The sequence below is a fragment of the Tyto alba genome, unplaced genomic scaffold (genome assembly GCF_018691265.1).
Source record: "Tyto alba isolate M040663 unplaced genomic scaffold, T.alba_DEE_v4.0 Super-Scaffold_9, whole genome shotgun sequence".
NCBI lineage: Eukaryota > Metazoa > Chordata > Aves > Strigiformes > Tytonidae > Tyto > Tyto alba.
In genome coordinates this window covers 19,585,951-19,730,129 of record NW_024881330.1, presented here as the reverse complement: position 1 = coordinate 19,730,129, position 144,179 = coordinate 19,585,951, and the positions used below count along the sequence as shown (strand labels likewise).

The 144,179-nt window shown below is 39.0% G+C and overlaps 3 protein-coding genes across 8 annotated transcripts; 2 read left to right on the top strand and 1 right to left on the bottom strand.

The window, feature by feature from the left end:
* The first annotated feature begins 15,827 nt into the window (after window positions 1-15,827).
* On the top strand, window positions 15,828-30,420 carry TRHR (thyrotropin releasing hormone receptor). 2 transcript variants are annotated; one of them, XM_033000150.2, is made up of 3 exons: window positions 15,828-16,766; window positions 29,121-29,507; window positions 30,341-30,420. In XM_033000150.2, exons 1-3 carry the CDS (start codon window positions 15,972-15,974, stop codon window positions 30,344-30,346), a joined length of 1,188 nt encoding a protein of 395 aa, XP_032856041.1. In that variant the 5' UTR covers window positions 15,828-15,971; the 3' UTR covers window positions 30,347-30,420. The 2 variants fall into 2 exon arrangements, with proteins under 2 accessions (XP_032856041.1, XP_042642256.1); XM_042786322.1 differs by lacking the exon at window positions 30,341-30,420 and having other exon boundaries at window positions 29,121-29,528.
* A 45,077-nt stretch (window positions 30,421-75,497) lies between these two features.
* NUDCD1 (NudC domain containing 1) lies at window positions 75,498-128,160 on the bottom strand. Of its 3 annotated transcripts, none has more exons than XM_032988354.2 (10): window positions 127,959-128,160; window positions 117,936-118,090; window positions 111,041-111,226; window positions 108,398-108,581; window positions 104,382-104,567; window positions 102,518-102,725; window positions 95,353-95,497; window positions 93,074-93,199; window positions 85,534-85,693; window positions 75,498-81,191 (listed from the first exon to the last, which is right to left on the bottom strand). In XM_032988354.2, exons 1-10 carry the CDS (start codon window positions 128,074-128,076, stop codon window positions 80,899-80,901), a joined length of 1,761 nt encoding a protein of 586 aa, XP_032844245.2. In that variant the 5' UTR covers window positions 128,077-128,160; the 3' UTR covers window positions 75,498-80,898. The 3 variants fall into 3 exon arrangements, with proteins under 3 accessions (XP_032844245.2, XP_032844253.2, XP_042641847.1); XM_032988362.2 differs by lacking the exon at window positions 127,959-128,160 and adding an exon at window positions 127,573-127,739; XM_042785913.1 differs by lacking the exon at window positions 127,959-128,160 and adding an exon at window positions 119,723-119,738.
* Window positions 128,161-128,261: 101 nt separating this feature from the next.
* ENY2 (ENY2 transcription and export complex 2 subunit) lies at window positions 128,262-133,886 on the top strand. 3 transcript variants are annotated; one of them, XM_042785915.1, is made up of 5 exons: window positions 128,262-128,330; window positions 128,679-128,773; window positions 130,663-130,733; window positions 132,652-132,726; window positions 133,633-133,886. In XM_042785915.1, the coding sequence occupies exons 2-5, from the start codon at window positions 128,706-128,708 to the stop codon at window positions 133,707-133,709; spliced, it is 291 nt and encodes a 96-aa protein (XP_042641849.1). In that variant the 5' UTR covers window positions 128,262-128,330; window positions 128,679-128,705; the 3' UTR covers window positions 133,710-133,886. The 3 variants fall into 3 exon arrangements, with proteins under 3 accessions (XP_042641849.1, XP_042641848.1, XP_032844265.1); XM_042785914.1 differs by having other exon boundaries at window positions 128,273-128,325; XM_032988374.2 differs by lacking the exon at window positions 128,262-128,330 and adding an exon at window positions 128,366-128,593.
* Window positions 133,887-144,179: the final 10,293 nt, after the last annotated feature.

The window sequence follows — 144,179 nt, the reverse complement described above, 5'->3', positions numbered from 1 at the left end:
ACAAACTTCAAGAGTCATCTCAGAGGAACAGCAGATCTTCAGGCTGGTACACTGCGTAAATAAGAGCTGTTTCATGGATTGCCACACACATTACAGTTTCCACCCCACAAAAGCTATTAAAGGACAAGCAAGAAATCCCTGAATGGTACATGAACTAGTACTAAAGGATTCTCCAAGTCACTTTCATAGCCACCATGTAAGCTTAGTAAGAATTTTAAAAATTCAAAAGACAACAACCTAGTAATGTAGAGAAAGCTCCTATGGAAGCTGTATTTAATGGACAGAATTAACAACATGATGTGATATACTTTTGTAAATATTTTCCACTGAAACCACTGTGTAGCTTATAGGGAAGTCCTAGCTTCATTTTCATTTAAGTTTTACTAAACTGAAATCCACTGTAGGTTTCTGAAGTAACAAAGCATTAGGAAAAAATAATTATATATAACAAATTCCCAGAGATGTGTGACTATGTAAGGGCAGTCACAATCAATAAGACAAAACAAAAGCTTCTTTTTGAGCTTGTAGTTTTTTTTATTGCCTCCTTTGTAACACTTTTGGGAGTGTGTAGAGTCAGGATGAGAAAACTGGCATAAAAATTTATGTGCAAAAATATACTTAGGGGAAGGAAATGTGGAATTGCTGTGCAGGATGGAAAAGATCTGAGCCCTGGTGTTCACAGCTATAAAGAGCATTAGTGCGGGAAGTAGTAAACTGCAGCTGGGGAGGGTGTGAGCAGTGCAAGGACAAAGTGTACACGTGCCAGCTTATGGTACTGTATACAGAAATGGTACTCTGAATGCCCGTGTGACTGCAGACCGAATAAACACTTTCTGTACATTACTGTCTAACATGATTAATTGCAGTAGAAATGTTTTTATTTTTTATCAAATACTGGTACCTGTTCTCTCAAAAGACGGTAAATAGTGACTCTCGGTATTTCAGGTGGTTTCTCATGGGCTTTTTATTGCAGAGGTAAAAAAGACAGACTGAAACACAAAGCAAGAGTTGTTCGGGCTTTTTTCCTCCTTTTCTTCAAAGAAAAACTTACTAGTGAGTAGCACTATTTATCTCCCTACATCTAAGTGTAATGTTGCTTTGATTTGTCTGACTTGCTCGAAACCATAACATTTTCTTCCAGGAAGTTTGCTTAGGGCTGTGGGTTGCGCAGCCCTCCTCGAAGACCTGCTGCATGTACTGCTCCTCCCTGCACTATGTCTCTGGCAGCCTAGAGTAAACAAGCAATGGAAGTCATATCATAATCAGCATCAAGTAAATAACCCTTGTACTCATCCCTTTGGCTGCAGAGAGGTCCAACCAGCTTTTGGTTCTTCAGGCTGTTGTGCATGCCTTAGATACACACCCACTCATGTTTCTATGCACACACACACACAGAGGACTGAAAAGATCTGAAGCAATGTTACAATGATAACAACCTCTAATATGGAGCTCATGGCTCTCAACAGTACCTAGTTTCAGTGGTGGGTATGGCCATATTAGAGAGGATGCTGAAACCATATAAATGGTCAAATACGATCAGATATTTTTAGTAAGATTCTTTGAAGGAATGTGTCCATTAAGATCTGACTTTCATTTCACACAGAAAACACCTAACAAAGCCTTAAAGAGGAAGCTCTTTGAGGAGGTTTCTCAAAAGCAGAGGGCAGGTTTGGTTTTGGTACTTCCTGCTTACAAGGAGTGCCAAATTTGAGGCCAACAGATCTAGTTCAATGAATTGAGACTGGCAGAGAATTTTGTCCTGGAAGCCCATTATTGACTTTGTTGTATATCATAGAGTTACAGATTTCAGAAATGTTGCAGAAGTCTATGGACTGACTATGAAAATTCATACGGCATGGAAAATGTCAGCTATAACCAAAACAAGAAGCAACTATTAAAATGAAAGTGAATCCACCTGAATAACAACCAGTAGAGTGCAAATAATCATCCTCTTTCCCTAATGTCAAGGAAAGCGTAATTGGGGTTTGGCTAGTATCGGATGAGATTCACACCTGGCTTGGCTACTGCTGCCCCATATGCAGGACTGAAGAAAGGCATCATTGGAAATTCTTTTACGAAGGCATGGGAAAGAATTCATTCTTGGTCTGTTATTTTTTTAAAAAATGTCTGTAGAATGAGGAAGGCAAGGAAGCTCTTTATACACCTATTACTCCATCTGGTAGATACATCCTGTGTTTTGTTTCAGACAAGAACCTAGCCTGCATGGGTGGCGGTGGCTGCTCCACTCCTTTTCTGTTTCACTGGCTCTTGATGGAAAGAAAAAAAATGTATCCATCTTGCTTTCTGCTCACCTCTGAACCTGAAACCTGCAGCACAGTGTTACTCCCCTAAACAGCCCAACCTCATCCCGTACCACGGACTCGCTATTGATTTTTGCAGAGCAGGATCTGGGCACTCCTTCCCTGCCTCGCACGGGTGGCATGCTGAGGACTGACCACCGCATGGCAGCGGGCTGTTTGTCTGAGGGTGAGCAGCCTTGCAGGTCTTTCTCCATGAGCATCCGTGGTGGGGCTGGGCCTACACATGTGCATGAGGTGAGTGGAGGGATGGAAGCAGCCCCCTGCATCTGATCTGGGAGGCCTTGCTGGCTTTCTTCTGCACAGCAAACTGTTGAGCAGATACTGTCTTCTTTGGTTCACCCGCAACCTGGTGTCGTCCTTCCAGTGCTGCTGTCAAGATGCACTCCCAAACCCAAGTTGTCTTTCTGCTGCCACTCCATTTCTCTATTTTCTGCCTTATGTGGCTTTCTTAATCCTCTCAGTTCTCTAAAATATTCCCCTTTGGCCATATTTCCTTCCCTGCTGCTTGTCCCCCACATCTTTTCCTCTCAGATTTCCTCAGCAATTATCATCCCCTTCTGCTGTTGTTCAAAGGCTCCCGCAGAAGGCAGTGAAGATCCCCCTGAACAACCAGGCTGCCTCTTAAAGCCACCTTAGTGGCTGATGTCATCCAGAGAGTGTCTGTGGGTGAGCCAGCTCACAGGGGTGGGTGCTGCTGGGCTGCACCTCTGGAACAGCTGGGCACCGTGCCCAGCACAGCCCTGGAGTTGCATATGGCCAGCCGTGCCTGTACAGCCACTCTGCCAGCAATTTATGAGTGCTCAGGCAGGTCTATAGGCACAGGATTAACATTTCTTTCAGACTATAACAGCCTTTCCCACTGATACCCATGTTCTGCTCACTGTTTCTTGTCCTCAGGAACAGTATTAACCCCCTTCAACTCCAGGTGTGAAGTATTTGCTGCAGTGCAAAGCATTCTTTCTGTGTTATGTTATACGTTTTGAACCTATTCTTGATGGTTGCTTTTTCTGAGTAAAGACATTTATTCTCCCATGTTATTGGGAAATAGCAGCAACTGCTGTTTATACCCCCTCGTAACCTAGTTCATTGTTCATACATGCTGTGCAGATAGAAAGCAACATCAAAGAGACACTCTATGGTTCCCTGTTACAGCTCTGTTGGTATTTATGCAGAGTTGATTTTAGCCTGTGGTGCTAACATAAATTTTTTTTTGTAAGAGCTCATTATTAACAAAACGACTGAGTCTGGCAGTTCACCCGGAAGATAAAACTAAAAGATTACAGGAGGCAAATGAGGAGCAGCTCCACCGTACTCATAAATCTACATACACTATAAAATTACTGGAACGTCTGCTAGGGACTGCAATGCCACTCATTCATTTCAGTGACTGAGAACTGGATCATACAGCCCTACGTCGCTTTCTGTCCAATTTAAAATGTTTTATTGCCTTGTACTTATCTTCTCTGTTGATAGGTTAAGAGGAAGCTACATCTGAACCACCAATGCCCCGCTGTGCTACTGATCACTTGGAAAAAAAAGGAAGAGCACTGTAATCAGATAAATCTCCACAGGGGGTGACACTAGGCTTAAGTCTACTCAGCAGGTATTTTTTGGTCACAGTTTTCACTGTCTTAAGCTTTACAACTGAATGGGTAACAGCCCCATGTGCCTGTTACAGCTTTGCCTGTGTCACATCAGGAGGGACATGACAGACCTCTCCTTTCCCTGCTCCAACTGCTGTGATGAGAGCAGCCAGAGCAGGGGAATCAGGTCTCCAGCCTGATGTGCACAGCTGTGAACCTGTCTTTGACAATATAACCTATGATCCTCCCTGTCTAAGATGGTTATGAAAAATGTCCACAAAATGTAACAGGACTTCAGAGCTAAGGGCAAGGGGGAAAACTACATGGAAGCACGTGTGTTGTACCATACCCTGGCACAGAGGGGTTTACGAAGGAAAAAGGATGAGAAAGAGGAGGAGAGGGAAAGAGCTGTGTGTGCCACAAAATTATGTCTCAAACCATGCTATGCATTAACAAAAACATGTTCTTGCTGTCTGGTAAAATAATGCATCAACTCTTAATTATTAATTCCATAATAATACATATAAATACATCTAAATGCATCTGAAAAATATGATCTTGCATATCTCCTAATGAAGATATTTACTTTGGTTAAAAGGTATTAATATAGCTGTGGTGTTATACAGTGAATTAAAGCTATTTTCAGATGTTAGCTGCATACTGATTGCTCATTCACAAAACAATTAAAACAGAAATGAATTAAGCTCAGAAGCAGCAAATTCACCACTTCTTGCATCTCTGCATTCTAAGCCATAAAAGAATAAAAGGAAACAAAATCCAGTCTCCAGGAAGGAAACAACATTTTTTCAGCTTTATCTCACAGGATTACCGCTTGAGTAGATGTTATTTGATTCAGACCTACTCATTCATCTCTAATTAATTAGTGATTTGTTCTTCTGGTTATCTGTTATCATTGTGGTTTTTTAATTAGCTGTTTAACATGGATAAGTCACTGCATTGTCCTTAAGATTGCATGTCTCTTTGTATTTATCAAATCTACACTTACGAAATCAAGTGGGACATTCTCTGAGCAGCAGAAATAAAGTAGCTGTTTCTTTGCAAAAATGCATCTTCCAGTTAAATTCTCTGATTTCTAACAAGGCACAGATTCCGATCCAAGTTTCTCCTCTATGTTATGGTATGTAAAACGGCTCTTTCTTGCATGGGTTTTCTGATATCCTTGTTCAGAATTTATTCTGTTCCAAATACATCAATTACCTCAGGCTTCTGGCCTTTATGTACCCACTTGTTTTAATGTTTGTCAGCCTTAATGTATTGGAGGGCGCTAACCTTTCTGTCAAATGTATTTGAATTTCATTAAAGATTCTAAGAATTACATAGGTTGAACAACTAAACAGATGAAGGGCCCAAGTTTCACTCCTTTCTCATACCAGAATGAAAACCAGTGGTCTAGATTCTGAACTGGTCTCTTTGGTACAGGTCCAAGAGAAGGCAAAAGAAAGCATCATACTGTCACTTCTTGCTTCTTTTGCCATGGAATCACCCCAATTCTAACAACAACCACTCTCTGGCTCTGCTCCACTGCATTTCCAAATCTACTGTTTGTTCTCTATATTAAATATATATAAGTAAGAGATTTTGTGATTTACTGTTTGCATTAAAGAGCAAGCGCACTCAGAGATATTAACTCAAGTGAAATTGAAACAGTTGGTTTCAAAAGTTTTATAAAGCTCAGAAGTTATGAAGAAATAGGCATATATTTTCAAATGTGGAACATGACTTTGTTTCAAATTATTAGAAATACTATAACATTTTGAAATGACAAAATACAACTGCTAATTTTTTTTGTTCCCAACAAAAGTACTTTACTAGGACTGAAACAAATTTGAAAGTTGTTTCTGTCATCCTGGCTGTATTTGCTTCTACATAAAGCATTTTTAGAGATCCCTTCACTCAGCTATAGCAGTAGCTCTGTGCCCTTTGAGCAGTGCCCCCATCCTTACCCAGTGTCATGTGCAAGAAGTGATGGTATAAACCACTTTTCCACTGCTTTTGCATAATAGAGCATACAACATGAAGCCAAGAATGTAGAACAGTAAATTGTTTTCATATGCTTGTACTAACAGCTTTCAGTCTGCTCCATATTGTAGGTGAACAACCAGCCACCCACAGCCGGCCATCTCGGGTGACTGCCAGTATTTTCAGCAGGCTTTTTACCATGCTCTAGTAAAGACACCAACGTGCATCACAAACTCCCATCTTCCATGTGGATCTCTTCTATAGTGTTTACAGCGATCAATAGCAAATGAGCACACCTGGATAGTCAGACACCAGATGCTCACATGTTTTTTGGTATAATTCAGGTTTTCACTGTTAGTTAGGAAGAAGTTACCAAGCTTTACATCAATTAGAGATCTGGCCACATATGCCTCAAACCAATCTGATGTTCTCCCTCCATGTTTGGGCAGCTGATGGTCTGTGCTTCATCTGGACCCAGCCTGATGCCACGTGAGCTGAGAGCTATTCTCTCAGAAACTCCTTTTCTATTGACTTTCTAAGATTTTTGTTGAGCTATTTATACAGCAAGGAAAAAAGTGCATAGCTACCAATTGCTTTGCAAGACCAAATGAGTCAATCTCCTTCACAGCTACTAGATTAGCATTTTGAACCCACTGAGCATCTCATTATGGATATGCTAAACTGCCTGTTGGTAATCAAGGTACTTAGTTGAGGTGTGTAATTTTCACAGCAAGGAAGAATTTGCATTAAACATTATCAAAATACAGTATTTTAATGAGTGATTTAATATCCTCGTATTGCATTTCTTCTGAGCATAAGAAGCTGGTACTGTGCTAAATAATGATAAGTCTTTCTACTACAAAGTTAAATGAATGTTCCGAAATTCTGTCTGATCATTCATTAATTTATCCTCTGGAATAATAGACAAGCAACTATACTATTTTGACAAAGGTCTAGGTAGAATCATGGTAGAGTTAGTATTTATTCTCCTTACTTGAGATTCTCTAGAGACACAAAGCAGATGATAGAAAATTGGTTTTACATAGAAACAAGGACGTTCTGACCATGAAGTAAAACTATGGGATCTGTGAGATCTCAAACTCATAACCACCAAGGACAAGATTTCTGGTTTGATCTTTCAAGCAGCTATTATATTTCTTCTTGTTTCAAATATTGGATTTCTTTTATAGGCAATTAATTTTAATGCCTGTTACATACATGTGTGCTCATAAAATCTAAACCTTACGGAACGGGATTCCAGCATAATTTTAAAATAATTTGATTTTTGTTAAGAATTTGGAAGTATAGTCTACAATTTTCCCTCTAATCACAAAAAACTTTCCATTGTGTTTTTCAAAATATGAGCAACAATTTTAATCCAAAGTACATATATGAAATAAAGCAGACTTTGACAATATACATTTTCTTCTTTAAATTTATGCATTATCAAATAGCATTAATAAATGTAGTTTAAAGGAATAAAAGATATAATAGAAGCCAGAATAATGCCCAGTTTCTGCAGTGTTACTTTTGGGCAAAGACTCAAGAAAGCCCATGAAGGAGAAGTTGGGGATTCTGTTGTTTACTGTGATGCTGACAACTGCCTTAGCAGAGGAGAATGTCCAGCAGCTGACTCCAATCCTAGATGTTCCCATTCCTTCCCTTGTGAACTCCCCCCACCATGCTACCATTTTCCTGAAGTAGCATTCATTTCAGATTTGGGACAAAATTTTAAATACTATTTTAAAAACCTTTTTACTTTTAAAAGTTAGGTGACCTATATTCAGGAGGGAATTGAATTAAAACTATTATGAAATCTCTGCACTTAAGGGAATGAAGGACAGCGATTCTTTTTTAAGAGTGAAACAAAAGCCAAAATTTTCTCTATTACATGAGCTGCCTTCTAAAACATTGTTATCTTATTCACCTTTCTACCTACATAAAATGATAAACAGTCTTGCAGAAAAACCTACACATAATGAGATGCTGTACACAAAGCATCTGCTTCCAGGGATACAATAAGGAAAGACTTTCAAGAAAAAAATCTGCATCATTAGTAATCAATGGGATTGATCTTGGAGTAATTCAGCATAACTAAATTTTTAAAATTCATAGGTTAGATCATCCAGCTGGTGTACAGAAACAATGGTGCATGACTCCATTTGGTTAGTCACAAGGAGCACAAATTGTGTGCCTAACTCGGCATGGCTGTCTATCATCTACAACTTTTTCAATTCATGTCATCTTTTTGGTTCTTACATGATGAAATTATATTTGATGTATTTGATGAAAAATTTAGGTTGGAAGGAACTTTAGAGGTCACATATTACAACCTCCTCCTGAAAAGCAGTCTGCCTTCAAAATTAGATCTAGTCACTCAGGGACCCAGTTGAATTTTACAGCTCTCCAGGGATGGAGGTGCCAGCCTTTCTCCAGACTCAGCCTCTCCCAGGATGAGCAACTGTTCCCTGGTTTCAGCTGGACTTTCTCTTGCTGCAAGCTGTGGCTTTTGCTTTTTGTCCTTACCCTGTGCATTCATGAGAGCTTCCTGCCTCTGCCTTCTGCATAACATCTTCTCTGTTGTGTAACTGAAGGCTTCAGCTAGTCGCCTGCATCAACTCTTTCCTCCAGGCTGAGCACTCTCTGTTCCTTCAGCTTCTCCCCATATCCCACGTGCACCCATCTGCAAAACATCTTAGCAAATTTCTGCCAGACATCCTTCAGCTTATCAACACCTCTTGCAATGGAGGCTCAAAACAGGACACAGTATTTCTCATACGGGCCATGTGGGTGCTGAGAGAGGGAAATAACTTTGCCTTCACTTGGTATATATGATGTCATTAGTACCCAGCTCAGTACTCAGCACCCTTGTGTAGGGGAGCTTAAGGATAAAGTAATGCTCCCCTGCTCCCATTTGTTTCCCTTCCTCCTTCTCTCACCATTTCTGTGCGCAAGAAAAAAGAGAAAAACATAAAATAGATCAGTGTTTCCACAGATGGTTAGCAAACGTACAGAACTGTTCCTCCAGATTCATCTTCCAAAGGTACTGGGCCTCTATCTTTAAGTAACTGTGTTTAGGACAAGAGGAATGGTGACAAACCCAGAAATTCTGGACTCGCTTGCTGTTCATGAGGAATCTCCAGTGCTCGACTGATTTTGGACAATACTAACCCAGTTGTCTAGCTACCCTCTGTGTTCAAGTATAATTTTAGTAAACTGACTCATCCTTTTCCCTTCAGCACTTGACATAATGACTCGAAATATTTACCTAATCAGGTATAGCAATGAATAACTTACAGCCAACCCACAATTTCTGACTTGGTGCTTCCATGCATACCACATTGCTTAGATAACCAGCCCAGGAACGTATCTGCTAATGCCCATAAAGCAGCTAGGACTGACCCAGGAAATTATTGCAGTAATATGCATTTGTATTAAATCATCCCAAGAATCATTAGTATTCTCTCCTGGTTAATGCAGTGGTTTGAGGATCAGTAAATCCTTAGCCTAGATGTTCCCTCTGACTTCTACTGTGAGCTCAGCTTGAACACCTAATCTCCTTGTTTCTCTCCCCAGGGAGGTGTAAGGATGAACTTTCACTTGGATAACTTTCCAAAGATAAAATGCTCCATAAGTCATTTGCCATAGAATTAAACCTTACTGCTGCTGTAAGAAGTACCACTGGATCTTGAGTTCAGGCAGAGCATGGAGAAAGGAACAGTCTACTGGGAGAAAATCCTTTGAGCTTCTCTCCAAATAGGGGGCTTTGGTGTGATGCCTGGAATGCCTCAGAAATCCTCTGCTGCCAAACATGCAGCGAGAGAGGAGAGACAACTAAATATATAAATACTTAATTGTCATTTCTTTATTTCAATCACCTTTCTGATGTGCCTAACACAAGTCTTCCAGAGTCTCTCTCAATTGCTCCTTGTTTCTCATTTAAAATTCAGATTTGCAGCCTCTTGTTTTTCTTCAGTGATGTTCTCTCTGTCACCATCTTATTACTGGTTTTTTCCCTCAACTCCTTTGGTATTTTTCTTCGACAATAAGTCTTTGTGAAGCACTGGTGAAAACACAAAAGAAAAAAGGACCCTTCATTTTTTGTTCTTTGTTTGCTTCAAAACTAACAAGTGTTTTCTCTTTTATTTTTCCTTCTGGGACTTTTTCTTGTTAAATGCATGTGCTTACTTTCTATTTTGTATTTTCTTCTGCTTTTCTAGAAATGTGTGAGTTAAAATTTAAAACCACCCTGTAGTTACTCACGGTCGCGTTGTAAGAGGGGAACAGATACTGTCAGTTTTCCTGCTCTGTATCCTGATTCTCATGTGCATGTGAGTACATAGGAAGTAAAATGGAATTTAAGCAGATAAGACATTATTTAAGACATAATCATTATGATATACCTGCTTGGGTCCAGATATCCAAAGTTGGATATACAAAGATAATCCAACTATGTCACGCGTATACGGAGTTTACTGATTTCTGAAGGAACTATTAAAATAAGAAGAACACATGCTTATCTGTATAACAGTGAGCTCTGAGTACGTTCCATTGAGTTTAAATTTCATTGATGGCTGCTAACCTCATCTCAGTTGTAATAAAAGAAATGAGACCCCAAAGAGCATGAAATAGCACAATTAGAGTGCTTTGTCTACAATATTTGACATGTACACATTTTAGACATCATAAGTCATGCCTTGTTCATACCACGGCTCATTATGACCCAATTAATCCCTTCAACAAATTGCTCCAAACTGAAAATATTATTTTTGCATAAAGATGCTTGTCTTGACAGCTGTGCAAAGCATTTGTTGAAATGTAGTATGAGATAATGCTTCCAATGTAAAAACAGTAAAATCCAAACTAATAAACAGCTTTCATACTCTATACATCATTAAAGTATTAAAGGGAATGATCATCTGTACATTAAACACTTGGAATTGTACTTTACTTGCAGAAACATCCCATCATTTTAGTGGTGAATATTATTCTCTAATGCTCAAGACAACTGAATGTTAAAGGCAACGTATAGGGAACATTTAATAGTGCTAGGATTTTTTTTGTCATCATTCAGTATGCTGACCCTACATAGCTAATAGCTCTTTTAAACATGTGGCAAATGTGTGTATATTAGGGAAATTATAAGCAACCTCTTTAATCTAAAATAGTCTTAAATGACCGTTAAAGCTTGGAGCATTTATTTCCACGCAAAGCACAACTGAACAAATTTATAGAAATGTTAGTAATTAGCTTTATTTTTTTTTTCCTGGTGAAAAAATTTTTATTTATACAGTTTTCAGTATATTAAAGATATTAAAAGGAAATATTTTCTGTTACATTTTAAGGTATTGTCCTTTATGTAATTGACGTCCCAGGGCAGTTATTCGTTTTTTTTCCTTTTCGTTGTCATAAAATGACAGTTTCTTTATGTTTCCAGTGCATCCATTATTGGGAATCACAATATCATTTCGATGCCTCTTGTCTCTTTTTCTTTGTAGACAGGAAACACTATATAAAATACAAAAACAGGCAGGTTCAGCTCCTTAGACTGTTCAAATGAACATAGCCTTATTAAAATTAACTGATGGATGACGTCTCTGCTTTAAATTTTCTCCTAGAACTGAGTGGCCAGTATTCGAGTAAGTGGCAGAAGTACTTTGATTGTTTTGGTGACTGCTTTCTTAGACAATAAGTCTTTTAATGACTTTATTACTTTCCCTGAACCAACATCAGTCCAACACGAAGGTTAAAAGAAAATAAAGATGATACCGAAAAACCTCACTTTTGAAACAGGATTTGCACTGTCATGGAGATTAAAAGCCCCTAAATCAAATTGAATTTGTCAGATACACATAGGAAACCTCAATTCATGAATCCTAAATCATTTAGGCTCTTCTGGAAAAACCACCCAAGATTTTAGCAGTAAAAAGTGGAGGTGTTTTCCAGTGACAGGCAGCAAAAAATCAGTTAGAAAGAAGGATTGGCAACTTGGGTATTGAGATTTATCTCACAGAGAAAGTGTTTGGTCCCTTCACAATCTTTACTCATAAAAGGCTTTTCCAGGTGCATATTTCTCCCACAAACCAAACACTTTGCCACAGGCTCACTACATTAGCACAAAAACACCGCTATATGGTGCAGCAGATGTAGGAGAATAAATTCTAGTTGATCACGGTTACTACAATATTTAACCATGTCAAGTGTAAATCCAAAACATGTTTGGAGGTGATCATGCCAGTAGCTAGTTAAAAGCCAGATTTTGGATGGTACTGAGGTTACATCACTGATGGTGACTTTTGTTCTCTACAAACTGCAGTCTTGGAGATATTTGTACAGCAGTAAGTGCTCAGCACTCCCTTGTAGGTGGATACAGAGTAAAGAACCCAAGTTAGTTATGAATTTTTATGAACCCTAAATACAGAGAGGTAATAGAGTATCAAATTGACATTTTTGCAGACCCATTTTTCAGAACAGAAAAGGCCAGCTAGGGAAGTGATCTGAGTTAGAGAAACAGAATTAAGAATAATTTATAACTACTGGGACAAAGTGTTTATAGTGATTTGTTGTTTCATCTCAGCACATGCTTAATGTTACAAGACAGTTTGTTATGGGTTTGTTGTGCCTCAGTGAGCAGAGATGCATTTTAATTGAGACAAATGGGAAAAAAATTGGACAAGAATATTGTTGGCTAAGCAGTATACAGCACAAGGTGTATACACATGATACCTCCCTCTCTCCCTCTTACCCAAAGGGTTGTACCAACAAAAACCTATTAGCAGAAATCAGCACATTTCAGGAGCTTGGTTTTCTACCTATTGTTATTGACTTGCTAACTGCATCTGTCCTCATTTGTACATGTAATGTCAACTGATGCCTGGACCAACAGGTATGTTTATAAAATGGAGTAACAGATATGCAGTAAAAGTTTCACAGTGATCTCTGGTCCATCTGCTCTCAAAATTTCTCTGGCACAGCTGCTGGTTTGCATGTATTAATGCTGAACTGCCTTTGAAACTAGATAGTGTATTTTGATGGTTGCATTAGTACAGCATTAATTTGGAGAAAAAGCTGGTATTTTGCTGATAGCCACATTCAGTATCTGATGTCTGACTGATGGTCATGTTAAAAAGGTAAGTTGAATGTATCAGGCAATGCACATCATATGATATTTGAGCCAAATATATGACACCAGATGCTTTAATTACATAGAACATATATTTACAGTCTTGAAATTCCTTCTGCAATTACTGCAGTTTTTACAGAAACACTGTAGACTGGGGAAGCACTGTATGGAGAGAAAAGGGAAATGCTCCATAAAGGATGTTAATCAATACTATCAAAATCCTCTGGATGCCTCCTGTAGCTATACTTCCCTATAGCCATACAGTTACAACTATACTTTGTTTCTTTACCACAATGCAACACTTGACAAAAAGCCATAAAAAGTGAACTACTCTCTGAGACAAGATGGTCTATCCCATCTCTGATACAGACCAGCAGCAAATGCAAAGAAATGAGGTAAGCATCAGATAAGACATTTCTTGCACATCTTCCGGACTTCCCATATTCACTTCAAAGTCATGTGGGCTTTTAAATATTCTCCAGCTTCTCTGCATCCCAAGTCCTCAGCCATTACTTCTGGCACTGCAAGCACTTATATACTCTCAGATACATTAGTTCCTCAGCCCCAACTCCGGCCATCCACATCACCTACATAAGCTAGCAGAATACATGGAGACATGAGGAACAAGACTTCATGGTGGGATGGTGTGGCAGAAAGGCATCAGTCATCCCTAAAAGAGAAATTAGTCTATGGAGGTGCCGAAAACTTCCACTTCAGTTGAAGTCACTGAGGGTTAAAGGGTTTATCCAGGCTGTCAACTAACTTAGTGTCTTGGTTTGAACTCTGGTTCAATGTCCTGCTGGGTTTGATCCCTGCTGGGTCCCTGATTAGTGACACTAAATCTGTGAGACTTCACCTGGGCCCTCTCCCGGTGTGGTTCCTGCGATGGGGTTGAGCATCTGTGGCTACACCCACTATAGCCACATAGGTTTAAAAGCAGAGATTGCTAAGGGGAAATCTGTTTAATTTGAAGGATAAAATGTTGTAGAATGTGAAGGGGACTGGAAGGAATCATTTTTTTGACACCCAGGCATTACACTAGCACTGACCTTCCTTCTTCTTTCAGCTGTGTCCAGAATAATGGGATCTGCAGATCATATGGAGCAGAATCTCAGTGAGATCCATGATGTGATTCTGTTGATATACCATTGGTCAAGTAAACAGTAACCTGAATTTTGGCACAGAACATTGCTAGACCACTGACAACAAATCTGATTATTTTCACTCCTGTTTCTCCATCTGTTAAATAGGAATAATGATATTTGCTTACATTGTTAAGTACTTTGCGTTCTACAGATGAAAAGTATCTAATCACAATTGAAGTGTGAACAGAAAAATGGAAAAAATGACTGGAAAATTTAACTGAGTGGCTTCAAACCTCTGAAACTATTTGAGTCTAATTTCCAGCTCTCATTCAGGTGGTATTCCCTTTATGTCACGACCTGTTGTTTTAGTCTATTTAAAATCCTACTTTTTCAAACATTACACCATGTGCCTATGTTAATCCTTCTCTCTTAACACTAAAATCTGTTTTGAAATCCAAGTTGCCTTTCCCCAGTTGTGCATCTTTTTATTTTTTTGAACACTTCCTGAGCAAGCAGCAAAAACAATTGCCCTAAATGGAGGGAAAAAGGGATTTTAAACCAGATCAAATCTTTAGCTTTTTAACACAATACTATAAGAAGAAACAAAGGGTTGAAGGACTCTGGTGGGGAGTTGACAAGACCTCTTTCACTGAGCCTTTCAGAAGGGTTTGTTACTGTTTCTCTCACTTAGGCATTAAGATTGCCAGCAAGTAAGACAGGAAAGCTCTTCATGCATCCCTAGGTGCAGCTGGGCTCCTGAATTTTACTACTGCATCTGTAGAGCTTTCATCAGCACATCTCAAAGCAGTTATTTCCACCAGTCTTTTATCTGTCTGTGGTTTTACACAACCTGACTAAGCGAGGAGGAGTTTACTGAACCAGAGGAGACTCTTCATTGAGGAAAGGGTGGTGGATTAGTAACGCTGTGGTTGTGGGTGTGCATGTGCACGTGTGTGTGACTGATGTCATTAAGAAGAAGTTTATGCTCTGATAATTTTATTGTTGCTGTGCTACAATCCAGAAAAGAGCTGAAAGTGCTCAGGAGTGATGACAGCAACAGCAATAGAGGTTTTGAAGAGAATTGACTATAAAGAAACCCTATTTTTCCTACTGTTTGCAAAAGCTGGGATACGTTTCTTTCTGTAAGCTCTGAAGGGACTCTTACAGCTCCCTGCAAGGCAGGAGGCAAGTGTAAATTACCATCACTTTCACAGGGACGGGGACACAGGGGAAGTCAGTATTTTAGAAATTGGTATATTTTTGGTGCTAGTCAATCTCCCCTTTGTTTGCCAGGGTGGATCAATATGATTGATAGGCGAGATAGCTGTCTGACAGCAGAGAGAGAAAGCAGCATGAAGTAGAAAACCTGTGGGGCTTTACAAAGCGCTCTCCTTTCACCTCCCGCTGCTGTCTCCACCCTCGGTGCGTCGTGACTCCTCCTGGAAAGTGGTGATGCTGAAGTCTGCCTGGACTGGATCAGCTCAGTCCCGTGCAATGTTTTAGCCAGCTGGCAGTGCAGAAGGACTCTGCTTTCCCTGCTGCCGCTGCCACTTCTGCAGGGGGGAAAACCTCCCATCTCCACATGCTGTGTTTTCACGAATGCCTCAAATCAGCTATGAGAAAATAGCTTTTTAACCTGTGTGAATGAGCTGGAGTCTTGGAGGGATTAACCCTGTCTGGTAATTGAATTTACAAAGATTGAAAGTCCAGGTGCTTTCAGGGGAGTGGAGGACAGTACAGGAATGGGACTGTGACTACATGGAGAATGTGTTCTGGGGCTACAGCTCACTCACGCTCTGCTCCACTCACACTTTTGCAGGGGACCAAGAACATGTGCTGAGACCGAGTGCTGGGCAGAAGCAGCAGTGGGCTAGCGAAGATGGAGAATGGCACAGGGGATGAGCAGAACCAAACTGGGCTGCCACTATCAAGCCAGGAGATCGTTACAGCTGAATACCAAGTGGTTACCATCCTCTTGGTCCTCCTCGTCTGTGGACTGGGCATCGTGGGCAACATCATGGTGGTTTTGGTGGTCCTCAGAACCAAACACATGAGAACTCCCACTAACTGCTATCTGGTGAGTCTGGCTGTGGCGGATCTCATGGTGCTTGTGGCTGCAGGACTGCCCAATATCACAGAAAGCCTGTATAGATCCTGGGTGTATGGCTACGTAGGGTGTCTCTGCATCACCTATCTGCAGTACCTAGGGATCAATGCTTCTTCTTTTTCCATCACTGCCTTTACCATTGAGAGATACATAGCCATCTGCCACCCAATCAAAGCTCAATTCCTATGCACTTTTTCAAGAGCCAAAAAGATCATTATTTTTGTCTGGGCTTTCACATCCATATACTGTATGCTCTGGTTTTTCTTGCTAGACCTTAATACAGCAGTCTACAAAGACACTATTGTTGTGTCCTGTGGTTACAAGGTGTCCAGGAGCTATTACTCTCCTATCTACATGATGGACTTTGGTATCTTTTATGTTGTACCAATGGTATTGGCGACTGTCCTCTATGGCCTGATTGCTAGAATACTGTTCCTGAATCCCATCCCTTCGGACCCCAAAGAAAACTCTAAGACTTGGAGGAATGACGTGGCTCACCAAAGCAAGCCTGTGAATTCCAAGATGACTAACAGGAGTTTCAATAGCACTATTGCTTCTCGAAGGCAGGTAGGAACAGCAGTTTGAAATGGCTTTCTGAAACCTAAACCCCTCTTGTTTTAAAGATCACTAGTTTAAAACTGTGGAAGGGGGTAAAATATATTCTCCCTTTTTGCTAAGTAGTCGAACTGAAATTCTGTGATATGTATACACATGCATATAAATATGTATTTTTTCTTGCCTATTCATTATTACCTAATGCAAGGACTGAAAAACAAATAGTATTTTATTTCCTATATCAAAAAGCAATTAGGAAGTGTCAATGAAGAATGAACTGTTTTTAACTATGGTTTCTTTATATAACAGCCTGTTAGTAATCCTGCCAAATATACAAAGTCACCTGAGTTATTTGTGAGATCTGAAGAGAAGGAATTAGCCTGGGACTTTAGGAGGCTTGAGGTTTTGTCTCGGTTAAGGCACTGTGTCACTTTGCAAACACAGTCAAGTTGTTACTTTTCCTGTCTAACTCTCCTGTGAAAAGTCTACCTGAGCAAGTCTGTATATAAAAGCGCTTTGTAAATGCTAAGTATCTCTGTCATTCTGTTTCTCATAAAATATTTTTATGTATCGATGGCTCAAAACTGAGGCATAAGTTTGACTAGCCTCTTTTCATATTGTTACATACGTGTGTTTCAGTGTGCAGTTATGCAAGTCGAACACAGTTAGTAGATTTATTTACGGCCATTGGCAGTAAGCCGTACCGCCCCGTGCCCAGGCGGCGGGCAGCACGGCGGGGTGCCACGCTGAGGGGAGCAGGCTCGGGCTGGGGGGGGGCAGCTCCGTGGGCGTGGGGGAGCGATGCCCCACGCTCAGGGACGCTGCTCGCCCCACTCGGCAGCCGCAGCCTGGCACGTCGCTTTGCCAAGCGGGGTGCTGCTGCCTCCCTGCGCTGTGCATTTCCCTCGGGACGCAAAGCCGAGCTGTGCCCCTTTCCAAACAAGCTCAGCGTCTCCCTTGGGTGATGGGTTGAACTACATTCTTCTTATTTTACGTAGATTGCTACCATTGAACGGGAGGGACTGCTTTCCCTTCTTGCAGAGACGGCACTGACCTCAAAACTGAACCGCACTGCCTGCTAGAGCACCGAGTGCTCGCGGAGGGCTACAACCGTGGTTTGAAATGCACAACTGCAACACGTGGGCTAGGTTATACTTAATTACATGTCTCCAGTTTCAGTTAATAGTCGGATTAGAAGTGTTTAATTTTCTTTTTCTTTGTCCATTAATTAGTACAAGAAGAAAATAATCTGTTTTTCAAGTCCTCGGAATCACTTTAATATACATGCTTGATTACATGCGCTTAGCATCACTTGAAAAACAGAAAAATCTTTTACATTGAGTAGTGCTGAAGGTGAATACTTTTCTATAATAAAACTAAAAAATTAGGATTATAATGTGATCTCTTTTATGTCTTGTAAAGACAGCAAGACTTTTTCTAAAAGGCTAACTTGATTGTTTAAAGCAGCATCATTATGAATAAAGCTAGCATTCACATATAGTACAACATGGGAAGCAAAGCAAGGTTAGTGTGGCATTATTAATAATATTTTTTTATATAATATCAGCATGCAAAATATATCCAGTGGTGTAAAATGGGAAAACACATGTCCATATTCAAGAAAACCTGAAATCTTGACAGTTAATAAGACACACAAGTGTGTATTTCCTGCTGCACTGGCAAAGACATGTATAGATGACAGTATAGTTTGGCCTCATAGTGAATTCTGCTGTCATGTAAACTGTCTATATGCCTTCTAGGAACTGTGCTTATACTATAGTGATGAAATTGCATACAGTGTCCAGCAAGTGAACTGTAGAAGAAGTGATTGAAAATGTGGTGTACACTTCCTACTTCTGTGGAAGTTCTTATATTTATCCAAGAACATTTCTACAGAATGAAATGTCTGCATGTTCTTGTGGTGGATTGGCTCCAGCTGGCAGCCAAACACCCACTCGATTACTTCCTCATTCACCCCCCCAGCAGGATGGGGGAGAAAATGGGAAGATCAGGAGCAAGAAAGCTCATGAGTCAAGATAAGGACAGGAAGATAACTTATCACTTTTGGCATGGGCAATGCAGACTCCACTTGGGAAAATTAATTTATTGCCAATTTGTTGCCACAAGTTACTATCAGTCCCTTCCGTGAAACAAGCAGCAGCACAGGGCCAGGGTGAGTTGTGGTTGGATTGCAGAGGTTTGTCTCTGTCACTCCTGCCTTCTCACTCTTTTCCTCTGTTTCACTGTGGGTCATGCATGGGCTGCAGACCCTTCAGGTGGTGCCTACTTTGCCAAGGACCACCTCCTTCTCTGACTTTGCTATTCCCTCTGCTGTTTCTCACTCTTTTGTTCTCTTCTTCTCTCACTTTCTCTTTCCATCATTTTTGCCATTTCTTCACAGAGGCGTCTTCACAGAGGCACCACCAGCTTAGCTGTCTCCTGTGACGGGTTAGTTGAAACTAGATGGAACCATTTGTGTCCAGCACGGGGCAGACCCAGGCCTCTTCTCAGAGAGGCCACCCCTGCAACCTCCCCACTGTCAAAACCTGGACATGGAAACTCAGTACAGTTCCATTGAATGATTATGATTAATTATTATTATAATTAGCCTATTATGCGCTCATATTTATAAAATATACCATAATGAAACAGTAGGTTAGATAGGTTTCCTCAACCTTCATGAAGGTTAAACTCAGGAATTTCATAACCATTTCTGATGATGATTAATCCAACACGGTAGTACGTGAATTGATTTCCCCACAGAGTCTGACCTGGATTGTTTGTCTAATCTGGATTTAGCTTGACCCAGACTGCCAGGTCATACCATTTTCCTTAATTTTTATGGGACTTTCCATTATCTTATCTATATTTGGAAAGTCTTCCATTGTTCAAAAGGTCAAAACTTGCTTTTCACCTGGCTAAGAAAGCATTTTCTCCCCTACCTTGTCATACAGTGGCTATGTTTTTGTTGAAGAGCACTAGCTGAAGCTGTTTCATGGCAGAAATAGACTGTATAGTACTGTTAGGTTTTAGACATTTTGTTAACTTATATTATTTTGTTGATATATAGCTATATATGTACTGTCAGCTTTGTGTTCTATGTCTGCGTCCAAGAATTAAACTTCTATGTACAGTCAATGCTTTATATTCTGAGTCATACAGTTATGCAATTTAAAATGTTTTCTTCAAAAAAATGACAATACATGACTTAGGTTTCTGCTATGAGAGTTAGCCCAAAATTAGAAGCTGATGGACCGAAAATGTGAAGACCAACTTGGAAGCGATCCTGGATTCGATACCTAGGATGCTTTCTCACATCTGGCACCAATAGAAAGAGCAGGACAAGGAAGGAACAACCCTGATATGGCATCTAGAATACCTCCATGCTCAGGGAGGAAGCAAATATAGAGTGAAATATATATTTCCTTACAACTATGGAGGACAGCTACCTAAGCTGAAGCAAGGGAGGGGTGGGAAGCTCAGCACTGAGATAAACAGGGTGGGAGGGAAGTGGCTACTGCTGAAGGAGAATAGATGGACCATGTTCAGTTTCATTAGAACAGATATTTTCAGTCTCTGATGTAAACAGACATCACGCCAGCACTGAAGGGGGAAAAAAAATGGTCAGGGTTCAGAGGACTTTTGTTTTCTTTTCAAAATAGAACAGCAATTTAGAGCATTCTGTAATTTAGAAAGAAGGCCTGGAATATATTTTATAATGGTGAGTCAAGCCTATTTTAACATAATTTTCATGTGAGGTGCCTAGGGATGAGCTCAGAATGAAGCTATAGTACATCTCTAATGAACAAAAAACAGCTCTTCCTGATAGAAAGTGGTCCTCTGCTTATCCATTCCATTCAATGCCTTCACTCTCCCACCCACACAATTTAAAAGTCACTGCTCTATGTTAGCTCCAGAAAATATTTATTTCATTCCAATGTTTGAAAAGCTAACAGGAACAAAATTTGTTTATTAAAGGATTAATATCCCCATATCAACAACCACCAATGGACCATGCCTTCAAAGTACTATTCAGGGCCCCCTGAAGTTTTCATTCAAAGCACTGCAAGAAAAAACTGAACAGGGAAGACAAGCAAAAAAAAATCCAGGTGTAAAAGTCAGTCTTTTTTAAAATGTTGAAACAGAAGGAAAGGCACAAAATAAGCTTTCTTTTCTTATAAAGTATCTCCTTTTCCATCACATTTTTGTTTCACTGAACAACATTCGTTATCACTGATATTAGATAACTACTGAAATTACGCATGATTTGTTTACACTGCAAACTAAAGTTCTACCAAGGAAAGGAGTGCCAATATGTACCCATAAGATGTGTCAGGTGCCCTTCTTATATCCACTTCTGAAGAAATAAATCAATCCCACTCTTGCAATATTTATTCTGTTTTACAGAACTCTACTGGATAGCAGGGTGTGATAGATGTATTTTGAAGGTTTTCAAAAAAAGAAAACTAGTTTTATTTGACAGTCAGGCACTCCTGCATATATGGGAGTACATTTCCAATTGACTTTGGACTTTCCATCAGGCTCCTGGTGTCCCAGAAGGACCAGAAACCAGTTCATTCTGCCTCTTCTATATCAGAAGCTAAATCCATCTGATCCACTCTTTATAGAAAGTAGTAAGAATCATTTATTGTCTTTGCAGAGCTTTTGATCAGCCACTACAAGTAAGTAGGGAACACCTGACTTTCTCCCAAGGAACATCTCTGCCAGAAGAAAGTGAGATATTGGTATGCTCTATTTTCAGAGGAATCACTTTGTGTTCAAGGCTATGTGGCATTAGGCCCTGAGGAATCAACTAGCGTTGCATTTGTTTTTAGTATTGAAACATGCAGGTAAACCTTCAAATAACGTGTTTAGTTTGTGACTAAAGAAAAATCTTAAACACTATTAGGTCTGTTGGAGCTTGTGGTGACTGTGTTCAGTGGGCTTTCAGCTATGCTTTGCAAAGCAAATAACCTTGCTTGACTGAAATTTGTATATAGCTGAACAATACTGTGGGAAAGCATTTGACTGCCTATAGGGGGTCTCGGTGATAAACAGTGACATAATGTTTTTTCCAACAGCAGATTGGGAGAAAATGAAAAGGTGACTAAGAGTAAGGTGACACATCTTTGACCACAGAGAAACTATAAAGTATTTCTGCACAATTTGAACCTGAGAAAACAGAATAAAATACTTCTGGTGTACACATTTTCTCAAGTTAAACAGGAGGGAAGTTGAGAAAGCAAAATTTTCCAACACCCTTCAGTTGAATCCAGGTCACAGTGGATGAAACTTCAAAGCTTAACAGAGGAAAGATCAATATGAATAGAAGATGATATAATGACAAAGAGTATATCTTAAGGCCAGACAGTTCAGAGATGCATTTACTTAATTCAGAGACAGAGAATGAACTTCAATGAAAATTCAATGTTAAGATTTATTTAACAGCTATATGATCATTTGGAGAGATGATCACAGATCCCAAGGAGATGAATTGAAGTTGATTTCTATTCACCAGAAAATACAGACTATGAATTTGGAACTGTCCAATTAAAGACATAATTTGAACATGTAAGGAATCCTGGACCTCATGAAGCACTGAGAAACCATTATTGTTGCCATCGAACTAGGGTAAAAAGTGCATGTAGTGGCAAGAAAGATTGAATGTGATCCAAAGGATCATGAGCCATCAAGGAACTTTGTCCCAGACCCCTCAGGATCCTAGATGAAATAAATTTCCCTCCAAGACTTTGTTATAATTTCACAGAAACACTGAGGCTGGCAGGTGATCATCCAGTCCAACTCCAGTGGTATTATCACTTTCAGTAGTGCTGTGGGAGGCTGAAGACATCTGGCTTGTTAGCTGTTCTTCTGCCACTTTGCTTTAGTTTCTTCACTGAAGTTGCAAAGGCAGATGTAAGAGTTAGACCTTTTATTTTTCAGTCATGCGTATAATTTCATTAGCCTACCAATTTGTGTCTTTGCTATTCCAAATTGTCCTGTTATTGGTACTCACAAACCTTCCATATTGTTAAGTTTACAGAAAATACATTAACTGACTGTATCCTAATCAAAATGAATAGCAACTGAGCAAACACTAACTGCAGTTACAGGCATTTATTGCACATAAATTATAATGTGTGTGCATCAAATCAAACTGGAAGCAATACAAGATCCTGTATCAAAGGCTTGGCCAGATTTTCCATTAGCAAAAATCACAGACAAACCAAATTCAATATAATCAGTTAATTGCCTCTATCAAGCAACAGTTCTTATTCGACTTGCATTCACACGTTACAGCTTCAACTTTACACATGCTTGAAATTCAAGCGAATAATTCTTTAGTATTTACTCAGAGTCTTCCTTTTTGTGTCTTCACACCTTAAACTGGCAAAAGTATCAAAATAAGTCTCAACGCTTCTTTTTTTTTGCTTTTTCATACACAGCACCACCACAATTCCGCTTACTTCTAAAATGTCTTTGTTTACAGAAATAAAAAAAAAAATAATGGTTCCTATTTAAACTTCTGAAGGTTTAGCCACTTATTTTATAGTTTCTCTTTAGGACAATGAATTCAGATCAGATGTGTACCCGTGATGGTAAAGTTGAAAGCTGATCACAGTTTCCCTTCTTGTCCATTTTAGGCATTCTATTCCTAAATCTTTTATGAAAAAAAACAAGTGAGAATGAAAGGTTTCATTTCATGAATAGAAAATGTATTAGTCAAAGTATTCAGAGCAGATTTCACAATAAAACAAAAGTTCACCGACAAGTAGCTCCAACCAACATTGAATGCTTCTTTAAAGCATACAGTACAAGGGAGAAAAGTAATTTCTGCCTCTTTTTTTTTTATTTTTTTTCCTGTGTGTGCTTAATTTTGCTAACAGTGTTTCTTTTTTTCCTATCAGCACAAGTAATAGGATCTCTCAACATTTCTTAAACATTAATGCTTTTTCTTCTGAATATTTGAATCATTTTTTGCTGCTCATAAGCAAGAAAATGCCCTGAAGACCCAGGTACTGTTGGAAGAGTGTGAGAGAACTTAAAACTGAGAGATAGAAAAGAGTTTTGCCTGTCACACAGGAAAAATTTGAAAATGTGAGGAAAACTAAATCCTTTTTTCTACGAGTACCTGTTCTGTGAGCTACCTTGGCAAGCAGCTCATTATCTTTAAAAGAGAGCAAGAGGCCAGGGAAAGCAGATGGGAAGACAAGGTGGCAACCTAGTCACCATTTTATAGCAGCTAAGAGCCCATACATTATCTGGCTGATGTGCTCATGGAATCACAACCTGAGCTGTGTGCTTCCTTTTATCTTTCTGATATGTTCCTCATCTGTCTGGTCCTCTACATCAGATCCTGGTTCTGTCTGTATTGATCTCTCCCACACTTCCATTTTATCTCACTTAGCTCAGCCAACAGATCTCACTTTTTTTTTTCATGTCCATACATAATATGAACACTAAACTACATATTCACAGGTGGATTTCATATTTTCCCCAAAGGAACTCCTAGTTTTCTCAGTTATCAAGGTCACTGTGAAAAGTAAATACAGCCTTAGATAGCAAATACGTTTGTTTATACTTGAGATGGAATCCAACTCACTTAACATTATGTGTATCTCATGAAGTTGGTTGCTTAGTCAAATAAAATTATCTAAGGTCCCTCCATGGTCGATTAAAACAGGTAGGTTACCCTCTAGAGAAAGTCCTTTCTTAGACATTGATGCAGTACATGATGACCTTCCTGCCAGAGAAACTGCTCTGTTCTCTTATAACAAAGCAAGCATAGATTCTATCTTGCAATTCAAGAGTTTTGTATGGCTTACATAAAATCCTCAATCATATTCCTTGTTTTCACTTACAGTGTTATTATATCAAGAGCTTAATCCTTTTGTTTATTTAATCCTCCTCCTCATAGTACAACTTGTTTTGGATTACAAAATCATGGACTGGCATATACAATCTCTGTGCATTGCAATAAACACCACCAAGCACAAGAAATAAAGATACTATTACATGCCTTTTAAAACACCAGAGTGACTCTATGACACAGTAACTTAGTAAGTGTGACTACTATTTTTACCTATCGATGTAAGAAAGATTAGTATTCAAAGTAGAAGGAAGCAACTACCAAATTGTGAGTACCATGGTAATGAAAATGTTTTGTAAAAGCACTTCCTTAGAATGATAAGGTTTTGAAACAGGAAGGAAAAAGAGAATAGTGGTTCAGAATTAAAATATTTGGAATCTCTGTAGTAAAAAACCATTTTAAATATTTTTCAGAACATTCTCAGAAGCCAAAAGATACGGCTTGAAGAATGGTTGCATGCAGCCAGGAACACATTCAAACTCAAGCACTTCACTATCATTCAAAGTACACTTGAAATTTGGACTAAAATGGATTTGTTCAAAGCCTTTTAATCATGTTTTCAATCTCCTTAACTGAGAATAATTTGTACTCTGAGTATAGGATATGTAGTGCACATCCACAAGAAAAGAGTAATCAGTGTATGCTTGCCTTCACCTGAGTAATGAATGAAGATGTTAATGCTGCTGCTTTCAGGGAGCTTTGGTGTATGGTTACAGGTAATAAAAAGCAGGTTCTTAAAAAAGTTTATCCTCTTAGCACTCCACTGACGTCAAATAATTAGCTCCCCCCAACTGATGTTTAGTTATGTTTCATATGAAGTGATTTGAAAAAGGATATGGCAGTTTACTTAAGCAAAGCGGACCAAACTTTCCTCTAACCTATTTCTGTTCAGCCTCATCCATCCCAATTAAGATTTTTGGTGTGGATAAGAAAGCAGTTTTGGCCTGAAGAATGTATTTAGAAGATAGGTTCATTTATAAAGGTTAATTCAGGTGTGATGAAAGTCCAGGGCGTGCTTGCAGCATTTTTGGGTCAGAAGCCTCAGTCCGCGGTGGAGTGACAAGCCCTCTGTCGTCTGGCTGGGGACAAAGTGAGGGGTGCCAGAGCACCTTCTGGGAACCGATGTCATTTGCACATAGGTCATACTCTGAGGTAGCTGAGCATGAAAAGCCACTGCCTCCGGAACCGGCTTAGGGAGGATTTACGAATGAGGAAATAACTGTCTGAACTTGGGACCTCGCAGTGGATCTCAGAGGCACAACCATTGCTGGTCAGATGGATCAGGCAACAGAATTTATGCCTGACAATAGAGAGCTTGTGCCAGATTTGTGGGGTTTGGCAGCTTTGGAAGGATATGCGCTGCAGCCTGTTTAAAATTATGGTGAATTCCTCCCATTGTCCTGCACTGACTGAGCCCCCATAGCCACATGTGCCTGCTTCTTCTCTTGCACTGACTGTAGACTCTGTGGCAGCATATGGGTACATGAGTTGGATCATTGACCTAAGCAAACCAAAAACCGTCTCTGCAGAGATGTACTTTATTTCCAGTTGAACCAGCAGCCTGACCTGGCCCACGCTATCATCACTGGGGCCAGAAGAAGGAGGGAGGTAAGAACAAGATTGCTTTTTTAGCTGCGGTCACAGGTTACCTTGGCTTCAGTTTATGTCAAGATCAGGAAATCATGGAGTCTGAGTGCTGCATAACATCTGACAGTGAGAGGCTAACCTCTTGGCATTTTCAAACACATTCAAACCTGCAGACTGAACTGATCTCAGCTCAGGGCACTTTGTGTTGTGATCATGATACTTTTTATCTGGTGCTAAGAGCCAATTCTAATATGTTGTCAAATTGCAGCCTCAGTAAGATGAACATAGCAGCAGTACAAGCTAGTGTGTTAGATAGGAGGAAAATGCACATCGAGCTGCCAGTGTACATCAATTTAGCTAATACTTTGCACATTACATACATATATGTCTTTGAGGCATATAAGGTACAGTCACCTGAAGAGTAACAGCCTTTTTTCTTTGCCTTAAAGTATTAATTGTGTGACTCTAAAATATCCCCTTCCTGACAGTAAGATCAATTTACTTCTAGCTCAACCCAGGACTCAAATTGACAGCTGCACCATTGTAAGTGATTCTCTGAGCAATTGTTCGTTAAAGACATGTTCAGAAGAACTGTAAATTAGCAATGATCATAGGTATGATAATAGAGACCCCTGCTGATCTTCTGGTGGTGAAGTACTTTGATGCCTATGTGGATGATTATCGACTTGCCTTCTGAATGCCTGAGCTGATGCCACACATCTGTTAGTTGGGCTCAGTCTCATTGTTAATCCAAGCTCCACAAATGGTTACTTTCTTCCTTTAAATGTGAATTATTTTCCATGATGAATGATTATTCTCAGTTGAATGGATTTGCTCAATTTGGAGGCACAGCCTGGAGTTGAGCTGGAGGGAGGAGAGGCAGCAGGTGAGGAGTCCTGAGTCTTCCTCAGCCAGAGCAGGTCAGTACTGGGTCACCTTGATACTTGCACAGAACTAGTCCTTTTAGAAGTGGTTCGGAGATAAGGAAAAATCATTTTTCTAGTTACCTGAGACATTCACATTTTCATTTTGCTCTAGTATAATGATTGTTTGTGCACAGCAAACAAGAAAAATAGTGTAGAAGTCATAAGGAAATGTATCAATCAAGTGACAAAAAATGAGACAATATTTCTCAGTCTCATTTTTTGCTTATACTGAACACAGTTGTAGGAAAATCAAAAGTGAGGGTAAAGGGAGGAGAATTATAGGACAAAATTGTAGCCTTTTAATATGTACGTTTAGAGATAGGTAGGTAGATAGATAGATGATAGATAGATGATAGATAGATAGATAGATAGATAGATAGATAGATAGATAGATAGATAGACAGACAGACAGACAGACAGACAGATAGATAGATGTTCATTTATAGAGTAACTTTGCCCTTCTCACCATTCTTTATCATAATATCGATAACAAAAACAACAAACTGGATTATGTATGTATGTGCTTTTCTGAGTAGCTAGAATAAAATACATCCCTTAGGCAATGAGATGGCAGGCTTTCTATCTAACGAGCTATCTGATCAGAAGATAAGAGAATTAAATGCTCTCCTATAACTTCAGACTAAAAAAGACATCGAAAGCTAGCATGCATTTATGAGTGTTTTGCTTTATTTTCTCCTCCTCAGCACTGGCAGGGAAGGAGGGGGGTGAGTGTCTGTGTGGAGTTCAGTTGCCCTCTGAGCTCAAACCACTACCATGGAGTTATCTGTCTGTCCCCCCGGAAACAGCTGAAACACTTTATTGATCTACATCTATCTTTTCTGAAAGCAATGAAATTGTAACTCACACAGACAGAATGTATCCTGTGGTTACAGGAGTTGCTGTTTCACTGAAGTAAACTTCAGGTACCCAGAAAAAGGTGTAAAGCAAAAGTAAAAAGAAGTTCTTTAGACTAATCTGTCAATAAACAATAATGGTTTTATGTAAAGAGGAAAGGCAAATAGTAAAAAACGCGCACTCAAAAGAAGGACTTGTAGCTTACCAAAATCAGTGCCAATGCACAGTTCATGCACAGAGTTAACCAAGTTATCTCCTGATTTACATAAGGATGTGACACCATACTATCCCACTGTCACATCTCCTGTACTTTCTGCCTTGTTTATTAGCATCTTTCAAACTTTCTTTAATCTAGAGTCTAAAGAATACCATATATACTATAATTAAATTATTTACAAGAAAAAAGACTCTTTTTACAGTGGGTTTTTTTCCTAATTTGTAAATTATTTCTTATTCATTTAATTTCAGCTATGCTCGGTATACCCAAAGGTTGTTTTTCCTCTGTACAAAACAAATTTACACAATAGATGAAAGTTCTTATAATAATCAAGTTTTATTGTTAACCTTTTTTTTTTTCCTGGCTTTGTAAACTCTGTCATTTCAAAGTAAATCCCAAATCATGAAGATCTAATTAAATACTGAGGTTTTGAGGAAAATAAATACATCTAATTTTTTTTTTTCATTATTTTTGGATTTTGTAAATTCTTTTAGGGTGGCTGTTAGAGCAGATAATTTAATTAGGCTTCAGGTTCAATTACTCTATGGACTATACTAGTCTAAAGGAGGAGATTAATGTGGTTGGAAAAAATTACTTAAATCCTCATTTTTCCATTTGGATCAACACCTCCTTCCAGCTTGAGAAGTTGAAAAGTCTAAGGTCTACGACAATCAGCTTATTGAGATGTCACCTGGAAAGAGTAATTTAACAAAAAGTGGGAGGAATTTGGAGCCAGGTTTTTTTTGTTCTTCTTACGGTAGAAAACCTTTCTGAATCAAAAACTGATCAGAAATTCTCAGCTGAAGAGTCATAGATTTGCTTTGTCCCTAGAGATGTAGGAATGCACATGTTCCTTCCAAGATGAGTACTAACTTTCTGCCCCTCTTCTGTCTACCTTTGTGTTCCCCCAGGTTACCAAGATGTTGGCCGTGGTTGTGATCCTATTTGCCTTTCTATGGATGCCCTACCGCACACTGGTCGTGGTCAATTCCTTTCTCTCCAGCCCCTTCCAGGAAAACTGGTTCCTGCTATTTTGCAGAATCTGTATTTATTTAAATAGTGCCATCAATCCTGTAATTTACAATCTCATGTCCCAGAAATTCAGAGCAGCCTTCAGGAAACTCTGCAACTGTCAGCAGAAACAGGAAAAGAAACCGGCCAATTACAGCATGGCCCTAAATTATAATGTCATCAAAGAGTCTGATCACTTCAGCACTGAGCTAGAAGATATTACTGTCACCAATTCTTATCTGTCCTCTGCAAAATTGTCCCTTGGTGATACATGTTTGTCATCTGAGGTAATAATTAATGCATTTTAATGTTTGGTATAGAGTCCTTGTGAACCAGAGCATGTTCATGTGCGCGGGGCTGTGCTGGCCTAGCTTTCAGCTGGGACAGCACAGTGAAGGACCAGGGAAGGCTGGCAGTGACAGATGATGCACCACCAAACAGGGCATGGCGAGGAGGGAGAACTGCCCAGCTCTGGGAAGTGATGCTCTCAAAGTGCCTTGTGCCAAGCATGACGTGACTGGGAGGATCTGGGTATGGGGAAGGATGAGGAGAAACATGTAGATTGAGTCTTACTCCCTGAGGAGCAGAGGGCAATGGTGGAGCATCAGAAAGTAGTGCTTAGGCATGGTACCTCACATACATGCCTGGCAGGAGGGTGAACATTGGTGTCTGAGCTGTGCGATTCCTCCTGGGCGTGCTCTGTCTGCCTGCAGGAGGGCAATGGAGCATTTTCTTCTGTCTCACCCCCTGGCTCCAGCTTGGGGTTAACTAGCCCAGTGCCACCATGCATCTGGTGCTAAGAGAAGTCATGGATCTCCCCCACACCAGCGCTCTGGTCCTGAGAGTGCTGAAAGTCACATCTATTTCCATGCTACCTGCACCATCCCTGTGTGTAACACATCTCTTTAAACCTGCTCTATTCTACATGATTATTCATGTTACTGTTTCCACAATATTTTTTTACACAATACTATTTAAATGCTGTTCGTCAACCTGTATACCTTAGATCTTACGATATAGATGATCCACAGAGAGGCTTAGTTTTTTATTTCCTTTTGCAGATGATATGAAATTGAAGAATATTTCTTTCTCAGTTTGCTCCTTCTCTCCTCATTTTCAGGCCTGAGGCCCACCTTGTTCTGAGTACGCAGTCATATAAAACCTTTGGATGACCTGTATGAAATGTAAAGTCATTTGCTCACAGAATTGCAGGACTTACCATATATCTCTACCAACCTGTCTGCATCCTATAAGAAAAAGCAACCTCTTGGGGAGTCAAAAGAATATACTACTGATTCTGACTGAACAAAGCACTTTAAGCAGGTGAGTCGGCTTCAGTGGAATACCCAAATCCTTTGTCCCATGTATTGGCCAAAGAGTGGTCTGCGTTCTCAGAAAGAACAAGGCTGCCCACGATGTCTCCACGGACGCAGAGCGGGGTGGTGGGTGATGCTGCCAGTGAAGGTGAGAGGCGAGGAGAGGAGCTGCCCTCCTGCGTGGCTGCATGAGGCTGTACCTGTGGGGCCTGTCCGACAGCAGCCAGAACCGCTGCCAATTGCTGTGATTCTCTGCCACTGACTCCCTCATCTCACAGCAGTGCAAATCTGATTGCAGGCATCAAAACACGCTTCAATAAGCAGGTGTCTGATGGCAAAGAGCACAAAATCTTTATTTGTTCTTTGATTTTTTTTTATTTTATTTTTAACAGCATGAAATAGGAAGACCACTCAATGAATTCACAGCAGGGAATAAACACATTAAAAAGTCAGTAGGAAACCTTTAAAAAAATCTTTTTTTTTTTTCAGCAAGTTAGTTTACAGGTATACCACTTCAAATGTAAGTCTCAGCTTGTCATGGTTTAAGCCCAGCTGACAACAAAACACCTTGTGGTTGCTCACTCATTCCTCCCTGCCCTGGTGGGATGGGAAGAAAAATCAGAAGAAAAAGGTAAAACCGCATGGGTTAAGGGCAGTTTAATAGGACAACACAATGAGAGAAGAAGTAATAATAACAATAATATTAATAAAAGAATGCATAAAGGAAGTGATGCACAATGCAATTGCCCACCACCTGGAACTCCATGCTCAGGCCATTCCGAGGTATGATCCCTCCTCCCCCCCGCCAGCTCCCCCAGTTACCTACTGAACATGACGTCATATGGTATCAAATATCCCCTTGGCTAGTTTGGGTCATGTCTCCTGGCTGTGACCAAACCTAGGACACAACTAATACTAAATCCTGTTGGAACTTGACAGGTATTGAAGAATATTGGACAGGCTTTTACTAGTTTATTTTATCTTGGTTCAATAGTATTTGTGTTTCAGACTGCTACGGGGGGTTTATAGCTTCAGTACTGATAATGTCTAGAGAAAAGATGAAAATACAGTGGAAAATTACACCTTTTTCATTTTTTATCTCTAAGGTTATCCAATAGAATACTTCAGGACATAAAAAGTGTTGTCAGAAAAGAAGTCACCATGGCTTCTGACTTGCCCAGCATAGACGCTTGCATGCTCTTCCCTCACAGGCCAGTGACAAGCAGCCAGGGGCCACTATCTCCCTGATGTAGCTGCAGTCAAAACACAGCATACCACCTTGGCTTTGCTCTAGATCAGATCATGTTCTTGCTAGAATTATATTTTCCTGTTCCTGTGCATCAGTAACAAACTCAGGAAAAAGTCTGTGTATGCTTGTTTGTTATCAACATTTTGTACAGCTTTTATACATAGCATTTAAAAAGCTGTAAAAACCCTATTTGTTCTAATAAAAACCTATCCAGTGTGGGATGAAAGAGGTAACCTCACTAGCATTGTAAGGCTTCCTTATCCAGTTTTCCTTTGTATACACAGCTGCTTCCCCAATTCTAACCACTTTCGCTTACATTCATCCACATTTGCAAGAGAACTAAAAACACTCCAGAAGGCCTCAGATTTAAAGTTCTATGTGAATCCATGCCTGCCGTATCCAAAAGCCTCTATTTGACATTCTCTGGATGGCAAGGAGGAAGCGAACAGTCTGTACCCTGCTCCATCTGTATCCTTGCTTTAAACCCTGTTTTATCCTTGCAGAGCTCCACGAGTTCTTTTTAGCTCAGCAGAATGATGACAGGGCATGGAAGGGAACAACAGCAGGACATTTTTAACCAGCAGTACTGACATGACCAACTTGCTCCAGAAAGCCTTTTCTATCTTTTATTTCCATCAGCGCTTGCCTTTTCATTTTTGGCAAGAAGAGGGAGTGAGACCATGGGGGTACCCTGCTTCTTGTGACTTTTACCTCAAATTATAGGGAGTCAGTTTTAAAACCAGGCAGAACAACATACCTGTGGGCATTTGCCAGGGGCAAGATGTTCACTGGAGCCTGGTCCATGAAGCACAGGATCTGGCAGGGCTTTGTCTGGAGCAGAGCCAGCAGCTGAACCCATGCAGGCTGTGTTGCAATGTTTTCTAAACCTTCTGCACTGGGGCTCTTCTTATTTACCAGAGGGCTGAGGCTTGCCAGCTTGTCTGCCTGAGTAGCACAAGCCACCAGATACATGCAGTGGTGTTTGTTTCAGTGCAGATGCTCCATCACCGTGGTATCTGAACACCCACACAACTGGAAGGGGGGATGGCCAGACTCTTTGCCACTTTTTAAAATACTAAGGAAAAAATAAAATGACAGAGTAAGTCACATGGCAGACAAGCAGGCAAAGCTGACTGGAGTTCAAGGGACAAAAGAGAAGAATACTGATACTATTATAGAGTCATACAGCAATCATAAAACTTCCCTTTGTAGATCTTGAGGTAAAATTGCAGACTTTTACGGCATTTTACTGCTCACACTTGCTTAAAACTAGTTTGCCACCGTAAGCAGAAGTCAATGAGAGGTAGCACAGCCTGTATTAGCATTTCCTCAAAAGCAACAGTCACAGTAAAATGAAATTATCTGGAAAATCTTACACATGCATTTATTCTTACTTAGCCAAGAGATGTATTCAAAAGTAAAAGCAAGTTCCTGTATCTGACTGAGCAAAGCCTCCGCGTGCAGTCAGCCAGCACCGCTCGCAGCTGGCTGGCGTGGATCCCCGGTCGATGCTGGAGGGAGAGGGTGCGGAGACAGCTGCTGGTGGAGCTGGCACCTGGAAAGCCTTTCACCCTTCAAATGCTGTTATCAGTTAGGCATCTATCCAATGCTTTCAGACCAGGGCCTACGCCCCAGACTTTTATTCTATAAAAGTGCCAGAACTAGGTCCTTTTCTTCCTTAAAAGGTGAGCAGACCTTCAGGACAAGCAGTGGACAAAGAACAGGCATACTACAGAAATCTGGTTATACTGTTAGGAGCACAACTGGCTGGGCTAAGAACTGAGCTAAGTGTTCATGTAAGAACAGTAACACAAACTTACACTTTTATCTTGACCCTTTTCAGAGTACAGACTGAACTACAACTCTTATAGACTATCAGAAGTAAATTCTCTCCTTCGACTTTTTGCTCAAAAAGTAATTTTCTGCTTTCTCAGATTGTCTCCATAGTTCTTTTTCTTTTCAGATGCTCAGGTGAGATATTTAAGCCCATGATCTTAGTGACGTTTCATCAAGGGCTAAAATCTATGTAAGTGATTTTGTATGCACCATCACTTGGAATAGCAAATGGATAGGAATTATTTCATGCTGATATTTATTAGCGCAAACAGAAATGATTATGCATGAAAAATTGTGTGCACAAATGCAATATCTAAAATTGCAGATTTAAGTTAAGGTGTGATTTTAATTCATAAAGTGTTGTGGCTATGTCTTTATAGGTGTTATTCATGAAATCCATGCTATTTTTTTACTGATTCCTACAGCTGACACTATGAAACTTTGCTAGATATCTTGCTAATGTGATTTTAGATCTATTTCTGTGTTTGCTCTTCTGTATATAGCAGCAACCAACCTTTTTTCTTGTACCTAGATGTTGTAGATTATATACGTGTCCATGTATTTATTTAAAAACGTGTGTGATTTGAAATTTATTAATAGTATAACAAACTTTTTTGACAAGAGTAAAAGTTACTGGATGTCTACTACTGACTGCAGTAATATAACTTTATATACTTATTTTGCAGATAACAAATTCTTTTGCAACATTTAGTTTGAAAGACATGAATGATTGCTAGCAATATTTAAATCCATGTCTATATCCTCACTTAATGGCTTTGATGTAAGAGATTGCATTCTTATTGCACTTTTATTTGGACTTTACCCAGCATGTAACAGAAGAGATGCTGCTGTAGCATCCGGCTTTTGGAGCTACACTGTTTCTCATGTGAAATACTGAGATGGTGGAAGCTCTGGTGTTGGTAAATTGTGCAGATGAGAAATGTTAGGTGTATTTAAAACACACTTTGGTTCAAATTAGTGCATGACCTCCTGGAAGTCAGAGTTAAGGATATATCAAAGCAGCTCCAATGTATTGTGAAGGGATTTATGATGCTCCTATGGAAGTGAATGGCACAAGTCAAATGACACAGCTCTCACTAGCTTCCCTTCAAAAACAATTACCCAATACAACTGACTGAAGGACTGATCCTACTTCATGAGCTGCTATCATAGCTCCCCTGTGAGACAGTGTGTGCTAAGATCAGTCACTTGGCCTTTGAAAGTAGTCAAATACTTCTTGGTTGTTTTTTAAAAAACTATTCTAGAAAAAACCCAACTAGATCTGAGCATTGTTGACATGAAAAAAAACATTATTTCAAGAATGTGCAAAGCTAAATTGTTCTTTCAATTGTTTATTTATTTCTCCACTAATGTATGAATTTTACTGTGTACAGTTGTTTTATTTGTTACAAACTGCAGTGAAATTTCAAAATGATCTTTCAGTATGTTGTTATCTCTTCTTCAGACAGAATTCTTTATTTACTGTTTTATTCTTTTCAATAAGAGATTGTTTTCTCCTGATTACTACTGGGATACAGTGATACAGCAAATACTAGTGAATTGGTTCAGGCAAAGTAATTAGGGCTCCAGGATTTCTTAATTTGGAAGCTGAATCCTGGAACTTTGAATTCACAAAAACTATTCAAGAGCAGCTGGTTTAGAATAAATTTCTTTTTTACCTACCTAGAGTAATTCTGATCTGATTCTGTCACTGCATGTGGTTTATAAATTTGTTTGTTAATACGATCGTGAAATTGTTCAGAGAAATGTACTGCTGATAAATGTAGTCCTTCTAAAAATTAAGAAAAATTATTGTTCAAAAGAAGCTTTTTGTAATTCTTTGATGTATGCCACTGTGGAGATTAATTTGTGATGGATTTTTGTTGCTACTCTAATAAAATGTTGAGCAAGATAATTATACTGCAACTTCAATTTTTTAACAACCACTTGAATACCCTTTGCCTTGCTGTCCTTGGCAATGGACAGATAATATAACAAAATCCTTTGTCATCTGTAGGGGAATGAACATCCTGAAAAAGCAAGCTTTGTTTCCTGAAGGAGGAACATTTTGCCAGTGATCTAGCAGTAATGGTGCTTAAATGGAAGGGGACTCATGTGAATCCTTGCTACAAGGATTATTTATGCATGCTTACATCGCTTTTTAAAAATAAAATTAAAAAAAAAAATATCAATTTAAAAAAAAAAAAAAGAGGAGAAAAAAAATCATCTTGGGTGTAGGGGCAGAGACCAGAAATCACTTTGTTCTTTTGTCCCCACAATCAACTTAGTTGATTCCCCTACTTGATGGATACCACCTTGATTTTCTAGTGATGCACTTAGATCCAGCCTCAGGTGGAAGTACTTGGCCTGCTCTGATTTTCTTCCAGGTAATGCGTAGGAAACTCACTCTCCTGGGGGGGCAGGATATACACAAAGGCTGAATTCCCTAGAGGCTAGACTAAATTGAAATGCATGTCTCTTGTTTCTTGGGTAAATACTCTATCACTAGTACTAAAGACAGATGGCTCATTCTCCTGTCAGATCTTGTTGACTTTTGTGAATCTCGGGTAGTAAATTTCTTAATCTTTTCATTTGGTACTCAAGTTGTCTACATGGAGATGAATAACCCCATGCATTAGTACATGCTGGAGAGCAGCACTGCAGATATGAGGCACTGTGGATCCTGGTGAACAAGTTGACCGTGAGGAAGTAATGATCCTTCGCAGCAAAGAAGGCCACGAACCTCATGGGTTGCACTAGACAGAGCACTGCCAGCAGGTCAGAGGAGATGATCCTTTTCCTCTACTTAGCACTGGTGAGACACATCTGGGATACTGTGTTCAGTGCTGGGCTCCTCAGTATGAGAGAGACATGGAGATATTGGGGTTAGTCCAGTGAAGGTCCACATAGATGATGAAGGAACTGGAGCATTTAAGATATGATGAGAGGCTTAGAGAGCTGGGATTGTTCAATCTGGAGAAGACCAGGCTCAGGGGGATCTTACCAGCCTGTAGAACCTGGACTCAGGTTCTTCTCAGTGTTGCTCAGTGACAGGGCAAAAGGCAATGGGCACAAATCAAAATGCAGCAAATTCCACTTAAACATTAGAAAAAAAAAACTTACTGTGAGGGTAGTCAAACACTGGAGCAGATTTCCCAGAGAGGTTACCAAGTCAAGTTTATGTTCTTCCTACAAACCGCACCCTTTGAGCTTCCCTCAACAGCTCTAGATCATACCAACTAAATGTTTATTTGCTCCCATTCAGGTGAACTTTGTTATTTGATGAAGATGCATAATTGCCCTATTCCACTGAAGTATATTGCATTTCTTTCTCTTTTATTGCAAGTGCAAGAGGTAATTTTCTAATTGTTTTGAGACTTTTTGTGAAGTTTTCCATACATGCACTCTTATTGATGATGTATATACGGGGAGGAAAAAATAATTTTGTACATTTTGTTAATATCGAAGGCATAATGATGTGTGCAACTTCAGAAGATTCAAGTTTCCATTTATTGCCACTTTTTCATATCAATTTATGAGCTTTTTTTTCTTTCTGAGAGCTGCTTCAGTTTTATTTCAGTAGTAGGTGTTACTACAATTTTGAGTAAGAGGGAAATATCACAATATTTGATATCATACCTTGCTTTTGTACCCTTTTGTTTCAAAAAAAAACCCATATCTACATGACTCTCAGACTTATAAGAAGTCATTGAGATGGACTCCTCTTGGGAGGGGAATAACACCTGAGAGGGGATCTTCCCTCATGCTAAAAACAAGTGCTTGAAAAGATAAAGTTCTAGTGAAGCACTGTCTGACTCCAGAACACTGCTTGCCAACATGCCATAATGAAGAGATCTAAGGAAACAGGACTGATGTCACACACACTCTTGTCAGTGTGGCTGACAAGATTCATGATACTGAGGATATTATTGCTTGCACAGATGTGAGGAGACTACAAGTACCAGCACTGAAGACTCTAAAACCAGTGAAGTTGCTCCCAAGTTTTCAAAAAAAAAAACCACTGCTACCAAGAATTATTTACATTTGTCAAATTATGTATTTTCAAATCTGCAACTATTGCACATCTTTGCATGAACATCATGCAATTTTTGAGCTCTCAGTTTAAAGCTAGTAGAAAGAACAAGAAATTGAATCCTTGTTTGGAATGTTTTATAACAATGGGATAAATATCCTGAGGGATAATCAGATAGATCTTAACCAGCTGATGACAGGCCAGCTAGCCAGCTGGATTTTGTTATGACTTAATAAAAACATATGAAGTAGAGGAATAGACCTCTACAAAAGGAATACATTTAAAATATTTTTTAAAAAATATTAAAATCAAACAAACAAACAAAACCCAAGCACCCTTCCCTCTTCTCCAACACACCATGACAGCTTTAAGAAAAAGGATATGCTTACAGAAAGTATCTGCTGGCCATATGTTAGTATTATTCATATGATGAGTCTCATTTGAAGAAAAAATATTGGTGAGACCTTACAGAGCTCATGGATTGTACAGGAAGCTGGGGAGATTTCAATAAACTTGAAATGTCTTTCGAGAAAGTGGCACAGGGGCAATAATGCAGTTTCAGGTCACAAGATCCAACACTGGGGAAAAACCTGAATAGCCTCATCACCAAGTTGTTCCTCATCAACTACTTGGTTGAAACAAAACTCCAGATACTGTAATAACCCCTTCCCAAAGAGGCATAGAAATAAGTTTTGAAATGCATCTATATGTACTGTAGGTAAATTCCATCTGCCACCTCAAGGTCATTGATATGACTTTCTCAAATAATGTCTTGGGAAGACAGATTTATTTTTTTTAGACTGGAGGAGACAATGACCATGGATGGACTTGTAAAGGATACAGCGATGCGTAAACTGTAAATCTGCTCTAAACAAAATCACCTGGTGAATAAGACTGCAGTGAGAAAAATAGTTTCAGTGAAGGTCTGAATGAGGAGCCGTCTGTGGCTTGACATATGAACCTGGGATGGCATTGTTCTGAGCAAATGACCCAGAAGTAAACTTTACACTATCAGAACCAATTTATCTGGATTGACCATAAAGATGAATTGATTCCCTAACACACTACATATTTCCTGTATGTGCTGATGGTTCACCATGGGGGGGTTGAACCCAGCCAGTATCTAAGCCCCCATAGAGCTGCTCGCTCAATCCCCCCCACAACCTCAGCAGGATGAGGGAGAGAATATGAAGAGCAGAAGCCATAAAACTCGCAGGTTGTGATAAAGATTATTTAATAGGTGAAGGAAAGAAGTTGGAAAAACTAAGCGAAAAGGCTGTCACTGCCCACCTCCCACAGGCACACCAATGTCCAGCCAGTCTCTGAGCAACAGCCACCTTGGAAGCCAAAAACCTCAACTTCTTCTCTACCACTCATCTTTATTACTGGGCATGACATCATGTGGCATGGACATCCCCCTGGTCAATTCAGGTCAGTTCTGGCTGTGTCCCCTCCTAACATCTTGCCCATCCCTGGCCTACTTACTATGGGGACAGAGTTGGAAAAAGAGAAAGTCTTGATGCTATGGGAGCACTGTTCAGCAACAGTCCAAAATACTGGTGTATTATTAAAACTGTTTTAGCCACAAATGCAAAACACAGCATCATATGGGTTGCTGTGGAGTAGGTTAACTCCATCCCAGCCAAACCCATTTCATTAATTTAAATAGTTATTATTTCTTAGTAATGCCTAACATATTAAAATTTTCTTTTAGAAGGAGACAAGTTTATCACTATGATACAAAACCAGATTTAGCACTGGATGAGAAGGTGTCATTCAGAGGGTAGCCAACCCTGATAAACTCCTGTGCAAGTCCACTGCAGATGAACAGGGCTTGTGCAGAGACATATCTCCAGGGAAATTTGCTGCTTCTAGTAGAACCAGCAGCAGAAATTTCTGACACTGATTCATTAGAAGTAAGCAACACCTGGGGGGATATTTCCCAAAGGAGAAACTGCCAGCTGCAAGCTGAGTTCTGGGCCACTTTATTCAGAGTAGCTGATGGAGGGAAGAAACTTTACCGCGAAAATGCTCAGAGATATCCCCCATGATCACACTCATTCAGGGCCTGATGGATCCACCAGCCACAACAGAGGGATGCTGGGCTCCCTGAGCCAGTCAGTGTCCTGTAACTGGCCAGGTGACCTGTCTACATCTCTGTGAGAAGCCTCTAAGCTTCCAGATGGTCGTGCTCAGCAGTGGCCACCCTTGTACCCCGCTGGGCTCAAATGACCCATTGGGGCTGAGCCATGTGTACTCATGGTCCGTTGAACCCCTGCCACTACTACACCAACCTTGGCCATGTGAATCCTTATTTCTAGCTATCCTTTCACCTCTCCAGCCATCATTCATATTTAAAGTCCTTTAGTCTTACAATTAGGTATGTGCCTATGTGTACACAGGTAAGCTCCTCAATCACAACCTCTTCTTCACTGTTCAAAAATAACAAGTAGCTAAATAACATTAAATTGTAATTAATTAATAATTATTAATTAATAACTGTATCTAGTAGTAATTAAGGGTCTTTGTTGTTTCATTAGGAAATTTAAAACATGTTACAAATTGTACATAGAAAAATAAATGAGCTGAAAAAAAATAAATAACCCAAGAGAAGTTATAAATTAAATATTATTATAACATTGTAACAGTTTTGTTAGTTAATGCTGAGAACTGATTTATGGGAGGAATTATTGTTTTAGCTATTCTAAAATCTACCTTGCCCATCAGGCATGCCCTGGGCATTGATACAGTTCATGGCGGTGCAGAAGAGTGTTGAAGTGTTGTTTTTCAAAACGCTCAAGATGGTACAACCTGAAATAAGGAAAAACTCTCTGGGGAGGAAAGACCTGCCTCTTTTAAGGTCTGACAGGTTCTGCCAGTGTTCCTGTTCACCTTGTGTGTGATCTGCTGTTCTTTTGGAGAAGGAGAGCTTGGAACAGGGTTCAAAAATCTTGGTGTAATTCTGATCCTCCTAGACCAAAATGGGTTGCAATAAAGATCAGCAGACTAAGAAGCTGAAGCAGTTTTTGGCCCACTTGCTTTCAAACCAGCTGGGTTGCTCAAGAGGACAAGGAGTAACCAGAAAAACTAAATTATGTGTAGCAAGAATCTATCTGGAAATGATCTTTGATGGAAGATGGAGAAAGAATAAGTTTGGCCACATTTTGTTTTTTTAGATAATTAGTGTTTGTTTATTTTACAAAGTTGTTATATCAGAAGTATAAAATTCAGCAAGTACTCAAGATTTTTTTAAAAAGAACATACGTAGAATATTTGTGGGGCTGGTATGCTGGAGGTGGAGGTTTGGAGATAACAGAAAAGTAGGAAGAGGTTGTGCAACAAGGGATGAACTGGGGTGGAGCAGCCTGTGCCTGACAGAGTGCAGCGTGTTGTTCATGCTCCTTCTTGCTCTCGTTGCATTCACCTTCTCTGAACTCCTGCCACTTTGCTGGACACGTGGCCCATTTTCAGCCAATCTTTCTGAGCATTGAGGGCATTTCACCTTTGCTCTCCTACATATTTCCAGGGGCATGTAAAGTGGAGCAGTTAACAGTGTGCCATGCCAGAATTTTATTATAAACTCTGAGCATGGAAAATGTCCAGGGAACAAAAAAGTATCCAAAACAGTTTGAGAGAAATGTTCATTTTTGCATCAGCGCAAATTCCATCAGGGTTTTTTTTTTTTTTACCAAGTGTGTATCCCACCGAATCATTGTTTTATAAGTAAAAGTAAGTATTTTCTAGCTGCATTTCACAGCTGCAGCATCTATTCCTTGCCTAAACTGTGTCCCATCCATGGGACCATGGGAGTTGTCCCACCCAAGTTCCTATGTCAGTGCTGGTAAGAGGTGTGTTGGGTGTTGGGGAGAAGCACCATCTGGGCTGGGGGACAGACACAGAAACAGGCCACTTGCCTGTGCTCTCCCCAACCAATTCCCCCCTGCCAGGAGGCAGAGGTGGGATGGTCAGAGGGAAGCTGTGGGGCACGCGTGGGACAAGAGGGACAGTGCAATGATGGGCTCGAGCAAGAGAGGGGATCTGTACAGCAACCCTGTAACAGAGATGCTGGAGGAAGGAGTGCTATAAGAGGGCAGGCTGAGGACAGGAAACCTTAAGGACAGAACATTGTGCAGAGCAGGACCTGACCATGAAGACCAGGGTGGAGGTAGAGGGTTAGGGAGCTGGGAAAAAAAGGCTCTTCTATCCTGGTAGAGGAGTGTCAGGAAGAGACACTGGAACTCCATTATCCATGGCATTGAATTGCTAGAGCTGTTTGGATGTCTAGCGACATCCCAGACCATCATTTAGTGAGCTTCAGGAGCAAATATGACCCGGGGCTGTTCCAGTAGACTCTGAGAACAACTGTCCCGTTTGAGAGGACACACAGGACAAGGGCTACTCAATGGTATAAACATGGCCAAAGAAGGAGAACGGATGTGCTACACCATGAAATTGGTGGAATATGGGGAGAAAACAGAGGGATGCAGTCCTCTAAAATCTCTGTCAACCCTCCCTAGCAATTTAACTTCAGGTTTCCTCAAGAGCACCTGCCCAGAACTCACTGCCACTCCAACAGAAGCAAATTTTGTAACCACCAGTCCCGAGGACAAAGATGGTTGCTTGAACTTTCAGCCTTGGGGGGCCTGGAAGAGAGGCTTTCAATGTGACTGGTCTTCAAGAAGCTTTGGGAAGGGGATTTTACCTGCAAGGTGTTTTACAGGCATGAACACAATAATGTTGCTTCTCATAGTCATTCTGATGGGCAAATTCACTAGGCTGGAAACCAACTCAATGAAAAAATAACCTCTGATCCCCTTATCATGATGAGTTCTGCCATAGATTTGTTACTTTGCTTTGGGGAAATATCTTAAACACTGTCTCAGATCATCTGGAAAACTAGAGTTAATAGTTCAGCTTGCAGGGTTTGTACTGCATTCTGAGAAACATAGCAGAACATTCAGTGTATCAGGTTTTTCTATAGATTTTTCTCCTTTTATGTACAAACAGGTCATGCACTGGTTCCACAAGACACTCACAAAGCACTAAATATAAATGATGTTATTTCTTTTTTTTTGCTTGTTGATTTTTTTACTCCTAGTACAGTTCTGCTGCTCTACTGGAAATGGTCAGTGTTAGGAAAACGCTGCTGGAAGGAACATCTGGGAGTACATGATTACAAAGGCGAGTAAAGAGTATCAACAGCAATCAGCTTCATTCACAGTCACCAAATCTGTCATGAAAACAAAAGAATTTATGATGAGGAGAGCTTCAATTCTCTCCATTAAAACATGAGCAGAATTTCAAAAAGAGGAGAAGATCTAGGTGCCAAGCATTGTTAGAGTACAGCCTGGCTGTTCTTTTTTACTTAATTTTTAGTTGTAAAATGCATTCTAGCTTGGTTTTAATGTCATTTTAAAAGTCAGTTAATACAAATGTTATTATGATTTTTAAATCATTCGTAGGGTGTTAAAAGACAGAGACAGATTCAAGCTCATTCAGAGACAGCACTTGCAGGTAACAAAAGATATACACTTTATCACAGCCTGTATGAAAGCAGTGACTCATTAGGCATTTGTAATTAAGTTACAGACATAACAAAGAAAACAGAGAACAAAAAAGAAAAGAGAAGGAAGTGTCATCCTTTTAGAACTAAATCCACTTATTTGTCCTGACTAGTTTAAGTCCACTGTAAGTTATGTTTTCTTCTGAAAGGCATTAACAGCTAGAAATAGAAGAAAAGTTATTATCCAAACATTAGGTTTTTTTTGTTTGTTTGTTTTGTTTTGTTTTGGTTTTTTTTTTTTTGATGACTGATAATAATTCAACAGCTGTTGCAAACCACACGAAACAGAAATGAAAAAAAATGTTCCTTCTGGGCTAGCAGCTGCCATCCACATCCTTTCTGAGTAATCGTTGCATCAGGAATATTTGCAGAAAAGTATGCTTAGGCTTTCAGTATATTCCAGTTATAAGCTCCTGTATGAAATCTTGATTTCCAGTGCTACTGCAGTTGTTTCTCTACTTTGTAACAGAACTGGTCTCTGTGAATTCTGTAAGCTTGTTCTGTGATTTCAAGTAAAACCGCATTCTCTATTCTTACATGCTTCCCAGGGAAATGCATGCTGGTCAGACACTTACCAGAGATCGTGAGTCAACCATGCTCCTCAATTGGGAACTTCAGGAACTTCTCACATAAAGGACAAGAGCTTGACCCAGTCTAGACTCTGCATATATGCCAGGGCCTCAAGGTTGGGTGCAACCATACGCCAAAAAATGAACAATAAGAAATAATGAAATCTGGTGGAAGCAACTGTACTCACATTTCAAATGAAGAGACTTTCTGAAATACTTTCTGTGCCAGAGAGAAAAATTATCCTTTTATTCTGACTTATTCTGAAAAAACTTGTGCTAGATAACAATTTGATAGAAAGCTAAGTGTAATTAGTACTTCATTCTTTTACTACAATAAGGTTTATTAAAAAGTATTAATTCCTTTCACATTTACTGTATACCATTACATCAGAATCTTATACTAAACTGAATGTGCATGCAACCATGAAATTAGAGGGAACTTAAATATAAAAGGAGTTTAAATTTAATTAGTTAGATTTTTAAATTAATTAAATTATCTTTAAATTATAATATAATTTTAAATCTAAAAGAAATTTTAAATATGTGTTTCTATTTAAAAAGAAAAATTCCTTTGGTACAGTCAGTGATGGCCATTTCTGGAGATAGGACACTGAACCAGCAAAACAACTCTGACCAAATATGGCAACTCTTGCATTGGTGTAATTTCAGGAATGAAAACCTTGAAATTCAAACATTTAAATACAAATATATATTTTTTTTTAACATTAAAGAAATGAAAAAAGAGGTAATTTGGATTGTTATTCTTGATTGTATTCATACATATATACACATATATATTTATATGTGCATATATGTATACACATATATATTTATATGTGTATATATTTATTGTATGTATTTATTACACACATACAGCTTAATATGAAACCATATCTTCCTTTGAAATGTCTACTATGTTATTACTGGATGTCTGTGGACATGCAACCATCATGGTTAAATCCAAGGATTTTCAGATGTTTTTGGATAGGGAAATGGAGAACAAATCCTTCTCAAGACTGTCAGAAGACCAGAGGGAAAGAGAAAGAGTACATTTGATTCTCAGACATACCATTAGTTATTTAGTGACAAAATCAACTCACATGAAAGTAATCAGTATAAAAGAAATTAATTTTATTTTATTTTTTTTTAGCAATGAACTGTCAAAATATCACAAAGACATTTAGATATAAAGAAAGTGAAGAAACAGAAGATACAGACAGTCTCACTTCTGCTAGAAATATAAGAGGAAACAGATCATCAAAAATCTCTTAGTTTATGGCATGCTTATCTAGCAATCATAGCTGTTAACAAGGATTTAATAACTTAACAGGAAGACAGACACCAGAATGAACAGAGAATGAGTAGTTGTAAGTCATAAAGTCATTGGTTAAAGTCATAAAGTCATTGGTTAAAGTCATAAAGGAATAGCTTGGGCAAATTCTGTTATGATGTGCAATAAAGATAAGAAAGACAACTTTCTAATTTGAAACTTGCTTACAAATGTATTTTATGAACCACCTACATCCAAAATTTAAACTGTTTTGATTGACCTCATATGAAATCATGTGGAATCCTTCTTCATTAGAGGAAGACAATTTCTAGGTAGGCATCCAGCAAAGTTAGTGGTTCATAGTAAAATGGGATTAAATCTGAAATTGCCATAAGCATCCCAATCAGTAGCTAATTTCTGTTGTACTCAACCAGAAGGAGACCAAAACACTCTAAAAATAAACCCTTTTGGAAGTTCAGGGTTTTTTTGTTTTTTCAAAATTTTACATCAGATAATGTAAAATTAATAGGATGATTAAATACATGGAGCTTTGGAGGCAATTCCCCAGTGAGCTTCGATCCAGACAAGCCACCAATACTTGTTGACGCTTCAAACTGACTTGTCCATCGTGGTCATCACCTGGTGACAGCACAGACATGCAAGCACGACCTGGCCTCAGCCACGGGTGCGGGGCTGCTGACAGGGAGGGAACGCTCAGCGGTGTGGAGCAGGGCACGGGCCCCAGGTGGGGTACCGAGGGCCTCAGCATCCTTCAGCCACACGTGGCCCCAAGTCTTAGCCTACACCTCGCTGAGTTTCCCTCCCGAAGGACATGTGCTTACACTCACCATTTGATGATGTTTCCAAAAGCGAAACTGTGATGTAATACAAAAGTGAACACTCTACAGAAATGCACTTGGGCAGCACTGACCCACTCAGAATAAACCTGCCTGATGGAGCTTCTCTCTTTTGTGCACAAGTCAGTCTTACCCTGATCAGAGAACTCAGGGGCTTCTGCTGGCATTTTGGAGCCTCTTTCAGCACTTGATTTCAGCAGGGAAAAATTAAAGGAAATCAAAGCTGCATCTGTGCTGACAAATCTGTACGCTGAGTGCATGGTATTCCATCAGTGAGATATTTCTGCTCTGCACATGTTCTGGATATAAATGGGCAGAGGAGAAAACTCTTGGACTGCTAGGGCCAAAGCATGGGACAAACAGATGGAATGCAAGAAACCATGGAAAGTAATAAAAATCTCATATTATAAATTTCTATTGAGTGTTGGGTAGATGAATGCTTCTTCTCATTGTTAACTATGATTTATATCCTATAGCTTGGATATATCCAAATAGGGAAACATGAATAAAAGATTATAGTAATAGATTTTCACCCAAAAGCTTCACCTGACTCATAGCTTCCAATAAAAAAAGGTACAGAAAACAGGCAAGGTCTAAAATAAGTAGCATCCATCCAGCAAGGATTATTTGTGAAGTGAGAGATCTCATCTGTGATGAGCATATCCTGACTTTGTATCAATTTCAGAACATAATGATGTAGGTCTCCTGCCCTCTCCACAGCAAAAAGAGTTCCTCTAACAAGGAAACAAACCTCTTTTTTCTGCAAACAGTTTTTTCTTTCAAGTTCTGGACAATAACTATATGAAAGAAAATAAATAATAACATGAGACAGCTCCCAGTGTCTGCAGGAACTACGGGCAGCAATTTGGGGATCAGTTTCATATGCTACTGATTTATATTTGAAATATAGAAAAGCACATTTGGAAGGAAATTATGAAAAGTTTTATGGTTTCTTGAAAGGCAGGCTGTAGTGTGTTCAAGCAGACATTGTCATTCAGGAGGACAATGAGCAGAAATTACAAAGGTCACTGAGTTATTCAGCACACAAGATACATGTTTAGAAATTAAATGGGAAAAGATGGCTCTGTTGTGCAGAAGTCTCTTCAAAAATTGACTCTATAATGTAAACATGAAATTTTTAAATTACATACTTGAGCCTACCCTGTTTATGCAGAGCAACAATTAAAACTGAGCAACACTGTGAGAGGATACAATGCACATGTGGAAGAGGCAGATGGTGATGTCTCTACTGCAGTGAGAACAGGTTAGTGTAATTTTTTAGAGGTCATGTCTAGTAACAAGGTGCACATCAAAGAAACTTCAGAAGCTGTTGCCGTTACACTAAAATAGGATACAAGATGCTTGAAAGACACTGCTGTGTCTGATGTACTAAAAAACATAAGGGAGCACAGAGTGAGCTCAGATAGTAAGACTGAATTTTTCTAAATTACAAACTCTAGTTTAATTTCCCCAGTGATATGACACTCTGGAGTGTCAGGCTGACATTCAATAGGCTACTTCTTATTTTGACTTCTTAAATTAAATATTTTGATGTTAAGGAAAACTGTTCTGCAGGTGATAATTGCATGCGGTGAATAGTAGTGAATTAAGCGGCAGCCTGGCACAGGCACTGTTCTGCTGCCATCAACACGGTTAAGCTGTTGTACAGTCTCTGAAGCACACCTAGCTCCATGGCAAGTAACACTCACAGTGAAAGGGCAGGAGTTAGCCTGGCCTGGTAATATTCCCAATAAGCATTTTGGGTGTTGTCGTCCTCTTTGCAAGGGTAAGTGAATTTATACGGTACAGACACAGACCGTGCGGTGCCTGTTGGGTCTGAAGCTAGCAAGCAGATGGTGTTCTAGTTTGAGTGTTAGCACAGGCACAGCTGCTCTACTTCATGGGAACTAAATGACTTTACTATCTTTTATTTATGTCCAGCGGTAGTAATTCACCTTTCTACCTAAGCTCCATAATGAAGTTAAACTTGCAGCTTGGTCCTTTGCATCCAGATCTGAAATTGGATGTGTACTAGAAAGTTCGTCTGCTTTCTTGAATGATTGTAGATGGAGTAATAAAAGAACTTACTTCTTCTTAAGCATTATCATCCTGCTATTACAAATGAGAAAAAGAAAATTAACTTTACTATAATATTGAATTATATTTTTCATAATGTTTTATAGTGTTTGCAGATTGTGCTTTTCACCAGAAGCTAATAAAAGGACAAGAGAAACGAGCAGTACAATACAAGGAAGACTAACTGAAGATGGTTAAAAAAACACTATAGAAGGGGTAAATGCCATCTAATTGTGACAGTAACTAATTATAACTTTGTAAGTGCCTTACTCAAAGATTCCATATTTATGCTGAAGTGCTATCAAAATTCTTCCTACCACCAAATTCATCAAACAGAAGCATATGCTTAGTGACCTCTATGTGCTTAAAAGCTTTGCAGAGCAACATTGGCTAATGAATTAGAACATTATTTTTAAATAAGTATATATAAACAATCTCATTTCAGTGAGATGACTCCCCTTCCCTTTGCACCACGTAGGTCAAGCTCATAACTCTAGTCGCTGCTTCTGGCACAAAAAGCCTACCACTGGTGTCTTGTTTTCTGCCAAGGAAATCAGCACCACTCCACCCTGACCACGCACATCAGCTCTTGAGACCGTGACCTCTGCCTGAGACCCCTCACTGCACGGGGGTAACATTACCAGAGAGAGTGCCTTTGCAGAGAACGTGTCCCCCTTCCTCCCACTCCCCCATCCCAGTTGCCATGAGTATGCTGCAGCATACCTGGATAAAAGAGGAGTTGAGATGATACCAGAAATGTTAGCATCATTCTTCAGACGCCTATAGCAAATGATAGATAAACTTTGTCTTTTGTTAAAATGTAAGACTAAATCTGGAACAGGGGGGTTATTTTCTGTTCTTACTCCAGTAATAAGACGTCACAGACTTTTCAAGACTGATAGGATCTTAGTCCTAAACACTAATCTCATTCTGGGGACAACTATCATGCTCTTCCCATTTAACGAGATCTGTCAGAAGTCAGATTTTTCTGATTATGGTTTTAGCAAAAAAGGTGGACATCTGTCAGTATTTCAGAAATCTAGTCTCTAAGACTGTGCCAGAAGCAGAAAGTCTACATGAATGTATTAGATACACAGTGGGAAATAAAAGACTGTAACAAAAAATATCTCTAATGGGAAAAAAGGTCTTTTAATTCCTTCTATTTTGGTACTCAAAAGATACCCTTTGAAGTGATATCCCTCAGTAAACCCAAGGGAATGGACTGGATATGTAGGAGATCTGTCATCAGTGAGGCAGCTAAATGCAAATTTAGAATGTATATTTTGTAAGGCTCACCATTAAAAACTGTGTTTATTAACAGTGGACACTGACATCAATAAAAGAAATGAGCAACTGTTAAACTCTGAGCTCTGCAGCAAGAATTCAATCTCCAGACTTCTGAGTGAAGATGCTTTTTTCTTTAGTCTGTTGTCAGAAGGATTTTTTATTTTTATTTTATTTTTCCCCAAAGGATGCTATCTAAAGCATCCTTTCCCTTTTGCTCTAGACCATTTATTATCCCCTAACTGTGTTGTTCAAGCTGCAAATCCCATTTGATGGTCTGAGACTGGGAGGGAGTTGGAGCTTGATTTCTGACTTTGGTTGGTTTCCTTAGTTCACAAAGATAAAATAGTGAAACTCAGAGCACATAAAAACTAGTACAAGCCCCCCACAAGCCAAGTGTCCCTTCTGTTCTCCAGAATATTGCCCCTTTGTGAAGCTGCTGTTTTAAGAGGCTGCCTTTGTACAAGGCTTACACTTGGCAGGTAGACATCTCTGACAAATGGTACACCTCATTTTCATAAAAGATATTACCTTCTTGGTTTTGGCAGCAGTAAGGACATTGCAGGGGCGTTATCCCACGGTGTGTGTTCTCTATCACTACAGCTGCAAAAATCAGTGAGTCTTTATGTGAACCTCCATGCAGAAAATGTCTCTGTACATTTATTTCCGTGAGTGCCACTTATCCCTCTGCTGTTTTATATTCTGGTTATTGTAGTCTCTGAGCAGCTCCTGGATTTGACTGCACTTATAGCCACAGCACAGGCAGAAGGAGGCTGAGGCTGTGCCCGTGACAAAGGCACACAACACGTTTTTAACCAGACACGTGGGCAGGTTGCTGCATCCACCCTCAACCCCAGGCCAGAGCTGTCAGCACAAGGAGGGCTGCCCACGTCCCTCGGCCCCAGGCTGCCCCGCAGGGTCTGCCTCCGAGGCATCGCCTGGCTCCCTGCGAAGGAGAAGCTGGGGGAGCCCTGTCTGTGCGAAGACACTGAAGAAATCAACTTCTCAGAGGATTTTCCTGACATCAGATAAGGCAGTTGTATTATCACTCTAATTCTTCTCGCAGTTAAATTTTTCAGTCTTCTTTGTGCCTTTAGATGTCCAACAGAAAATTTCTCCCAGTTTGCATATTCATTTCCAGGAAGGTTTCCAATGCCTAAAGAGGTTATGTGGAGTATTTACGTCCTGGGTTTTATTTCACTTATTTTCTTGAGTTGTTTATTTGTTGTTTCCCCAATAGTGTGGCTAAGTTATGAATTGCAAAACATATGGCTATTCGACAGGTGTTTTGCATTAACCAGGACTGTGTCTTTATGAGGTCTGAGTACTTGAAGTTTGTAAAGCGCTGTTGGGAAAAGAGTAATAGAAGTGCTGATCATCAGTACAGCTACCCCTGATGCTTATTTCCCCACGTATTCTGTAAAAGAGAAACAAGCATTAGAGGGGAGAGTGGGAAATTTTGTCTGTAAATTGTAAACCACTGTAAAGTTTGAAGTGGTGTGTTACTGTATCATCTTTTACAGAATGACTAAGGGATTTAAAACCTGATTTTTGTGACATGAAGAGGAAATGTCACTTGAATCATTCCCTGCCAGCATGACTAGGAGCTGTACCAATCTAATCCATCATTGCTGCAATTTTCAGAATGTCACTTTTCATAGTCTCTCATTTGAGGAAATCAACTGAAAATTAATTGAAATTAATTGAAAATTAGAAGCATATTTTACTGATCAGGAATGGAAGGGCAGGGCAAAACCACCTTCTGTTTCTACATCTGTTACCATCATTTCCATCAATGAACAGAAATAGATCAAAAACTTTTTTGAGATTTTCTGAGTTTCAGAACTTGGTTGAAAGATACAGTATTAATTTCTTATGCACAGAGCAAATGTATCTACAGTTGATCCAGCTGGTGGCATAAATGAAAGAAAGCAGTGAAAAGTTTGTGTAAAATAGCATTTGCCTTTCAGGATGAGTACTTTCAGACATGCAAAGGGTTGGAGCAAGGGAAAAAACAAGATTTTACTACAGCACATCTCCCTTAACAATGCCATGGGAAATCAGAAGATAAAGCTTGACAATAAATATTTTTAATTTGAATTTTATACCAAGAACATGGTTCAGAACTTGCAGACTGACTCTGAAGAACCAAGAGTCTCAGGACCTAGCTCCCCAAGGCCTTAAAGTTATCAGAGTCCATCACAACACGCACCACATCCAGCTCCCCTTCCCTCCCTTCAACTGCCACTGCTTCTTTAATAGTTAAGCATGAGGACTGGTCAAGGAGCATCCCTGATTACACACAGGCTGTTTCTGTTGCAGGCTCTTTCACAACAGGTAAATAGCAGATGCACTCTGAGCAAAACACCTGGATAGTTCAGAAATTACTTTCTTCAAGTTACACATTTTAGCATCTCAAAAATATAAACCAGTAAAATAAAATTAAAATTTAGAGTTGTTATTAACATCTGCAATGTCAGATGCTGTACTTACCTTCAAGTGCAGTGCAGTGGTAAATTCTCCCAGACAACTAAAAGGATGTGGCTAGGGAATGAGTGATAGACCTGGTAGTAGGCGGTTTTAGCCTCAGGACCTAAAAGCATTACTCACTACTAAAGAATAACTCCCAGTGAGTAACAAAGAAAAGACATTATGAGTGGGGAAAGCCATCCAGTATTTGCAGTACTTCCATGTTTTGTGACAATACTGAGGAAGGAGATACTGTATGCTTCATACTATACTTTGTATGCTAATTACACCTCACAGTTACATTGGGGAAAAAAAAGTGTTTTATTTCAGATCTGATTCTATGTGGCAGTTTCAGTGCTCACTGAAAGCTCTTGTGGTGAAAGACGGGTTAGTTGATCAATCCTGTAAATTAATGTTAGTGCTTTGCTAATTGTAGCAAAGTAGTAGTTTGAGCCCAGAGGTCAACTGAACACCAATCAGCTGCTTGCTCACTCCTTCCCCCTCAGGGATGGGGAGGGGGAAGTATAACAAAAGGCTCAAGGATCCAGACAAGTCAACCATTATGGTCACTGGGCAAAAGACAAACTCTCAACTGGGGAAGGAAAAAAAAAAAACATCAATTTAATTTGAACACCACCACCACCACTTAATTTACCAATGAGTAGACAGTGAGAATCATTACCACATCTTGAAAACACTTTTCTCCACCCTTCCCTTCTTCCCTGACTCAGCTTTGCTCCTGATTTTCAGTACCTCCTCCACTCCAGCAGCGCAGGGGAGCAGGGAATGGGGATTGAAGTCAGTTCATCACGCATTGTCTCTGCCACTCCTTCCTCCTCAGGGAGAGGACTCTTCACACTCTTCTGCTCCAGCATGGGGTCTCTCCCACAGGAGACAGTCCTTCACAAACTTTCTCTGATATGAGTCCTTCCCACAAGGCTGAAGCTCTTCCCTAACTGCTCCAGCATGGGTCCCTCCTGCAGTCTGCATTCCTCCCAGCAACAGACTGCCCCAGCATGGGTTTCCCTCAGAGTCCTGGCCTTCTTCAGGTGCAGATACCCGCTCCAGCGTGGGGTCCTCCACAGGCTGCAGGTGGGCATCTGCTCCACTGTGGACTTCCATGGGCTGCAGGGGGACAGCCTGTCCTCTCACTATGGGCTGAGGGGAGTCTCTGCTCTGGTGCACCTCCTCCTTTCTTCAGTTGGTCTCAGTGTTTGCATAGGTATTTCCCTCAGCACTCCTCTTCTTCTCAGGTTCCCCTTCTTATATATGTTATTACAGAGGCACAGCCACTGTCACTAATTGGCTTATTCTTGGCCAGAGGTGGGCCAATTTGGAGCCAGAAGAGCTCTGAGAAGCTTCTCACAGGAGCAACCCTGTAGCCTCTCCCCCAATACCAAAACCACACCACACCCAAACCCAACATGACTAAGTAAGTATTTTGCTTTTAAATAGAATGAAAAAGAAAGATGATTAGTATAAAGAGCATATGACTCATTTGAAACAGTCATCTTCAGGTACTGCAAGCCCTGAGGATGCAATAAAACTATATTAAGTCTTACATACTATGCATGAAATTAATTCATTTCGTCTTTCTTGCCTATCCCCTCCTCTCAAGGTACTTGAACTTTTCCCAGCTGTGGTGATTTACAGACATCTACAGGTGATGAGCTTGTTACAGCATATGAAGTCATGCAGCAGATATACTGAAGTGTCATCTGGCTGTGAGGGTTGCTTTCCAGCAAGGAGGTTCTCAGCGAAGCTATGCTACCAAAGAAGACATAGTCTCATGTGGACCTTACTCCTGATGGAGGCTTGGATGGGACATCCTGGGACTCACTTGCATGTTTCTGCTAGACTAGGTCTGCTACACTAGGGGCACAGAATGGGGAGCTGCACACATTTCCCTGCTGTATTCCAGGATGGAGAATCTGAGAGGTTCAAGCAGGCCCAACAGAACTTCAAAAAGAAGGAGTGACTTCTGGAAATTGCAAAGGATTTCTGCAGTTTAATCAATTTAAAATTAGAGGAGATGGAAGCTGTCAACCACATCAACACCTTTCTGGTGGTAGAGGAGCATACCCTGTTGGTAGTGTGGAGCATTAACAAGGAGCCCCAGGCATCATAATGTCTTTCTAATACATGAGGTTTTATAGAGGAAAAAATTAACCTTGTCTTCTCTAGTTTTAAGGAACACATCCCTTAATTATAAAGGCATCAGTGCTTATCTGATTTTTCAGAAAGCACCTGCAGGTTCAAAGTGCAAACACCTACCCTTCTTTTCACTGGGTGAAAATAAAGATCTCAATAATAATACTGTTAAATGTCAACATTGTCAATTAATTTGATAACACTCTAAGTATATAAGAAATCAGAGGAAACATCTTATTATGGAGAGCCAAACTATCCACTTTAAATGAGTAACAGCTCACTTTTGTGAGATACTAATAATGTGTAGTCTTGCTGAAGGGGATTTTGGCTGATTTTGTTTCTTTGCAAATCAGATCAACCTTCAGAATCTGGGAAGATGCTGGGTTTGATAGTTGCAACTGGCACTGACTCAAGAACAAATTAAGTTTTTTATAAAAGAGTGTGACAGTGCAATCTTGATTCCACAGCTGTTGAAAAAGTACCCTATGACCTGTTCAAAGGAATCATAAACTTCATTAAACCGTTGCAAACTACATTGAGTAAGTTTCTTCAGAGGATTGTTTCATGTATTTTCTAGATGAGGGTTTGATATTTATGCTCAAAACTCTAGGGCCAGTTACTTAGGAGAAGTGAGTCCTTCCTAAATTCATAACATGTCTGAAGATTCAGAGCAAACTGAAGATTGCTTTAAGTTTAAAATTATTTTTTCAAGCAGTCAATGTACTCTGTTGAGACTTGCTCCAACCTCTTTGTTTGATACAAAGGCAACATTTTCCATGCATTTCTGTGGCTGGAAGTGAATGTTGTGTCTGAAGGTCTCATCATCTCTCCCCATATGCTCAGAAAGCTCTGCTATGATTTCAAGGTCAGTGAAGTGCAGAAGAGAAGTTGTCCACCTATAGTTTAGGTAGGCTGAAGATGACATTCAACAAGATTGGTATGCATCCTTCTAGATGCATAAAACTCTCAATAGAAAGTAAGGAATGATTTGACTATGGGAAGCATTAAATAATTTGAAAGAATGGTTCAGGTCAAAGCAAAATCTTAAGATTTAATAGACTGAATTACGCTACTTGTAACAGCGCTGTCTAGGAGTGGTAGTAACTAGATATGCATAACAACAGTTTTCTTAATGAAAGCAGTGTTTAAAGTACAATTCTGAAAATTAATCTCAATAGGCTCAAGATTTCATCCCCAATGTCTAGCTTTTTATCATTTATTTGTTTACTTTCTTTCCCTTTCCCTTTTTCATGATTACAATCTTCTTCATCTATTCTTTATCCCCTTTTTATTCTAGAGTAAAATGCTTTTTAACCATATAATATCATAGTACTTGATTCAATATCATTATGACCTGCATTGTCCTCAATTTGTCATCCCTTTAGTAGCCTCATCTTGGATGAAAATGCAGATTTAAAAAAGACAGCCTCACTGATCCAAAGGGGAGGCACTGAACTCCCTGAGCAAGCAGGCATGTAGTATGTTGCTGTAGGTAGAAGAGTACCGTAGAGAGGTGACTATTACAGAGCAGGGAAGGTACCTGCCTCATTTACAGTGTTTGCAAAGGAAACTCAGGGTGATGTGAGGGATCCCAAACTGTCCCCCAAGCAGTCATGGAGCTCAAGAAATCACATCCCAGATCCTCCCACAGAAAAGTAAAAGCCTGTATTCAATAGGCAGTGTCCAAGCTGTACTCAAAACAAAAATATTTTAAACTAAATCTGAAATTTTGAGGACTCTTAATGAAGGCAGGTCTCAGTAGTACTGAATGCCAACTAGAATTTCTGGTGTCATTTCTAGAACTTTTAAAATTATGGTGAAGTTGCCTATAACAAATTTCACCTCAACAGATCATTATCCTACAACAAATACTACAGTAGCTGTCTCTACAATAGAGACAATATATTTAATTCTCCATGATGTAGCATCAAGTATGCCAGAGCACATCAGGTGTCTTGAGAAGAGGAAATAAGCACTCATCTCTGTCATTTTCAAATCAAAGTTTTCCCTTAATTTTACTACAAATATTATATTTCTGTATTAGAACTAGAAACTATTCCTAACTGGATGAGTAATTGGAGCTGCAAAATGCTTATGCTTGGGTGGCTAATCAGAGCTGCAGACTGTCTGGTTGTTTAGAGCTAGACATGCTTTCATGTTCAGCTGGATAATTAAAATTGAACATTTTCCTGTGGAAAATGACATACTCAGGGCCTAATCTGCAAAATATTTAAGTATTAGCTGCTTGAAGACTCTGTCAAACTAGAGAGGAAGAAATAAAGAGCCCCATAACTATCTAGGCTTTGAATTAGGATTTGTTTTTCCCCATCAGAAGTTTAGTTTTTTGTCCTGTGTTTGAGTGAGTGGTGGGGTTTTTGGGTAGCAATGGAGGGGGCTACAGTGGTGGCCCCCGTGAGAAACTTCTTGAAGCTCCCCTGCCTCCAAGTGTGCCCACCTCTGCACCAAGGTCGACTCAATCAGATGCACCTCTTCTATAACATTTTTAAGAAGGGACCTGGGAGGAGGAGTTGGACTTGTGAGGAGGAGTTGCTGCAGCTGCATGAACACCAAGGTCAGTGGAGGAACGGAGGAAGAAAGGAGGGGGGAGGTGTGCTGGAGCAGAGACTCCCCTGTATCCTGTGGTGAGATGGCAGCGTGGACCCCCCCAGCCACCCATAGAGGTCTACAGTGGAGCAGATGCTGATTTATAGCCTGTGAGGGGCCTTGTATGAAAAATTAAGGTGGCTGCACCCAAAGCCATCTAGGACCCTGTGGGAAGAAGCAGCCTCCACTGTTGTAGTTCGATGCTGGGAGGATTGCAGCATGCGGGGATGTCCCCTGAGCAAGCAGCTTGGGAAGGGCTGCAGCCTGTGGGAGGGATTCCAGTTGGAGAAAGTTGGTGACTCATGACGGAGCATCTGGGGAAATGATATGGCCTGTGGGAGGGACTCAAGTTGGAGAACTTTGTGGAGGACTGTGTCCTGTGAGAGGGGCACCACACTGGAGCAGGGGGAGAAGTTCCAGAAGCTCCCTCCATGGAAGAAGCAGCAGCACTGACTGCACCCCCCATTCCCTGCCCCTGCGCCACTGGGAGGGGGAGGTAGAGATATCAGGAGCAGAGCTGATCCAGGGAAAAAGGGAGGGGTGGCAGGAAGATGTTCTCGAGATGTGGCAATGCTTCTCACAGTCCTACTCTGTCTGTTAAGTGTTGTTGTTAGTGTCTATAATAAGTGTATGGTTTTTTTTTTTCTTCCACTAATGAGTCTGTCTGTTGCTCACAACTGTAATGGGTGGCTTATCTCTCCCTGTCCAATCTCTAATCCTAAGCCTTTTCTTATTTTCTCCTTCTCAGTGCTGAGAAGGGGAGGGGGAAGTGAGTGGCTGTGTGGTGCTCAGTTGCCCCCTGAGCTCAAACCACAGCACTTTTCAAAGTAATCAAACTAAGGGGAATATGTCTCTTAAACAGTGTCTGTGGTCCTCAGAAATTCCATTTGTTTCAGCCAGGAAAGATTAAAAAGAAGTCCATATGAATGGGTGCACCTGCTTCCGTCACAGTAAATGGCAGGATAACGGAGGATTTGGTAATTTTTATCATCAATGTTTGGTATTTGTGGAGTGCTTTTTAATTCTGAGTCATTTGTGTGACTAATTTATGATCATTGTGAGGCAGGTATTACAGTTATGCTACAGACGGAGCTCTAAAAGTGGCTTTCTTTTAATGTCTGTGCATATATGACTCCAGAGTGTTCTCCCTCTGATTCTCCAGTTTAAAACAGAAAAATTTTGATTGACACGTTCAAATACAAAAATTAAATGAGATTTAAAGTTAGCAGTAGATACCCAAAATATTTCACTCCCAAGACTACACAGTGAAATTTATGCAGCTACCATTTAACATTTCCATATAATCTAAACATTCATAGGCTGCATGGAATCAAATCATATTATGGCACGGTGCTACAATATCCAAACTGGTGGCAAATGCCATTCAGATACAGTAGTTTCAGGTAGTTTCTTTTGTCAGAATTGCATGTAGACTAACCTGGATGACACACCATGGATATACATATGGTACCTTCAGTTCTAGAGCTGGTTGTTTGAAGTTAGCTTGGATATCTTTGACTGGAACTTGTCTCTGTGTTGATATAAACACAGTAATTTAAATCAAAACCATTTATCTCAGAATTATAGGAGAAGAACTGCATATTCTTATCCTAGTGCAGTACTAATCCCTTATACCTTTTTTGTGTGCATCACGCAGAAGTTAAAAAAAATTTGCAAGTCAGTTTGCTGGATGAAGCTAAATTAAGACACTTCCCTTCCAAATTCTCATCCTTGAGAGAAAAGTGTCCCACCAATTAGCACTTCTGAAAGGCAGGAAAAGATGACTTCAGACCAAGCATTTTCAAAGTTAAATATATGGAGCTTAAAGCACAAGAAGAAATGTAGATGCTGGATGTATCTTCATTAAACAGAGAGAGTAAAGCACTCCCATATCCGTCAGATTCCCCACAGATGTTAATGGGACAAGGATTTTTCCCTTGGCGGTGTCATTTGACTTTCACTGCAGTGAGAGCAACAGGCTCTATGGGTTTATGAATGAACTCCAAGGTAGTGGAAGTTACAACTATGAATGTAAATTTTAATGAAATGCAGTTATAAGGATCCCTCTACAGAGAACTATGGTTGGTTACCTTGCAACAGTTCAGCACTTTTAAAAGACAGATTTTTTACTGCTTCTTCTCTGTTTCAACCTTTGTTGAATAAGAACTTCTACTGTACTAAAGTCCAAGAGGAATGGGGAAAACTAGACACAATGCCTATCTTTTACTAGAAGGGAAGAAGGTGGTATTGGAAATTATAGGTCTAGCCAGCTAAAAAAAAAAAGAAAAAAACAGGAGGCAACATGTTTTTGTTAAAAGTCAGTAATGAGAAACAAAAAGAGCTACACCTAAATCTGAAATTCAGAAGGATTTTTGACACAGTCTGAGATTATGTCCTCATCAGGCAGTCAAGGAATTACATTCTAGAAGAAACAACATAATATAATGCACAATTCATTGAAAAGCATCTTCCCTAGTGAGCAACCTTCAGTTTCTCAGTGACACTAGGAATGCCTCAGCTAAAACACTCCATCTGCTTTTGGACGCTGAACTTTAAGAAAGATGTAGACAGACTAAGAACCTGAAATAGATTGTTAGCAATGACAAGAGCTTAAAAAACAGTGATCCATAGGGAGAGGATTTGAGATTTGAGATTTGATGTAGAAAAAGTTAAATTGAAAGATGACAAGAAAATTATCTTCTTATCTACGGGGATTTCATCACAGTCTATGGCAGCCTAGCATCAGAGGGTGCTGAACATAACAAAAGTTATCATAATTTGCATCAGAGATGCTCTAAGTGAGCTATTTTGGAGCATAATTTTTAAATTGACAAAACACTGGAACAAACCAGCAAGGAGGATTCTGTCTTCTACACTAGAGATTAAATACACATTTGCAGGATACTCTGCATATAGCTGCTCAGGAGTAGCTACAGAGATTTATAGTATTGGGATTTTCAGCTATAGGCTTAATCTGATATCCTGTGGCATGAACTCTAGAGAATTTATTAAAATAAACCAAGTTACTCTGAGGAAAGACTGTTTGCATTTACTTTTTTTTTTTTTTTTTTCCCCAGCTATTTTTGTTCCTTCACATGTGGCACAAAGCAGCTTTATTCGGCTTGAGAATCAGTCTAGCTATAATGCACTGAGCTGACTTTGTGTCTACATTATTAAGGACTATGACATAACAGGAGCTCCTGAGGACCTGATGTTCATGCTACGTGACAGCTTGCTTTGGGCTAGCTCTAGGCTGCTCCCATGGACTGACTGCCCAATAGCAGTTCAAGCACATCACATGAGCTCCTGTAGCACAGATGTGTTACAGATCCAAAGGAAACCGATTTTGCCCTTTCTGAGATCACTCCATGGTGCAAACCAGACTTCAGTAAATGGGGATAACCAAGAGATTCACTTCAGAAGACCCAAAACATTAATGCATTTGCATATATATTAATTCAGGCTGGCTCTAGTCTGGGAATCTCCATACTATGCACACACCAGTAAAGATTCATGAGATCCGTGAGCTTTGAAATGGCTCCACATTAGATTGATGGACATATTTGACATTAAGATTATTCCCCAAGACACTTTCATTAATACTATGACCATATGTATGATCACAATAGCTCAGCTGAAAGTAGAAGTCATTTTTATTTGGCTGGACACCAAAATTTAAAAACTATAACCATGGAGGAGTGTCCTTATATTTCCTCTCATTTCATAACATTTTTTTCAAAGAAGACAACACATCATAAAGACAGAAAAATAAATTAAACTACTAATAAAACTGGCAAGATAGTCTTACTCCTTTGGATTCAAAATGCCATTGGTAAACAAGTATTTGATCTCTTTAGACAGAAAGTAAATATAAATGAAAGAGAATATACATGAAATATCAGTTACATTTCAGTTACACTATAAAAAAGTAAAACTTAACTCAAATATAGATGTTAATTTAGGCACCTCAAAAAACAAAGTGAGTCACTAAACGAGTTTTAGTTTGCATCAGAAGTTCCCTTAGAGGTAAATCTTTCAATTGCCCTCACAGTGGTTTGCATCCTAAAAGTTTTGGACTATGCTATCTAGATCCCTTTTGGATAAAACCAGCCTGGAAACTGGGCTCCAGTAGCAATCCTGATTAGCTGCAACCACTACTGGGCTGACTCAAGGTTGCCCAGAATGCTAGTTCAGAATAAAATAATAAGTAAATGTGTTTGTTTATTTATTTATTCAGGTCCAAATGAGTCTTTTTTTTTTTTTTTTTCAATACTAAAAGAACCTCACACATTATCAGAAATAATCCTAAAATAGCATGTCTGAAGATCTTATTAAGATCTATCTAATCTGCACAGAGATTTATCATTTCTGTTGGTGTCTTAACAGGAAGAGCACTCTATGAAATCGTTTATTACTTGAGTCACATTTATCTGCTTGCTACATCACTTCCAAGTATTCTGCATGCTGGGGTGCTCATTGAAATGTGATGCTGATAGAAGATGCAGGAGAAGAACACAGCTGGTGTCCTGTTAACTGAGCAGCTGCATTTAGATCAAAACATCTTTGAAGCACAGCACAACAGGATCTTGTGAAACAGATGATATCAGTTATATCTGGAACATTGGGAGTTTGAGGATCAAATCTTATCACAGTGCATAAGCAAAATGTTGGTATGATGTTGGATGACACTGTTTCTGGATCAGTCAATATCTAGTGTAATACAGCATTAACATGAAATTCATTATTGCAAATATTCCATGACCTTGTAATGTAGTTTCTAACAATATCTTTATTGTAAATAATATCTTTCACACCATCTGCAATCATGCACTACAGGAAATGGAACAATATTATCTTCCGGTACTTCTCTGTCTATTTGCCTGTTAACTGAACAATAAACCAGAGACGCTTGCAATTTTGTCTTCAAGTCTGCACCTGAGCTGTTCTCCATTTAACTACCCCTGTTACATGTTTAAAATATGTTAAGCTTGAGGTCAAAGAAAAAAAAAAAAAAGGAAAAAGTAAGAAAATATTTGGTAACATCATGGAAGGCTCCTCAACCAAATGTTGAGGTCATTTATCCAAGAGGTAGTCAAAAGTGTAGACAAGCTTCAGATCTGGGCTGGTGAAAAGATTTTAGGGAGGTCCCTAACTAGGAAATGTGTGCGGGACAAGAAGTGTGTGTTGAAACAAGAAGCCCATACCAGAACAAGGTAAAGAAGGGTAGAGATGTGTAGTGCTGAATAGCATTCTCCATCTGTTGTTTCATTTCATTAATTCCACAACACCCTCCTACTAAACTCTTGTCTTTCCCTCTCCACTTGCCTCTATTTTTACATTTTCAGGAAAACTTCTATCACTGTGAAAATATTAGACTGCTGCAAGGATCCCTTGCTTTCCAAAGCTGGAAACAAATCTTTCCAACATGAAAGCAAGAATTATCACCTCTGGTCTTCCAGCATTTCAAGTAATAACTTAGTGTTCTTCACAAAGCTCTTGAGAGGAAGGAAAGGTCATAGTTGTTTTATGATAAGCCAAAAGTCTATCAAAATATTTTCACTATTTAGAAATTAAAGTTTGTTGTTGGCTTTTTCTTTTATATATATGTATTTTTTGTATATATCTTCTCCATTTTCACTGATGTATAAATATTCAGGGAAATTACCTTCTCTGCAATTTTTGCAAATCATGAATATTTATGAATTTTCTCAAATAAACACCACATTTAAGTAATGAAGTTGTCATCTTCCTCTGGCATGCAGACAAATTTTCTGGCACACATTTTACAAATACGGAGATTCCTGGAGGCATACCAAAACAGTACAACTCTTGTGGTAATTGCACATGATCTTTCATACACCTACACATTTTTACTCAGTGTCCTACAGTGAAAGTCCTGTGCTATCCCTGACGTATCACCCAAAAAGAAATCACCTACATCACTAAAATACTAAGAAATCACTAAAAATAGTGAAAGCTACCACAGTGCATTGATTAAGTACTGCCATTTCTATGCCACTGAATCACTCTCCATTATATTAAAAATTAATATAGTATACAGACCATACTGTAAATTCAACTTGCAACAATAAAAAACCAGTAATTGTTTCAACACTGATGCTTTTATCATGCTTCTGTGCTCCATGTGACACTGGAAGTGAATTAGAAGAATATGAGAAGGCACATGTCCAAAACTATAGGCTTTTCCTCAAATAGAAGGCAAGGGATCTGTGATAGCATGTTATCATCAACTGCAGTCAGTTAACAACTGTCAAGGGTTTTAAAGAATTCTAAAAGTTTCTGAACTTTAACACTTCCCAGTGATTCTCCCTCTCTTGCTGTGACTGATGATCTCCACAATATAGCCTTCAGGCTTCATTTAAGCAGGTATCATTCTGTTACCTTAAGCTTCCCAGTTAGTATGCATCAACAGCTCTTCATTCTCCCAACATGGCATCCTATATTCATGCCTCATATAGGACAGTGGTAACTGTCTGGACTCTGTAAGATCACTGCAGAGTTTGTTTTGTATCCTTCATGAATCTCTACAGTTGTGGAAATTGCACTTTCATAGTACAGACAATTTAACTGTAGGCAGTACAATTTTCTAATGATAAATTCATTGTACACACTTTGTCAACTTCTATGACCAATATTTCTAAGAAAAAACAGAATTACTCAAGGTAGTAGGCCCTAAGTTTGTACCTCTCCAGGCCATCCCAGTAGCCCACTAGAGAGCCACCCTCTTACTCTTAGAAAAAAAATAGGTCTGATTTCCTGAAAACAACAGCGGCATGCACATACACACAGGTAAGGCCTATTTAGTATAAAGGCAATATAATCTAACTTTGATTCCTCTTGATTTCCCAAATCAGGGAAAAATCAGGATCCACTAAATCTCAGTTCCATCAAATGTCCCAAACTATGACAGTTGGACACTATTTCAAAATAATTTTTTGCTGTTTAAGAAGCATTATGTAGTTTGTAAGGGAGTACTCTCATTGCCTGAGCAGTAGGAGCCTGTGCTTGGTTTGTGTGTGATGGGGTTTTTGATAGCAGGGGAGGGGGCTACAGTGTTGGCCCCTGTGAGAAGCTTCTCAAAAGCTCCCCTGACTCCAAGTTGGACCCGCTTCTGGCCACGGCTGACCCAACTAGTGATGGTGGTGGCTGTGCCTCTGCCCTGTGATAACATATTTAAGGAGAGGAACCTGGGAGGAGGAGGGGGAGTTGTGAGATGGAGTTGTGAGAGAGACACCTATGCAAACGCTGAGGTCAGTGGAAGAAAGGACTAAGGGGGGAAGGAGTGCTGGTGCAGAGATTCCCTTTGCAGCCCGTGGTGAGACAACAAGCTGCACACCTGCCCCTCATGCAGGTCCACAGTGGAGCAGATGCTGACCTGTAGCCCATGGAAGACCTCATGTCAGAGCAGCTGATTGTACCTGAAGAGGGACAGGACTCTGTGGGAAGAAGCCCCCACTGTTGTAGTTTGGTGCTGGGAGGACTGCAACACGTAGGGGTGACCCACGCTGGAGTATCTTGGAAAGAGCTGCAGCCTGTGAGAAGGACTAATGTCAGAGAAAATTCGTGGATGACTGTCTCCCATGAGATGGGGATCACACTGGAGCAGGGAAAGTATGGGAGGAGTCTTCCTCCTGGGGGGGAAGAAGCAGCAGCACTGACTGCAAGCCCCATCCCCTTCCCCTGTGCCAGGTAGAGAAATTGGGATCAAAGTTGAGCCCAGGGCAGAAGGGAGGGATGGCAGAAGGTATTTTTAAGATGTGATAATGCTTCTCACTGTCCTACTCTGTCTGTTAAGTGTTGTTGCTGTTAGTGTCTGAATTAAATTTATGTTCTTTTTTTTCTTCCCCTAAGGAGTCTGCCTTTTGCCCATGACAGTAATGGGTGAGTCATCCCTCCATGTCCTTATCTTGATTCCTGAGCCTTTTGCTTTATTTTTCTCCTTCTCATTCTTGAGGGGGGAAGGGTGGAGTGAGCAGCTGTGTGGTGCTCAGTTGTCCTCTGGGATCAAATCACAATGGAGCCAAATTTATTTCCACGGAAATCAGAAATTTCTTCTCACCTAGAACAGGTGTGTATTGACCCAGTATTACTAAAGAGGATATTTCCCAGGGAGAATGTACATGGAGAAATTTATATCTACCTACAATTTTAGAAAATTTTGTATGTCTAAGGCTTGAAAACCGATCTTGTCACATTAAGAAAACTGGAATATTTCTTCTTTGAAACACTTACAATTGAAAACAGTAGAAACATTTTAAAACAGAGCTGTGATAACTTTTCAGATTCCCTAATCCAAATGACATTTGCTTCTCAGAAGGTAGATTTTATTATACATTTGCCTTAAAGTTAAATCTGTGTGTAACAGTTGGCTATTTGGTATGCTTACCTGTCTTCCAGCTCTGGAAGGTACTAGCAGTGTTTCCACCGTGTAGCTGTGCCTCTCCTGACAAATGTCTTTCTAAAACTCTCCTTTACCATGTAACAATCTTATATTTTCTGATAGGCAGCATCACATCTTAACTTTGGAACAGAAAAACACATGATTTTAATAACTTTTAGTGTAAAATATATTCTGTTATCTGGCACTATTATTTAAGACTATTGCTTCCTTGGTAGTTTGCTTTCAAGTTGGAATTTTTGTTATCAAATGTTGTTTGCACTTTCCTCAAAGGGATTTCTCATCCTTTCCTTCACATTACAGAAGGAAAGCAAACCAAAACAACAGCCAGAAAACAAAAACAATTAAGACCTGTCTTTCTTCTCTTTATAATCTGGATGGGAATATCTAATAAAATCCTTATGATGGCTTTAGAACTGATATTGCACAACTACTCTTCAGCCTTAAATTCCTTCAGCTGCACTGCCCCTCAGGTGCATATGAACACGATACGTATGTTGTGTTGCACATCAGCCACTTCACCCACCACTGAAGCATAGGTTCCTTGGTGGTGGCTGTGGCAGGAGTTTGGGACCATAGAGCTTCAGTTTCTGACAGTAGAAAGCTCTGTTAACAGACCTTGATCCTACAATCTGCAACAGCACTGTTTCAGTATGAAACTGATGCTCACAACTGTCCTTAAGCAGCTGGGCTCTACATTTTGGGTAGCCCTCAGGAGCTGCAGCCCTGGTGCTCATCCCCGGGCAGCTGCCGGCTCCCCAGTGTCTGCTAGCTCAGGAAGGCGGAGGGCTGGGGCAGCCAGCCTAGGCTCCCCTCATTTCTCCTGCCCCTGAAAGCAGACTTACAGACACTGGCACCATGTCTGTGCCGATTTCATTACTGTGTTCCTTCACGGGTCAGAATAAATGCACAGGAGTGATGTGAGGTTAGCGTTCCCAGCCACAGTGCAAGTTTTGTTTGTCATGGTGACCAACCTTGTACTGGGCACAGGGAAATTAGTCCTGAAAACTTCTCTGTCATCTCTGGACATGTTAAGGCAGGTTTGTGCTTTGCAACTGACCTATGACTCAGGCACTTCAGGCTCAAAACAGGCTTGCCGGGCGGGATGCAGACACGTGGGGAAAGGGACCTCCAGTAAAAGACCAGATTTAAAGCAGTTCAATACATCATCCAAGACCTGTAGGGGAAAGCAGACAATATCCAGAACTGAAGTGACAGAAAACAGATATAAAGAGCAGCAAAGGTAATTAAAAAACAAACTACCAGGCAACTGGGTCAGGACCTGAAAAGGCAGGGGTTTCATTCATTTCAGACCTAGATAATTAGCTAGAATTTTAGCCATGGTAGTTTAGACTGTAATTGGTGATGTCTTCTTGTCATCATCGCTGAAAGTGAGTCTAAACAATCCCACTTTCTCACTCAGTAAATAAAGGCACACCACCTAAATGAAAAAGGAGTGCTTGGGTGCTTCAGCATGCATCTTCTCTTCATTATGTTTAGTCACGCACTAATCAAAGCGAGGTACTCTTGTTTTCGAGTCCTTATCTCATCTGAAAATCCTCTTGCATTTCAGATGTGCCAACATATACAAAGCAGGGACAGAGTTACATCTGTATGACAGTGCCCATGTAAGTTATTCCGCTTTTCACATGCAGTGTTACAGAGCACATCCACGTCCCTGCCTGGCTGCATTTGCTCCTGTATGTGCTCCAACATACAGGCACAAATGGTGTGTTTCATGCAAGGAAATCCAACTCCCAGGCTAGGTTGGGCCTCAGGATACCTTATCAAATATTGAGTTTCTAAGATTTCAACATTACAGGTTGATATGTAAGGCCAGTTGTAGCTAATCTGCCTTATCATCCTATTTAAAACTCTCCTCCAATACATATCCATATTGTTGAGCAGCCTGGTATCCTTTTGTTGTGGTTTGAACCTGGCTGGCAACCAACTACCACAGCTAATCACCCTCCCTTCCCCCTCCCCACCTGGGAATGGGGGAGGGGATTAGAGGGGTGAAGGGAGACTCGCAGGCTGAGATAGGAACAGTTTAATAATGGTAATAAAATGAGAACAATGACAATAATAGAAAAAAAAATATAAAAACAGGAAATGCACAATGTAATTGCTCACCACCCGCTGACCAATACCCAGCCCATTCCCAGCTGGCGATCCCAAAATATCAAGATCCCGCAATCACAATCCCGGAAGCGAGAGAGAGAGAGCCCCTTCCCAACCACCCCTCCTCTATATAGCGAGCATGACGTTCCATGATATGGAATATTTCATTGGCCAATTTGTGTCTAGTGCTCTGGCCGTGCTCCCTCCCTGCTCCCTGTGCCCTTGCACACGGGCAGAACATGGGGAGTCGGAGAGTCCTTGAAGTCTCAGTAGCAGCTGAAAACATCAGTGTGCTCTCAGCATTCTTCCCATACCAAACCCAAAGCTAAATCCAAAACACAGCACTCATCTAGTCCCTGAAAAGGAATATTAACTCTATTTCAGCCCAAACCAGGACACCTTTCTATCCTCATGAGCTTTCATGCTGTCTCTCCAATTCAGTCACACTCAGGACTGAACACAGACTGTGCCTCTGTTTTTAAGGATTTAGTTAATAATATGGACACTCTTGGAAACAAATTGTTCCACAGATTGTAAAAATAAGGAAATCAGTCTTGTTTCCTTGAAATTTCTTTGAAGGACTTCCTGATACTGTTCTGAAATAAAAGTAGCTCTGACTGATGCCTTTGGTTCAGCTGTGGTTATTTCTAGGGCTTCTTTCCTCTTCCCAGCAGCTTATTTTAATAAAATGTATAGAAATCTAATTTTCTAGAGTTCTTCATGTCTGTTGAACAGGGTAAAAATCAGTTAACATTGAAAACCAGGCAAAAAGTGAACTAACTTTTCATTCAGTAAGAATCTACATTTTTATATTTAGCTGAGAGCATAATCAAGCAGACAGCATCCTTTGCACTTCTTGAAAAATATTTATTTCCCAAAAATTCAATGAGCAACAATTGCAAATGGTACTTGAAAGCCATGTTGTATCAAAGGATCAAAGATTTTTCTTATGGAGAATGAATGGCTACTGTGCAACGCACTAGATATAGTCTTTGTGTCACTGAGCATACCATGGAAAACTCATCAATTTTCTTTTGGGGATAAAAAGATGAAAAAAAGAGAGAGAGAATAAACTGGGTTGCTGAAATCCATCTTTTTTGATGTAGCAAGAGAAAAAAACTGTCAGTTTGAGTCTTTCCAAGAGTCACAGAAAGAAGGGCAATATGTTTTATTCCTACAGATGTGATACTTCTAGGATGTCAAAGATCTCCTCTCTTTTGTGCTTCTTCTCAGGTTTGAATTGATCTTCTTTTCCTTCTCCCCTCAGGTCTTCCTAGTACCCCACCGCAGATGCACATCTCCCCAGCTAGACAAAGCTATATGGAATAGCTCATACCGAGCTGAAAGTGAGCTCTCTTGAGCAGGTTTGCTGCAAGTAAAGGCACATGAAAACCTCAAAAATTATGTCCCAGTTTTTACTGTCTTCAGTATTTTGTTCTGATCTGGCAGCAGAAAAGGGAAATTCTGTCCTACCAAAGAATTACCCCTCTGAATGAATCCGCACCTGCCAGTCTCTAGATGAGGGTCTCGGAGGGCAGAACGGATCTGGGAGGGATGTTTCTGGTTCCACAACTAAAGTAAGCAGGGATGGGTCAGAACCATGCATGGAGCCGAACACACTGAAAAAGAGAGCTTTCCAGAAGAACTGCATTTTCAGCTTTCAAACTGAATGCAAAAATGTTTTATAAGTGTTATTCAACTCACCTCACAGCAGACCTTGGCTGTGATGTTCCAATGGCTTTCTAGGAGAATATCATCATCTCGTTTCAGTTACTTAACTGAGGAGTGATCAAGAAACACCTAAACCTAAACCCCAAAGGAGAGGCAGGTGGGATAGAAGGTCTCCAGTCCCCATTCATGACATTTTAATATGTCTTCAGTTACAGTGGAGTTGGGTATTCTCCACAAGAGAAACAGCTTCACTAGGAAATGTTAATTCTATAAATCAAATGCCTTTAAAAATGTAATTTACTGAGGAAGAAAAACCACTAATTTATTTATCACAGCATTTGTCAAACAGCCTTTCCCCTTTCTTTCATATATGTCTGCAGTGATGAACTCCAGAGCTCATCTGTTAATGATGCTGGCCTATAGCCAGTTCCTCAGCTCTCCTTTTGCCTCATCCTAGAAGGACTAAGTCTGACTGTAAATGAGTAAGTTTGAGTCCTTTCTGGTAAGGAGAAATCTTAGCAGCTTCAAAATGCCATAAGCTGACATAAAACCCTGTGCCAGGTGTGTCTGAGCCAGAATATGTCAGCAAAAAGGCAACATTTCTTCAGCTAATCACTAGCACCTAGGTATTGCTTATCACAGTCAATGCCAGAGCAGCCTGAAAAATAAACAACTTTAGCATTTCCCCTTGGGATCACTTTGCAATCCTGTGTCAATAGCATTTGAGACCAAGAGAAAAAACAGGCCAATATAATTTAGCATGAGAGATATGATCAAACAGATGTATGGCCCCTTTTCTCCCTTCTCTCCACCCTTGCCAGAGAGGAAACTTGTCACAGTTCCACATACTGTATTTAAAACCTAAAAACAGGAGAAGCAAAAAACAAGCTCTGAGAAGTAAGACACTGATTTCTTATTTATGAGCGGGCACCATAAATAAATGTTTCTACATAAATAGGAACCAACAAAGCCTCTAGTCTGAACAGTCGGCAAAACTAGAAAGTAGTGTAAAGCTGTAACTCATCTTACATATTAATCCTCAATAACTGATACCTAAGTAATCTCTATTTGTATATAGAGCTAAGTGTACAAAGTACTTTACAAAGACACAGATCCCAAACAGATGAAGATATGAAGGTCTGAACTTGACAGTATTTACTTTCTAGCATCTAAGTGAAAAACAGACAAAAGCCCTAGCAACAAAAAGAAGTAAGATCCATATGGAGAGTATGAATTGAACCAAGTATATATGTCGTATCCTTACCAGAAACAGCTTTCTACCCATATTGGATCTTGACCTATGTTCTCACACTGCTAACCTGAAGATTTTTAATGGATTTTGAGTCTTTACAGTTTGTTATGGAGATCACTGGGTTATTAAGTTCCTGGACTCCAGGGTCAACAAAGAAGTTAAAAAAATTTAGCTGGCTGGTGATATCATGGGCTGAAAAATTAAGGTTGCAGCAACAAAGAACCTCTTTCAGCATTCTTACTTCCAAATTTTTATTGACTGACCAAATCTCCTTGAATTTTGAGCACCTCACATCTTAACTGTGTCTTTTTTTCCCCTGAGTTACTTCAGCCACTCTTTGATGGTTTACAAGAAGTGACTGCCTTTGAGTTGAGCTAAACACATGACTCTTGATTACAGTAAAATTCAGAACTTGGTATAGAACAATGCAAAAAAAAAAAAAAAAAAATCCAGCCATGTTTTTAACCAGATGGCAGCATCTGGACAGAGTGACCACAGAGTATGCTTTTGCAGACAGGTAAACTAAGAACTTGATGTAAAAGAATACAAGTAGAGAGGGAAGTCATGATGGATATGCACTGCTATTTCATCTGCAGATAAATGCAACCTGTATCCCCTCTCCAAGAGAATAAAAAAAATTAATATGCCAGATAATGTACATGTGTAAAAAAGTGCTTGTAAACACAGGTTATTGGCAATCACATCAGCAATGGGTTGGAACAATAGGTTCAGACTAGAACCCCTTCTTCACATGGATGACTTACGCTTTTTCAGGTCCATAGGGTACTAGAGGTACTAGACAATACCTCAACTATCAGGATTTACCTTAGTAAACATGGACTTGTTCTTGAAACTAATGCTGGTCTTGAGTATCGGAGGTGTAAAGGACATTTAGGGAGATTCACTCCAATATAGCCAAAAGGAGTTTCACAATTATCTGAAGCTGTAGACACTTAGGAACTTGAAGTACATGAGTGTATAGCCTTTACCCACTAAATTAAGCTTTTTTTTCAAGGCCTGGAGTAGAGCGGGATGAGAAATTATGGGAAATTAGTATATACAATCAGTGTGTGTTCAATAACAACAGCTAACAAAACCAGAAGACTTCTACTAATACATATGAGTTGATCTAGATTTCAAACCAGATGGACAATTCCATAACACAGCTGGTGAGTAAGCCAACTAGGCAAGGCACCTTGTTGGACCTGTTGTTTGCAAACAGAGAAGGACTTGTGGGTGGTGTGATGGTTGGAGGCTGTCTTAGGCATAACGATCATGAAATGATAGTTTTTGATTCTCAATGAAGTAAAGGGGGGGGGGGGCGGTCAGCAGAACTGCTACCTTGGACTTCTGGAGGGCAGACTTCAACTTGTTTAGGAGCCTGGTTGACAGAGTCCCTTGGGAGGCAGCCCTGAGGGCAAAGGAGTCCAGGAAGGCTGGACATTCTTCAAGGACATCTTAAAGGCGCAGGAGCAGGCCATCCCCATGTGCCGAAAGACGAGTTGGTGGAGAATAAGACTGGCCTGGCTGAACAGAGAGCTTTGACTGGAACTTGGGAAAAAAAAGAGTTTATGACCTTTAGAAGGTGCAGGCAACTCAGAAGGACTACAGGGATGTCATGAGGTTATGCAGAGAGAAAATTAGAAAGGCTGAAGCCCAACTAGAACTTAATCTAGTTACTGTCATAAAAGACAAAAAAGATGTCTCTATAAATACATTAGCAACAAAAGGAGGGGTAAGGAGAATCTCCGTCCTTTATTGGATGGGATGAGAAATAAAATGATAAAAGGTGAGGAAAAGGCTGAGGTACTTATTGCCTTCTTTGCTTCAGTCTTCAATAGCAACACCAGTTGTTCTCCAGGTACTCAACCCCCTGAGCTGGAAGACAGGGATGGGGAGCAGAATGAAGCCCCCATAATCCAAGGAGAAATGGTTAGCAACCTGATACACCAGTGAGACGCACACAAGTCTATGGGTCCAGATGGGATCCACCCAAGGGTACTGAGGAAGCTGGTGCAAGTGCTCACCAATCCACTTTTAATCATTTATCAACACTCCTGGCTAACCGGGGAGGTCCTAGTTGACAGGTGGTTAGTAGTTGTGATGCCCATCTTAAAATCCTCCTGCTCTTTAAATTAAATCAGCTATAAGTTATAAAATATAAGCTATATAAATTAAAGCAACTAAAAATACAAACTTCCTGTCAGCATATTGTTGTGTACAAAAGCAGAGTTTTCTCGGCAGAGGGATCAAAGGGCTATGTTGCCATGGATTCACAGCAACCAGGGCTATTCCCTTGTTAGAAAAGACACACACGGATGCTCCGACAGGACGCTTTCAGCTGCTTCACTGAGGTTTACTTTCTTGATGAGGGATGCTGATATAGACAAGAGTTGATAAATCGCAGGCTGAGTTTTGCTTTCAGAGGCCCCACGGGAGCTGCTTGGCAGGAGGTGGCTCCGTGTTTGCTTCCCAGCTGGGTGCCGCCCTGGGAGAGACCCTGGGGCTGCCTCCCTGCCCCAGTCCTGCGAGGGCCCGGGCCAGGCCCAGGCCAGGCCTCCGCGGCGCCCGGGCCCGGGCCAGGCCTCCGCAGCGCCCGTCCGCACAGTGGGCTAGGCTGACATTGGTCCTCCCACATCACCTGTGAAAAAATCATTTCACTGATACACTTACTAAAGCTGGTTTTTCAGGTCACCAGAGACAAAATGCTGCTGGTTGACAGTTAATTTTATTTAACTAAAATCCGATTACATTTTCTTAGAAGTTTAGTGATACTTCTCTCAGACAAATATATGATTTTTAATATTCCTCCAGGGTAAATCTAAATATGCAATGTGGTGCACTATTACTGTTTACCATGTATGTTTCTTTTCTTTCTAAGAAAGCACAATATTAAGAAGCCCAGATCATGGGTTAGGGCACGCAGGCCTTGCTAAGTCTTGGTTGAAGCGAAAACAGGATGCTACCATGCAGCTTTGCTGGGTCATTTATGTTCTGTTGTGGAGATGGCTGGAATATTCGCCACACAGCTCCTACCACAGTGCTGTAGCAAACACTTTCAGCATTTTCTCCCAGGGAGAATATTAGTACGTTAGTGGAACAATAGCAAATCAACCACATCCCTCACGTTTGGAGAGGCTAACTGGTCACAGGATTTCAAGGAAAGGGGCCACCCCAGAGAGCGTTTTCAACCTATTTTTTTTCTGACTCAAAAAGAAGACAAAAATGTTGCTAGAAGAATGCTCAAGTCCCATCTCAATGATCTTTTGACACGTCCCTGTGTCCTGAAGAGACAGGTCCAAACATCTTTGCTTTGAACTTACCTTTGTGCAGTTTCCAGTGTGTTTCTTTTCTGATAAAACTTTGGGTTTTCTGCGAAAGACACGACACAGAGGAAAGGAAGGAATCTTATGTAAAAACTTTTATTTCTTTTATGAAGGGAGAAAACATGTATTTTGAAGTCCATGCATATGAGTGATTGATGGCTCTAAAGGAATCTTTGAATGACTCTGCTTCAGCGATTAAAAAAGTTAATATTGATGTTAACAGAATACTTTTAGGGTCTAAGACAAAGAACTGCAAACATCAGATACTTTCTAACTAGCTACAAGGAAACACAAATATATCTAAAAATAAACAAGCTCCTTTTAATCTTATCTGTATTTCAATCTTAGTAGAAGTCTAGACTTTTTAAAAGTCATTTTTAAGGGCTTCTCTGAATTTTTAAGATGGATGCAGGCTTGTTTTTTTATCTTTCAAATGTTTGTTTGATTCACCTATTTTTTTGAAGCACCAGCATGTGAACATCTGTACCCCAAAAGGCTCATATACATCAATGTTTAGAGATATTAATTTCCCAAAGCAGTACATCCATTTGTAACCCACTGCCATATGGCTTGCTTCTCATCTTCTGTGCACATTCTCATACGTATAAACACATATGATACTTTAAATATACCCTCAGCATTCTCTGAATGTTTTTGTCAGTTGGCAGCAATCACGTATCCTGTTTCCTCTCAAGTATTTTAACGGGAAAAATTCAACACAGCTTAAAAAGCAATGCACCTTCCTTGACCTGCCTTTTGATGAGTTTCTTTGAATTGGGCTCTGTGCTATTGGCACAGAAACTCTAACCCATGCCACAGCTAAAGGCACAAAAGTTTCCTGCATTAAAATAAAAAAGGGCAGGAAAAGCTGACTCAGAAAGGACATGAAAGCAACATGGTTCAGAAATATGTACTGTCTCCCAGGAGCCCTTAAGACCAGACCTGCTCATTACCTATCATGCTACGCTTGAACTCATCTTCTAACAAGTCCTCAAACCCCTTCTCAGCATAATTTAGTCTTCACCCCTCTGGCCCTGGAAACATGCCCAGTTGACCTGTGCCCGTAGATGGGGAAATCCTCCAGCAGCCAATTCAGCAGCCCCCTCTGGGCCGTTCCAAGCTTGGAGACACACACACATTTCCTGAAGCCCTGGGGGGCTGTTTTGCCATAAACCGCACAAGGCAGAGGACTACAGCAAGTAGTGGCTGAGGAGTGTGGTTTTAACCCAGCACACAACAGTTTCCTTTAACTGAATGGCAGAGACAGAGCTGAGCATGACCTGGTAGATGAGAAGGAAAACTAGAATTGTGCCATTTTGTACCAGTTCACTGCTGATTACAAAGCCAGTATCCCAAAGCTGAGGGGCTTGGGGCTGCGGACAGCAGAGCGCTGCAGTTTGCTCGTAACAAAGCACGAGGAATCATGTACCCAAAAGCAGTTGCAAAAGGGACACGAGAGATGGACAGACTGAGTTTTGGCCTGACATTATATATTTTATAGTTCAAACCCAACCACACATAAACTTTGCATTTCAGAGGGCAGTCATGGGAGCGTAGTGATAGGATGAGGGGTAGAAGTTTTAAACTGAAAGAGGATAGACTTAGATTAGATGTTCAAGGCCAGGTTGGACGGGGCTTTGAGCAACCTGGTCTAGTGGAAGGTGTCCCTGCCCATTGCAGGGAGTTTGGAACTAGATGGTCTTTAAGGTCCCTTTCAACCCCAAACCATTCTATGGCTCCGTGTTCACACAGTGGAACGTTATGCTAACTAGCTCACAGCTCCCTTTGGGCACCTGAGACCTTCCAGTATGTTGAGTTACACGGAGCTCAGAGACTGTAGCCATGTAAACAGAGTGAACCTAGCAAAAATAAGCTGACTTCATTTTTTCCCCACTTCCAAATGGAATAGCCAGCAGTTCAAACAACTTGCACGCTAATGTTTCTCTGAAACACAGACTGAGTTAGTGACAGATACACTGATGTCCCCATGGTATTAAGATATACCGGGTTCAAACTTTTATGATACTGCATATTTTTTTAAAGCACAAGAAAAAAATTATAAGAACAGAGAGGAAAAAGGTTATTGATGTCCTTCCCAGAAAAAAACAGCAAAAAAACAAGGCAGCCTGAGTTTTAGGGACTTGTCTCATGTGAAAAGGCAGATTTTATCAGATGTCACACTGGATTCAAACAGGTTTAGAACTGCACTGCTAACAGCAACCAATGCTTTTTATTTAAAAATCTTGTTAGTTATTATACTTGTGAATTTTTCAGACAGCAGTAAGCACCTGAGCTATTTCAGGCAAGAAACAGCACAAAAGAAATAACACAGATCACACCAGCATCCAGGCACTTCTTCTGATGACTTACCTTGCCAAATGCACATAAAATGGGAACAGAGAAGTCTTGATCACACACGTTCTCTTTCTGATCAATTCAACTGCTTTGAATGGAGTACTGCATATAATTCTAGATTTTAAAGGGTAACCTCTGTACATTTTATCTTGCCTAAGCAAGTTTATTTTGCACAGGTTCCAATGTTTTCACTCTTTTTAGAATCACACTGCAATTTATGAAAATATTTTCATAGTATCAGGAATTTTTTTCTGTTTAGATGGTCATCAGCTCTTGATCAAATCAAGAGCCAGTGTTCCCTGTCTCTTTATGACTAGATGTATCCATCTTGTATTTCATGCCCACATTTTGGATATCCCATGTGCAAATCTAATTCAGTTATTTAAGAAATTCCAGTAAATTGTTCAACATTAAATTACCATAAGGTACTCTATATTTATTAGAGGGGACACATGGAACAGGGAGGATGAACAGCTTCAAAGAGAAAAATCATTAAACGCCAATCAGCAGCAATTTCAGTGATAAAGTGACTAAATTAGTAGCCAGTGGATCTCATTTCTTTTCCCACTAAACCTCACTTATTTTGATAGAAGTAAATGCTTATTACTCCCTTCATCATTTCTTCCAACTTGAGGCATCTGCTCAATACCTGGCCTCTGAGCTGTTTAAGTTTGGGTTTAATGCAATACTGAGATATCATATATCCTTAGCAGAGGAAAAACTCTACAGGATTCATAACTGATGTTTTCACTTAAATAAGTTATCATGACATTACAGCACATTTATATCAGACTTACATGCGTTTGCATTTTGATGTGGGACAACAACATGCACAGGAAAACATAAGCAGCAAAAAACATAAAACAAACACATAATACAGTTTCCAAGGGGCCTTTGAATTAATACTCAGGATTTCTCCACATTCAAGAACTTATTCCCAAGAGTAAATCCATGTTTTAGCACACAGCAAAATATTTATACTTAAGGTCAGACTGCTGGCTTCACAACAGACTCTCAAAGAGGTTAATGAAGAATCTATGTGTTGCTGTCATTAATGTTAAAAGATTCTCATCCCTGGAATCCACTCCACCTTCCCCAATACTTTAAGACAGTATGAATACATTCATGTGCATGCATACATAGATTTAGATGAAAATACAAATATATATACACACATAACCCCTGTACATTCAGAACACAACTAATACATTAAGAAAAACTAGTGGATAATGTATATTCATCATATCATAATAAAAAGAGACACACTAAAATTATTAATCTTTTAAAATTGAGTTTCTTGACAATTCCTTGCAAGTACCAATTTAATTAGATTGCAAAGCCACACTGGAATAAATTTATACAGGATATTTTGCCTAGAGCATCAGATTAGTAAAGATTATGGTAAGTATTTTCCAAGTCTACATCTGAACTTGTTAATTATATCTATCATTGTATTTTAATTGCTACCCAGCTACTACATCAGAGTAAATATTTTTGTTAAAAGAAATTAAATTTTCAGAAGTAGCTTAAAACTTTTTTAAGGGAAAAAAAAAAATTACTCTAGCAAATAATTCTCCAAGCAAAATAGTACTAAACCTTGAGTCTGAAATTATTGCAATAGTCTTGACCCAAAGGCTTGGTTGATACTTGGTTCTTCTACCTGAAAGACTGCAGCTAAGTTGTCTTTTGACCATGCTCATCTTTATCCATAGCACAAATGCAAATGCATTGCATGGCGAGGGGGGGGGAAACAAATCTCATCAGATTTCCAGAAAGCTCTTACAAATGGCACATAGGACTGGCAGTACAAAACTTTAAAACTTCTTATTACATAGTAATGTGTGACTGACTGCAGGCTTCAAGTTCATCTAATCTGCATAATGATAACAGAAAATATAAATTGGCAGAAGGCAAGGAATTTCAAAAGTGATGGTGGTAATAATGCCCATTATTGAAACAAAGCACAGCAAACCAAAATAAAATACAAGCTTCAACCTTATATGTTATTCTCGCAGGGTTTGATGTTTCATTAATGAAGAGCCATTTTTTCACAGAGGACATACATACAGACTAAATCCTTCCTCTTTCCCTTCACCCGCCTGCAAAAAAGCACCCCTGGGTTGAGGCAGGGGAAGAGGAAGGAAGTGCAGATCTCCCTCCTTCCATCTGGAAGGGTTTGTCCAGATCATCTGGGTTTTGTACACAACAAAGACACAAGATGAGAGGATGCAACGTGCACTTTAACACAATAATAAACCTGAATACTTATCACCCCCCTGCCCAGTAACCACCTCCATAAATGTGTATGTTGCCAGATATGGGAAATGAAAAAGACTACAGAGGTTTTCACAGTAATGAACAAGGAGTACAATAGTGCATGTCTTGGCAACAGATGTGACCTTGCAGTGCAGACACCCATCAGAACCTTGCCCTAATAGAAAGCTCCTTAACATAACAAGTCTTATTTTAAGGAATTTCTTTTTTCTACTTTTCTGTTTTGTTTCAGTAGCATAGGAAGGATGCACATTTGAAATCAACAGAAATCCTTTAAAATAATTTAAAAAACCCTTTATTAATAAATCTAATGTTTTGTTTTGTTTTGTTTTTTTCATTTATTTAAACCTGTAGAAGATACATTCCAAATATGCAGCCAAGGAAAACACCGAGAAAGAATATTAGAGATAAATAATGCAAGTCTGTAACAGCCAAACATTTTCTCAGAAATTCTGTAAATAGATTGTAATTGGGACATCTCAGGAAGTACTGTTTCTTAAAATGTAAGATTTCAAGAAATAAAATCCTAGAAAAATTGAAGTATGGTTCTCAGAAAACCACCTCTTTTAAATATCCGCATTATATACTTTGTAGAAGCCTACACTAATACACTGAACAAATAAGCCTTAAAATTAAGTGAACACAGAAATGGAAATGCTGATAGGAAATGCCTCCCTGTGGCTTGCAGCCATTTAATTATAGTAGCTTGCTGTGCAACAGCACGCAGAGATCCTCAAGGCAACAAATCATTTAAATAATATAATGTCCTTAACTCTCATAGAAAGCAAAATAATAAAGACTATCCACATATCCCTTCTGAGAACACCATGACTGCAAATAGATGATTAACATGGAAAATAGATGAACATCTTCCCCACGTCCAGTTGTTCCCAGGAGCAAAGAACTCTCTTCAAACAGACACACACTTGAGCAGAACGTGAGTTTTAGTCATTACATACTGCCATACAGCTTCTGAAGAGGTAACCATTTTACTTGACTTTCTCTTCTCTGTTGCAGGAGACAGCAGAAGTATGTTTCCAGATATCTAACCCACTACACCTGAGGTGACAAAAGCATGTCGGCCATGAATCCTTCACTCCTTAATTCCTCCATTCCTCAAATTTCATGTGTTCTTAACTCTGTTCCCAATGATTAAATCTCAGGTTACTATTTAATATTCATATAAATCTCAAAGCACTTTATGTTGCAAAGTAATCAACTACATAAAATCTTTTCTAAAGGACCTCTGCATGAATTCTACCACCTTGTTTGACATTATTGCCCAACAATGAAAATTTAGATGCAAATCGGTCATGAAACAGTAATACATTCATTGAGCCTTTTTAAAAAGCATTTTCAAGACAGATTTAAAAAAAAAAAAACAAAATGAGAAGTAAAGGTTTATAAACCAAGTCTGTTTTAACTTACCCAGGTAAAAAAAACTTTTCAGTATTGGATATACAATATAATAACTGCTGTAAGGAGAAGGAAAATCACAGTCCTTGAAAAGCTCCTGCATTTGAGGGTTTTTGCAAACTACAGCTGCTTGTCTCCCTCTTAAATTCTCACTATATTATTTAATCATTTCACTGATACTAATCTGGAGAATTTACAGAAGGGTCAAAACAATCACAACAAATAAGTGTTAGTCCATAAAAAAGGAACACTTATTTTCCTCTTAATAGATTCTTACAAAGGTCTGAATCAGAGGAAGAGATGCAAACTGTTAGGCCACTTGTATTCGTGTCTGTCTCAGTTGCTTGGTACCACAGATCGCAGTGGCTTTCCTGCAGGTATACAATACATTAGGCATTCTTTGCTATGGTGATGTAAGCAAACTAAGAAACAAAAAAACCAGCCAGCGTGAAGTTGTCACAACTGACCCTTTTTTCGTTTAACTGTATTGACAATGTCAATTTAAAATAAGAAACAAAAATCTTCAGATACAACTATTCAATAAAATTAACCATGCCAGTTTGTTTAACTGAAGCATCCTCATGGCCTGTGTACCCTTATCTTGCAAATACACCACGTGTGGACTTGTGCATCACAGACAGAATGGTTGACTGATAACACAGTATTTACAGGGGTATCTGAGGCAGAAGTAGCACATCTGAGTTTCCCATCTCAGGTTACAATACAGGTGCTTTTTCTGAGCCATTTTCTAATGGTAAATTAAGTCACCTGAGATGAAGTACAATGTAATGAAAATGACACAAATGAGAATGCAACCAGACCTTGACTAATGCCATTCAATATGCAATCACCAGCTATATATTGAACCTTACTTTGCTTCAGGAAAAAGCTACTAAGAGCTATCTAGTGTCTCTTAAAATGTGAACAGATTTCACTGCAAGCATGAGTAAGTCCCAAATCAGTAATCTAAAATCCGCATATACTACAGAATTGTTTTACTTGAATTAATTACCTGTATAAGAAACATAATACTCTGTTCATTCCATTCACATTTCACTCAGTACTACTTGATATTTAAATATTAAATCATTTGAATATTTGAATTCGGGATTTTTTTTTTCTTTATGATACACACTACTTTGCACATCATATGCTTGTAACTCAAGGCTTTATTTTCTTTATCTGACTACTTTCATAGGTGAACAGCAGCATTTAAAAACAGAAGTGAATTCTCAAAACTCGGAAGTATGGCAAACAGTCATTTGGAAAAAAAAAAAAAAAGCATAAATCTATTCACCTATGCAATAGCAGCCTCTGACAATTGCTTTGAGAAAGCTGTTAGTGCAGAAGAGATTTTCCCATAGCTCTGTAGAAGTCTACTTCAGTGACAGCAAAGTTGAAAAACTTTCTCACTATCTTACAAACAAAGTCTAATGAAAAGTTTTGATTCCCCTGTAAAATATCTCCTTTTAAACTTCAGCAAATTGTACTGAACTTCTCAGATCATTTACCTAGCCAGGTCTTTAACAAAATGCTAACGCAAACTACAGCAGAATATACTGAATAATTAATTTCCAGAGTTCACCTTTATTAAAAACAAGGTTTTTGTTGTGAGAACAAATAATCTCTCAGTTGTAGCTTGAAAGCCTAAGATAGGATCATTGGCTTCCAGGGTTGCTACTAGCTGCTTAGCAACCTGTCCTACTTGTCTTCCTTCCTTCCTGTTATAGAGAACTGTGGACAGGGGAGTTGGCTGACGATAGATGAAAACTCGTCGCAAGCACTCACAAAGAGCAGCATAGGAGTAATCTGGAGCACAAGCCATGAACTTCTTGTCTTGCTTTGATGCCTGGACATAACCTGCATAGCCCAAAAAGAAGAAGGGATAAGTAATATATTGGAATCAACAGCACTTTAATTGGCTAAGACAAAATCAAGCTTAGCTTAAAAAATCATATGCAATTAGTAACAAAAAAAAGGAAGAAAAAGATGTATGTTGTTATTAAATAAGACATTAGTTTTTGGAGGCATGCATTAACCAATTTACTACCAATATAAAATTCTTCCATACATCTTCCTAACTGGTGTTTCTGATGCATATGTTCCCATGTCTAGCCCCTTTCTGCCTCGCAAGGTCTTCCACTTTCTCAGCAGGATCATAAGGCATAGATACACATCTTGGACCAATATTAGTAGTCTAAGCAGAATAACCCTCTTCTCTCCCCTCGTCTCCCAATCTGTAATTACATTTACAATTTGAGATTTCTGAGTCTACCTAGTATTGAACAGACACTTAAAACTCGTCTTCCATTTAGAACTGACTGAAAAAAATGAGTTACTTTTCAACACACTGTAAACTTTGTTAATATTCACTGAGAAGGAAAAATCTTCCTTGTCCTCTTCCATTACAAAACTCAATTAGTAAACAGACTTATTTCAGACTGATTTCCTTTCACACTAAGAGACTTGAGATACAATCTCAGCAAAGTGATCCACCATCCTTCTGAAAGGTTATTTGCTTCACTTCCACTGAACAATGGAATGTTCATGGCAATGTCCATGGCAATGATAATCACTGAAAGACAGCGCCTCTGAGAACAGCAGAGCATGCCAGCTTCCTTCTTTTGGCTCTCCCTCTTATTACCGTAGGGTAGAAGTCAAAGTACTTGTACTAGGTCTGGCTGGGATGGAGTTAATCTTCTTCACAGCAGACCATAAGGCTTTGATTCGTGACTAAAACAGTGTTGATACCACACAATTTTTTGGCTATTGCTGAGTAGTGCTTGCACATTGTCACACCTTGCTATTTTTCCAACTCTGCCGGCCCCCACCGGTTGGGGATGCACAAGAAGTTGGGAGGGGACACAACAAGGACAGCTGACCTAAAGGGACCAAGGAGCCCAACCCCTCAGCTTTTTTGCTTTTGTTCTTCGAGTTCTCTCACTGGGGGCAGGGGCCAGGGAACTGGACGAGAGCAAGATGTGTGGTGCATGGGTGTCCACCAAGACTAACCTACAAGGGTATCATCACACTTCAACAGTGCATTTCCATGTCTTGAGGGTGTTTTGGTTGTTCTGAGATTTTTTTTAAATGTTAACCCTAAGACTTCTAAATTTATAAATGCTTGCTACTGTCCTCAAAACATGATTTCTGTTCAAATCCAGCTTGACAGTTTTCACCACAAAACAATTAGTAAATAGATATCTACAGTATCAATTTACATGATTGCTCTACTGGGAAATATTAGGATGCCCAGAAAAACTTTCCAAGTTCTTTAAATTAAAATTCATATATTTAAACATTGACACTAACAATAAAATAAGGATTTAAGTATAAGCTTGCATTTAAAAGAAGCTTTTGAACCAAGGGCCTTGTATTTAAATGGGATTTCCCAGAAATAAAATTGTAGGCTATTTTTTTTAAAAACAAATCTAAAAAATGGCACTGTCCTCTATTTTCCTGCTTTATAGATACAACACTGTTAGGAGAAGGGGATTTATACAGCAGATTAATGAGTGGTCAGTGAAAGATACAGGATTCTTCAGCAAACTGTGATATGAATGGGCAAGATCACGCAACTGCTCCTTCAACCAGCAGCAAATCATTAGACGTTAGCAATCAAATGTCTATTCAAGACCAATTGCTTTTTTTCAACAGAAAGTTGTTAGGACAAATATACAGAACAAAATACTGGGGTCTCTTCAGTTTCCCCTTGGTTCCTTCCCTAGGTTTCAGTCTAAGACTCAAACTGAAAAATGTTAATTTTTCATTCATCATCTTTGTATAGCTTATTAAAAACTAATTTCAAAAGTTCAAGCACAGTAAGAAGGAAATAGGGTTATTCCCATTGCTTTAGTCAATATAATGACTACTCTAGGTTTTGGAAAACTAGACTTTTAAGCTAGAAAGTACTAATTTTTACTACTAGCTCTTGCAAAGTACTTCAAAATTTGGTTGTAGATAAACAAGCTGATGACTTACATCACCTCTGGCACATAAGAGGTGAACTAGATTAGTACAGAAGTATAAACTTCAATATAATACTGTAAAATTATAGTACAATAAGGAGAAAAGTCGAGGAATAATCCTGTTTTTAATCACCTCAGGTAGAAAAAGCTCAGAGATATCATAGTTTCGTTCCTGTTATTTTCAAAACAATAGAAACACATTGTTAAAACAGTACTACAAAGTCCGCATAGAAACTAGAAACCAATAGTAATTTGAAAAAACACCTTAATCCTTATCATCCGCTTTGTTCCCAGCATAATGAAATTTGAAACGAGTAAACAAAGAACAAATTGTAAAATTAATCTCTTTTGTTAGAGGATTTGTTAAGTTGCTTACAGCTTAATTTGATCTTAAGTTAAAATAACAGGCTATTAAAAAAAAATCATTTATGTTACAAAACTAAATAAATTGCAAAAACTCAGAACAAAACCAATTATGTGTTACAGCATCATAGAATGGTTTAGGTTGGAAGGGACCTTCAAGATCATCTCATTCCAACCCTCCTGCCATGGGCAGAGATACCTTCCACTCAAAGCCCTGTCCAACCTGGGCTTGAACACATCCAGGGAGGCAGCATCCACCTCTTCTCTAAGCAAACTGTTCCAGTGTCTCACCACTCTCACAGGAAATAATTTCTTCCTTGTACTTAATCTAAATCTACCCTCTGTCAGTTTAAAACCATTACCCCTCATCTTAACACTACATTTCCTGATAAAGAGACCCTCCCCACAGTTCCTGAAGGCCCTCTTTAAGTACTGGAAGGCTGCTGTAAGGTCTCCCTGGAGCCTTCTCTTCTCCAGGCTGAACAACCTCAACTCTCAGCCTGGGAGAGAGCTCCAGCCCCTCGATCCAGCCCCCCCAATCATCTCTGTGGCTTCCTCTCGACCCACTCGATCACGTACATGTCCTTCTTATGTTGGGGACTCCAGAGCTGGATGCAGTACTCCAGGTGGGGTCTCATGAGAGCAGAGCAGAGGGGGAGAGTCACCTCCCTCAACTTACTGGCCACACTTCCCTTGATGCAGCCCGGGATACAGTTGGCAGTAACCTATGTGAGCTCTATAAAACAGATAGCATCTTCCCCTTCATTTCGGACCCAGACTGAGAGTAGTGTGTTCAAACAAATGTGTTTGAGGGAGGGAGGGAATAAATTGTCACATTCATGGCATCATTGAAGGAATGAGTCTAGAGAACACTTAGAGAACATGAAGACTATAGTTGTCACAGCAGAAGTAAATTCTGGACCAGATCAATTTTCATGAAAACCAATCTATCTGTTTCTTACTTGATAGGTACAATACTGGGATACATGGACCATCCTATTTGATCTGATATGGTAATTCTTATTCTTGCATCCATATTTTTCAAAGTACTTACAGCTTCTGAGCTTTTGGATTCTGATTTGAACAGTGGTTAAAAACAAATTCTTAGTTCTGATTTCAAGAATACCGCAATAACTATGAATTCTTCACAATTACATTTTATATTTTTCTGGCAGTCTATAATTTCAGAAGAGTTAGGGGCTTCTTGAGCCAGACCTGGCAGTTACCTTCCTGACTGTTTTTTTCCTGTCGTGATTTTTTTTTTTTTTTTAATCAAATTAATGGAAACTTTCCATGTCCATAAAGTTTTGCAGCAGTGGGTTCCATAGCTTACATGTGCATATGTGTATTATTTCTTTTACCTTTTTTTCAACCTACTATGTACCAGCATCGTTTGATGCTCCTAGCTCTTACAGGAGAATAAACAGTGAACAATTATGTCGAATTCTTCAGAGCTGTCACCCAAGACAACAAGATAGGAAAAATCTAAAGGTCACATATTAAAACATCTTACCATAAGCATATATGCACCTAGACATGGCATCAGTGAACTGCAGCTCTTTCCCTGATGATTGTGCTTTTAAGGCTTTAACTCAGGTTCACTTACCCAAGGAACTCTCCTTTTTACTGTGCAATATTGTGCTTGCATTCTTTATATAGTCTGAAAAGGCTTATTTTCCTCCCAAGGCAAAAACATTTTATTTCTTATGTTATCATATTTATAAAATTAAGCTACCATGCTGCTATCAACAAAATTATACTCCTTTTCAATTCAAAAGTAATTAAGTGAACTATCAACAGAAGCCTTACTAAGAGTATTCAGGTAGAAAAATCTCAGATAGAGGAGTGTGACACACAAGTTAATTTCCTACCTAAAGCGTTAAAAGTTGCAATGTGTTCCCACATGTTCTCTGGTTGGTCAGAGTGCGGCTGCCAGAGAAGAGCATCGACATCATGCCTCAGGCAGAAGCATGGCATTTCTCTGGGATCCACAACAACTGAGAAAAGATACTGGTTGCTTCCAAGATTAATCTGAAAAAAACCCAAAGAAATACAAAATATTGATTCAAAGCATGAATAGCAGATTCTGTCACACATACTGCCAAAGTTAAATGATAAACAGCTTCATGTTTGTTAGTTGACAAAATGTTTTGAGTACATTATGCTGCATCCCACTGATCAACAGCTCAATACACTACAGGTAGCTAATACATTTCCAGGAGATGCAATTAAGTTTCTTGGGATAATATTTAGGGAAACATTATGTCTACTACACAAGCAAATGTGAATGTTTTGTGTAGAAATGGTTTTCTAGGAGAGGGGATCATAACCTACAACTTCTGATGTTAGGAAAAGATTCTAAGTAATCACACCTGGTTTTCTGCAGTGCCAACAGGGAACGAAATACTGTCCCTCTGCCGTAAAAGTTCGTAAGCACTGGAACAAGGATTAGTTAGAGTATTAAAATTATGTAATGTCAACACTTCTTTATTTACTCACAAACAGTTACTAAATTTCAGATTAGCACACTCTTACATCAAATAGGTCTACATCACCAAAAACATTCAATAACCAATTTCTATTCATCAGGAATGACCAATTACAGAAGACAGACAAGACAGACATATCCTGTTATGTGAATAAACAACAGTAAAAATAAACAATTAAACAACACATATTTTGAGTTTTCTATGTAAAGCCTTCTAAGGGAAGTTAATAGCAGTACTTTTAATGTAGCACTATGACAAGCAAATGCTCAGAGGAAAGAACAATCTGTTCCATTGTGGTCTGTCAAGAAAGGACACTCAGGAATTCCTGTCTGTACTCAGAGATGATCTACATTGTTCATGTTACCAGATGAACAAATATATTTGAACTATTTTTTTATATCCAGAAGTTATGTCTGCAACAGCAACATGCAGGATTATACCCTAATACATGGTACGATGTATTACTCCTCAAAGACTATTTCAGATGCTGACATTTGTTGACTAATCGTTCTTAAACAGTTGCCACAGCACTCTTTATGTCACAGGATGGGGTCTCTGTCTTGAAGACCTTAATTTAATCTTAACATAAGATCCAGTGGACAGAAGCAACAGCTAGCAAGACACACAAATTTGTTTACTTGAGGTTATACAGTCTATGGCAGAACTAATATAATTATTTCAGCTGATTAAATCTAATGGCTCAACTTCAAAACAGCCTTCTATTACTATGCCATTTGACAGGCATACAAATTCTTCCCTTGTATTAAAACTACAAAATAGGTGAAATAATCCTCAGTCTCCATTAGGGTCAAATGCAATCATGAAATGAGGATTACTAATTTTCAATCATGAAATGAGGATTACTAATTTTCTAAGCAATTAAGAGGCAAAGAAACACTAATAATGTCAACAGCTCCACTAATAAGATGCCTTAAGGAGAACAAAGAAAACAGGAGGCAGGTGTTATGTTGGTACAATGTGCTGAGTAAAATAGAAAGTATGACGTCCTAGTCCTTCCAACTTCTTAACATCTGAAAAAGGGAAGAAGACAGTAGAAGTTAGGCAGATGACACCAACGAAGGTGAGTGGAACAGACCTCTAAGCACAGGAAAACTAAGCAGAATGAAGGGGAAACACCCTGAGAAAGGGAACAAGTTGAGACTACTCATATATTCAGATCAAGACTCACTCGCATGGACCCCTAATGCATGCTCACAGTGGCATCTGCTTCTCACACCTGGGAAAAAGTCAAACATGGGGATTGTGCATCAAGACACGCGGGTGCGATGACACTCCACAGGGTCACGGACAGTCAGTTGCAGTATGATTTGACCAGAAGAACCTGCTAGAAGGGCCAGCCTCCTCAGATGTTTTTCATCAGTGCGACCTCTGTTTTGCTGCTGGACAGCTAACCTCCCCAAAAGTCATCGTTATTACTTCTACTTCATTCCATAATCTCTCAGGGAAGAAAAGCAAGTTGTTCCTGGAGCACCATAAGGAAATGAAGCTTGGCTTCCTACAAACTGGAATTACATTTCTCCAAGCTTCTCTTCCCCAGAACTCCTTCCAGAAGACATTCCTTCAAATTTTCAAGTTCTTTCCTCCCATAATCCCTACCTGCTCTGTTGAGTATGAGGTAGTATAGTCTGTGATTAATCCTAAATTTTGGCTGTGCTTACAGGCCAAACAGCTACTGCCTTTCAAACTGGATATGCACTGAGTTACTGTGGTGGGTTTGACTTTGGGTGGCTGCCAGACACCCACCCAGCCACTCTCTCAACAGGACAGAGGGAGAGAATAAGATAAAAAAGCTTGTGAGTCAAGATAAAGACAGGGAGCCGACTTAAAATGACTTACCAATTCTACCATCAAGGGCAAAATAGACTTTACTTGAGGAAAATTAATTTAATTTATTGCTAATTAAAAATAAAGTATGATGATGAGAAACAAAGACAGAGATTTGAAAAAAACCCTCCTTACACCCTTCTCTGTCTCAACATCTCTCCTTCATTCCTGACTCTTCTACCTTCCCTGCTACCAGAGTGGTACAGGGATATGGGGAATAGGGGTGGGGTCAATCCATAATGCTTCCTTTCTGCTGGTCCTTCCTCCTCTGTTCCCCTGCTCCAGCATGGAGTCCCTCCCATGGCATACAGTCCTTCATGAACTGCTCCAGAATGGGTTCTTCCCATTGGCTGCAGTTCCTCAAGAACTGCTCCAGAGTTGGTCCTCTCCATAGGGTACAGTCCTTCAGGAATGGACTGCTCCAGCACGCGTCCTTCATGGGCCATAGTTTCTACCAGAAAATCTCCTCTTGTGTGAGCTCTCCACTGGCTGCAACCTCCTCCAGGGCACATTCACCTGATGTGGTGTAGAGTCCTTCATGGGATGCTGCATGGATATCTGCTCCACCATGGTCCTCCATGGGCTGCAGGGAAACAAGCTGGCTCACCATGGTCTTCTCCATGTGCTGCTGGGGAAGCTCTGCTCTGGCACCCAGAGCACCTCTTCTCTCTCCTTCTTCACTGATCTTGGGTGTTTGCAGTGCTGTTTCTGTCTCATTTTTCTCACTCCTCCCTCTCACTGCTGCTGCACAGCATATTTTACCCCTTCTTAAATATGTTTTCCCTGAGGGGCCACTAGCATCCCCTATCAGTTCAGCTGTGTCCTACAGTGGTTCAACTGGAGCTCTTTGGAACCAGCTGTGTCTGGCACAGGGCAGCCCCAGCCTCTTCTTGCAGCCCCCCTGCTCTCAACACCTGGGTATGAACACCCAATACAGCTCTACAGGCTGAGGCACCATGTGTAGGTGTCTCCTCCTTCTTATTGTTATATCTCAACTGACAGAAATTAAGCATCTTTGAGATGCATCAGTCCCTTAGCTAAGGGAGAGGGTCAGGCTATGACGAATCAACTCTTATGAAACTTCTTTGAACTGAGGGAGTAGTTTCATAGAGAACCAAAAAACTGCACAAATGTTTACAACATCACAGTAAAATCCTAACGTTAGCACAAAAATAGGTTTGAAGTCACCAGCCATCACCCTTTTCAGCCAAAGGTACAACAGTATATAAATTATTTACATATGACAAGTAAGCCTTATAGCACACAGCACTGAGTAACTTGTACATGTCATTTAACAGCATCTATGCAAATTTTTAAGGGTCAAGCACTAAGTATTTTGTAAATCCCTTACATAGTAAAGCACATACCAAAATGAAAAAAAAAAAAATCCTTTCAGAAGTACTGTGTCAGAAATGTGATAGTTTCACAAACATTGTTTTTGGTTTTAATAAAAACAAACATCTGTAGTTAAGTAAAAAAATCAAAACACCCAACATGCAATTTAAAACTGCATGTGTCCTAACAACGTTACTACATATATGGTAAGTACAAGTGTCATGTAACTTAGCTATTGTTAATTTTCACATCACACTTTTGAACAGACTAAAGGAATTATGTTTTTTTTCCAGGTTTCAGTAAGTTTGTGGAACATGTAGAGAACTATTTTAAATGTACAGTAACTCAGCAAGGTAATTTTTTACTACTTTTGCCACAGAAGTAATTTAGTGTTTTGAAAAACCCAAAAAATGCTATTTAAGCTGGGTTAGTTGCCTGTTTCACATGCAACAAAGATACAGATCACTTGGATAGACAGACCAAATGCAAAAAAAGTTTTGAGTGTTGTCAGAACATAAGAAACTGAACTGCAATAAGGAACCATTCAACCTGAAGCAGTTATTCAGGCAAAGCATTCAGAACCAGTAAAACTCTTGAGGAAGACCTTACCTCTTCTCCTGTCTATCACCACTACAGCATCCCTACTCCAACGGGCATGCACAAATACATGAGATGCGCTTCACCCTCCTGTAGCTCAGATGTAAGCATGATGCATTTCACAGAATGACATGCAATTTTAGTTAAGAGGTCATTCTGGCACCTACTGAGAAAGCAGAGTCATGCTTCGATATAGGTATATGAGCAAGGAAGGAGTGACCTTGTATGTCAGCTAGTAGAAAATGAACGGAAGTTCTTCTGTTGTGTTTGCATAATTCACCTATTGACCTAAAAAGTCTCCTGCCACAGATCAACTGCTCTCTGAAATTACCTACTGCAATCAGCTATTCAAAGACCTATGTTTATGTAGTCCATTTCCTATTTTTTCCTTGCTCCACAAATCACTGGGAATACTCTCTTCTTTTGTATCTAAAATGCAAGTAGTGTCTCTTGCCTTAAGGCACCCCAATTTTGCTAAGTATTAGGATGCCTGGGTTTCCCCACTGCAAGCACACAGCACCACTTTGTACTTCAGGCACCTTTCAACATTTTTTCAACTACTAATTTCTGTGCATTTTGTCATACGTATGTCTGCAATTGGTTTTAACAGGATGTATAATACAGAACTCAAGCATATGGTAGTATACAGATTAATCTACATAACACAGAAGGAAAACTTTATGTTGTAAGTGCTACTGCAGCCAGTTCCAAAAATAAGTTAGTGTTTTTAGGTAAACCATACTTCACTTGACAAAGCCCCTCCCCTTCCACAGCAAAAAAAGTTGTCCATCATGCATCTCTAATTTTTGATGGCTTGAAAACACAACACACTCAAATTCAGGCCAGCATTAACTTAACTTAAAGAATTGCTATTAATAAAGCAAATATTTCTCTACAGGAGAAACTGAATAACTGCATTTGAACTAGAGGAGAGAAATGTAATTTTGCCACACAAGAACAGGCCAGTATAGCAATATATTTGACAAAGATTGGCAGCTGTCAAACCTATTTATTTCAGCTGGATCATTGCCATTGAAATGCATTAGAAAATGTCAAGAAAAATAGAATCAAGTGTCTTTACGAAACACATATAATTACATCATCAATGTTTTATATCCTTAAATTATGACTCAAGGTGGGAAATGTTCCTATATAAATATTTCATGGTCTTAAATTCTCTAAGATCCTGGACACATATTCCACAGTGTTCTCTCCAACTTAAGAGCAAAAAGACATATACAACCGTATACTCCTGATGGTAGTTTACAACAAAGGTGAAAAGCTTTATCAGCCACACTTCTTAAGGAATAAGCCCCTGAACTGCTAACAAAAAAAAAACCCAAACAATTTGAAAGAACAACTAAATCAAAGTTAAAATATTTTCCTGTATAGTGAAAAAAAATCTACTGAAATACTCATGTTCTTATGTCCTCCGACAAGAAGCAAAGACAGAAGATCACATAGCTGAGGTTGGAAGGGACTTCTGGAGGTATTCTAGTCCAATCCTCCCTGACCAAAGCAGCTCCAGCTAGAGCAGGTTATACATGCATGAAAATTTCCTACCCACAGTAACTGACCTTTGACCATAACGCTTTAAATACATTCGCCTTTGGACTACTTTTATACCACACATTTGTAAGAGCTCTTTACAAACACTCTGGAGTTCAAACTTGTTCCACAATGTCTTGATGCCTGCTAGAAAGCAGTATACATCAGATCTGCCTTTCTTGATCCCGTGATACCATGTTCCTCCTGGTTTGTGAAATGTCTTGGGGCACAAACTTCTTACCGTTCAGGGCAAGACGCAATAGTTTAGGCTAAGCTATTCAAAACTTTATCCAGTCTGGTCTTGCAAACCACAAGGACAGCAGCTGCACAACCTTACTTGACAACCTGATCCATGCTACCATCATGGTGTAAAAGTTTTTCCTTCCATCCGGTTTGAACCTCTTGTTTCTACTTATGCCTGCTATCGCTTGTTCTCTTATCAAGCATCACTGAATAGCTAAAATCCATTTGAACTGAGTTGTTATAAAATGTCCTCCTACCAATTACAGCTATTGTCTTCTGACAAATGTTACCTATCACATTGCATCCATGAAACATACTGCTTCCTTGGTGGTGCAGGCTAGCCTTTAAAATTAATCTTTTTTTCTTTGGCAGCCCATATGCATGTACAAGCATACATATATATATACAGACATATACATATATATCTGTACTGCCAAAGCAAAAAAGATAACTTTAAAAAAAAACAAAACAAAAAAAACCCAAACCAAAACAAACAAACAAACAAAAAAAAACAACAAAAAAACAAACAAGCAAATTAAGATCTGTAAGACACAGACTTAAGACTTCTTCAAGAGCTTTTCTGAGGAAATGGGAAATTATGAACCAATTAAAAATCCTACCCTGTAACTATGATATTTTCTGTACAAACCAGGTTGTCCTATATGTACTTTGTGTGACACAAGGTAGTGATGATGTGCAATGCCAATGTTTATTACAAGCTTAGTAGAGACATCCTGAAAAAAAAAATCCAACCCCTAAAAAAACCCCATGACAACCTTACCTGTGATACTTTCATATGATTATTTTGTTTCCTGCTTTAGCCAATGGGCCAGATCAAGTCCTAACCTACTGTTAGTCAAGGATGCTTACAACCCAGATCAAACCTCCTGTCAAAGCATTTTGCTTACACTCAGTTATTTCCAGTGCGACTGACAAACAAGTATCATAAAGTGATCTACACTCCAGCTCCTCAGTAAAAATAGTCAACTTCTTCCCAGGCTACCTGAAAAGTTCCTGAGAAAAATTCTAGCTAAGGAATCTAGAAGAATTTTATGCCACTGAAAAAGATCCCTTTCTTAGAATTATTCTGACATAACTTTGCTTTTCCAAACGACTTACTTGTAGAAGTGTATATATTTTTAAAATCAGATTAAAAGGAGCCTTGTTTTTACATTAAAATGATATTGAAGAACACATATTGGTTCATAATTTCTGTTGCTCTTGTGATTTTACATTATTGAAGAAATTTATGTGGTTTCAAGAGTTTGCACAGATTTTTGTTCTGATAATAGAATTCAACTTGCATATCATTAAAAAATGCTTTAAAATATTTCTGTAATTTTGCAGCACTTACTACATGAGTGACCTTCAAGGTATCACCATCAAATCTGCACAAGCTTGCACTATCTTCAAGAAATGCATCGCATTCTTCTAATTCTTGAGCATTACAAGGTGGGTTTTCCTTTTCAGGGTCTGGATTCTGAAATAAAAAGACAATCAACTACACCGATCAACATCAAGCTATTATGTACTTATTTAAAATGAACAGAACCATAACTGTTGTGGAGGATAGCATGAGTGTTAGGTAAAACAAAATCCCTTTCAGTTTAAGTAAAGATACATAAAGCCACTAAAACATGGACAATAACTTACCTTCTGCAAGTAACAAAAGTATACAATCCTGAAAACCTATGCAGGTTTAGTAAATTTACATTAGTGTAAGCTTCTTTTAGATTGTTATTGGAATTGTTATTAAAAAATGCTATTAAAAAATGGATTACTTCATTTTGCAAATAGCTCTAAATACATGTCTCTTTTCAGCTTTGCCAATAATTATTTAAAATTAATAATGTTGTTATGCATATTTTTAATGCATTCAAACCTAGAAAAAATGTACATGTATTTTTTCACATCCCACAAGGCAAAGAAAGCAAAAACTGTCACTTTTACTACTAATTTGAGAGCAAAATATGACACTGCTCTATACAGAAACAGCTTCTGCTAATGACATCTTCCTTGGATAATTTTCAAAACCACCAAGCTATGATACCTTTGGGATATATTTAAAGACCTAATTTAATGATCACTGTAAAGGACCTCTATTCAACAGAAGGCAAGAACAGACACTTCCTCTTTAAGTACGAATTAATGTTGCTTCTTGCACAAAAAAACCACCATCTTGATAACTAATATAAGCTGAAATCTGAGGCCAAACAGAATGTGTATGGAAAGATTAGACAGGGCACTGACTTGATTCATCTGACAGGCATGAGTTCTTGAGCTCTTGTGCTCATTCCTTCATCCACTTCAGCTGATGTAACAACTTTCATATGGTTCAGTCCACAAAGTAAAGGAAATCAGCCCAATAATTTTTTTTTAATTGCTAAGACAATTTAAGTTTAAAGAAAATAAAAATGAAGATAGAACAAATAAAACATCCCTAAATGACAGAAACCAGGAAAATTAGATGTTATCATACTGTAGGCTTAATATACCACACAAGACTGAAAACAGGGTATCTGCCTCTTTATAGGATAGACTTTGAAGTTCCACTCTCCTCTATCAAGCATTCCTGATGGCCTCTGGTTTACTGTTTCATCAGGTGGCTTTTAAGAAACCTCCCAGGTAAACATCATTTCCATAAGCAACTGAGAGAACCAAAAATAATCTGTGCCTTTATTATACATATGTAGTTAGAGTTGCAGTATAACAAAATATGCAACATTTATTTAAATGAACAATTACCTAATGAAAGATTTTTTTTTTTTTACATGATCCTTATTGCACACAAGCTGGAAAAATAAAATCAAATCATGTTAAACTCAGTATGAGTTACAAAAGAAAAGAAATTTGAAGTTCCCAATAACTCTATGGTCAAAAGGTATACTACAGTATCTTGCCCGCAGATAGTGAGGGTGAAAGGAAAGAAATCAATTTAGAGCACTAAACAGAATTTATTTTAATAACATTTTTCAGCCTTATAAAAAAAGTAATAATCCAAAACTAATATATCAAGACCCATAGGGAATCACACTTCACAAGTTTTATATGAGATGCCATTTTCTAATTAAACCAAAAGGGGAAGTATTAAACAAATAGCAGTTAAAAATTACATTTTGTTTTGTTTTGAGTAGACTCCATGTGTAATAATAATGCCATAAAGTTCATGAGACATGCTTATGCTTTCCTAAATTTTCCTTTTTAAAATGTCATTTACACTCACAGTATATAAGTCAAGTACAGCATTCCTAGGAAGACGGTATAAAAGTGTTGCTAACCTACTGATAAAAAAGATTTAAAATTACTTAAATCAACTGCTTTCAAACAACTCCACATCATAGGTTGTGGGAGCAGAATTTATGTTCAGTGTTAAATCAGACTTCTGTTTTAGTGCACAGATGCTATCAGGTAAGCTAAATTCAGTCCTCCATGAAGATGATATTACTGCTGAAAGTATATTCACAACTCTAGTGCTATCAGTTTAACAGCTTAAGTTAAAAATTAATGTAGAGTTAGAATTCTGAATAATAAATGAACAGATGAGCTATATCAATGAAGTGCAAATTAGGATATCAGGCAAAGACAACATGCAAACGTACAAGAATTTTAAATGTTTTATTTTCAATTCCTTACCATTATTTCAGAGGTAAGATGCATCAGGCTTTCATTTATTTCAGAGCATTGAGAAGGGTCCATAATGAATTCCCCTCGTGTGTCACCAATTATTAGCTCTGGCCAACGGGGTCCCTCATTTTTCTTAATTAGAGAAACTTCCAAACTAAAATGCAAACAGAAGACAGAGTAGTACATGAAAACACTGCATCAATTTCTCACACTAGTCAAAAAGCTGTAAATGTAGACTTCAGCACTTCTTCTCTTCAAACAGAATAATGAAAATCACATAACAGAAAACATTAGCATTCAATTTATAAAATAAACTATGCTAATGAAAAATATTTTGAAGAAAAACAGACCAAGGACACAATTTCTAAAAGAGAACGTATTCATGTAAAAGTACCCAGAGTTTTCAATGTAAATGCAGTTTCCCCTGAAGCAGTCTTATTAAAATTTTTTAAATACTACAGGAGATCACCTGTAAAGAAATATATTAAGAGTGACAGAATTTTACTACAGATGTTTATTTGAAACCTAAGAAGTACTCAGTAGGGCTTCTTAAGTGTTCACTACATTTATATAACAACTAGAACAAAAATATTTGTATTTTATAGACATCAGAAATACTACAACAGTTAATTATCTACATTGTGTACCTAAAATACTATCTCAGAAAAGGTACGATTTCTGTAACCTGTAAAACAAAACAAAACAAAACAAACAAAATTAAGAGAACCCAGTGTAAACATTAGGAATAACTAAATAAATAGGAAACTAGAGACTTAGCACCAACACAGTAATTCCATTTAATTACTGCGTTAGACCAACATATGCATATAACGATGAAATGAGTTAGTTTTATTATATTCACTTTGTAGATACACTTATGGGGTCTACAATGACAGTCTTTTACCTGAAAGAACAGGAAAACCTAAGTTACTAACTACTGCATCATAGCAGTAACTATTCGGTGAACTCTGAATCTGTTTCTGAAGCAATTACATTGATAACAGAAATAGCATACTTTTATAAAAGACACTTGAAGCAAGTTTTAGTCTTTTAATCGACAGATTTAAAGTGGTATTGCAGTAGCAACATTATGAACAGAGTGCAACATTACACAGAAATGTGCAATTACTAGTTCCCATTAAAATACAAGTCTGATGTTCATGCAATATAGCTCACTTAATTGAGTAATAAAAAAAATGAGTTACTCAGCTATTTTTCACTATGATATCTAATAATCAATGACTGAAAAGTCACATTTTAGTATGTAGTAATAGTATAATCTATACACAAACATTAGTCCCTCTATTTAATTCTTCTGGAGAATAACTACCTTTTACAATGAACCTTTTGGGAAAAAGCCAAGATTTTTGATGAGGGAAACTGAAGGAAAATCATAAAATATCTCATATTGGAAGGAACCCATAAGGATCACCAAGTTCAACTCCCTGCTCCTCAAGGACTACCTAAAACTAAACCATATGACTATCAAGAGAAATGTAAGAAAATTTTAACTGGGAATGTCTTGCAGAAAATGTCACACTAGTTTTCTTATTATAACCAAATCTCACAAGGTATATACACCTGTACACTTCACATAGAAGTTTAAACAAGGCATTAATGAAAAATACTGACATCAAGCTTGTCCAAACACACAGAAGTCAGTATTACCTCTACCATACCTTTTTTCACTTTGTATTTTAAACTATTATAATGGCAAGAATAACTTCTGCCATAGTACTACATACAAAGCAATATGCAAAACTATCATAAGTACAGTATCTCAAACATTTAACAGTCTATTCCCCAATTTCCACATGTGGGGAATGGTAGTGAAAATATATGTATTTGCAAGTTGCAATTTGAAACTGTAATAACTTTTTTTCCCTTTTTTCTACTTGAAACTCAGACTTCATGGTGTCAGAAAGCTATGGTTAATATAAAGTCTATTTTCCATGGAGTCCTCTCAAAATCTGACCTTAGATGGCTATACTTTCCATAACATTATGGCTGGGAACATTAGTGTGCCACTGAAGTAAGTCTGTATTCTCCCCACTTACTGCATGCTCGTTCAGGTTTATGGGATTAAAGTTGGTGCATCTCAAAGGCTCTCACAGGCAACTAAATTGGAAACTGCAGAAAGCTGTGGACCAAAAATACCTAATGGACACCCAAGGACAGATCCGAATTACACAAAAAGTCACTTTTTTTTTTTTTTTTTCATATCAGTAAGCTTCACATATGCAGAAATAAATTCCTGAACTGGGACTCTGAGACAGAAAACTGACATGCATACACTCTCATAAAACAGGTATTAAATATTGAAAAGTGAGGGGTATCAATAAAACCACCCGCCCTATTCAAAGGCTCTACCTGCTAAAAAATAAATTGCAATTTTCCTATTGCATGATTACCTTTATTATAATATATTGCATCCAGAATAACTAAACTGTAAAACCAGTAATAAATCTACAGCAAAAAGGGAAAAAAAACCTAAAGGAGCACTGATTATAAAGCAAAGGTAAGACAGACTGAAAGATTCTTTTACAAAGTTTTACCACTGAAACTTGACTTTTGAATTGCTGGAGTCAAAAACAAGATTTCCAAGAAATATGCATGGTCAAAGGAGCAATTTTTCTTCGGAAGAAATCACTAACTACAGCACAATCGTATTTTATTGCCAGATGCACAGCAAGAACCACCTCTACACTACTAGATTATTGTAATTTTCTTCTAACACCTGTACATTTTTTCTCAGAATTTGGTGACTGTTAATCAAAGAAAGCTCAAAAAGTAAAGAAGTCTGTAACTAAGAACTCAAAGTTTTCATTAATAAGTTTAATTTATGGAAATGCAAAAGGGACTGTAATGAAAGTAGCAAATACTGTTATCTGATATTTATCTCAATATTTTTCAGAACCCATAGTGCTTCAAAGTAAAACTATACTGGATATTAATGATTGGTATTAGAAAAGAAGAGTCCAAGAAGAGAACAGAAGACATTTCAAAATGCCTTGGAAATGAACACAACTAATCTATTTCCCTCACCCCTCTCCCATGTTCAAGAGGCATACTGTTGTCATTAATACATCAGGAACTCTAAGGCAGAGTTATTCTTAACCAAAGAAATTCCTGATCCTTAAATCTAGTAAATAGATTTAAGTACTTTTGTTGCACTCATGTACTGGCTTTGGCTGGGACAGAGTTAATTTTCTTCATAATAGCTTGTGTAATGATATGCTTTGGATTTGGTTTTGATTTGGGTAAGACAAATATGCTTAGTGATATAGGCAAGTTTATATTTTGATAAATTTATGTCCTTTATCACAGAGTACCAAACTTTCCCAGTGAGAAAAATTAATTTTTATCTTATTTAAATGAAATACCTCTATTTCCACAGAAACAACTCCTTTCTTCTTATATTTTTTCACATGATGACACCATATACGGAAATTACTCTTTAAGCAACCACTTAACCAAACCTGCTTGTTTCAAGAAATAGTGGCTCATTACTTTATCCTAGGAGAGAGCAAAAGCAGTAAATGTCCAAATATGCATTATATACTGACAGACCTTGTTGATTTTCTTATACTTGTTGGAAAATCCAAGAGAAATTCCATCATGAACCATATCTGAACAATGAAACTTGAAACATAGTTTTACTTACTGACTTAGTTCCTTGCACTCCCTGTCCCTGATCAGCCCGTGTATCCTTTTCCCGCACGCTCTCTTAAGTTTAAATAATTTATTTGGCTCAGGACTTAGCCTATGGTTCTGCATCTACAGAATGATCAACACAAGGTGCTTCCCGTCTGCAACCAGTGTTACATGTCACAGAGCTTGTGACAGACTTAGAGGTGGGAACTCATTGAACAAGCCCCTAAAATGGAAGATCCCTGGTAGAGCTGGGCATGGGGATGTGCCCATGGTGCTCAGGGAATAATGCAAAGAAGCTGACTTTATCTCAACAGAAAGGGTGGTGTTTGTCTTATATAAACAGCTATCAACAGTTGAGTGGGTCAACTGGTGGTGTAAATGTTTTTCTCCTTAAGGCCATTAAAAGAGTGTGAATATCTCCCTGAGTGAGTTAGACCAGCATGGGGGGAGTGAATATGTGGCTTGGCCTAGGCAGAGTATGAAAACTAGACAACTAAATACAGAATTTGGAAGAGAGCAATGGGCTGGAGCTGGCTTTGACCCACATATTCCTTCCTGGAAAGCAGGGATGCCCAGCATTGTGATGGTGAGCATATTATAGAGACTGGTAATGGGAATCACATCGGTATGCTGACTAAACCGTGCGCTCCAATTGCTGTATTTTGCTAACTGTAACTTACATTTGTGTTGAGTTTTCAGTGTATTTTGTATCACTCCGTTAAATCAGAAATGCAGAAACCCTGTGTAATATCAACTGTCTTCAAATAAGTAAATTTGATCATTACACCCTCCATGTGTGGAGTATTTAAAAGAACCTGGTCAGAGATTATTGAACTCTGACAAAGCAACACATTACAGCTGCAGCTCACAGTCTTTTGGTTGAAGTGAACATATCAACACAAATACCTTACCTATCCAAGTATCTTCTATATTTTAAAAGGAGTACCAGAGGTAGCCACATAAAAAAAGATTAACTTCTCATCCTGTAGCCCAGTACTGCAAATATGGCCTCTAACAAGTTTAAGGAAAAAAAAAAAAAAAAAGAAACCTCACAAATTTAATACTGTAACAGGCACTGAAAACAAACTGATTTAAGTGTGGACATTCCTACTACTCTGAACTCTTTTTGTGATTATGCATTAATTATAATATCTGTGATAGTAACTAAGGCTACAATAACTACCAAATATATATATGGCACTGGTTAGAATACTTTACCTGTAGCAAAGAAACATTTGGTTGTCTAGATTCACAGATATTACAAAAAGAATACCTGAAGAACCTGGACAACTCTATCTTGCAATAGGACTATACATATCAACATCTGATAGCTGTGGACTTATACACAAATCCCTACTTGAACATTTAAGAGACTAATGAGACTTCTAAATAATGAAACACACTCCTAGGTTAAACAAACAATGTGCTGGGTAAAGAGTGTAAAGTGTATGAGCTTTTCGAAGTTCAGAAGCATGATCACAAAGCTCTTAAGAGCAGAAAATGTTTAGTTGGTTTCAGACTTTCAAACTTACCTCCCTCAAGCAGACACAGAGAAACCCAGCAGTGCAACTGACAGGAGAAGCTATAAAAATTCCAAGGTATTTTTACAGGTAATATGGGCTTAGGGTACAAAGAAGAACAAGATCATTAAAGTGTGGATCAACTACTTGTTTTCTGTAATGCACATACTGCATTTCATTCATTACGACTCAAATCTTACTCTGAACTATTTAGATAGTGCTTCAGTTCTAGCTGTTCTGATCAGGTAGCACAAGGGGAAGTACAACTGCAAAACGTGAGCAAAGACTTTCAATCCCTCTTGAAAGTGGAAGGTTTAACCGGAGTATGTTTAGCAGTATTTAAGCATTCAACATCACTCAGTTCGCGTCCTACAAGGTAGGACAAAATGGTGCATATAAGTGTTCGCTGCACCTGTTAACTGCAACTATGAAAGCAGCTTATAACACAAGCTTTTAGCTTCAAGTCTCAAACAGAAAACTCAGAAGGGTACATTTCCAAATATGCAGGGATTTCCCACTCCCTTTTATATGTGCAGAAATGCATGTGGAAGTAAATCTGAATACTTATGACACCCTCCAGATACGAAGCATTTTTATTGATGCAAATGCAAATGTTGTAGACAATTTGCACCCATAAAAAACCCTAAAACAATGGTTGAACACAACTTGTCAATAACATCATTTTAGGGCTCTACTAACGATATAAAGTCTAAATAGAGAGCAAAATTAGGTGTCCAAAATTAGGTTGCAGTTCTCTACCAGAGAAATAACATTCTAAAACAGGTTTTGAAATTAAAAAAAAAAAAAAAAAAGTAAATCTGAATATGGTTTAGGGACCTCTGAATTCTTTTTTAATTCCCCTCTCCATTCTTTTGTGTTTTATTTCAGAAAGACAGACACCCAAAATTCACTTCTCAAAACTATGAACATTTTTATATGAGGTCTACAGCATGTTAAGATCACAGAGATTAATTTTATATCATGTACATAATGTACAATGGATTTGGAAAATATAATAAGGAATTTATAAGTTAAACCTGAAGAACTTGTGTTACATTACTACAAAAAAATGCTTCTGTTTGTGGAAAGCTGAAGTAGAAGAGAAATTATTAACACAAACAACAGGATAAATCCAGGCTAATCAGTCCTAAAATTTAGTGGGGGAAAAAAAAAAAAAAAGAGTTTGCTCTGCTTACAAAGCTATGTTTAACATTTTGATACCTGGGGGGTTTTCTGGCTATTTGGAAAAATAAGTATTACTGAAATTACTTACTGAATTTATTAGCAAAGTTTCATACCTACATGATACACTATCTTTATGAAACTTATTTAGCAGTTCATCTATTCACTTTTCCACTGTGATCAATTAGAAGTGAATGGACAAGATTATTCTCAAAGAGAATAAAGAACCACAGGTAGTCATACAGACATGAATGACCAGTAGCTCACATCACCAAATATGGTTTTAGAAAGGCAGCTGACACCATTAGAAGAGGACATTAACTCAGGCTGCCAATAAACACAGGCAAAGCATGTGAAAACAGTGTGAGGAGGTTAACATTATGAGCATCAATGTGTCCTTAACGCTGCAAAGGACTGCTTCACAGCTCAGTAGTAGAAACACTTGATTTCCTCCTCTGATACAGGTTTAGCTGTCAGTACAGACAGCTATACATAATGCCTTTTCTCCGAAATAAAATGATTTATTATTTTGGAAAGGCTGTTCTATGTTGTTGTAGAAAAAGGCTGGACACATAGCTTATAAGCAAGTAACTGTGAGAGGATGGGATTACTTGCACGATTAGCTTAAGAAACAGTATTGTGAGACAGAATTGCAAAAGCCAGTGAACTATTTTCAGCAGAGGAGATAGATTCTTGTAGAGAGGGATGCAGAGTGTAATATTAAATGAGTGAACTCCCAGAGAGGCCAGAAGTCAGATATGGTATACACTTTGAAATCAATTCCTATTGATAGGAAAACTAAAAGCCATATACAACACCTTTTGTTGTCTCTAATTATCCATGTGCAGCTTTCATGGTCCACAGATGAATAGAGTTTTCCTTCCATCAAAGGAGGCTGGTCTTTCAGTGTAACACATATGTTATCAGGGGAAAAGCGTACTTTTATGTCATCCTTAGTGATGTCTTGAGGAATGTGAACTGTTATTGTCACATCATCTTCAGTCTGCTGCCAGTAATAGAGAGGGTCTACAATTGGAAACATGCAAAAAATAGAAACTAGATTACAAATGCTGTCCGTGATTCTACAGCATGCAAGGCTGGGAGATACGGAATGAAAGTTTGTGGAAGAGTGAAAATTAACTTCTACTCTGAACAATTTACATATAGTATGTAATATGTACAGAATAATATGTATTCTGATTATAAAATGAAGAAACATTTTTTTAGCAACCAAGTTAATTTGTGTCCCTCATCTGGGAAGCAATTTACATTCATATCTATATTCAAATATGCTGATAGAGTTATACAATGAGCATTAACTATAACTTTAAGTTTATTGTAGCATTACAAAATTAATAACCAAAATGTACTTAAATACACTGAAACATGAATGATCAATAAGTTGGTTGAAGAGACTTCAGGTGCAGAGGTATTGACAAGCTACTTCATGCTCTGAAGTATATGCCATTCAGAGATGTGAAAATTTTTTGACTGACTGTTCTCACAACACAGTACAAGATTTCCTTGATCTAAGGTTCATATCAGCAACTGTGATTCTGGAAGGACTCTTACACTGCTGCCCATTACCACGAGTTTCCTGTTTGCAACTGATCACTCATGGGTGCTACAAATATACTTCCCAGAAACCATCAGCATCCGAGATATGACAGCCTTCAAAATTCAAAACCTTGACACAGATTGTATCTGATATTAAAAGTCTGTTATCACTGTGTGTAACTTTAATACATCCCAGAAAATTAATATTTTTGTATTGTTTCCCAAACAAATTTCTGCACCATTGATAAAGATTGTGCTAGTATAATTCAGTTAGGATTGGTTCATTAACCAATGCCTCATATTCAGAAGCAAAAATAAAATCTGAAATAATACAGTAAAACTACATAAACATATATATCACAGAGATAAGTGATATTTAAGATTAAACAGTTTTATTAATTGGTTTTTACATACTTAGTTTTATCTTGATCTTAAAGCAAAAAAAGTACGGATACCTTCTGTTGAAATTCATTATTTTTTCTGAACTGCTTTCCCAGTGGAAATAAGGTAACCTTTTACAGGATTCTCATTCTTCAAAAAAGGAAAAGTTTGGTTTTGGGGTTTGGTTTGTCTTTGTTGTTTTTTTTGTTTGTTTGTTTGTTTGTTTGTTTTTCTGTTTGTTTGTTTGGTTTGGTTTGGTTTGTTTGTTTGTTTTTTAATTTAGAAAAGCAGGAGTAAATTACATATCAGAGAGCTTTCTGATGAACAACTATCTGGGGGAGTCAATAGGTGCCACACTGGCCCCTCTCATCCAGGAAGACTGGCTTCTTAATTTGAGTACTTCAGCCAGATGCCCAAATTTAGTTGTTACTTTAGCAATCCAACTACTAGCAAATACTTAGTATAGTTCTGTTTGCAAAATAGTCTTTTCCTTAGGATAACAAAATTCTTTAACTATCTCCTATTCAGAAAAGCTTCTCATGTAGGTTTATGGACAATACAACTTCCCAAGTTGAAAACAAACAACAAAAAACAGTGAATCTGTCTTTAAAAAAAATAAATCTGGAAGATAGATATTAAGACAAATATTTATTGCTAGATTTTCCAAATAGATGCTAAACTGGCAAGCTATTTTCGGAGCCAAAAGAGAGAGCAGCCTATCGTAATCTGCCAGACAAGTCTTACCTTTCTTTTCATTTGTTGCTTCTGTATTGTTATTTTCTTCTAATTTGTCATCTTCATCTTGAATAAATTTGAATGGTTTGTAGGAAACAATCATTAGGCCATCCCCACTTGGCTCTATTGCTGCATAATGGGGGACTGATTTTCCTTGTAAAACTCTCCTTTTAAAGACTTCATATCTACGATCACCTATAAAATTAAAAAAAAAAATGAAATCCTAGCAGTAATATTTTTCAAGACTACAAGTCATCATATGAGAATCTCATTACACTTAAAAATACTAAGTAATCCTACCAGTTAAATCACAGTACCATACTTTAAAAAGAAATTTCTCTTCTGTTTTCCAATGAGTTTGTAGACCCTAAAATTAATCTAATATTTCCCTTTTTTCTTATGATATCTTTGTTGATCACAGCTAGTTTAGCAATTCACAAAACAAACTCACAGCTTCTATACAAACAAATTTTCCAAATACTTTTTTAGCTTCTGTCAAAACTTGAGAAGCAATGAAACAGCTAGTGGTAACAGTTTATTCATAATGGAAAATGCCCATCTTCCTCAACTTTTGTAATACACTGCCCTTTAAAAGGGAGGTCCCAGATGTTAACTACTGGTGTCAAGGACCATGCGGTTCCCTATTGTGCTCCCCAACACGTGAGTGCTGATGACTCAAACTACCAGTAAGGTGGCAGGTTCTAGCACAACCTTTGCTCTTTTTCCATTAGAATCTTCCACAGTGTCCTCAGTAATTCATGAATTTCTGAACAATAACAGATGGTACAAATGGATTTTTAGAAAAAATATTAACTTGATGAAATTCTCACAGGTGATAAAATTATCCCCAGGAATTATTTAGTTTTTCACATTTATGCTTCATCTTTTCATGAAAAGAAATCACCGTATATGTAACTACATCTTTACTTGAAAGAAACTGGGAACTCATTAGCAGAGGCATTAGACTATATGAGATTACAATGGTAAAAATCATATATGCCACTCTTGCACTCCAAAACGCGTTCCTGTTTGACCTTAATGTTAAGCTTAGAGAAACATTGAAATCATAGAAGAATACAGACAGTAATGTACAAACCAGGCATAATTTAAGTCTAAGTCCTCTCAGTTGGTTATCTTGTTTGCTAAGCAAGAAGTGGAGTGAAGAGTAATAACCAGAATATAATGTAATTCTGGTACTTAGTGGTGTTAATTAAAGCCACCCTCTTTTTCCTAAAAAGTCTGGTCAGAGCTGGGGGGTGGGTGGTATCAATTGAAAAGATTCAACCATTCTAATTAGAGACAGACTAAGAGATCTATACAGTGAAAAGAATCCAATCAAGAGGGTAACCTGTTTTAAAAGACTAACAAATGACCTTGGCATAGATATATGGCCAAAAAGATCTATTATTTAACTGACCAAATTTAATGCGCACTGAAACATAAAATTTGTTTGTACATCTCTCTTACAGCATTTGCTCACTTGTTAAAAGGCTCTATAGCCTCACAACTTGTCATTGTGTGACCAAACCTATTTTCAGTCATCATCACTTTTGAATTTTTTAAGTAAGTCTTTATGATCTTTTCAGTAAGTTCGTATTACATGATTTTTCTCGTAAAGAAGGTCACAAGAAAGCAAAGCACGTAACATTTTCTAATAAAGCAGCAAAGTGGTTCTTCATTTCAAGCTTTTACAGTGAAGATTCCCAAAACATTAGTTAACTAAAGAAAACCACTAACTTTGAAAGGGCATACCTTTCTCACAACCCTCTGAAGTACCACACAAAATGTGAACAGACCTAACCACTGCTTCCATGCAGATTTATTTTCATGCTTCCATTTTTTGTTCTTTGGTAATACAATAGTGGTAGGAGTGATCACTGTCTAGCCAACCAGACATGGCAGAGACTCTCACAGTTGCTGGTGTCAGGAGATGTAACTATGTTTTAAGGCTTCGCTTTGATGAAGCACGGATTTCAGTAATTTGAGAAATGGCTTGTTGATTAACTACTTATTTTTAATACAATCTGATTCAATAAACTGCACCCACTGGTCAAGAAAAGTTAAGCATAGCAATTGCCTACTGATGAAAGAGGATGTAAAGTACTGTAATTCCTCAAAACAGCTTTTATCTTTTGAGATTGGTTCATACATCACTGATTTGTGAGATGTTCATTTAAAAGAAATCAAAACTTATTTCTCTCTTTGTAACTAAAGTTTGCTTTGAATCTTTTTACTTACATCTCTGATGACTGTAATTAGAAAAATTTTGTCTGTTCTTTGGAAATGCTGGAGAACTAGCAATATTTTTGGAAAGATTTTTAAATTCAATTTTATGCAAACAGTTTCATTCCATGAACCTTTGTCTGAAGTTATAAAAAACACACTATAGAAAATAATTTTTTTATGAAAACATGCAGTATTGCAAAATATAGTAAAAGTCTGTGTTAGTGCTCTCTTTAGGCAATGGTCTGCAGTTCCAGACCGGCAGTATTACTGATTTAATTGCTCTTATAAGATAGAATTAGTAATGTTCAGAGGTAGGTTTCTCTTGTTCTGCTGGCTACAAAAGCATAAGGCAATCTCACATGGCTTTCTTGCTCTCTTAGAAATACTTCCATCGCCCAAGGTTTCAACAGCAGATAATGTGAAAAAAGTCACCGAGGGCAAACACAGTTGGTGACAGGGCTGGAAGGAATGTCCTATGAGGAACACCTGAGGATTCAGGGTTTGTCTAGTTTGGAGAAAAGGAGGCTGAGTTCATTGCTCTCTATAGCTTCCTGAGAAGGGGATGTGGAGAGGGAGGTGCTGAGCTCTTCTCCCTAGTATCCAGTGACAAGACACATGGGAAAGGTTCAAAACTTCACCAGAGGATGTTTAGACATTAGGAAACATTTCTTTACCAAGAGGGTGGTCAAACTCTGGAACAGGCTTCCTAGACAGGTGTTTGATGCCCCAAGCCTGTCAGTGTTTAACAGGCATTTGGAAGATGCCCTTAATAACATGCTTTAACTTTTGGTCAGCCCTGAATTGGTCAGGCAGTTGAACTAGATGATCGTTGTAGGTCCCTTCCAAGTGAAGTAGTCTAGTCTAATCTATTCTCCTACCCATACTATAAATGTAGGAGTCTGAGGAACATTTGGATAGTAACATCACAGTATGCAATCAACTCCTTTAGTTCAAGTAGTTAAAGAACCTGTTTCTATTGGTATCAAAATTAATACTTTTTGGAAGATAACGAACGAGACTGTAAAACAGTCTTCCCAAAAAGGTAAATTAATTTAATTCACACATCTTTAAATCAGACACTGGAGCATTGAGTCTTGCATCCTTTACGGAAATCATGATGTTTAATGTATGTATATATGACCATATTGTACAGATAAATTACCCTTTGTCAAACTTTATTAGGATAGTAAGTTAATTAGTAGGTACTAATACACTAACTAATATGTTTTTAATGTGTTGGTCTAAAATTAACTGACTAACTTAATACTCTTTTATTGTAGGAAAACCTAGAACATACAGTATTTACTTTTTATGCCACAGTTCTTATATTTATCTCATACTAATTCCAATCCCACATAACTGTTAGAGGCCAAACAAACTAAAAAACCCAAAACACAACCAAATAAAAACCCATGTCCAGCTATACAAGATTTTGAAAAGTACAAGAGGCATGAGTTAGGAATAGTTCTGTATAACCTCAATTTTACAAGACCAAGCTAAACAGGAATTGCATTTCAAAACGTCACAAAGTTCTATCCTGTTTTCTAACTACCTTAACCACACATGTATAAAACTTTACTTCTTCCTGTTTTCCAAATGTTTGTCAGAATTTAGGTCTACAACAAATAACTTAATCTCAAAACGTAAGAAAAAATTATGTATGTAAAATCCAAGCTGATGTTTTGGGGAAAGGAAATACCAGAATGTGAGGAACAATCAACTTCTAAGACAAAGAATAAAAGCATGATTTTTTTTTTTTTAAACATTGCTCATTAGTAATATAAATGTACAACACTTACCCTCTTTGCTTATTTCTGCAACTGTAACCCATTCCAAGGTAATATGAAATCCACTTCCTTTTGTGTCCAATTCATCTTTTTCTACCCTAAGCAACAGCACAGCTACTGAATGCATATCAGATTTTACAAATGAAACACTGTGTGTTATAATAAATGGGCTTCCTAGTTCTTCATTAAATACAATCTAGAAGACAAAAGTGTAGTAAAGTCAGTTAAAACTGGAAATCTTGCTCTTTCTTATCAGTGAAAGGCTTCAGTGACTGTCAAATCAGTTTTCTTCCCACAAACCTCTCTGCCAATATGAATCTATAAATGTCATACATTTCTGGTTCCTCATTCCTTGGCTATCGAGCCACTGTTTTGAAATGCTTTTTAATCATTGTTTATATTATAAAATAATTATAAGGGCCTGTTAAAACAAAGCACAAAGATCCACAAAACTGTCTGCATTATGGTTGTTTACTACTGCAATAAGTAGAGGTACAACAGCTGATGGACAGAACAGGATCCACAAACAGCCTATCAGCTGGGGGAGATACTCTCACACTCAAGGTGAAAATGTAGGCATTTAACCAAGTCCCTCACTACTTCCCTAGACACCCCAATGTCCTGAAAATCTTTGTAGGTCTTGACATGCGCAAACAAGACAACAAAAAGGTGTACTGCATTGCAGCCAATGTTTAATCATCAAACAGCACTGAGGGGAGGGAAATTTTCTTTACTTGGCTACTATTTTTACAAAGAGATTCAATTTTCCTTCTCTATAAAGTTTCATGAAGGGGAATAAGAAATAAAAACCTATAATTAAATGAAGGAGTATAATATTCATGTTTAGGAGGAGCTAGGGTAAGAGGTTTTTGAACTTTTATGTACATGGTTTGGAAAAGTCCATTTGATATTTGGACGAGACTAGGTAAAGTACATAAATATTACTGTCATTTTGAAAGGCTAATAAGCACCACTGTAAACATGAAATAATTTCATACAGAAGGACTACAAGTCTTGTAGCTTGAGACATTCAGCACTTGGTACCTATAGCTGGAAGTTTTTATTCTAGAAACTGTGTATTTCAGCTTTTCTCAAAAAAGTACTCATTCAGCAAAAACGCCAAGATGATAAACAAAATTAATCCAAACAGCAGAGAAGAAGAAATAAAACATTCTTTATTTGCTAGAACATTCACATCTGAAGAAGAAAGAATAAATGACAAGGAATTCAAGCTGCAGCAGCTGAATAAATCCAGGCTCAATACAGCTGTTGTTACTGAAACCTCATAATGTTTGAGGATTTACGGGGCTGGGATGTTAACACCACTGTAAACCACTGGGAGCTCTAAATACTCAAAAACTGAATTTAAATGATGACAGAACCTCAACATATAAATCTCATGGGTTTGTCACACTCACAATTCCAATGTAACTTATATATGTATCAGAGTTCTCACACAGAATGGAATAAAAAGCAGTTGGTATTTACTACCAACCATCTAAAGAACAGGATGACCAATTTCCTACTTACTGAACTCTCAAAGATGTAGGGGAAGAAGCTAATCCTTCATGCTGAAGTGTTCTACTTCAGGACATATACTTTAGCTCCTGCCAAAACCTCCTTGATTGCTTACAAAACTGCCCTCTAATAAAGAAAATAGATACAAAATGTGGGTGCTTTGTACCAGATTTGTCTTTCATGAATAAAGAGGCAGTAAGTACAGACCACGAGATTCACAGTAGCTCAGGTAGGAATGCAACCCAATTACATTTGTTGTGTCCAAGTAGGATAACCAATACCATTATTAGTGTAGTAAGATCACTTCAATGCGGATACAAAAAATGCTCCTTATCAAGGCCCTTTAAAATAATTAATTATGTAAAGAATTTAGTAACAAAAACCATAAAACCATACTTCAGTTACAACCAACAATTTTAAGTAAAAATATTAGGCACCAATAATTTTCCAGAGCTAAGTGCACAGTATGAAGATTTCCCCTACCAGAGTGGAAGTGGAAATAATATTACTTACATTATACCTGCTCTGCAGGTAGCCCTCAGGGTTACTTATCAAAGCTTTTTAATCAGCAGTTTTGTTTAAGTTTTATTCTAGTCTTTGTGGATGTATTTTTAGGATGGGTCAAATTAAATGGTGAATATTTCAAGCATAATTACATCTGCACAGACAAACGTCACAGAAATTTAAATATGAAAGCAGCTTTTAACTTGGTTAACAATAATTTCAGATTTAAAAAAAAAAAATTCCACAGGCCAGTTGAAATAGCAAACAATAAAAGATGAGGGTGTGTGGAAATCCTAGACAGACACATATAAATAGGGATGGGAAAGGGGAAATTTTTTTTAGAAAAAGTTCAGCTAGACAAGCGCTTAGCACCTATTTAGAAACACTCACTTTTACTTAGACAGATTCTTCAGTCAAAAGGCCGTACCCGTTCAAACACTTGAATTTTAGATATTTTGTGCATAAACAAATCATTAATTTAGTCGTTAAACACAATCCTGTATCAGTGATACAGAGTTATGGTTTAAAGCTTATTTGTTCACTACTTTACATACATTCACTTATCATAACAATGCAAGAAGAATAATTATTTGGTAGATACACAATTCTTAAATATGTTATTGCAAGACTTACCTCCCACTTTTCAGATGCACTGCTTCCACGCTTGCCTGATTTAATTAGATACAGTCTTCCTGTGCCATCAGAAAGGGTAACCCATGTGGAAGATGAGAAATGTACGGAGGCACAAAGACGATTATCATAAGCTGTCAAGTCTGTAGGTAGCCTGAAAACTTCCCTTGGTTTTTGTAGAGCAGTGTCCTATAAGCAAATAGTCACACACTAAGACTTTATGAAGTATTTCTCAATTTCAGTTGTTACAGACAAATTAAGATAACAAATCTCAGTAGCAATTTGTCACTTTCTTTGTGCAGTTGAGCATATTTGGAAAAAAGTGGGTAGCAAGCATCATTCCCATATATGTGAAAAAGGTGGTAGAATGACATCATTGGGTTGGTTTCTATTTACTGAAAACATGAGTGTTCTATAATTGATATTTCAGCACTCTATTTTATTTTTTCTTTCTATTTTACAGCACTAATTCAATTTTGCATTAAAAGAAGGTTTTTCACTTCTTTTCCTCTAGCTTCCCCATATAATTAATCGCTTACCTCAAATAATTCTAGTCCCAGGAAAAATGTGGAGACTTTAAAATAATGAAAGCCACAGAATTGTACTCAAACCAGTTCATAAAAACTTCTCAATTAAAAATAATTTTAGCCTATTCACTTACTCAACTGGTATATTCAAGCTAATATTTAATTTCTCAGCTTTCCTAGTGTGGTCATTTTATTCAGTTAGAGAAATAACAACTGTGATTAGCTAGTAAAGGAAAGCTGTACTAATGCATACCATATTTGCAAATAACTTTTCCATCCATAATTATGATTACACTATGCATCAGGATAAATTTATTTAGCATACTCTATTAGTGGCACACGGCAATCTTATTTTTTAAGCCAAACTACAAGCATGGACAGTTTTTGAGCAGGAATAAACAGAAACGCTATAGTGAACAAATTGCACAGATGATATAATTGTCCAGTGAACAATAAAGACATACGGATTTTTTAAAAATTATGCATTTTCACTATATTTTACCAAAAACTCCCACCAAAACAAAAAACAAAAATCCAGTATTTCTCGCTGTATAAACTTCACACAAATCAGACATTGAATAACAGTGCAAAATGAATGTTATATTACCAATTTTGTCTACATTTCTAGTAATTGTTCTCAGAAGCATCTGTGTGGCTGGGGAGCAGCCTTGCTGAAAGGGACCTGGGGGCCCTGGTGGACAACATGCTGAACACGAGTCAGCAGTGCGCTGCTGCAGCAGTGAAGGCAAATCGGATCCCAGGCTGCATCTGCAGGAACATTACTGACAGTAGTAGGGACGTGATCTTCCCACTCTATTTAGTGCTTGTCAGGCTGCACCTGGACTTTGCAACTGAAAAACGACATGGACAGACTGGAAAGGGTCCAAAGGAAGGCCATGAAGATGATCAAAGGGCTGGAGAACCAGCCTTATGGGGGAAAACTGAAGGAGTTAGGTCTTGTCTCCCTGGAGAACATTCAGGGGGGACATCATCACAGTATTCCACTACTTAAAGGGTGCCTACAAAGAGGATGGAGGCGCTCTCTTCATAAGAAGTCACACAGAGAAGACAAGGTGTAACGGGTAAAAGTTGCACCAGAAGAGGTTTCATCTCAACATAAGAGAATTTTTTTACAGTAAGAACCATCAATGACTGGAACAACCTCCCCAGGGACATGGCAGAGTCCCCATCACTGGAGGTTTTCAAGACACAACTGGACAGGGTGCTAAAATAATCTCATCTAGGCTCCTTTTCCCATGAAAGGTTGGACCATATGATCTTCTGAGGTCCCTTCCAACCTGGACTGTTCTATGATCCTAAAACAAATAGTGAACACTAACAATATATTTACAAAAAAAAAAAAAAAAATTCACCACCTTTCCCCTTATACAGATTACATAGACTGCAAGATCTGATCTGAGGTGTCCAAAAAGCTCTTCCAGTAATAACATAACCAACTCCTGTTATTTATGTTCTGTATCTTAAAGAAACATTTCTCATGAAGATATGGTCCTTTCCCCTCATCTTGCAGGCAGTTTTATCTCTCCATATATATCTCATAAATGAAACAAATTAGATACAACAGGTTTCAGAGGTATTTTGCAGGATGGTGTACCTACACATATTTGAGCAAATAAACAGTCATCTCTGGAAAAAAAGGTGCCTGACTAGCCTTTACAGATCAACATTTCCCTTTCTAAACTCAATCTATCTTCTTAATCCAACAACAAATAGACTATATTGAGAACATAACTAATGGTTATAGTGCAAATTAAACTATTTTAAATTTTATTTTACTAGGCTCATTTCCAGTGAGTTGATGTACAATTATTTTAGAAGCTCCACAAATCAGAAAATCCTGCTTAAAAATAAGGAAATTCTTCCCTTGTTAATAAAAATCAGCATTAGTGTCACTAAAATTAAAAGATATTTAAGTAGAAATATGTTTTTTAAAATAGAAAAACAGAATTTGAATGAAAAACATTATAGGGACAGCTTTGAAGATATTTACAAGTATGTAAAAGGAAGCACAAATAAATAGAAGCTTATTTTTGTAATGAAAAGCGGCAGGAGGGAAGAGAAGTATTTATCTATTCTGTGCCACACAAATGAGATTAAGAAATAGCAGTGGAAAAGTAGCAGATTAAAACAGCATCTCATTACAGGCCCTGAAATTTCAGACACAAATTATTATAATATCTTCTAAGCATCTCCTGGTCCCTCTATTTTCACACAAAGAATGGATAGCTTGGGGGAGAAAGTCATCTATATATATATATCTACTTCTAGTAGAAGAACCTCACTCATTCTACTTCTAGTAAAAAAAACCTCACTCATTCTGATCTGTGAAATAAGGCAGTCAAAAATATACACACAAAGCACCATCTTTAAAAGTGTTCTTCACCCCTGTGCACAAGTACACAATACAGAAAGAGCACACTTGTATACGCAAAGCATGCCGTGGCCTCATTGGTTGAGAATCCTGTATTTGAGGGGATTTAAAATCCTTCATATTTTCCAGATGTTATTAAAATCAGATGTGCATTTAAAACATGTTCAAAAAGGTAAACAAGAGAAATTGAATTTAGGTAAGTACCATTTTAATAAGCAACAGCAAAAAAGACCATATGACAAACTAGACAGCCTGCTTGCCATTTGGGCCTATTTGAACTCTTATTAGAGATTACTGTGTACTACAAAAAGGCACAAGGGCTATTATGAAACCTACAATGGAAAAGATGCAAATTCAATTTTTAATTATTGGAAGCATTCAGGGCCACTCTATAGATTCAGTTGCATCACTATGCCCCTTAAACTATTCCACTAACTTATAATACCTTCAGGAGGTGAGAATGAAAGCAATAAAAAACCCCAAACTTAAAAAATACCAAACCAAACCAAACAAACAAACAAACAAAAAAACCACCAAACAAGCCCACAACCCAAACAAAACAAAAATCCCACAAACACTAGATACAAACAGTTTTGGCTTCCTCATCTTTTACTTAATTTTAAGGTTTCATTGAAAGGCAATGTTTTCTATAATAAAAGTGTTTCACTATAACTAGCCATGTTACAATGACTACTGTGCCTAGGAAAATCAAAACGTAACTAAACCAAAATCCCATGCATCTTATCATGGAAAGAAGTAGCATTATCCCTGTTAACAGTGATTTACAGGGCTATACTATGCAACATTACAGAAGACCACACTTTTGTCAGCCTTTAAGTGAATCTTAACAGTAAGTTTCAAATAGTTTTGGAAGTAACTTTAAAAAAAATAATTGTAAACTGTCAATCATTTAATCTTCTAAAACTCACATCAGATTTATAAGCACTGAGCAGGAATGTCAAGACTCAATTTATCTCCTGAAAAAAAGTGAAAAATAATCTTCATTACACATTACAAAGTTTTCCACTCAATAGGCAATTTCACTAATTTAACTTTAGGCATTTATCAGAAGTCTCTAATCTCACTCCAACAATGAAAAGGATGTACTGGAAGCTGAAACAAAACCTTCCCTCAAAACGTTTCTGTGTCCGACTTGCTTTTTGACTTACCATTTCTCTGTTTACCAGCTGGTTAACAGGGTTTAATAGTAACTCCCTACTTCAGAAGTATGAGCGGATACTGAGACACTACACTCCTGTATTATACTAGCAAGAACTGGCCAAAAAAATATAGTCATTTTAACAGAAGTCAGGTTTACTCACTGTTTACGTAATAGCAACACAGTTTCTTTAAGTAACACAGTTTCTTTAAGTAAAAACTAGATGCAACTTCTCAACAGACCCAGTCCTTCATCTTCCTTCGCTTCTCTATGAAGATTCTTTGTTTAACTATTTTTCACTCCCAAGTCAGAGAATCATAGAATGGTTTGGGCTGAAAGGGACCTTAAAGATCATCTGGTTCCAACCACCCCACCACTGGCAGGGACAACTGCCACTAGACCACGTTGCTCAAAGTCCCATCCAACCTGGCCTTGAACCCTTCCAAGGAGGGGGCAGCCACAGCTTCTCTGGGCAAATGGTTCCAGCATCTCACCACCCTCACAGGAAAGAATTTCTTCCTTATATCTAATATAAATCTATCCTCTTTTAGTTTAAAACCACTACCCTTCATCTTATCACTACACTCCCTGATAAAGAGTCGCTCCCCATGATTCCTGTAGCCCCCTTTAAGTACTGGAAGGCTGCCATAAGGTCTCCCTGGTATAAAAAAATCCACCTGAACACTCATCAGGATGACTTTGAAAAACTGCTCATGTTGATCACTTTTCTTTTTCAATTATGTCTGCTTTTTAGCAAGTGTCCAGGTATTAGCTATACTTTTTGCTTTTGCAGATGACATCTCTTTGAAACACCTAAGTTGCAGGAATAACTCATGATTTACAGATAACTAACATAATGCCATATTAAAATCAAGGTTGCAACTGAAATAGGAGGCAGAACCAGAAATAATTATGTGTTAGAAGGCCTATGTGTTCTTCCACTTTGGATTTAGTATAAGCATGTTAACCTGTTCCACCTTCTGTTTTAAAGACGACCAGCATTAATTTTAATTGTGGCTGTTGCTAACTTGTAAGCTATACTTGGCTGAAAACAATATTATTTGTAATATACATGTGACAAATATATGGCCAGGCACATATGTAATGAGATACCTTGCTGATGTTTCTGAATACACATTCCGTTTTATACATATGCAAGCATGCTTCCTTTGCAAAACAGCACTGTATTGTGTGTTAGGACACAGGATGGTGGCTATTTATTTTAGTCTGGCTCCAACGGACTTGCCACAGGGCTGAGCTGAGCCTGTCAGCCAAGGCGGTGGTGTGGAGCAGAGGTTTGCCTGCTGGCCTTGGCGAAGACCATGGGGAAGCAGGTTGTCCCCCTGCAGCCCATGGAGGACCACAGTGGGGCAGGTATCCACGCTGCAGCCCATGGAAAACCCATACTGGAGCAAGCACCTGGTAGGAGCTTTGTATGACTTTGTTTCTCACCATCCTTCTCTAGTTTTAACTGGCAATAAATTAAATTAGTATCCCCAAAGTCAAGTCTGTTTTGTCTGTGATGGTGATTGAAGTGATCTTCCTGTTTTTATCTCAAACCACAAGCTTTTCTGTCTTATTTTCTCCCCATCCTCTTGACAAGGGGGAGTAAGAGTGTCTGGGTGGGCGTCTGGCAGCCAGCCAAGGTTAACCAACCACAAGGAGAAGACACAAAAAATTGATTGTGATGAGCAACTGTTAACAGAAGGCTTTCCCAGACAAGCTTATTTCTTTTAGATGTTCCTACTGGGAACCCAGATGATCTTAAAAGATTTGGAAGAAGTCCCGGAAGATTATTCTGTCTCAGCAAGAGTCTGCCAAAGGGCCCAACTGCTTCTGTGTTCTATGAAAAGTAAAGGAACTATTTTGCAGCTTCAGTTCTCAGCCTATCATCATCTGGAAACCTGCATTTCCTGAAAAATCTAAAACTAACATTTCAGGATTTTTCTCATCTTAGCCCTGGCCTAGTAATTTCTATCCCCAGAACCCTGCACAGAGTAAACCATACTCTCAAAAATCACACATTGCCCTGTGTTTTCTTTTGCCCCACAGGGTTACAAGCCAAATTCCTTGGTAGCATGACAAGGGATATCTTCCTTTCCACAGTCTTTTACTCCTTAATGACCAAGCACAATTGCATGTACCTGAAACAGGGTCCATAGAGCCATGTCCTTTCCCCTCCAGAATGAAGAATAGCTTAGTAATGGAAACTAATGCATCCATGCATTAAAATGGCTCAAAAGAAATAGAAAATTAGACTACTTAAGAACATTAATATAAAAGCAGAGAACTGTCATGTTTTTGACACTTGGCCTAGCCTGATTACACTCTATTTCAAGCTTGCCCAGGGCCACCAGCATCTTTTTGCTTCCAACAAGTGATGCCCAGATTAAGCTATTAGTCCATAAAGGCTTGCATTTCTAATTCTAATACTTCTCACACAGCTTCTTTCTCTCCTTATATCTGCAATGACTGGATTTTCAAATTAGCAATCAGACAAACATCAAGTAACGCAGGGTAGGAACAGCCAGCAACTAGAAAAGAAGTGTCTGCTCTTTTCTTCAGCTTGTTACCACGTCTATCTTCCCCAGAATGGAAGCAGAAGTAACACTACTGCAATATTATGAATGAAAACACGTTGGAAACCTCACTTAAAATCCTTTCGCTCTTCCTGGTGAACTCCATTTTTGTTAATCTACCTGTCTTCCTGGCAATAGCTTCCCCCAGTTTTTGCATTTGGATCTTCCTTGCCAGATTTCCTACCTTACCTACCCCCCATCTTTTCATATTCAGTAGTTTTTTTAAAAAGTTTATTCTTACCAGAGTCACTGACAGATTCATAACCCTTCCAAACTGATCAATATAGTAGACATTATCCTGGTACCAGGAATCAAGGTGAAGATAATTATACATGCCAAAAGCACGCATGTGGTCAAGGGTGTACTGATCATCACGAAGTTTCACTTCTGCTACAGCTGGGGAGGGAAACAAAAACGAAACACCATGTTAACATTTATTTAATTATTGATTTATTCATAATTAAATTTCAAATTAATAATTTAAAAATAATTCTTTCATACTTAGTCCACAGATTCTGTTTATATATACACAATGTACTTTTCTTCAGATAGTTTAAAACTTCATCATAAACTTGAAAAGGAGATCATTCACACTGCAGGCCACTGCAGTCATTCACTGTGATCATGTAGTAATTATTACCATTTACAGTGTCTTATTGTGGTGGGTTGACCCTGGCTGGACACCAGGTGCCCAGTAAAGCCGCTCTGTCACTCCCCTCCTCAGCTGGACAGGGGAGAGAAAATATAATGAAAGGCTTGTGGGTCGAGATAACGACAAGGAGAGATCACTCAGCAATTACCATCACAGCCAAAACACTCAACTTGGGGAAATAAGTTTAATTTATTATGAATTAAATCAGAATAGGATAATAAGAAATAGAACCAAATCTTGCAACACCTTCCTGCCTGTCGTGGTTTGGGCCTGGTTGGCAGCCAACCACAATACAGCAGTGCTCTCTCCCTTCTCATCCGGCAATAAGAAGGGACAGAGAGCCAGGCTTGGGGTTCGAGATAGGACTGGGATGGGGAAAAATTCCACTTTATGATCACAAGCAAAAGGCAGACTTGTTAGGGGAAGAAAAAAAAAAGTACATTTATTACAGATACTAACAACACATAACAGAATAGGACAGTGAGAAGCATTGTCACATCTTGAGGACACCTTCCCCCACCTCTCCCTTCTTCCCGGGCTCAGCTCTGCTCCCGATATCTCTACTTCCTCCCCACAGTGGCACAGGGGCAGTGAACGGGGGGTGCAGTCAGTGCTGCCACTTCCTTTATCTTCAGTGAGGTGAGTTTCTGGAACTTCTTCCCCCTGCTCCAGCGTGGTCCCCCTCTCACAGCAGACTGTCCTCCACAAACTTTCTCCAACATGAATTCCTCCCATGGGCTGCAGCGTTCCCCACACTGCTCCATCGTGGGTCACTAACTTTCTCCGACTGGATTCCCTCCCATGGCTGCAGCCCTTCCCGAGCTGCTCCAGTGTGGGACTCCCCCGCATGCTGCAATCCTCCCAGCACTGAATTACAGCAGCGGGGCTACCTTTTCCCACTAGACCCCGGCCTTCTTTGGGCACAGAACCTTGATTATGCCAAGCAGAAGCCACAGGCCATACATCAGTGTCTGCTCCACCGCAGATCTTCATGTGTGGCAGAGGGGGCCACCCTGCTGTCTCACCACAGGATACAGGGGGGTCTCTGCTCTGGCACACCTCCCCCCTCCTTTCTTCCTCCGTTCCTCCACTGACCTTGGTGTTCATGCAGCTGCAGCAACTCCTCCTCACAAGTCCGACTGCCCGTCACCACGTCCCTTCTTAAATACATTATCACAGAGGTGCAGCTGATTGGCTCAGTTTTCCAAACACAAGTGGAGCTGACTTGGAGCTGGGGGAGCTTCAAGAAGCTTCTCACAGGGGGCTTCCCCTATAGCCCCCTCCCCTGCCACCAAAAACACTCCACCACTCACTCAACCCAGGACACTCCCACACCTCCATTCTTCCTATGCTTGATTTACTTGAGATTTCTCTACCTCCTCCCCCTGAGCAGCACAGGGGGATAAGAAATGGGGGTTACAGTCAGTTCATCACACTCTCTGCTGTTCCTGCCTTCTCAGAGGGAGGACTCCTCACACTCTTCCCCTGCTCCAGTGTGGGGTCCCTCCCACAGGAAATAGTCATGTGTGAACTTCAACACCGGTCTTTCCCATGGGAGACAGTCCTTCACTAACTGTTCCAGCATGGGTCCCTTCCACAGGGTGCAGTCCTTCAGGAACGGACTGCTCCAGCGTGGGTCTCCCATGGGGTCACAAGTGCTGCCAGCAAACCTGCTCCAGCGTGGGCTCCTCTCTCTCCACAAGTCCACAGGTCCTGACAGGAGCCTGCTCCAGTGTCGGCTTCCTACAGGGTCACAGCCTCCTTCAGGCACATCCACCTGCTCTGGAGTGGGGTCCTCTACGGGCTGCAGGTGGATAGCTGCTCCACCATTAACCTCCATGGGTGCAGGGGCACAGCCTGCCTCACCATGGTTTTTACCACAGGCTGCAGGGGAATCTCTGCTCCGCTGCCTGGAGCACCTCCTCCCCCTCCTTCTTCACCAACCTTGGTGTCTGCAGGGCTGTTGCTATCACATATTTTCATTCCTCTCTTCAGCTGCAGTTGCACAGGTTTTTTTCCCACTCTTAAATGTGTTATCCCAGAGGCACTACCACTGTCACTGATGGGCTCAGCCTTGGGCAGTAGCAGGTTCGTCTTGGAGCCAGCTGGCATTGGCTCTGTTCAGATATGGGGGAAGCTTCTGGCAGCTTCTCACAGAAGCCGCCTCCGCAGCCCCCCCCACTACCAAAACCCATACTGTCTCTTCCCAACATGTGTTGAGATCCACTTTGTCAATAACCCTCACAAGATGAAACACACATGCAAGTACCATGTAAAACCTACTTTTAAGTCTGCTTGGGAAGAGCACCTATCATTCCTTATATGTACCTGGTATTACAGTAAAGAAAAAAAAATCCTGTTCTATGGTAACTCCAAGACAAAAATAGACAAAAGAAATATCCCATCTAACTACGTGGATTTCATAGCCTTAAATTACCAAGCTATCACCACTTGCAAGGGAAAAGATTAAAACAGTACAAAGAAGAATTAATACATGGCCATTATAGAAAAAATACATGTCCCACTGGGGTTGAAATCTTGAGAAATGTCCATACTACCAAAATTTCAGGCTAAGCTTTTTCTAACTAGGCTACAGACAAAGGCTGTTCACTACAATGGTACTATTAACATAAAAGTGGCTATAGGAAACTATGCAAGATTGTATTGTCTGATTAATAAAAAAATCCAGTCATACTATACAAAATGCTTGTAAAATGACAGCATAATTAGCAATTAGTCTCCTAATCGCTGTTGATATGAGCAAACTAACAGCATTCATTCCACTCAGCTCAAATCATTATTCATATTCACCACACAGGAGGGATTTCCGTACCTCTGCAATTAATAAATTACTGTTCCCTAAGTCATAGCCCTTAAAAAGAAACTAGAACGTCAAGAAAGGAGTAAGAAGAAAATACATCTGTCATAATGGGAGAGACTGCTGCCCATTCCAATTTCTACTTTAACTAATTAGAATACTTTACAGTAAATTACATAAGATAAATTAGAAGAATGTGTTGTGGAAACACATTTTAAAGCTGTTTGTATAATCAAACTTTATCACAGAGATATTCTTCACAACATGAGAAGAGATGATGTGAATATTTTGTAAACAATTAAAGACAAAGCCAAATATAATCCAGGATAATTATTTTTCAGTGAAACCAAATGCATGTCATCTACTTCCTGTATAACTAAGTTAACTGATCTTCTGAAATGAGAATACACATGCAGAAGCACGTAAAGCTTTTTTAGCACAGAAAACATAAAATTGTCTCGTCCACTTCTCCCTCCCTGTCCCCCTCACCCTAGACACGTTGCTACTGTCAGAATCGTAATGCATACAAATAGTGAAAACAGTCCAAATGATGCTTCCTAAAGCAAATCTATAACCTTTCAAGAAAATTCTTGCAACAATATACTATTGATTAGCTGACTGTAAGGTGATAAACTTCATAAAAGCTGGCAGAGCATGAATAAATTCTCTGTCCTTGAGTTTTTCAGCCTGTACTCCTAACAAGCCCAGAGTAATAAGGGGTCAGGAATAGGAGATACAATTTCCTTGTATAATTGCAGTATGTCGTTAACTCTTCATAAGCAGAGGTCAGAAACTATACAATCTATAGGTGATTTTAAACCAGGAAATTAAACAAATGTGTACTGTACTGTGATGAAACACTTCAAGTAAGGTTATCAACTGCTTGCAGAAAGTATCCTGTATATATAGCTGTATAAACAGGCTGTATAGCTTGCAGAATATATCTTGCATATACATATTATAAAAGTAATTAGAGAAGCTATTCCATCCTCAATTAATTGAAACCCATTCTGTGATCAAGTGAAATCTGTGCACAAATGCCATCTGCTCTAACATATCATGTGCTCAGATAGTTTATAGGAGATTTTACATTAGGATGAAGTTCATTCCTTCCTTTCCACAGCCTTCCAGGTTCAAGATTTCTTAATGATCCCTGGAAAAATGAGGAGAAAACCAACAGAGCTGAGTGAAAAAAAATGAAGGACAAAAGAGAGGAGAAATGAAGACTTTTAATAAAGTAAATTCAGAACAAGAGAAGTTAATATAAAGGGAAAAGAAGGAATACTTCAGTCACATCATCACCGCAGTCACATAATTACAGTTTTGCAGTATTTTTGTTTGGTCAGGAATTTTTGCTATTTTTTTGTTGCTGTTTGGTTTGCAGTTGTGTGTGTTGGGGGGTGTTTGTTTGGTTTGGTTCTGTTTTGTTTTGGGGTTTTTTTAAGAGTCAGACTAATTGGCCAGCTTCAGCTTTTTGTGTTCAATTAACAAGCAGTAGTTAATGACAGCTATTCAACAGAATGATACATGGTCTCCTTCAAGTTTCTGATAAACAAATCTGCACTAGTAAAACCCAAGAACATTGATTCATACTCTGTCACACCAGAAAAGAGAGCAAATAAGCAGAATGTATCAATTAAATCTTAGCTTTCAATATTATTTCACAAAAACCCTAGTTAGGTGGGATGCTTCAGACTGGTACAAAGAAAATTATGCTACTTTTCTAGAATTGTATTTATCTCCAGCTCCACACTTAAAAAAAAGTAATTTGACTCAAAATAGTTCAAAGTTAATTAAGCAAAGATTTTCACTCACACCACCTTTACTTAAAAGCAAAAGCACTAAATACAAAGAAACTCATAAGAATTAACAGGAGTAAGACATCCCTAACCTAACTGGATCTTACTCTAATTATTACTCCACACTGCATAAAAAAATCTCACTCAGAATAAAGAGCACTACCAAGGGGCTTACACTTTAAATGAATAGTGAAGTGTTGCATCTGCCACAAACACTATAAAGCAGAATGGAAAAAAAAAAAAAAAAGTAGAAAACAAAGAATGAGAAACACTCACCCAGTCCTCTCACTCTGCTCTTGTTTTTAGATGTTTTACTGAATACATAAAGATAACTTTACAGTACAAAAAAAATATGTAAAATAATTATATCAGCATATTATTTTGGGGCATTGAATGTTACACGCTTGTATGTCATACTTTGTTTTGCAATGCCACCCAGTGGAAGCAATTTAGTATTTCATATACAGTTATCTACTGGTAGAAGAACTAACATTAATTTATTTTCTAGTATGAGCATTCAGAGATCCTTCTAGCCTTGCATTAATTCTTTTAATATTAACAAATATGTTTTTATTGTTAATGGCAGCATCATCTCATTGAGGTTGTTGAGTAAAAGTACAAAGTTTGTTTATTCTACTGCTGTGAGTATGTTAGACTAAACACAAAAATTTACTGTTTAATAAATACATAGCTTGCTGAAAACAAGCACGGGCTGACAGATACCATGTAATGAAGTATTTCTGCCTGATCAAATTACTTACACAGGTGTGAAAAGTAAATGGGATCTATCACACACTAAATTGAACAAATAAATTGAGTAAGATCCAAACACTAGCAAGGCATTTGTGAAAGTGACACTATAGCAATGCCTTGCTTTATAAGCTGACTTGTGCCAGCTGCAAGAACCATTTTCTTTAACAACAGTTCCAGGGCAGAACATGCCTCTACATTATCTTTTTCTTTCTCAAGAAATTAAAGTACAACACAAGAACAGATACACATATGCCTGAGATGTAAACCTAGATTTATGAACTGCAGCTGTAACTGTCTGAAAAAGCTGTGGCTCACAGTTTTTTTAGTATTTCCCATACATTACTAAGAAGACTTTTTTTTTCTATAATTTTTTCAAGTAGAAATGGAAAATACAAATGGAAATCTCTACAAGCATTTGAAACATATCAGTGCCTCTCACTCCAGAAAAAGACACAAACGCATGTTTTCCAGGTAGCATTACCAATGGGCAGCTACTTTTCACTAAAGTACAGACCCTCCAGTCTAAGCAGGATGCAAATAGGGCAGTTATTTACTAACACCAATTTTTTTAAAAAGTGACAAAACCCCATAAATGCACATGATCAAAGGAATGCATTCTCTGCATATTCTTCTGGCTTGCAACAGGAGCTCCATGTTTGAGTGGATTCTTACTATGCCTTTCAGCTGTTATTGTATCAAAAAGCATACACTACATCATATGTATAATGGTTCTGCCAAATAGACAAGAAAGAGAGGAAAAGCATGTGGGATATCCACTTCTGAATAAATTCTAAGCTTCTGGAAAAAAAAAAAAAAAAAAAAGGAATCAAGTTACATCTGACCAGTGGAAGTCAAGAGCAAGGTTCTCAATTTTTTAAAAATGTCGTGCATCTTAGACATGCTCCCTGTTGGAGACAAGGATTTCCTGACAATCACTGCTTTGGGTTCTGCTGAGATCAGATCAGTACAGAAGAGGTGCCAGTAAACGAGACGCTCTTTTCTCTCTCTGAAAGCTTCAGTGATCTAAAAGAAAGGCATTACAAAGCTCAATGCAAAGGAAATGTTTGAAAATAAGTTATGGAAATATACTAAGGAAAATAAGGAGAAAAATAGACAAAATTTAGGATGAAGAGTTGGGAATTAAAGGTATAGTAGTGTGGGACTCATTACTAGTCAAAACATGTTACCAGGATGAGAGATGAGAAAATACAAATGCCTGAAAGTTTAGATTAACTAAGACAGAATGGGTAGGAGTAAGGAAGAAATAAAAGAACATGCAAATCAGAGTATTTAAAAGGGAACGTGAGATATCAGAATTTCACCATTCATCTTCACCGTGAGCACTTATTTGAGAAATTCACTAGAAAATTCCCCTCTACCACAGATCAAATAAATAATTTTGATTTCTTTCTGATTCAGCTGCACATCTGACCACAGCAAATTCCTGGCAACCACAGTTTGACAGTTAAAGGCAAATTAGAATTGAATACTAAGTTTCACACAATGGTCAGAAAATGAAGCTCATTGTAGTCCACATGAGCACGACAACCACTGCAAGTTGCCCCACAACACCATGTGCTGCTATCCACCTGCTCCAGTAGTAAAAGTCCGCATCAATTCCACGTAACAATTTTTTTTTTGTCATTTTATAGCTAGCAGTGAAATTCATAAAAATGGATAAATATAAAAACATAGATTAAAATATCAATGAAAAAGATTAATACTCTAATGCTTAATACACAAATTTGTAATAACACTGCATACTTCAACTACAGCTGAATTAAGTCAGTTCTACTTAAGAATGAGTACCTATTTCTATTTATTGTCATGTATTGCGTGTACTTTAAATCTCCTATGTTCATCTTACTGCCATGAAATTTGGGATGCCACACAGGCAAAACTCCAAAACCCAGGTCATTTGAGACAATCACTCCTGAGATAGTTTCCTGGAAAACAAACAAAAAATTCAACCACCTTTATACATTAATCTTCCAGATTCTACAACCACATTTCTGCACACAGTTGTGAATATTACCAGAAATTAGTCATGCTGACAGTGTTCCTAAATATTTGACATTTTTTTCAGCTATTGTACTTTACTCACTCCCACTTTGAGAAAACAAAATCAAACTCTTTACTCAGTGACAAATATTCATTTAATAACCCACAAACTACCAAGTTCTTCATCACGTTCCTGAGACTTTTAATCTGCTCACAAATGTGCTGAAAAGCAGAAGTCCTTGGCCTTCTCACACAGTATTAATTTCTTCCTCCAAACAGTAATTTGAAAAAGCCACAGCCTATACACCAGCCACCATCTCTACAACACAACCCATTATTCCTGCACAACACTGAAGTCAAGTTACAGAAGGATGCCCTCAGTCTACGTATACGATGTACATACTGACACCAGGAAATAGGAAATTCAGGTACAGAACATCTCTGTACTGTGAGGAAACTGCCTTGAAGTAAGCAGAAGAAAAACAGCAAGGAGAACCAGCTGTATGGCCTGAGAGCTGAAACGTGGGCAAACAAAACATCTAGAAGACAGATACAGAGCCTGGTTTGGTTTATATTTCATGTTACTAATTTTAAAAAACAGCAACAAAATAAAAACCTTCCACTCTCCAGTGGACCAATATCTCTCTATACACACACACACAAACACAGAGAACAGAGTAAGTGATTTTCTATTAATGGGACGGCCAAATAAATTAGACGGAAATGAGTCAGGGTCTTTGTGCTGTGGGAAGCGGAGAACAGAAAGAACACAGGCACACATATAAATCTTGTATCACACACATGTCACTCTTCTATCACACAAATTACGTAAAATACCTGAGCGGACAAGAACTAGATCCATCTCCCCATTGGCAACTCCATCATTCAAACATTTGAATGAAAATCTGCAATCCTCATCTATTTAGAATAGGTGCACAAATGACAGTCCAAGAACCGTATAGCTTGTTTGACCATAAGAAGAACATCAACTAAAGGACAAACGAAGAGACTGTACCTACACTACACTAACTGTTCTCATCTCGGCCACAGCTGTAGTACACTCCTAACACACATCCCTAACATTTGGGCTGTCTTTTGAAAGGCGACACCTAAATCAGTCCTACAGTAAAAATGTCAAAATACGTAACAAAAACGTTACTCTCGTTAAATGTTTCATTGATACACACACAGTATCACCACAATCTCATTCACTCATCCTTCAATACACACTTCACATACAACTTCCACCTTACTGCTTACAATTCACCATGGTAAACATACCTTTCTGATCCACTACTAGCACAATGTAGTCGACACATAACTGAAGTAACACATACCAGGTAACCCTGCAGACAGGTATATTGTTCAGTAAATATACCTAGAGGTAGAGAGAGTCATCCCAAATTGTATATTACTGCCCCAGCTTTATAAAAAAGATAAATTAATTCATCTGCTTTACAAAAGATCTAAATTTCACAAATCAAAAAGGTAGCACGTGGAGAGACTTCAGGGGGCATGGCTAAGGTTGTAAGCACACACCCAACGTGACTTTGTGCTAAAGTTCTCAGTGAATTAGCCCATTAATGGACCAGTACCTCAAATGTTAGCAATGCTTAGCAGAAAAAGCAGAGCATGGAATGCATAGCCTCAAGATCCACCTCTGGAGCAGAGTAATAAAGAAAAACAGGTAATTTGCTGTTTTGCAGAAGATACTAACTTCATATATATTTCTCTAAATCACACGTACTTCATCACACTCATATGAACACTACCGCTTCAAACTTCCCCAGCCGGTCATCTGGCCTTGCCAGGTGTGCACAAGCCAAGGCCAGACCCAGCACACAGATCTTCTTACCCACTGAGAAGCTAAGCTCAAACTCGCAGGGGCAGCCAGCTGCAGGGCGGCCATTTGATAACAGTCAGGAGAACTTGGTCCACCACGAAACCACATGAAGCGGGGGAGGGGAGCAACGCCAACATTGCAGCCAATTGCAACGAGAAAAACCGAGACGAAACACGAAGTCTCTCAAGCGCCCGCCGTTCCCGACCGAGAAGCGGCGCGCAGGCCTCCCGGTAAGGCGGGTCGGGCTCCTTCCCCAGCTCAGGGCACGCTCGGCCCGAGGGTCCCTGGGCCGGGGAGCACCGCAGGAGCACGGAGAGACGGGCGGACAGACACGGTACCCGCCCCCGCTGCCCGAGGGGCCGGCCAGGCCTTAGGGCGCACCCAGCCCCGCTCCTCACCCGCGTCGAGCCCCAGCTGGTAGCAGGCCAGCGGCTCCAGGGACAGCTTGTAGCCCTCGAACTTGGGGTCCAGCAGCAGGCGCTTGGCCCGCAGGGAGCAGTGGGCGGCGCCCGCCATGCCGCGGCTCCGGGGAAGACCTGCGGGAGCGGCGGCGGCCCCTCGGGCGACGCGCGGGAGCGGCCGCCGAGCGTCACGGGAAGCGCCGGGGCACGCCGGGAGCGGTAGTGCCGGCTCGAGGGCGGCCCGGAGCCGGCAGCACCGCCCGGACTACCGCTCCCGGCGGCGCCCGCGCCGAGGAGGGCGGGAGCGGGGCCGGGCGGTGCGTCCGGGAGGCGGCCCCGCCTTCTGCCGCCGGGGACTGGCGGGGTGAGGTGGGAGCGCGGGCGGCCCGGGCCCGGGCCTGCCGGCCCCTCTCCCCGCGGCCGTCCGCTCGCTCCAGGCGCGGCGGAGCCGGGAGGCGCCGGGTGGGGGGGAGGCCGCGGCGGCGGGGGCGGGCCGCGCCGCGCCCCGCCCGGTGAGCTGGCGGCCCCCTCGGCGCTGGGGCGGCCCGGGAGTGCTGCCGTGGCGCCGGTCTGTGCCTGCTCGTCCGCCCTGAGCCGGTCCCGGGCTGCGGGGACGCGTAAACGGGCTGCGCGTAATGCTGAGCGACTGGCTTTTCTTTTTTTGTTGTTGTGTCAGCGGCACCGGTAGTTGTTAAAACTCTCTTCTGCTCTGTGTAGGTTTGTGGAAAAGCCTTGGTTTCCAAAATGAATAAAGATGCCCAGATGAGAGCAACCATTAACCAAAAGCTGATAGAAACAGGAGAGCGAGAACGGTAAGTAAGGCTTCCTGCGCCATGCCCGTGAGAGGCTTGAAATGTTACCAAGCCTGAACTATACCTAGAAGTAAGGATTAAGTAAACGTAACTCGTTTCTTCAAATGCTTGCATGTGAAAGTCTTATCTATCACATAAAGCTATATCAAAAAAAAAAAAAAAAAAACAACAAAAAAACACAAAAAAAAACCAAAACAAACAGAACCTGATGCCTTATTTTTGCCTTTTGAACAGTTTAAGTTTTACACTTGAGAAGCTGGGAAAATGTAGGATGGGGTGGTTGGCTTATGAACTCTAAAGTTTGGGGTTTTTTTCCTGGTATTTTGTGTTGGAAAGCTCTTGGTTCATATAAAAATCACCATTAAATGCAATTTGTTGAAGTTAAATCGTATTGTTTCCTGATAAAGAGAATGAGACAAAGCTTTCCTTTTGGCTTTATGTCTTTCTTGTGTTCCTGTATCTTCTCGTGTTAGGGTAAGAAATAGACAGTGGAACACATATAACAGCACTTGTGCAAGTCATTGTAGAGATCCCAATAAAGGCAAACAAGTAAATTGCGCAGTGTAGTGTGGCAGCTAGTTTTTGGCCTTTTGTTGTCTCTCCAGTCTGTTCTATTTTCAGTGTATTTACATATCGCTAGTGTGTTTATGACATTTTCCTCCTCATCATTTCACTGTATTTGTAACATCATGCACCCAAAGCTCCATTTCTTTCATTTTTCAAGGCCTGTATGAGGAGGAGTCTTCTTCCTAGGTCATTGCATAGCCCTGAACCTAGTGTACCTAGTCTACCTGTGCTCTACTTTCCTGGTTGTGACTGTCCCCTTGGAAATTGCACAGAGCTTCAGCAGAGCAAGCAATTTCTTGAAATGGTATTGAGACCTATTTTATTTTAATTTAAGAGTAGGAAGAGTTTTGACAGGATGTCAAAAGCTGTATTGTAAACAAGCTTTATCAGAGCTGCACTCATATTTCTTGAATCAAGACATATCCAGAATCAATAAATGTCACCTGTATTGTTACTCTGATTTTTGTTATCAGTTCATTTGCTCTCTTCACAAATCACTGAGTAAAATGGAGTAGACCTACACAGTTCAGCCTCTTGCTGTAACCCTTTCATTCATAAAACCAGAATTTTGGTAGAGTTCTTTGGAATGGTGCAAGATAAGTAGGCTTGCTAGCTGATGTAATAAAGGATAAAGATCTTAAAGTTTATTTTATGATATCTGAATTTAATTTTCCCTTCCGTTTCTTGGTACTAATTTTCACTTTCTTAGCTAGCTTTCAATATTCTCTTGTATATGAAGTAGATGTATCATTGTGACAGATTGTTGTGTGTCTTCTCCATTTAATGCCTGAAGCCTTGTTGCTTATGCTTATAATTGCTAACCACGCTTAGGAAGAGAAGATGCATGATCCCTTCATCTTCCCCTAACACAAGGTAACATGTAACCAGGGAGAGAAACCTGAAGTTGAATACAGCAGTACAGAATTCTTTCAGAAAGGAGGGCGGAAGGTTTTATGTATTTTGAAGGCCTGGTTTCAGGTGAAATATTCTAACTTTGAAAGTTAGCATACATTTTCTAAGAGAGTAGACTCGGGCAGTTCTGGTGATTCAAGAGCTTCTACCTCTTTTATGTGGCTGCAGCATCAACACTTCTTGAAGGAATACTGTGAATTAGCTTCTGAGCCACCAACTTCTCATAGTTTAACATGGTAAACTGCAATTGGTACCCATTTGGGTTAAGATTTACATGCTGTTCAGCCATTGCTGCTGGTGTAGGAGTTCTGCTATGAGTAGTAGATGTAGGCTTAACTTTTACCCTGAAGCATATTTAAGCTGTTAGGAATGCTTGCTGTTCCTAACATGTTTGTATATTGTTTTAACAGCCTTAAAGAATTGCTGAGAGCCAAATTAATTGAATGCGGCTGGAAGGATCAGTTGAAGGCACATTGCAAAGGTAACAGTGGTCAAATAACTAATATCTTTTGTAATCAGCTGAAGTTCTGGCCAAATAAAAGTCCCAGATGAAGGCTTTACTGACTAACAATCAATTTAAATGAGACTTGGGCAAGAGGAAAGTAACCCTGGCAATCGGTTTTGCACGCAAGAACATCTTGCCATCTTGCAAAAAAAAAAATTCTTGAAACTTCTTTGATCTGAGCCTTACTAAGCTTCTGAGAAAAACATTGGAACTGATTCTCTAAATATTCATTGTGATACAGCTTTTTGTTTTGAGAGATGACTTCCTTACCACTGGAGAATAAAAACCAAGATAATTGAAAATTGAGCAAATACAGTGGTACACAACTTAGAAATTAAAGAGAACTTAGTTATCTGCATATAAGTGAGAAAGAAGTGCATTGGTATTCTTTCTGGATACAGTTCTTTAAAATAAGATCATGTACTTAGATGAGTGAAAACAAGCAGATGAACCTCGAAATACCCAAATCTTTAGTTCTGAGTTAAGTATTCAGCATGACTGCAATTTACTGACTGTATGAAACTGTTATAAATAGTATTTAAGCATCCAGGAATATTATCACATTATGAAATTTCCTTAAAGCAAATAGCAAATCCCATGAACTTTTGATTTAATCCTGATGTGGTCTATTGTACTTAGCAACTCAATATTCCTTTACAAGGTTTTTCTTTTTGTAGGGCTGTCTTAAATTGTTTTCATAGGTGGATGTGCAGAGAATGCTCAGATGATTCGTGCTTGCAGTTGTCTGCCTGAAGCCACTGCCAGTGATTACCTATTTCAGTAGTACAGATAGTGAAAGGGATGTTTATCTGCCTTCTCAACTATACACATAACTTTACTATAGCAGAGTGTAATGTAAAATTATTTAATTTACAATAGTACTTTGAACTGTAACTGCAGCTGCTGAGAATGCAAATATAAGTTTATTTGTCCCTGTTCAGGGCCTAGTAACCTCCAAAAAGAGAGGACAGAGAGGGATTTGGGGGGGGGGGGGGGGGGGGGGGGGAGGGGCGGGGAGGTTATGTTATTCTTTGGTTAGGGTGGGAGTGGGGATTTTTTGGTAGCTTCTTCTAGAGCCTCTTGCCATTATGGATTAGGGCCAATACTTGAGCAATCCACGATTAATTTCTATAGGGAATTCAGCCAAGAAAAACAGTTTACAAATAGTTCATGTGATATACTAACATACAGTTAAAAACATTCATATTTAGACAAAATATTTCAGGTTTATGTTACTGAATTGAGGTTTCTTCTCAGCATTGACTGCTGCATTTTCAGTAATCTTCAAGGCACTATAAGTGGACAATTGTTTAAATACTGGCATGTATTAATCATACTGTATATCTTAATCATAGCTTTTATTTTGCTATAGGTGTACACCTTTCTTTCAGATATGCTTTTTTACTTTGCTGAGATATACAGAGAGATGTTATTTAAACCAGATAGGAAGAGTAATAAGTATTTACTGTTTCTGTCTCTCACTTGTGTATTCCAAAGTCGTCTTCCAATTGCATCTCTTTCTCACTGTTGTAAATAATGTGTTTGAAGACATAAGTGGACCAACTTGTGAACTGCTACAACACGCAAGTAATATGCACATCTGGTAATGCTCAGATAATCTTAAACTTCGTAAGGTTTGATTTTAAAATATGATCTGATCAGGATGCATCAGTAGTGACAAGTTCCCATCCTTAAACCTGTGGTATGAATGAGAGACTAAATCCACTGTGAAATGCAGTAGGTGCTGAGTTAATAACCTGTATTTAGGTCACATGCTCCTTCATATTCTCTGCTGACCTATGCATGCAGGTTTTATCTCTTAATCATTGGCAGAGGTTTTGTCTTTTAATGCATGCATTAAAATACTTAAAATATCGGTCTTGGTCTTCCCCAGATGTCATTAAAGAAAAAGGATTAGAGCATGTTACTGTTGATGATTTGGTGGCAGAAATCACTCCCAAAGGCAGAGGTAAGAAAATGCAAATGTGGGTGTGGTAGTACATCAATAAACATACCTATCTGTATTTCATTAATATTTTGAAAGCAGCATTATGAACCTGCCTGTGTTGGATTCAAGGAAAAATGTTAATAGCTTGATACTAACTACAAATAGAAGGTGAATTTATATTATGTAACAGCAATTCAAAATTTTTAATGAGCTGTGTGTGTAGGCTACTTTTGCAGGTTACATTATTTAGTCATGAGTCCATATTCATCTTTATAATTGACTTAACGGTCCCAAGAAAACTTGGGGTATGCAGCAGAGATGTTTTAAAATCCCAGTCCTTTTCAGGATGGAAAATCTGAACTAATGGTACTAGTGGGGAAGTGGGAAGAGGAAAGGATGTAACATACAGAAAAATGGAATCTCTTAAGGAAATACTCAGACGTCTTTATATAGTTCTTCTTGGACTCTAATGGACTTTGGTGTTAGTGGGAGAAACTTTAAGAAGTCTTAAATAAAAAGAGGTCTTGCTGAATAATAAATAACTTGCTGAAGACCCTTACTCTGAGGTCATAACTGAGATTTTTTTTTTTCAGTCTTAAATTTGAGGGGAAAAAAGGTAGGATAATCCTGATAAGTTTCTGTTGATTATATCCTGTTAACTGTTGAATAATACTACCCCTCAAACTTTCCAATTCTCTTGACTATGGCTAGGCAAAAAAAATACCAGTAACAACAGTGTTCTCAATAGATTTCAATTTCAGCCTATTCTAAATGGGAAAAATATAGATGTGTTATATGAATATCAAGTAGCTTCAGTTACTGTAGGTATTAACTGCAAGAACAAAGAAGTAGCTTTTGTAAAATGTTGGTATTAGCATATTTTCCATATTGTCTTTTTTACTTCTTGCTTTCTTACTTGTGTTTCAGCCTTGGTACCAGACAGCGTAAAGAAAGAGCTCTTGCAAAGAATAAGAACCTTCCTAGCCCAGCATGCCAGTCTTTAACTTTGACATTCGTCTGGGATACAGTGTTTCTGTATTATGTCAATCATGTCAGGATTTGAATGCAGTTTACATTAAGGATGGAAAATCATTATTTTTTTTTTGTATGATGAATTGAAGTTTCTTTGCACTGCATCAATTTCTTAAACTTGGTGTTATTTTAATAAAAAAATTTGTGGACTTGTGGTTCTAAGGCTCTTCTGTCTACCAGTGCACTGTAATATGTACCTATACCAGTTTTTAATAATCCATAATTTTATACAATTGTGCACACTTGCTCAGATTTTCCAAAAAGAAGCATGATTAACAACTATGTTAACTAGAAATGCAGAAAGGGGAAAAAAGTGTGGGAAAATGGGATATGACATACTATTTGAGTAAGTAGCTAGACAGCATGAAGAAGGTAAAACAACATGAAACTGCTGGTGACGCTCCTGTCAGTACTTCTTTGCTAGAGTTAGTGGTTTGAAATCTCTGACTTGTGTTCCAAGTACTGACTCAGTAATTCATAAGAGTTTGAAATTTTCAAACAAAAAAAGACAGTTGTACCTTTCATCAATACTCTCTTCACATTTACTTTAGTCACAGTTCTGAGCCACGACAACTACTGTTTTCTAGCTTTGCCCGTTACTGGTTAATTTTTAATTACGTGGATCTTTGGAACCTTTGGAAATTCAAGTACAATACAATAATTTGCCACCATAAATCTCTTTAGATGATATGTTTTAAATTCTTGTATCTGGGACTGCACCCTCAGCTGGGTCTATAAATAGCTGCAAAAATAAAGTTGATGACTAGAGAGGATCAGGAAAGGGGCTTTGAAGTGATCACGTTTCATTTTTGCCAGCTTCAGTGTGAGTGTCAGAGTGTGGAGGAGAAGCCGAGACAGCGACTGGGAGCGGTTGGGTACCGGTGTGACTGGGTGCTGTGAAGAATGAATTGACTCAACATCCACCTTTGCTCCTAATTACAATAGTCTAAAAACTGTCACTCCGAGGGGAGCTCAGAAAGCCGCGCCGGCTCCCGTGGATTCGTGTCACTCCCCAGCAGCGCTGCGAGCCCGCGGGCGGGAGCCGCGCGGGGGCACCCGCGCCTCACGCGTGGGGCGGGCGGTGGCTGCTCCCCCCGCCCCGCCGTCCCCAGCCCCTCCGAGAGGAACTGCGCACAGCTGCGGAGCGGCGTGTGGACTCCCCACGCTGCGTGGCCCTGCGCGGTCAGGCGGTGGCTGAGCCGCGCCTGTCACCGGCGCAGGGCTGTGGGGAAATGGCGGCGGCTGGGCCTCCCCTGCCAGGCTGCGAGGCTTTCACGAACTGGGCTGCTCGGACCGAGAACTGGGGAACAGACGTGAGGGGGGAGTCTAGCGGCAGCCAGAGGTGAAGCCTGGCACTAGACAGAAGTCGGTATAAACTGGGCAATGCCGACGCTCCGTGGGACAAGATGGAACCAGTCGTGAACACAGAAGACCAAGTTCCTGCTGAGACTGGAACATTGCAGGAGCCAGGGCCAGGGGTCTGCTGCTGTATCCAGAAACTCCCCCCGAGGGCCTGTGCTGTACTGTTGTAAATCTGCCTTCATGCCAGTTGGAGCATACTCGCTGTATGCCATTGTCTCTACCCTGTTAAATAATGTGGGTGTTAAATAATGGTGGGAGTCAGAAGAAAATTCTTCCATTTAAAAGTTGCTTTTTAAAAAGTTTTATTTGAATTGAGCATGTCAATTCAATGTTTTATTGCAATTTCATTTGCAATGAGTATGTTTTATTTGAATTGCGTATATTTATTCTGAGCTTTTCATCCTAGACTTGATTTACCCAACGCTAGTAACTGATGGGAGTGCAGAATGTTTCTTCACCCAGCCTAGCAGAATATACACTAGCCTAGTGTATGGTTAGTATATGGCAAAGCTGTAAAATATCTTTCATGTTCTTACTCTTTTATTCTTAGAAGTCTGCTGATGCTCTCTGATATTTTGCATGTGACTTTAAAAGTCTTTGCTTGATGAATGCCTGCAGTGTGTCATGGGCACACAATACCTTGCTCCAGAGCGTCCACCGGATTTCCCTCACTGGTGGGAGAGGGCCAGACTTAAGGTATTCATACACTGAACTGTGGAGGGCTTGTTGTCTGATTAGTAAACGTTTGAGATTCCATCTAGAACGTGACAGTTGAAGTGCAGTTGCTGTAACTGTGGTGTAGTTCTCCGCTGTAGGCAGCTCATGCTTGGCACAGAGTAAAGACTGAACACTGTATAAAGTTTCATAAAGTTGAGCTGACCAATCTGATGTTAAAGGCTCAACAAACAGCTCTTTCACATGCTTCCAAAAATATTATAAAGTTCTGCCCAGACTGGCTTAAAATGCAAGAGCATTTGGAGACCCAGAAGGAAGAGGAGAGTGACTGCCCACCAGACGCACACCAGTGGCTCCCCTCTCAGGCTAACACTGGCTTCTCTCTGACATAAACAGCCCCACGCAGCATGTTCCTGCAGTGAGTGCTGCTAACCTCACCAGTGCAGCCTCCATTCAGTAGCTAAGCAAAAGCATGTTTGATACCATGTGCAGGTCCAAATTACACTGGAGCGGACTGGTCAGAGGTATGTTGGTGGATCTTCCAAGAATGAAGTTAGACTTGGGGTGATATCAGCAGTAGGAGAAGGTTTACTGAGGAATAAATAGGTCCCTTAGTGGCCTCTTACTTTTGTTTTATTCTCAGATGCACCTGGTGGCTTTGTATTGCAAACTTCTCTGCACAGTCTCGGTTTCTACTCATCTGGTTGAGTATTGAAAACAATTGGTAACATTCAGGATTCAGCCAGAACATTATTGTCCTGTTGAGGTTTTTTTCACACAATAATAAGGTGACCTGCGCTATTAAAGGTTCCATACCTATTGCATATGCAGACAGATAGATGCGTTAACTACTTTTTCTGCAAAGTTTCAGCATTTTCAATGTCATGAAATGCATCCATTCCTTACAAAGACAAACAACACCCAGAACAAGATAGCCAAGAAGTGACAATTTAGGATTCATGTGAATTACCTCGGCTGTGGTTATATACTTCTTTCAGATGGGAGCCCTATACATACATTCTAGTAGCTGATTTAGCTTGATCTTTCTGTAGACAAGCCTGTAAAAAATAAAATGTTTGTAAATTGACATTGAAATAATCATCAGATAACAGTTAGAGCAAATTGGTATAGTTCTGATGCACACTAATCCAAATTCTTTGTGACAGAGAATTGAATAGTCCTGCTGTTGTCAATGAAAGACCAATAGAAAAAAGCTTAGCCTTTCCCTTAGTCAGGCCCTGAGGGGTCTGAAATACACAATTAACTGAAACTGGTTAGATTCTAATTTGTTTGATAATTATTTCCCTATGAGTATTTCTCCACATTGACGTAGTCCAGTCAAAAAATGTTATAAAACAGTATCACCACCAAGAAACTCTGCTGAGATGTCAAACTTACATCTTAGATAGGACCTTATCATTTTGCCACTATAGGTTTTTCAATTATGTGGGGTTCTTTTTTTCTACTTTTTTTTCTCATTGTTCTTCATTCTTGTTTACTGCCCTAATGTTTCAGTACAGATCTTTATCACTTGGAGAGGAACTATGGCTGAAGTCCGTTTAAATCCAGTAGGAGTCCATCAGTGCTATTAAAAAATTATTGCTGCTTCTCAGTTCTTCTCTCTGGAGGTGACAGAGCTGTGTCTCTCTTGGGTGACAGCTCTGCACTACCTGGCCCATGTCCTCTTTCCTTTCACATAATAGAATATGTTTAATTGCAGTGTTTGTGGCACCTTGATAATTTGGCTTTAACTTACTTAGTGATGATTGAGTTTTCACTGGAGCGATGAAAAATGTCCAATGATTTTACCTGCTGACTTCCTTTAAATTTCTAAACATTTGCAATTGAAATCAGAATTGTTCTACTTGGCCTGTTTTTCTCAGCTATTTAGTTTCTAAAAGAAATGGTTGTGGCTGCAGAGTCCAATTCGTAATGACTGGAGCCCAAAATGAGGAAAAATAAATTCCTTTCCTCATAAATAATTTATACTTTACCACCTTAGTGTAATGAATAAGTTAATCAGCATTCTGTTTGGAATGAGAAAAGGCCTAATCTCGCTTTAGTGTATTTCACATTTATCATGGTGCCTTCCAACTGAACAGTATTACTCTTAAAAATGTTCTTTATGCTTACTTTGTAACTAGTGAAGTGATTTAGTAGTAGGTCATAAAAAATACCCCTCTAAGAAATTCCTGCTGATTTCTGTTTGTTGGAGATAGTAGGGTAGAGGTTATCAATTCTTTCAATCATTGATCCTGAGGTAAAATATCAAGTTGCTGCTGATAACATCTGTGGCTGAGAGCCTGTGGGTGAATACTGACAAGGGCAGAACAACCTGGCCTCTTCTGTTGGCTGGCTCCCATCCACTGCCCGTGTACAAAGTCAGCACAGTGTTGAGTTTTTACATCTAGTGCAGAGGACAAAAGCAACACCTCATTCCCTGGAAAGCAACGACACAGGAAATCCCAGTGAAAAACTCATCTTCTGCTTCCATGGGATCTTTGAATACATATGAACAGAGATGAGCATAACACTGATCTTAGCTTTTATTCTCACCATTGGTGAGAATGACACTCATGATATACGACTCACAATTTTGAAAGGAAAGGGAAAAACTGAGTGCTGAAAAATGAATTATTGAGGGCTAACGCTGCTAGTTAAGCTTTAAAAATCCCCCTGTGTTAGTTTAATGAAACCTGATAGAAAACATGGTTGTGATGTGTCAGAACATCCTCAGGGAGAAGACAGGAAAAAAAGGGCACTTCAGTCTAACAGAGAAAGGCAAAAAGCATAGATGGAAATAGAAGTCAGACAAACTGAAATTTAAAACAAGATGACATTTGTAAAAGTATGGCTGCTTAATCACTGGAACAAACTATGAATAAATACAGTAGATCCTTCATTTTTCAATGCTCTTCTGAGTACAAAATGCCATTCTGGAAGAGCTGCTTTAGTTCAGTTACTCAAACTTCATGGAAATGCAGTGCTCTTCTATGAGTGTTCACTGGAGCTGGTAGCAGCAGCTCAGTCTCTTCCAGCTGACAAAAGAAAAACAGAATAAATACTCCACGTTTATACTTCTGCTCCCTTGCAAAGGAAACAGAGGCATTCCTAAAAAATGTAAGGTCCAGAGCAGTTCACTGATTTGTATAAATGTCTTCTGCTTTCTAAATCCTCTGTTCTGGAAAAGCTAAGCAGCATCTTAAATGCTAACACTTTCCAAGGTGAAGCTTTTAATAATGTTTCCATAAGGGGAAATGCTGCTTTAGTTGAAGACAAGCAGAAGTTGTTAGCCCCAGTATCAGTGTAACTGAGTGGAATGCAATGCTCTCAGAATCTATGATGGAAGTGGCAGTAGCAGTTAAGCATTACAAAATCTTTTTTTTTTTTGTAACTGGGATTGAAAAATGCTCCTATCTAGAAGCATTTATTAACTTTTTTCATGCACATTTCATTCTGAGATCAGTTTCTGCCCAAGTCCTGGATAAGTTTGATAATATTTGAGAAGTTCAGATTACATTTCAAAATTCGTGTTGACATATTTTTTGCAAGGAGGTGTTTCATCAACTAGTCAATGGGCAGAAGAGGACTATTCTTTCTCTGTTGAATAAAGATCAGAAAGAGTATTATCTATGCCTGGGTTCTGCCTACTGACTGCTGCAATGATAAAGATCACTTAAAATGCTTTCTCATTATCATGAGGTAAACAGGAAAACTTGATAAAGAATGAGAAAATGTATTTATTTCACTTCCTTATTTCCCTTGATTGCTGTCTTCTCTAGACGATATATGTAAGGTTAGGCAGCTATGTTCAAAACAAGCTGTTGTTCTTCCCCTCCCCATCAAAGCTGGGATCTAGATGTCCCAATCCAAGTTTTACTGAGACAGTAAAGTATGTCTAAAAATGGCATTGATTTTAGTCAAATTTTGGGAGCTCAACACTTCCAGTAGTGACTTGGGCTTGGCACATAGATGCTCAGATAAGAACTTGAGTTTTGAAGTTTTTGAGCTATAACATACGTGGGTTTTTGCTGAATTGATTTGTTTTAAAATGGGAAAAGGGAGGATTCATGATTAATTTAAGGGATTTTTTCTATTGAGTTCTTTTCCCAACTTTAGAATAATTCTTCCTGAAATGAGACTAACAGATCTGGCAAAGGGCATGAAAAAAAGAAAACAAACTCACACTTTACTGATAGGTAGAAGTTCTTCTAACAAATGCTGAAGCATGAAGAAAAAAAAAAAAACAGTTTCATGATTCTTTCCCCCCTCAAAAAAACCCTCAAAACCCTAGAAAGAAAATCCTTTGCTTTCCTAAATGCCTTCCTCAGCAAACTTCAGGACCTTATATTTCCACGCTATGCACTCCCCCGTTTCCCTAAATGCAAGTCATACACATGCAGACATGCAAACACAAGCTTATTGACGTAGATAACTATTTTTACAAAGCAACATGATCAAGTATTTAGAGGATTTGAATTCAAATGCAAACACTATGCCTAGGATCCACATAATAATAACTTGAATTTAGGGCATATAATTCTTTCTTCCTTATAAGAAACACAAGAAAGGCTGCGCATGTAAGTCAAGCAAGATTACTTAAGGGCTACATACTACAGGGTGGTAAGGAAGATTTTCTAGTTAGTAATGAAATGGTAAATTAGTTGTATAAAGAATCAGTCCCATTATCCTCTCCCTATTTTGTAGTTAAGGAATATCAGGATTATGAGGAATACAAAGCATAATCTTTCTTCCCATATAAAAATGTTAGGGAATTAAATTTTATTTATGTCAATTCTAATACTATTTTCTAGTTTAGTTTATGCACCTGTTTTAACTATTAAAATCAGTAATGACTGAGAACCAATATGGATCACAGTCACCTATAATACATTTTAAGTGGAGTTTAAGCACATCCACATTTGCTGTCTAAAAGCTGCTCAACTGCAACCAAACAGTAGTTACAGAAGTTCTTGAGTATTGTAACTATAGATATATTTATTGATGCAAAGTTAAGCCTATTCACAATCCTGTCTCTGTACATGCTGGAGTTGCCCTGTTATCTACAGCTAAAGGTATGCAGAGGCAACCAGCTGGCACCTAAAGGAAACTGGGATCTAGGAGATGGAAGACAGTGTTTTAATCCCCCCGAGACCTGAATCTCAAGCACACCTTGTGCTTATTGAAGAGATTTACCTCCTGCCAAAGCGCAGCAGCAGGCACTGTTTTCTTTAGGATGTGTCCAAGTGAAGAGGAAATACTGGGATAACTTGTATATAGAGCCCAATAGTTAAATCACACAGTCAAGACCTGAAAAGCTGGTAGATTCTTTATTTGGGAAAGGGAAGAGATGGATTGGTTACCTCCTTCCCAACCTTCCGAAATGTAAGCAACCCCACACTTTAAATCTTCTGCCTCCTGGGAGAATGATCTTATTGACAAGCTACAGTATTTTCTGTCACGAGTCATGGGGGAAAACAGAACTACAATACTTCTGTTCATTTGTGCTACTGTAAAAGAAATAATTGGGAGAGCAAAAGGAAGCCTGGATCTATAGCCTCTTGGTTAGCTCACTTGCCTGGCAGGGACAGAGAAAACTCAGTTCTGGTACCTACTCCCAGCATCGATTCTGTATATTAACCATCATAATTAAATACAGAACAACTCAGGATTATCTCTCCATGAAACGTCTTGGCATCAGGCTAAAGTCACACATTCCTTATCATCTTTAAGTTCTTTCTAGCATTGAACAAACCAACCAGCCTCTTTCAACCTGACGTGGGTATTCCTTGAGGCTGCCTGGGGGTTCTGCCCCACCAGAAAGTCCTGTCAGCTGTCCAGGACCCAGTGTGAAGGTCAGTGCCTCACAGAGAGATGCTAAAGGAGACAGAACCCATGGATCATTCTCAGGGAAGCAACAAAAACTGACCAGTCCAGCAGAAGGTCAAACCTCTGCAGTCTGGTACAAACTCAGGGAGGCTTAGGCAGTCACTGCTGCTCTTTGGCCTCTCTTAGCCACCGCTTCCATAAAAACTACTCTGGGTGTGCGTCTTTTCACAGTTTCAAACATGATTTCTTACATATTATATGCTTGTTAAAAGTCAGTTTGTTGAATTTTTCTACAAAGGCCTCTCACCAAGATCACCAATCTGGAAATTTCCTTGACAAGGCGTATCAATCCTTAATGTGCACGAGGGAAGGAATTTAAGGTATGCTGGCAAAGGCAGCAGAGAGTAGAGCTTCAGCCTGGAAGACCTTTAGAGAGAAAAGATGCTTTCATGATTACTTGCCTACTTACTTGGGAATGGGGACAGATTTTCGTACACACTACAATACATATTTTCCTAAATTTAGGCAAATTCTTTGGACAGTACTTAAGAGTTTACCAACAATAGGTGCTCAGGAATACTAAAAAGGAATGGAAAATGTATCTAACAATGGAACTGTCCCCTCTCATCTAGAGTTTCAAGACAGTTAATGATGAAATTTCAGAGAGCAGAATATGAATTTGTAGCAGCAGTATAGAAATTTACTTCTGAATTTTATAGTAAAAACCTTCAATTTTTCTGTGGTTGAAACTATAAAATCTCTACTTTGACCAGAATCAAACACTTGTTGAGGGTAAAATCTCTTCTGCAAATGTAAAACTTGGGTTACTGCTCAATTCAACAGGACTGTAGCTGAGGAAAGGTACCCTTAGGTAAAAAAGCTATTCATAGCTTTAACAAATGACTGAACATTTGTGAGAAAGAGCATTGAGAGCACACAAGTAAATGAAGCACATATACCGTAGGAAGGAGAATTCATATTGAAAGAGAGACTGTATCCCTTTTATAGAGAGAATGAAGTTGTTAAATAGAAACATGAGTGTATCAGGATGGCATCTACCCTGTGGCTGTTGAACAATCAACCATGAAGTGATGGAAATTGCTTTAGATGTAAAGAAGTGACACTATCACACTTGCAAATTGTCAGATGATGTGGTTGTTATGCTTAATCCTTGATATCTGTAAAAGAAAAGAATTAATTAAAAAAATATAATTCCCTAACAAACTTTATTAGTTTACTGTATCAGTACTACATTTGCTGTGGCAGCAAAATATCTAAGATTTAAGAATATCCCTTTGGGAAAACTAACTGATCCAATGGAATCTAAGTTAAAAACTTAAAAGCTGAGGGTTAATAACAATTTTGAACAGAGAAGTATTTATGCCTCCAAACATTTCTTTTATAAATTATATTATTCCTAAATTTGAAGTTGCTTAATTTTTTTTTTATGAAGACGGTTATTCTTCATTAGTGGTCTGCCAATTTCCAGGTTTTTTTCCCATTAATGCAACAGCCACACACAGGTCTGTTGGGCATTTAAGGGGACGGTGTGGGTGAGCCACTCTGGCAGTTTTATCTTAAGTGTGGGTGTCTATATGCATATTTTAAAATGTTTCATTCTCACTGTGGCATATTCCCTGTTATGTATACAGACTGTAAGGCCAAAAACTGAATGTGTTTTCAAAGGAAATGTCACTGGCTATCTTAATAACCTGACCCCTCCCAGTATGCCGTGCTTGTCGTTTTTGCTTTTATGAGTGAATGTAGATGAAGAATATTTTCCAGTTTCTGCTTTAGGCAGAAAGCTATACTGAAGGGCGTAACTCTTTGCTACACAAATGGTTTTGAAATGGTGCTTAAAATTAAAACCAGCATTGCGTATCTTGAGTTTCTCTTATTGAATGGAGGTTCCGCAGGCATAAGGGTATCAGTCCCCACCTGAGCAACAGCGTAGGAGTGCTGCCCTTCAGCCTGGCCGTAGCTGTGCCCTGACTCACTATGGACTCTACTCAGCCTGGACCAGCAGAGTGGCTCCCTGGCTTGTCCTCGGACCTGCCTCATCACCAGAAACCTTCCTGACAGTCTGGACTCGGATCTGCCCGCAGTCTGCCCTGGTCGGGTCCTGGCTGGCAAGGCCTCTGCCCTGCTGCCAGGCGTATCGTGCATGGCTCCGTGTCCCTTTGGGGCTTGCTTCCTGATGGGGAGCTGAGGAAAGGCAGTCACTGTGTCTGTCAGGAGGAGGGAAACAAAGGAACCCTGTGATACCGGTGTGTCCCCACAAGAGCCATCCTCCCAGCACCCAGCTCCTCACTGCCTGAAGCAACGGAACAGGAAACAGCCGCTAGCAGGTTAGCTCTACTGGCAGAACATAAAGTCTTTAAGGGAAGATATTTACAGAGAGCAGAAGGAACTGGGTGGTATGGTTTGGAGTTGAAGGGACTTTCTCAGTGCCTTCTTAGAAGTTGACTACACCTCCCAGTGAGAAGGGGACAAAACCTCTCTTTACCTCACCTGCTGAGTCTGTTGAATGTAACGCAACTGGAGGCACACACACAGCTCTGGAAAAATCTCCTATT

Excerpts from the sequence above, each read along its gene's own strand:
- TRHR (XM_042786322.1), top strand. The coding sequence starts at position 15,972 with ATGGAGAATGGCACAGGGGATGAGCAGAACCAAACTGGGCTGCCACTA. Across the intron at positions 16,767-29,120 it reads CTATTGCTTCTCGAAGGCAG|GTTACCAAGATGTTGGCCGT; the intron begins GTAGGAACAGCA and ends GTGTTCCCCCAG.
- NUDCD1 (XM_032988354.2), bottom strand. The coding sequence starts at position 128,076 with ATGGCGGGCGCCGCCCACTGCTCCCTGCGGGCCAAGCGCCTGCTGCTG. Across the intron at positions 95,498-102,517 it reads ATAATTAGAGACAACAAAAG|TTTGGAAGTTTCTCTAATTA; the intron begins GTGTTGTATATG and ends TTTGCATTTTAG. Across the intron at positions 93,200-95,352 it reads ATCTTACCTCTGAAATAATG|AATCCAGACCCTGAAAAGGA; the intron begins GTAAGGAATTGA and ends TTTTTATTTCAG.
- ENY2 (XM_042785915.1), top strand. The coding sequence starts at position 128,706 with ATGAATAAAGATGCCCAGATGAGAGCAACCATTAACCAAAAGCTGATA. Across the intron at positions 128,774-130,662 it reads GAAACAGGAGAGCGAGAACG|CCTTAAAGAATTGCTGAGAG; the intron begins GTAAGTAAGGCT and ends TTGTTTTAACAG. Across the intron at positions 130,734-132,651 it reads GTTGAAGGCACATTGCAAAG|ATGTCATTAAAGAAAAAGGA; the intron begins GTAACAGTGGTC and ends GGTCTTCCCCAG.